This window comes from Ustilaginoidea virens, chromosome 4 (assembly GCF_000687475.1).
Source record: "Ustilaginoidea virens chromosome 4, complete sequence".
In the NCBI taxonomy this organism is placed as follows: domain Eukaryota; kingdom Fungi; phylum Ascomycota; class Sordariomycetes; order Hypocreales; family Clavicipitaceae; genus Ustilaginoidea; species Ustilaginoidea virens.
Genome location: NC_057319.1, coordinates 1,850,361 through 1,990,857, shown reverse-complemented (window position 1 = coordinate 1,990,857; position 140,497 = coordinate 1,850,361). Strand labels below are relative to the sequence as shown.

General features: G+C 48.5%; 26 protein-coding genes across 26 annotated transcripts; 15 read left to right on the top strand and 11 right to left on the bottom strand.

Annotated features, from left to right (window-relative positions):
* Positions 1-49,061: 49,061 nt before the first annotated feature.
* Positions 49,062-52,289, top strand: UV8b_05016 (uncharacterized protein; the record flags this gene model as incomplete). Its single annotated transcript, XM_043142514.1, has 1 exon — positions 49,062-52,289. The coding sequence occupies one exon, from the start codon at positions 49,062-49,064 to the stop codon at positions 52,287-52,289; it is 3,228 nt and encodes a 1,075-aa protein (XP_042998448.1).
* Positions 52,290-52,897: 608 nt separating this feature from the next.
* On the bottom strand, positions 52,898-53,953 carry UV8b_05015 (uncharacterized protein; the record flags this gene model as incomplete). The annotated part of the gene is made up of 1 exon (XM_043142513.1): positions 52,898-53,953. The coding sequence occupies one exon, from the start codon at positions 53,951-53,953 to the stop codon at positions 52,898-52,900; it is 1,056 nt and encodes a 351-aa protein (XP_042998447.1).
* A 3,552-nt stretch (positions 53,954-57,505) lies between these two features.
* UV8b_05014 (uncharacterized protein) lies at positions 57,506-58,229 on the top strand (the record flags this gene model as incomplete). Its single annotated transcript, XM_043142512.1, has 5 exons — positions 57,506-57,538; positions 57,600-57,603; positions 57,706-57,709; positions 57,805-57,833; positions 58,060-58,229. 5 exons carry the CDS (start codon positions 57,506-57,508, stop codon positions 58,227-58,229), a joined length of 240 nt encoding a protein of 79 aa, XP_042998446.1.
* A 2,574-nt stretch (positions 58,230-60,803) lies between these two features.
* UV8b_05013 (uncharacterized protein) lies at positions 60,804-62,460 on the top strand (the record flags this gene model as incomplete). The annotated part of the gene is made up of 3 exons (XM_043142511.1): positions 60,804-60,936; positions 61,002-61,264; positions 61,906-62,460. The coding sequence occupies 3 exons, from the start codon at positions 60,804-60,806 to the stop codon at positions 62,458-62,460; spliced, it is 951 nt and encodes a 316-aa protein (XP_042998445.1).
* A 3,227-nt stretch (positions 62,461-65,687) lies between these two features.
* On the top strand, positions 65,688-66,380 carry UV8b_05012 (uncharacterized protein; the record flags this gene model as incomplete). Its single annotated transcript, XM_043142510.1, has 3 exons — positions 65,688-65,751; positions 65,813-66,199; positions 66,277-66,380. 3 exons carry the CDS (start codon positions 65,688-65,690, stop codon positions 66,378-66,380), a joined length of 555 nt encoding a protein of 184 aa, XP_042998444.1.
* A 263-nt stretch (positions 66,381-66,643) lies between these two features.
* UV8b_05011 (uncharacterized protein) lies at positions 66,644-67,643 on the bottom strand (the record flags this gene model as incomplete). Its single annotated transcript, XM_043142509.1, has 2 exons — positions 66,644-67,400; positions 67,492-67,643. The coding sequence occupies 2 exons, from the start codon at positions 67,641-67,643 to the stop codon at positions 66,644-66,646; spliced, it is 909 nt and encodes a 302-aa protein (XP_042998443.1).
* Positions 67,644-68,217: 574 nt separating this feature from the next.
* Positions 68,218-69,174, top strand: UV8b_05010 (uncharacterized protein; the record flags this gene model as incomplete). Its single annotated transcript, XM_043142508.1, has 1 exon — positions 68,218-69,174. One exon carries the CDS (start codon positions 68,218-68,220, stop codon positions 69,172-69,174), a length of 957 nt encoding a protein of 318 aa, XP_042998442.1.
* A 301-nt stretch (positions 69,175-69,475) lies between these two features.
* Positions 69,476-73,952, bottom strand: UV8b_05009 (uncharacterized protein; the record flags this gene model as incomplete). Its single annotated transcript, XM_043142507.1, has 3 exons — positions 69,476-70,186; positions 70,319-73,479; positions 73,550-73,952. The coding sequence occupies 3 exons, from the start codon at positions 73,950-73,952 to the stop codon at positions 69,476-69,478; spliced, it is 4,275 nt and encodes a 1,424-aa protein (XP_042998441.1).
* A 719-nt stretch (positions 73,953-74,671) lies between these two features.
* Positions 74,672-76,449, bottom strand: UV8b_05008 (uncharacterized protein; the record flags this gene model as incomplete). Its single annotated transcript, XM_043142506.1, has 3 exons — positions 74,672-75,933; positions 76,003-76,088; positions 76,172-76,449. 3 exons carry the CDS (start codon positions 76,447-76,449, stop codon positions 74,672-74,674), a joined length of 1,626 nt encoding a protein of 541 aa, XP_042998440.1.
* Positions 76,450-77,110: 661 nt separating this feature from the next.
* Positions 77,111-78,210, bottom strand: UV8b_05007 (uncharacterized protein; the record flags this gene model as incomplete). Its single annotated transcript, XM_043142505.1, has 2 exons — positions 77,111-77,971; positions 78,031-78,210. The coding sequence occupies 2 exons, from the start codon at positions 78,208-78,210 to the stop codon at positions 77,111-77,113; spliced, it is 1,041 nt and encodes a 346-aa protein (XP_042998439.1).
* Positions 78,211-78,963: 753 nt separating this feature from the next.
* UV8b_05006 (uncharacterized protein) lies at positions 78,964-79,543 on the top strand (the record flags this gene model as incomplete). Its single annotated transcript, XM_043142504.1, has 2 exons — positions 78,964-79,026; positions 79,094-79,543. 2 exons carry the CDS (start codon positions 78,964-78,966, stop codon positions 79,541-79,543), a joined length of 513 nt encoding a protein of 170 aa, XP_042998438.1.
* Positions 79,544-79,937: 394 nt separating this feature from the next.
* Positions 79,938-81,270, bottom strand: UV8b_05005 (uncharacterized protein; the record flags this gene model as incomplete). The annotated part of the gene is made up of 4 exons (XM_043142503.1): positions 79,938-80,800; positions 80,865-81,000; positions 81,060-81,111; positions 81,170-81,270. The coding sequence occupies 4 exons, from the start codon at positions 81,268-81,270 to the stop codon at positions 79,938-79,940; spliced, it is 1,152 nt and encodes a 383-aa protein (XP_042998437.1).
* A 905-nt stretch (positions 81,271-82,175) lies between these two features.
* UV8b_05004 (uncharacterized protein) lies at positions 82,176-83,840 on the top strand (the record flags this gene model as incomplete). Its single annotated transcript, XM_043142502.1, has 2 exons — positions 82,176-82,265; positions 82,368-83,840. The coding sequence occupies 2 exons, from the start codon at positions 82,176-82,178 to the stop codon at positions 83,838-83,840; spliced, it is 1,563 nt and encodes a 520-aa protein (XP_042998436.1).
* An 841-nt stretch (positions 83,841-84,681) lies between these two features.
* Positions 84,682-85,295, top strand: UV8b_05003 (uncharacterized protein; the record flags this gene model as incomplete). The annotated part of the gene is made up of 2 exons (XM_043142501.1): positions 84,682-84,796; positions 84,970-85,295. 2 exons carry the CDS (start codon positions 84,682-84,684, stop codon positions 85,293-85,295), a joined length of 441 nt encoding a protein of 146 aa, XP_042998435.1.
* A 728-nt stretch (positions 85,296-86,023) lies between these two features.
* Positions 86,024-86,823, top strand: UV8b_05002 (uncharacterized protein; the record flags this gene model as incomplete). The annotated part of the gene is made up of 2 exons (XM_043142500.1): positions 86,024-86,095; positions 86,182-86,823. The coding sequence occupies 2 exons, from the start codon at positions 86,024-86,026 to the stop codon at positions 86,821-86,823; spliced, it is 714 nt and encodes a 237-aa protein (XP_042998434.1).
* Positions 86,824-87,868: 1,045 nt separating this feature from the next.
* On the top strand, positions 87,869-88,847 carry UV8b_05001 (uncharacterized protein; the record flags this gene model as incomplete). Its single annotated transcript, XM_043142499.1, has 3 exons — positions 87,869-87,917; positions 87,977-88,154; positions 88,271-88,847. The coding sequence occupies 3 exons, from the start codon at positions 87,869-87,871 to the stop codon at positions 88,845-88,847; spliced, it is 804 nt and encodes a 267-aa protein (XP_042998433.1).
* A 1,663-nt stretch (positions 88,848-90,510) lies between these two features.
* UV8b_05000 (uncharacterized protein) lies at positions 90,511-92,154 on the top strand (the record flags this gene model as incomplete). The annotated part of the gene is made up of 1 exon (XM_043142498.1): positions 90,511-92,154. The coding sequence occupies one exon, from the start codon at positions 90,511-90,513 to the stop codon at positions 92,152-92,154; it is 1,644 nt and encodes a 547-aa protein (XP_042998432.1).
* Positions 92,155-93,099: 945 nt separating this feature from the next.
* On the bottom strand, positions 93,100-95,625 carry UV8b_04999 (uncharacterized protein; the record flags this gene model as incomplete). The annotated part of the gene is made up of 5 exons (XM_043142497.1): positions 93,100-94,155; positions 94,260-94,799; positions 94,901-95,033; positions 95,109-95,340; positions 95,445-95,625. The coding sequence occupies 5 exons, from the start codon at positions 95,623-95,625 to the stop codon at positions 93,100-93,102; spliced, it is 2,142 nt and encodes a 713-aa protein (XP_042998431.1).
* A 4,602-nt stretch (positions 95,626-100,227) lies between these two features.
* On the bottom strand, positions 100,228-102,074 carry UV8b_04998 (uncharacterized protein; the record flags this gene model as incomplete). Its single annotated transcript, XM_043142496.1, has 3 exons — positions 100,228-101,269; positions 101,404-101,794; positions 102,026-102,074. 3 exons carry the CDS (start codon positions 102,072-102,074, stop codon positions 100,228-100,230), a joined length of 1,482 nt encoding a protein of 493 aa, XP_042998430.1.
* Positions 102,075-103,109: 1,035 nt separating this feature from the next.
* UV8b_04997 (uncharacterized protein) lies at positions 103,110-110,428 on the top strand (the record flags this gene model as incomplete). The annotated part of the gene is made up of 7 exons (XM_043142495.1): positions 103,110-103,268; positions 103,364-106,606; positions 106,669-107,817; positions 107,876-107,961; positions 108,022-108,731; positions 108,853-109,243; positions 109,474-110,428. The coding sequence occupies 7 exons, from the start codon at positions 103,110-103,112 to the stop codon at positions 110,426-110,428; spliced, it is 6,693 nt and encodes a 2,230-aa protein (XP_042998429.1).
* A 1,325-nt stretch (positions 110,429-111,753) lies between these two features.
* UV8b_04996 (uncharacterized protein) lies at positions 111,754-112,005 on the bottom strand (the record flags this gene model as incomplete). The annotated part of the gene is made up of 1 exon (XM_043142494.1): positions 111,754-112,005. The coding sequence occupies one exon, from the start codon at positions 112,003-112,005 to the stop codon at positions 111,754-111,756; it is 252 nt and encodes an 83-aa protein (XP_042998428.1).
* A 1,213-nt stretch (positions 112,006-113,218) lies between these two features.
* On the top strand, positions 113,219-115,600 carry UV8b_04995 (uncharacterized protein; the record flags this gene model as incomplete). Its single annotated transcript, XM_043142493.1, has 2 exons — positions 113,219-113,642; positions 113,715-115,600. 2 exons carry the CDS (start codon positions 113,219-113,221, stop codon positions 115,598-115,600), a joined length of 2,310 nt encoding a protein of 769 aa, XP_042998427.1.
* Positions 115,601-118,129: 2,529 nt separating this feature from the next.
* UV8b_04994 (uncharacterized protein) lies at positions 118,130-118,510 on the top strand (the record flags this gene model as incomplete). Its single annotated transcript, XM_043142492.1, has 3 exons — positions 118,130-118,222; positions 118,304-118,390; positions 118,445-118,510. The coding sequence occupies 3 exons, from the start codon at positions 118,130-118,132 to the stop codon at positions 118,508-118,510; spliced, it is 246 nt and encodes an 81-aa protein (XP_042998426.1).
* An 888-nt stretch (positions 118,511-119,398) lies between these two features.
* Positions 119,399-120,973, top strand: UV8b_04993 (uncharacterized protein; the record flags this gene model as incomplete). Its single annotated transcript, XM_043142491.1, has 1 exon — positions 119,399-120,973. The coding sequence occupies one exon, from the start codon at positions 119,399-119,401 to the stop codon at positions 120,971-120,973; it is 1,575 nt and encodes a 524-aa protein (XP_042998425.1).
* Positions 120,974-121,975: 1,002 nt separating this feature from the next.
* UV8b_04992 (uncharacterized protein) lies at positions 121,976-123,025 on the bottom strand (the record flags this gene model as incomplete). Its single annotated transcript, XM_043142490.1, has 1 exon — positions 121,976-123,025. One exon carries the CDS (start codon positions 123,023-123,025, stop codon positions 121,976-121,978), a length of 1,050 nt encoding a protein of 349 aa, XP_042998424.1.
* A 4,213-nt stretch (positions 123,026-127,238) lies between these two features.
* UV8b_04991 (uncharacterized protein) lies at positions 127,239-127,511 on the bottom strand (the record flags this gene model as incomplete). Its single annotated transcript, XM_043142489.1, has 1 exon — positions 127,239-127,511. The coding sequence occupies one exon, from the start codon at positions 127,509-127,511 to the stop codon at positions 127,239-127,241; it is 273 nt and encodes a 90-aa protein (XP_042998423.1).
* Positions 127,512-140,497: the final 12,986 nt, after the last annotated feature.

The window sequence follows — 140,497 nt, the reverse complement described above, 5'->3', positions numbered from 1 at the left end:
TAACCTTACGTTATTTTCGGCGTAACCTACGGCACCTACGGATTTTATAGTGTGATATCTACCATACTATACCACTATATAACACCTTTGCACCTAGTGTACGACACCTACTGCACTGTACGGCACCTGTTATACTCTTCCACTTATAGCACTTTTGGTACAGCATTTACGGCACCTTTTATATTACAGCACCTATAGCACCCACGGCACCCACGGCACCTACGGCACCTACGGCACTTACGGCACCTTTATATTACGGCACCATATAAGCACCTTAAATACCAACGCTATAATACGGACTTGCACAACGCCTACGGCATCCGTACTTTTTTATATTGAGACCTGCCGCTATATTCTGCGGTTACCTTTTATAGTAGGCTACTAGCCACTATATTTACTAGCTGTCTAGCTAGTTACTCGATTATTTTACCAGTTATTCGACTATTTTGCTAGCTATTTAGCTAGTTATTCCTCTATTTTTACAACTATCAGCACCATTTTTCAACGGATTTTTAAACCCTTTTTGCCCACTATGGCAGAGTCAGGATCCTATAAGGTCCCTAAATCCGATACTAAAGTTAATACTAATGCACAGCTACAGCTAGATATAGACGATATAAAATCCCAGATGAATATACTAACTGACCTTATACAGGGCCTAGTTAGTAGGCAAAATAACGACACCCAGGCTACCCAGGCTACTAATAAGAAGCCTACTAAAGCCACTGAAGCTGGACCTTCCACTAAGACTACCACTAAAGATGATGATAGTAAAGCTAACGTTATGGAAATCGACCAACCTTCTACTCCTATAAAATATAAAGGTAAAGAGCCTATTTATACAACGCCACTAATAATTATCACCAACCAAATTAGTGATGGGGCTATTAAGGAATTAGCTAAGACTGCCAACCGCTTTAAGGAGTCCCAAAAGCTAAAAAGCCCCTATAATTTCGACCAATGGAAGCAGGCCCTTATAATACAACTCAGGGCCTTTAAAATAGCTAATTTTATCAACGACCCCTCTATAGTAAGGCACTTTAATGAGTCTAAGCAGGCACTTTTACTACTAATGCTAAAGAATAGCTGTAGTGAAAAAGCTGCAGAGGCTATAGACTGGTGTAATAACCCAGAGGAAGCCTACCTTTTACTGGTGGCCCAGTACTGCCACTCACCAGAAGTATAGCGGGCACACTTATACCCTACATTTCACACCCTTACATTTACCGGTTATAAAGGCACTTTAGAGGCTTTTAACAGCAAATTTAACAGCTATATATCTCGCCTCAGAATCCTAGGTTCTAAGATCGACTCTTTTGACCAAATTAACCAGTATCTTTAGGCTATAGAGGGGGTATTTACCCGCTAGACTGAACGCCAACACTCTATAATTAAGGCTTATAGCGCCCAAGGTATTATTAACAGCAGCAAATTTAACCTCCAGTATTTTATAGTTGACCTACTAAAAGAATAGCATTCTAAAGGGTCTAATAAGGTAGCTGCTAATAATAACCCTAAGCAGCTCAAGGCTTCTAAAGACTCTAAGAATAAAGAGTCTGCTAATGCCGCTTCTACTAATAATAATAGCAAGAATAATTCTACTAATAATAGGAAAAAGAAATAGCAACAGAAGAAAAAACAGGACTACAGCAAACAGCAAGATATTAAGGCTTTTATTATAGGCAACTATAATACTCAGGATATTAATATATCTTATTCTTCTTCATCTATATCTACTGATATAAGCTATAGTGCTAAATCAGGCAGTAGGACCCCTAAGGATGCCCTCCTTTACGATACAGGCTCCACTTGTCATATTGTTAATAATAAGAAGCATTTCACCACTTTTCACCACTTTAAGAAGGATAATAAGCCTATTATTACTACTGGTAGTAGCCCTATTTCCCCTACTGGTTGGGGCACGGCACGATTTACTATGCTACAGGGCGTTAATCCCACCAAATAGGGTATTATAGAGCTTAAGAATGCCCTATATATTCCTACCTTAGATATTAATATTATTAGCGGTGTAAAGCACTATGCCGCTAAAGGGGTATTAATTAAAAATCAGTTTTGGTCAGCAAGCCGTAAATGCATCGGCATTTTTAACTTTGAAAAATACGGCTTTTTCCTTCCACAAAAAGGAATAGACACACCACTACTGCATCAACCTTACAGCCATTATACTATTACTAATAGTATAACAGTAGAGGTCCCCAGCCCTACTAACCCTGCTAATTATAGTGATTCTGAGGATACCACTATTACCCCTATTCCTACTACTACAACTAGTAAGGAACCTGTAGAGGCTACTAGCCCTACTACCAACTCTCCCGCTATTACGACTAGCGAAGAGCCCGCTATTACGACTAGCGAAAATCCCATAGTAGCTACTAGCCCTACTCCTGCCCCTGTAGCTGCTGATACAGAATATCAGAAGTTATTACAGTTAGCCGGCATTTGGCATATACGGCTAGGGCATATAGGTATTCAGCTACTTAAAAAGACTTGTGCTAATACCCCTAGTCTTCCTAACCTTAATAAGGTTAAAGATGCTAATTTTCGCTATCTAGCCTGTATACAGGCTAAGAAGGTTAAAAGACCTTCTAAAGATGCGATTCCAAATCCAGCTAAATGCCTGGATATTATAGAAGGTGATACTTTTGCTATATCACCTATGCCATATAACAAACGACCTGTTGCCCTTATATTAGTGGACAGAAAATCCCGATTTCGTTGGCTATACTTACTGCCTAATAGGGAAGGCACTATTATATTTAAAGCATTACAGAGCTTTATACAGAGCCTACAGGTCAGATATAGTAAAACGCCTATTGAATTCCACTATAATAGTGGAAATGAAATCAACAAAATGCTTAGTGATTGGCTTATCGAACAGGGTATAACTTTTAATACATCTTGCCCTTATATTCACAAACAAAACGGCCTAGCTAAGCGGTCTATTAGGGTTATAGCTAATAGGCTACGTGCTACTATAGCCTGGTTAAGGCTTCTATCTAACCTCTGGTCTGCTGTAATTACTGGCGTTATTATGCTAGTAAATATAACAGCTGTTACTAATAGACCCTCTAGCCCCTATTAGGAGCTATTAAAGGATTATAACCATATTACGCCGGAGCACTACCCTGATCTTATTAACCTTAGGGCCATTAGAGCAGCTATTGAAGTACTTATACCATACGAAAAGCGTATAAAAAGCCGCAAATTAGCGCCCTGTACCGAGCCTGGTAGGCTCCTTGCCACTCTAGGTAATAATACTTACCTAGTCTACCTTCTAAAGAAGAAGGTTATTACTAAAACAACTTTTATTACCTTTATTCATTAAAATGAAGGTATAGGCCCTATTTCTAATGGCCTAGAAGGAGACTTTTATAGAGGGCAAAATACAGGTTCAGAGGGGGTATTTAGTAGAGAACCTGCTATTTTACTAGATAACCTAGAAAGCATTCCTAACCCTACTAACTCTACTAACCTTACTAGCATTACTAATACTAATGCTATACCGGATGACCTGGAAAGCATGCCGGACCCTACTAATACTAGCGTTATTAATACTAATGCTACCTTGGATAACCGTCCTACCTTAGATAACCGTCCTATATTACAGTCCCCGGCTACTGCAAAGGATGACCTTATAGATATCCTTACTAGCCTTACTCCTGCCGACCTTACTGGCCCTGCTGGCCCTGCTGGCCCTGCTATACCTGCTAGCCCTACCGACCCTACTAGCCCTACCGACTTATTCCCTAATCAGGATTTATACCACCTAATATAGGATTCCTACTATACAGCTAAGCGTAAGCTAGCTAAAAAGGCCCCTAATGGTACGCCTAATAGCTAGAAGGATATACTACAATACCCTAAAAAAGAAAAAGACCTTTAGATAAAGGCACTATTTAAGGAATTCGAGCAGCTTTTGGATACTAAAGTTTTCCAGTTTATTCCTAAGTCTAGCATTCCTATTGATAGGAAAATTATACGCAATAGGCCTGTTTTTCGGGTTAAAAAGGATACTAATAATCAGCCTATAAAATATAAGGCTAGATTAGTTATTAAGGGCTTTATGCAGGTCGAAGGAAAGGACTTCTAGCATACTTATGCTTCTACCTCTATCCCACCCACCTAAAGGGTTATACTAGCTTTAGCTGCTAATAATAACTAGGAAATAGAGTAGATCGACTTTATAGGCGCCTTCCTAAATAGCGAACTTTTTAAGACTATTTATATAGATATCCCTAACGGATTTCTTAAATTTACGGAAAGTCTACTAACTAATAACAAGCTTTAGTCTAATATATAGCGCCAATAGCTACTAACTTTACTTAAAGAAGCTGGATTTAACCCTTCTATTAAGCAAGCTATCTTGCTAAAGAAGGCCCTATACGGGCTAAAATAAGCACCCCGCGAATAGTAATACCGGCTAAAAGACCTGATTTCTAGTGAAGGTTTTTTACCTTTAGCTTCTAATGCTGCCGTTTTTTATAATAAGCAAACCAGCACCTTTATCGTCACCTATATTAACGATTGCCTATTAGTTAGTCCAAATATAACTTATATTAACCAGCTAAAAAGGAAATTCTATAAGGTCTATACTATAGAAGACCGCGGTCCAGCTTCCTTCTTCCTAGGTGTACAGATTATACGAAATAGGAAGGAAGGTCTATTGTGGCTACACCAAGCCCAATTTATAGTAGAGGTTTTAGCTAAATTCGGCTTACAGGATACTAAACCTCAGCTTATTCTACTTTAACCAGGGATTCTAAATGAATCTAGTGGAAAAGATCTTAGCCCTACTAATCAAAGCCTTTATCAGAGCCTTACTGGCACTATAATATAGCTTATGATGATAACTAGGCCCGACCTAGCATTTCCTATCTAATACCTTTCTCGGTTTATATCGAAAGCAACTAATGTGCATCTAAATGCTGCAAAAGGCAGCTTTAGTTACCTTAAAGGCACTGAGAACCTAGCTATTTGCTTTAGTGCTACTAAAAGCAACCAACAGCCTATTATAGCCGCTTATTCTGATAGCGACTTTGCTAGCTATAAAGAAACCTCTAAATCTACTAGAGGCTTCCTGACTACTATTAATAGTGGTCCTATTAGCTAGCGTTCTAAGCGAGCCTCTTTAGTAGTACTATCTACTTTAGAAGCTAAATCTGATGCATTACTTGAGACTATCCGCGAGGTATAGTGGCTTTCTAACCTTTATAAGGAGCTAGAAATTAATATTTTACGCCCTATACCGCTATACTGCGATAACCAGGGCTCCATTTCAAATTCTAACGACCCTAATCAGCACGCTCGCACTAAGCATACGCTATTAAAATTCCGGTATATTAGGGAGCAAGCCCAGCTGGGCTTGGTTAAAATTACCTATTTACCTACTAATAGTATGCCTGCTAACGGTCTTACGAAGCCACTGCCGGGCCCTAAATTTACTAGGTTCCGCGAGTTACTAGGTCTTAGGGCCTGCTAACTTATACTAACTTACTTTTACTAAGGTTTTTCTTATGTTTTTCCTTAGCACTTTTTACTGCATTTTCTTTCCCTATCCTTTATACGATTAGCTTGCTACTACAGTAGCTAATCAGAGGGGGTGTTAAAATCCTATAGTAGCCTACTAGGCTGCTGGCCTTATGCCCTACTGGCCTACTAACCTTCTGGCCCTTATACCGCCTCTTGGACTTATAGTAGTATTACCTTAGGCCTTTGCCTTCTACCTTAAGGATTTTCAGTGGATTATTTACTGTATATCAAGTAAGGTAGGCCTTATTGAAAAGGTGTGGCATTGCTAAATTAGCGTGGTTGCCTACTAGCGTGGTGGCGGCCTACTAGCGTGGTGTGGCATTGCTAAATTAGCGTGGTGGCCTACTAGCGTGGTGGCTAGTCCACTAGTGTGGTGGTTAGTTACTAGTGCGGTGACTAATTACTAGTGCGGTGGTTAGGGTGGTTAGAAAGGTCGGATATAGCAGGGTTGCTGACGTATCATAGCGAGCATTACGGGGAGCTTTCTTACTGGCTACCTTGGATGCCTGGGCCCACCCCTCCTTCGTGTATATATAGGATAGCTTTTCCCCTTCTTTCTAGATAGTAGAAGGGCAGCACAATCGAACCTGTTAATGCACTACATGCCTCTTAACTTCCACCTTCCCTGCGTTTTTGGTTATCTTATATTTGCCTTGCCTTTACACTTGCCCTGCTTTATAGCACTTGTATAGTCTTAGGACTTAGTGAAAAATCTAGTATTTATACTAAGATTAGTTCACAGGTCGCAGACAGTCTTGTGCCATCTAGCTAGCTAGTAAGGCTCTGCTTTTATAGTGACCTTGAGAATTGCAATACCTAGTCTAGACTATTTGCGTACAGTAAGAAAGGCCTTTGACTATAGCTATACGTGGAAGAACACTGCTATTAAATTTAGTGCCGATAACCTAGAAATACAGGCATATTTAGATATATCTTTTGCTGACGATATTACATCCCAACGCAGCTCATAAGGATACATAATTAAGCTATTTAGTGGCCCGATTGTATATAAAGCTGGTCAACAGGATATAGTGACAACATCATCTACAGAGGCTAAATTACTAGCGATTTTATATACCGCGAAAGAGGTTATCGCATTCCGCAGGCTCTATAAGGAAGTTAGGCTTTATTTGGTATAGGATGTCCCTACTATTCAGTGCGATAATATCCAGACTATTCGCCTATTGAAGGAAGAGTTTTTCAAACTCGTAACCTAGCTCCATCACATTAATATTCATTATTACTAGTTGCAATAGGAAGTCCAGAAAGGCTCTATTAATATTACATGGGTTCCTATAGGTAATATAATCGCTAATAGTTTTACTAAGCCCCTAATAGGCTAGAAATTCGAAACCTTCTGCTATTAGCTGGGGCTAGTGGTATTAAAAGGCTCCCGCGATGCCGGGCAATCTCATAATATTCGTTATAATATTGAGGAAATGCCTCATGATGAGGATGCTCATTAAATAGATTAAGAAATGCATTTTATCAGCCGTATATATTTTCCTATATAAACCTGAATTTTATGGTTTATTATTATTTTCTATTGTCTTTTACGTTCCTTATAACGATATATGCGAATAGGGGCATTTTTACCCCTAAGGGTTATTTTCACTAATAGCGCCTCTATCGCTCTTCTTACTACGGTATAATAACTTCTATAGTTCTATTTGCTATCTTATTTTCTATAGGAATTGGCTATATAGCAGGATATGCTGGATAAAGCACATCCTAGGGGGGTATGTCGGCGGGGATACTGGTGGATTATCATATATGTCGGGAATGTCCGGATACGAATATAGCATATATAACCGAGGGAATAGTAGCCCCTTAGGGTTACCCCCGTGCCTACTATAAATAGCTGGTGACCTGAGTACTGTTGAGACAGGGTAGGTCAACCCTTTATAATAGACCGCTTTCTCTCCCTGCTTCCTGACAATTGTGCTGCCCTTCTACTATTTATAAAGAAGGGGGAAAGCTATCCTATATATACACGAAGGAGGGGTGGGCCCAGGCATTCAAGGTAGCCAGTAAGAAAGCTCCCCGTAATGCTCGCTATGCCACGTATATGATACGTCAGCAAACCCACTATATCCGGCCTTTTTAACCACCCTAACCACCGCACTAGTAACTAGTCACCGCACTAGTAACTAGCCACCACGCTAGTGACTACCCACCACACTAGTAGACTACCCACTACACTAGTGGACTAGCCACTACGCTAGTAGACCCACCACGCTAATTTAGCAATGCCACACCTTTTTAACAAGGCCTACCTTAAGGCCTACCTTACTTGATATACAGTAAATAATCCACTGAAAATCCTTAAGGTAAAAGGCAAGGGCCTGGGTTGGTAAGACCACCGTAAGTCTAAAAGACGGTATAAGGGCCAGAAGGTTAGTAGACCAGTAGGGCATTAGGCCAGCAGCCTAGTAGGCTACTATAGGATTTTAACACCCCCTCTGATTAGCTACTATAGTATCAAGCTAATCGTCGTATAAAGGATAGGAAAGAAAAATGCAATAAAAGTGCTAAGGAAAAAGCATAAGAAAAAAACCTTAGTAAAAGTTAGTATAAGTTAGCAGGCCCTAAGGCCTAGTAACTCGCGGAACCTAGTAAATTTAGGGCCCGGCAGTGGCTTCGTAAGACCGTCAGCAGGCATACTATTAGTAGGTAAGTAGGTAATTTTAACTAAGCCCAGCTGGGCTTGCTCCCTAATATACCGGAATTTTAATAGCGTATGCTTAGTGCGAGCATGCTGATTAGGGTCGTTAGAATTTGAAATAGAGCCCTGGTTATCGCAGTATAGCGGTATAGGGCGTAAGATATCAATTTCTAGCTCCTTACAAAGGTTAGAAAGCCACTATACCTTACGGATAGTCTCAAGTAAGGCATCAGATTTAGCTTCTAAAGTAGATAGCACTACTAAAGAGGCTCGTTTAGAACGCCAGCTAATAGGACCACTATTAATAGTAGTTAAGAAGCCTCCAGTAGATTTAGAGGTTTCTTTACAGCCAGCAAAATCGCTATCAGAATAAGCGGTTATAATAGGCTGTTGGTTGCTTTTAGTAGTACTAAAGCAAATAGCTAGGTTCTCAGTGCCTTTAAGGTAGCTAAAACTGCCCTTTGCAGCATTTAGATGCATATTAGTTGCCTTAGATATAAACCGAGAGAGGTATTGCGTAGGAAATGCTAGGTCGGGCCTAGTCATCATCATAAGCCACATTATAGTGCCAGTAAGGCTCTGATAAAGGCTCTGATCAGTAGGACTAAGATCTTTTCCACTAGATTCATTTAGAATCCCTGGTTAAAGTAGAATTAGTTAAGGTTTAGTATCCTATAAGCCGAATTTAGCTAAAACCTCTGCTATAAATTGGGCTTGGTGTAGCCATAATAAACCTTCCTTTCTATTTCGTATAATTTATACGCCTAGGAAGAAGGAAGCCGGACCGCGGTCTTCTATAGCATAGACCTTATGAAATTTCCTTTTTAGCTGGTTAATATAAGTTATATTTGGACCAACTAATAGGCAGTCGTCAATATAAGTGACGATAAAGGTGCTGGTTTGCTTATTATAAAAGACGGCAGCATTAGATGCTAAAGGTAAGAAGCCTTCACTAGAAATCAGGTCTTTTAGCCGGTGTTGCCATTCGCGGGGTGCTTGTTTTAGCCCGTATAGGGCCTTCTTTAGTAAAATAGCTTGCTTAATAGAGGGATTAAAGCCGGCTTCTTTAAGTAAAGTTAGTAGCCATTACCGTTGAATATCAGACCAAAGCTTGCTATTGCTATTAGTTAGTAGTAAGCTCTCTGTAAATTCGAGAAATCCGTCAGGAATATCCATATAAATGGTCTCAGAAAGTTCGCTATTTAGGAAGGCGCCTATAAAGTCGATCTGCTCTATTTCCCAGTTATTACTAGCAGCTAAAGCCAGTATAACCCTCCAGGTAGGTGGGATAGAGGTAGAAGCATAGGTATGCTGAAAGTCCTTTCCTTCGACTTGCATAAAACCCTTAATAACCAATCTAGCCTTATATTTTATAGGCTGATTATTGGCATCCTTTTTAACCCGAAAAACAGGCCTATTGCGTATAATTTTCCTATCAATAGGAACGCTAGACTTAGGAATAAATTGGAAGACTTTAGTATCCAATAACTGCTCAAATTCCTTAAATAGTGCCTTTATCCAAAGGTCTTTTTCTTTTTCAGGGCATTGTAGCATATCCTTCCAGCTATTAGGCGTACCATTAGGGGCCTTTTTAGCTAGCTTACGCTTAGCTGCATAGCAGGAATCCCATATTAGGTGATATAAATCATAATTAGGGAATAAGTCGGTAGGGCTGGTAGGGTTAGTAGGGCTGGCAGGTATAGCAGAGCCAGCAAGGCCAGTAGGAGTAAGGCTAGTAAGGATATCTATAAGGTCATCCTTTGCAGTAGCCGGGGACTATAGTATAGTACCTTCTGACTTAGGAAGGTAATCCACGGTGGCATTAGTGTTAGTAATATCATCCGGGGTAGCATTAATAATGCTAGTAAAATTAGTAGGGTCCGGCATGCTTTCCAGGTCATCCGGTATAACATTAGTATTAGTAATATTAGTAAGGTTAGTAGGGTCCGATATACTTTCTAGGTCATCTAGTAAAATAGCAGGTTCTCTACTAGATACCCCCTCTGAACCTGTATTTTGCCCTCTATAAAAGTCTCCTTTTAGGCTATTAGAAATAGGGCCTATACCTTCATTTTAATGAATAAAGGTAATAAAAGTTGTTTTGGTAATAACCTTCTTCTTTAGAAGGTAGACTAGGTAAGTATTATTACCTAGAGTGGTAAGGAGCCTACCAGGCTCGGTACGGGGCGCTAATTTTCTGCTTTTTATACGCTTTTCGTGTGGTATAAGCACTTCAATAGCTGCTCCAATAGCCCTAAGGTTTATAAGGTCAGGGTAGTGCTCCGGTGTTATCTGGTTATAATCCTTTAATAGCTCCTGATAAAGGCTAGAAGGTCTGTTAGTAACAGCTGTTATATTTACTAGCATAACAACGCTAGTAATTACAGCAGACCAGAGGTTAGATGGTAGCCTTGACCAGGCCATAGTAGCACGTAGCCTATCAGCTATAACCCTAATGGAGCGCTCAGCTAGGCCGTTTTGTTCGTGAATATAGGGGCAAGATGTATTAAAAGCTATGCCCTGTTCAACAAGCCAATCACTAAGCATTTTGTTGATTTCATTTCCACCATCATAGTGGAATTCAACAGGCGTTTTGCCATATCTGACCTGTAGGCTCTGTATAAAGCTCTGTAATGCTTTAAATACAATAGTGCCTTCCCTATTAGGCAGTAAGTAAAGCCAACGGAATCGGGATTTTCTGTCCACTAATATAAGGGCAACAGGTCGTTTGTTATATGGCATAGGTGATATAGCAAAAGTATCACCTTCTATAATATCCAGGCATTTAGCTGGATTAGGTATCGCATCTTTAGAAGGTCTTCTAACCTTCTTAGCCTGGATACAGGCTAGGCAGCGAAAATCAGCATCTTTAACCTTATTAAGGTTAGGCAGACCAGAGGTATTAGCACAGGTCTTTTTAAGTAGCTGAATACCTATATGCCCTAGCCGTACATGCCAAATGCCGGCTAATTATAATAGCTTCTGATATTCTGTATCAGCAGCTATAGGGGCAGGAGTAGGGTTAGTAACCTCTACAGGGTCTTCGCTAGTTATAATAGCGGAAGGTTAGGTAGTAGGGCTAGTAGCCTCTACGGGTTCCTTGCTAGTTATAATAGCAGGAACATCGCTAGTTATAGTAGCGGGCTGGTTAGTAGTAGGGCTAATAGCCTCTACAGGTTCCTTACTAGTCGCAGTAGTAGGAATAGGGGTAATAGTAGTATCCTCAGGATTACTATAATCAGCAGGGTTAGTAGGGCTGGGGACCTCTACTAATATACTATTAGTAATAGTATAATGACTGTAAGATTGATGAAGTAATAGTGTGTCTATTCCTTTCTGTGGAAGGAAAAAGCCGTATTTTTCAAAGTTAAAAATGCCGATGCATTTACGGCTTGCTGACCAAAGCTGATTTTTAATTAGTACCCCTTTAGCGGCATAGTGCTTTACACCGCTAATAATGTTAATATCCAAGGTAGGAATATATAGTGCATTCTTAAGCTCTATAATACCCCATTTGGTAGGATTAACGCCCTGTAGCACAGTAAATCGTGCTGTACCCTAACCAGTAGGGGAAATAGGGCCACCACCAGTAGTAATTATAGGCTTATCATTCTTCTCAAAATAGTGAAAAGTGGTGAAATACTTCTTATCATTAACAATATGATAAGTGGAGCCTGTATCGTAAAGGAGGGCATCCTTCGGAGTCCTACCACCTGATTTAGCACTATAGCTTATAGCTAAGGGCTGGTTATCAGTGGATATAGTGGTAGAAGAAGAGGAATAGGATATATTAGTATCCTGGGTATTATAGTTGCCTATAATAAAGGCCTCAATATCTTGCTGTTTGCTGCTATTGTTAGAGTCTTGTTTCTTCTTCTGTTGCTGCTTCTTTTTCCTATTATTAGTAGAATTATTCTTGCTATTATTAGTAGAAGCGGCATTAGTAGACCCTTTATTCTTAGAGTCTTTGGAAGCCTTGAGCTGCTTAGGGTTATTATTAGCAGCTACCTTATTAGACCCTTTAGAACGCTGTTCTTCTAGTAGGTCAACTATAAAATACTGGAGGTTAAATTTGCTGCTGTTAATAACGCCCTGGGCGCTATATGCCCTAATCATAGAGCGTTGGCGTTCCGTCTAGCGGGTAAATACCCCCTCTATAGCCCAAAGGTACTAGTTAATTTAGTCGAAAGAGTCAATCTTAGAACCTAGAATTCTGAGGCGAGAAATATAGCTGTTAAATTCGCTATTAAAAGCCTCTAAAGTGCCTTTATAACCGGTAAATGTAAGGGTGTGAAAGGTAGGATATAAATATGCCCGCTATACTTCTGGTGAGTGGCAATACTGGGCCACTAGCAAAAGGTAGGCTTTCTCTAGGTCATTACACCAGTCTATAGCCTCTGCAGCTTCTTCACCATAGCTATTCTTTAGCATTAGTAGTAGAAGTGCCTGCTCAGACTCATCAAAGTGCCTTGCTATAAAGGGGTCGTTAATAAAGTTAGCTATTTTAAAGGCCCTCAGTTGTATAGTAAGGGCCTGCTTCCACTGGTCGAAATTATAGGGGCTTTTTAGCTTTTGGGATTCCTTAAAGCGGTTGGCAGTCTTCGCTAATTCTTTAATAGCCCCATCACTAATTTGGTTGGTAATAGTTGTTGTTGGTGGCGTTGTATAAATAGGCTCTTTACCTATTGAAATCAGCGCCTTTTTAGCTGTATTTTGGTACTGGTCTCGCTACCGTACGACGTCTTTACGTTGAGATATCACGGTGGCTATACCAGGCGCTATGGTGGGGCACAGCGCCCCACAACGCCGATTACAGTGGGCCGCAGCGCCGGTTATAGCACCGGCATAGCGCCCCACAGCCGGCCACAGCGGCCGGTCACAGCGGGCCATAGGGCCCACAATAGGCGGCGCATTTCTACGGGATTACCAAATGGGCAAACCTTACTAATACCAGCACTTTCGGCCTTCTACATACAGTTACCCGCTACACCGGTCATTTACGGCAGACCGATATAGGGCTTCTGGCCCGTACGGCAGACTGTTATAGGGCATCCGGCATACCGCTATAAGCCACTAGGCTTGGTTGGGTATGCACTGGGTAGGATATTGGGCATAGACTGGGCACGGTTGGGCAGACCGACTTTTCGTCGGGTTTTTCGCTATTTTTGCAGTTTTTCATTATTTTCAACCACTTTTTCAAGATGGTAGAAATATGCCCAAAATTCCCTCTTTCTAGCTAGAATAGTCACTAATAATTAGAATCAGATTTCCCTGATATCTTTGCTCTGGTCAACCTCTTATGCGCTTTAAATCTTTAACTAGCTCTTATTTTATTCTGCAATGCCTTGTATGCCACTGTCGGTATCCAGTACATTTCCAACAGTATTCTGAATCACCATTTTGCAACAGGTTATAAGCCCGGTATCTCAAGGCTTCCAGCTTAAGACTTTTTACGCTAACTTAGGATTTTAATGCATTTAGCAGCTAACCTCCCAGAAATCTAACTAACGATATTACTAATCTGCAGTAAGGGACTGATTATCCTAGATTTAGGAACCTAGCTACCATACTAAGCTGCAAATACATCCTTTTCAATAGGATTTTTCTAAGGATTTTCTAAGGTTATTCCTTAACGCAGCTTTCTTCTAGTTTTATTTAGATTTTTAGTCTTGATTTTCTTTACATTTTTAAGACTTTCCGGCACCTTTTTTCTTCCTATAATAGCCAGTCAGAACGTTCCTGCCAATAACCTAGGCTACTAAGTCCCTAATACGGCAGAGGTAAAAGAATCTGATAATAACCAGGAAATTGCCTAGCTCAGGGAAGACCAATAGGAAATAAGAAAAGAATTCAATTATAAATTTAATCGAATAAACTCTAAAATCGATTTTTTAGCTGATAAGGTAGGCACCTTAGTAGATAGACTAATTAAGCCTACTACTAGCCTACTATCTTAGGATATAATGGATATAGATACCTTTTAAACCCCTGTGGGTAAAGGAAATAACCTACTATCACTACCTAAAGCCTAGCAATAACCCCTGCCGGTTCTATCTAGCATTAGCAGCCAAATTAACGCTATAGCTATTAAGGAACTAGCCAAAACAGCCAATAGATTCTAGGAATCCTAAAAGCTAAGGGGGGTATCTAACTTCGACCAATAGAAACAGGCCCTTATGATTCAACTTAGGGCACTTAATATTGCTAAATTTATCGAAGATCCTTCTATTGCCAGTAAATTTAACGACTTAGAGTAAGCATTTTTACTATTACTTATTAAGAATAGTTGCATAGAAGGACTAGCTGCCGCTATCAACTGGTGCACTAACCTAGAGTCAGCCTTTACGTTACTCACTAAATAGTATTCTCACTCATCAGACGTACAGCAGACCCACCTATACCCTGCCTTCTATTAACTAAATTTTATAGGCTACAAGGGTACCTTAGAATCTTTTAATGCCTCCTTTAATAGCTACCTATCTAGGTTGTAAATTTTAGGCTCCCATATATAACCTTTCGACTAAATTAGCTAGTATTTACATGCTATAGAAGGGGTCTTTTTTCAGTAGGCAGAACGGCACCACACAATAATGAGAATCGCTTACACTCAAGGAAATACATTAAATATTAACCTGCAATTTTATATAGTTGATTTACTAGAAGAATAACGCATTAAAAGGTCATCAGTAGCAAGGGCTACTACCCACCTCGTAAAGGTCAAGGGTGCCGCTACTAACAATAGTAGTAAGCCAGCTAGTAATAACACTAGCAAGGGTGGTAAAAACACTACTACTAACGCCAACAAAAAGAAACAGGGGTCTTCTACCCAATAAGGGTCTTCTTCAGCCATATAAGGCAAGCCGGAAAATAAGAAGAAGAATAAAGAAAAGAAAGATTCAGCTAATAAAGTAGATACCCTATAAAAGACCGACGAAAAGGAAAAGACTATTAATTCCTTCATACTAGGGAATTATAATACTTTAAGTCTTACACCTAGTGAGATAGCCTATTCTTCCTTCCAAGACCGCGAATATATACAATTTCTAGCTATTAGCTATAGTGTATAATCCGGTAGGAAAACGCTAATAGATTCTTTGCTCTACGATACTGGTTCTACGGTGTATATCATCAATAATAAAAAGCACTTTACCTACTTCCAATATTATACCGGAAATAGACTAATCATCAGCACAGGTAGTGGCCCAATTAAGCCCAGTAGGTAGGGCACAGCGCATTTTACCGTGCTATAGGCCACCAACCCACCTCAGTGGGCCACCTTAGAGCTTACCAACGCCCTCTTCATACCAGCTTTTAATATTAATATCTTTAGCGGTATTAAATACTATCTAAATCGTGGCAGTATTTAGGGCCAAAGCCTAATTAACAGCAATAATAAGTGTATTGGGCTTCTTGATTTTAAGAAGTATAGCTTCTTTTTATAATAAAAAGGGGTAGATTCGCCGTTTTTATACTATACCAGCCAACCGGCTTTATATAATATCTCGGTCGAATTACCTGCCCTAGCCAACTTAGAAGAATATAAGGAATATCCCCTACTAGAGGATTTACCTACCCTACTAGCTGACCCACTAGCTAACTCGCAAGCTGACCGACTAGCTAGTCCTGGTTTTTCGGTAGTACCAATAGAGGCTGCTATTCCCAATACAGCTCAACCACTATAAAGGGCCCCGGTCGCCCTTAACCCTGCCCTAATACCAGCTGCTAATATAGAATATCAAAAGCTGCTATTATTAGCCGGACTTTGGCATATCCGGCTTAGGTATATTAAAATCCAACTTTTAAAGAAAACCTATGCATCAACCATAGGGTTACCTGATCTCAGTAAGGTAAAGGATTCTAACTTCAACTATATTGCCTGTAAAAGGGCAAAGTCAGTTCGGCGTTTTATATTAGGGGCTATACCAGACCCTATATATTGTTTGGATATTATAGAGGGCGATATCTTCTAAATCAACCCTCTACTATATAATAAACGCCCCATTTGCCTTATCTTAGTTGACCGGAAATTATGCTTCCGTTAGGTGCATTTACTACCCAATAAAGAAGGACCCACGGTATTCCCAGTATTATAGGGGTTCTTCCAAGGTCTTAGGAATCGCTACAGCAAATCAGCTATTAAATTCTACTATAATAGTGGCAAGGAAATCAATAACGTTATTACAGCCTGGCTAGCTCTTAAGGGCATAGATTTTTTAATCTCTTCCCCTTATATTCATAAGCAAAATAGGTTAGTAGAACGCTCTATACGGGTTATTATTGACCGACTTAGAGCTACTATACTTTAGTCTTAGTTACCTTCTTACCTTTAGTCTGTAGTGATTCTTAGTATTACTACCTTGGTAAATCTAATAGCAGTTATAAACCGTTCTTCGTTACCTTTCGAGGAATTAAAGAAGGATTTTCCGGAAATTATACACTACTACCTACCCGATCTTACTAGCTTTAGGGCTATTAGTACGGCTATAGAGGTGCTAATCCCTCCAGAAAAACGGGTCATCAGCTATAAGCTGGCCCCCCGGACCGAGTCAGGTAAGTTACTAGCTATACTAGGTAACGGCACCTACCTCATCTATATCCTATATCGCCGGGTCGTTACTAAGACCTCTTTTATTACTTTTACCTACCAAAATGAAGGTATAAGCCCTATTTCAAATAGCCTAGAGGGCACTTTTGATTTCTAACCGCCTTTTAATTTAGAGGGGGTAAATATCGACTAAATTGCTCTAGAAGAGCCTATCTAGAAGTCGCCTCGCCTAAATATGCCTATTTTAGGCTTAGCCGAGGGCATAGGCCTACCACAGGCTACGGATCCAATATAGCCTATAGGCCCACCACAAATAGGCCTAATATAGCACATAGATCCACCACAACCAGTGGGCCTACTAATTAGCCTGCTATAGCACTCTATAATATTTCCTAGCAATTCGCCGTCTTTCGATTCTAAATCGCTTCAGCCTAACTTAGCTTTTCAGCTTAGGCAAGATAGTCCGCTTTCACTAGCTAAGGAAAATGCGCCTTTTTCCCATATAAAAAGGCTGCAAATGCTAGGAAATGCAGAAAGCTCTCGTCACTAAGAATCTCAACTATAGAGATTTTCCGAATCCATCATAAAAATAGGCATACCCCGCATATATAAAAATTCTGACTCGCCCTATATAGAAAATTTTTAATAGTCTGAATCTTAAAGCCCTATACATACTGATTTTCTGCGACTTTCCGATATAATAGATTCTGCCTTTTCGCCTAGCTTCCTAATAAATATAGCATTTCGCTATAGTAAAACGCTGCCTACATTAGAATATCTGAAATTCGAGAGTCTAGATATCGCCTTAAATAAGAGACTATAGGAGAAAATATTTTAAGTATCAGAAAAGGTGCCTATTCAGCTATACTAGGTTAGGGCTACTAAGGGTAGAATTCGAGGAAGAATACTACAAATACAAGACGTACAAGGTATCCTAGGTTATAGATACTATAGGTCACTTTTAGACCTATAGGCTGACCAACAGCCTGACCCACAGATTAACGACTAATAGTCTGACTAATAGTCTGACCTACAGACTGACTAATAGGGTGTTTTCCCACCCACCCAGCCGAAAAACGACTAGATTTTCGGATACCTAGGCAGCCCCCTAAAGGCTCCCACATAGGATTTCCCCCCTTCCTATGCTTTTTACTAGCAAATATACGATATTTACTATATAGTAAAGATTAAGGCTGCAAAACGGGCCCTAGAAGGTATGCCTAATAGCTGGAAGGAAGTCTTATACAGCCTACATAAGGATAGCTGGGTAAAAGCCTTATTTTCGGAATTCGAGCAATTAATCGATTTAAATATCTTCCAATTTATTCCTAAGACTAATATTCCTACTAATAGGAAAATATTGTATAACCGGCCTATTTTTCGCATTAAGAAAGATGCAAATAATAACCCGGTTAAATATAAGGCACGATTAGTTATTAAAGGCTTTATGCAGGTATCTGGGCAAGACTTTATAGAGACCTATACCTCTACTTCGATCCCACCAATATAGAGGATTATCCTTACTCTTACTACTATAAATAACTGGGAAATAGAGCAGATCGACTTTATTAGTGCCTTTCTAAATAGTGAACTACTAGAGACGATTTATATAGAGATTCTAGCTGGTTTTCTAGAATTTACAGAAAGCCTACTCTCACCTAACCCAGCCTTATAGTCTAACCAGCAGCATTATCGACTTCTAGCCTTACTTACTAAGGTTAGATATAACCCCTCTGCATTATAGGTCATACTATTAAAGAAAGCCTTATATAGGCTAAAATAAGGCCCTCGCGAATGGCAGTTACGGTTAAAAGACCTTTTAGTGTAAGAGGGTTTTAAGCCGTTACTTTCTGATGCTGCCGTCTTCTATAATAAAGGAACGCATACCTTTATTGTAACCTATATGGATAACTACTTAATTATCGGTCCGGACCTTAGCTATATTGACCAGCTTAAGGCCAAATTCCATAAGGTTTATGCTATAGAAGACCGAGGACCTGCCTCCTTCTTTCTTAGAGTGCAGATTATTAGGGATAGAGAAAAGGGCCTGTTATAGCTACACTAATCGCAATTTATTACAAAAGTCCTTAAGAAGTTCAACCTTAAGGACACACAACCGCATCTAATCCCACTACAGCCCGGTATACTTACTAAGTCTAAGGCTAGTAATATGCCGCTAGATGCTAGTAATCAATATTTATTCCAGCAGCTAGTAGGGACATCGATATAGTTGATAATAATATCAAGACCTAACCTTGCCTTTCCAACGCAATACCTATCACGATATATGCAACAGGCTTCCACTATACAGCTTAATGCTGCTAAGGGCGCTTTTCGCTACTTAGCTAGTACGGCAAATACAGCCATTTATTACCGTCACCAAGCCGCTAAAGCTACCATAGTATTAGCTGCATTTTCTAACAGCGATTTTACTAAGTGCCGGCTGACTTCGAAGTCTACTAGTGGTTATCTTACTACCTTAAATGGTGGGCCTATTAGCTAGAGGTCAAAACGGTCTTCGACTATAGTTTTATCAACGCTTGAAGCCGAGTCTAATGCAATACTTAAGGCAATTCGCGAAGTAAAGTGGATATCTAATTTATTTAAAGAAATCCAGATCGATATTCAACGCCCGATACCACTATACTGCGATAACTAAGGGTCTATTTCTAATGCAAATGACCCAAATCAGCATACCCGCACTAAGCATACCTTGCTTAAATTCCGGTATATATATGAGAAGGCCTACGGTGGCCTGGTAAAAATATCTTATTTACCCACGACAGATATGCCTGCGGATAGACTCACTAAACCACTTCCAAGCCCGAAATTCCCTATATTTCGGCAGCTATTAGGGCTGCAATCCCTATAGCATCATCATCTTTTTTTCTAATTTTTTACAGGGTTTCTTTCTTTTATTCTAACGCTAGGATTAATTATATTGCTAATCAGAGGGGGTGTTGAAATCAGCGCCTTTTTAGCTATATTTTGGTACTGGTCTCGCTACCGTACGACGTCTTTACGTTAAGATATCGCGGTGGCTATACCAGGCGCTATAGTAGGGCACAGCGCCCCACAACGCCGATTATAGTGGGCCGCAGCGCCGGTTATAGCACCGGTATAGCGCCCCACAGCCGGCTATAGCGGCCGGTCACAGCGGGCCATAGGGCCCACAATAGGCGGCGCATTTCTACAGGATTACTAAATAGGCAAACCTTACTAATACCAGCACTTTCGGCCTTCTACATACAGTTACCCGCTACACCGGTCATTTACGGCAGACCGATATAGGGCTTCCGGCCCGTACGGCAGACTATTATAGGGCATCCGGCATACCGCTATAAGCCACTAGGCTTGGTTGGGTATGTATTGGGTAGGATATTGGGTATAGACTGGGCACGGTTAGGCAGACCGACTTTTCGTCGGGTTTTTCGCTATTTTTACGGTTTTTTATTATTTTTAACCACTTTTTCAAGATGGTAGAAATATGCCTAAAATTCCCTCTTTCTAGCTAGAATAGTTACTAACAATTAGAATCAGATTTCCCTGATATCTTTGCTCTGGTCAACCTCTTGTGCGCTTTAAATCTTTAACCAGCTCTTGTTTTATTCTGCAACGCCTTGTATGCCACTATCGGTATCTAGTATATTTCCAATAGTATTCTAAATCACCATTTTGCAATAGGTTATAAGCCTGGTGTCTTAAGGCTTCTAGCTTAAGACTTTTTACGCTAACTTAGGATTTTAACGCATTTGGCAGCTAACCTCCCAGAAATCTAACTAACGATATTACTAATCTGCAGTAAGGGACTGATTATCCTAGATTTAGGAACCCAGCTACCACACTAAGCTGTAAATACATCCTTTTCAATAGGATTTTTCTAAGGATTTTCTAAGGTTATTCCTTAATGCAGCTTTTTTCTAGTTTTATCTAGATTTTCAGTCTTGATTTTCTTCGCATTTTTAAGACTTTCCGGCACCTTTTCTCTTCCTATAATGGCCAGTTAGAACGTTCCTACTAATAACCTAGGCTACTAAGTCCCTAATACGGCAGAGGTAGAAGAATCTAATAATGACTAGGAAATTGCCTAGCTCAGGGAAGACTAATAGGAAATAAGAAAAGAATTTAATTATAAATTTAATCGAATAAACTCTAAAATCGATTTTTTGGCTAATAAGGTAGGCACCTTAGTAGATAGATTAATTAAGCCTGCTGCTAGCCCACTATCCTAGGATATGATGGATATAGATACCTTCTAAACCCCTGTGGGTAAAGGAAATAACCTACTATTACTACCTAAAGCCTAGCAGCAACCCCTGCCGGTTCCATCTAGCATTAGCAGCCAAGTCAGCGCTATAGCTATCAAGGAACTAGCTAAAATAGCCAATAGATTCTAGGAATCCTAAAAGCTAAGGGGGGCATCTAACTTCGACTAATAGAAATAGGCCCTTATGATTCAACTTAGGGCACTTAATATCGCTAAATTTATCGAAGATCCTTCTATTGCTAGCAAATTTAACGACTCAGAGCAAGCACTTTTACTATTACTTATTAAGAATAGTTACACAGAAGGACTAGCTGCCGCTATCAACTAGTATACTGACCTAGAGTCAGCCTTTACGTTACTCACTAAATAGTATTCTTACTTATCAGACGTATAGCGGACCCACCTATATCCTGCCTTCTATTAACTAAATTTTACAGGCTATAAGGGTACCTTAGAATCTTTCAATGCCTCCTTTAATAGCTACCTATCTAGGTTGTAAATTTTAGGCTCCTATATACAACCTTTCGACCAAATCAGCCAGTATTTACATACTATAGAAGGGGTCTTTTTTCAGTGGGCAGAACGGCACCACACAATAATGAGAATCGCCTATACTCAGGGAAATACATCAAATATTAACCTGTAATTTTATATAGTTGATTTACTGGAAGAATAACGCATTAAAGGGTCATCAGTAGCAAGGGCTACCACCCACCTCGCAAAGGTTAAGGGTGCCGCTACTAATAATAGTAGCAAGCCAGCTAGTAACAACACTAGTAAGGGTGGTAAAAATACTACCACTAACGCTAACAAAAAGAAACAGGGGTTTTCTACCTAATAAGGGTCTTCTTTAGCTATATAAGGCAAGCCGGAAAATAAGAAGAAGAATAAAGAAAAGAAAGATTCAGCTAATAAAGCAGATACCCTATAAAAGACCGATGAAAAGGAAAAGACTATTGATTCCTTTGTACTAGGGAATTATAACACTTTAAGTCTTACACCTAGTGAGATAGCCTATTCTTCCTTCTAAGACCGCGAATGTATGCAATTTCTAGCTACTAGCTATAGTGTATAATCCGGTGGGAAAACGCTAATAGATTCTTTGCTCTACGATACTGGTTCTACGGTGTATATTATCAATAATAAAAAGCACTTCACCTACTTTTAATATTATACCGGAAACAGACTAGTCATTAGCATAGGTGGTGGCCTAATTAAGCCCAGTGGGTGGGGCACAGCGCGTTTTACCGTGCTACAGGCCACCAACCCACCTTAGTGGGGCACCTTAGAGCTTACCAACGCCCTCTTTATACCAGCTTTTAATATTAATATCTTTAGCGGCGTTAAATACTATCTGAATCGTGGCAGTATTTAGGGCCAAAGCCTAGTTAATAGCAACAACAAGTGTATTGGGCTTCTTAATTTTAAGAAGTATGGCTTCTTTTTACAACAAAAAGGGGTAGATTCGCTATTTTTATACCATACTAGCCAACCGGCTTTATATAATATCTCGGTCGAATTACTTATCTTAGCCAACCTAGAAGAATACGAGGAATATCCCTTACCAGAGGATTTACCTACCCTACTAGCTAACCCACCAGCTGACTCGCAAGCTGACCGACCAGCTAGTCCTGGTTTTTCGGTGGTACCAACAGAGGCTGCTATTCCTAATATAGCTTAATTACTATAAAGGGCCCCGGTCGCCCTTAACCCTGCCCCAATACCAGCTGCTAATACAGAATATCAAAAGCTGCTATTATTAGCCGGATTTTAGCATATCCGGCTTAGGCATATCGGAATCCAACTTTTAAAGAAAACCTATGTATTAACTATAGGGTTACCTGATCTCAATAAAGTAAAGGATTCTAACTTTAACTGTATTACCTGTAAAAGGGCAAAGTCAGTTCGGCGTTTTACATCAGGGGCTATACCAGACCCTATGTATTGTTTGGATATTATAGAGGGCGATATCTTCTAAATCAACCCTCTACTATATAATAAACGCCCTATTTGCCTTATCTTAGTTGACCGGAAATCACGCTTCCGTTAGGTGCATTTACTACCTAATAAAGAAGGACCCACGGTATTCCTAGTATTACAGGGGTTCTTCTAAGGTCTTAGGAATCGCTACGGCAAATCAGCTATTAAATTCCACTATAATAGTGGCAAGGAAATCAACGACGTTATTATAGCCTAGCTAGCTCTTAAGGGCATAGATTTTTTAACCTCTTCCCCTTATATTCATAAGCAAAATAGGTTAGCAGAATGCTCTATACGGGTCATTATTGACCGATTTAGAGTTACTATACTTTAGTCTCGGTTACCTTCTTACCTTTAGTCTACAGTGATTCTTAGTATTACTACCTTAGTAAATCTAATAGCAGTTATAAACCGTTCTTCGTTACCTTTTAAGGAATTAAAAAAGGACTTTCTGGAAATTACGCACTACCACCTACCCGACCTTACTAGCTTCAGGGCTATTGGTGCGGCTATAGAGGTGCTAATCCCTCTAGAAAAACGGGTCATTAGCTATAAGCTGGCCCCCCGGACCGAGTCAGGTAAGTTACTAGCTACGCTAGGTAATGGCACCTACCTTGTCTATATCCCATATCGCCGGGTCGTCACTAAGACCTCTTTTATTACTTTTACCTACCAAAATGAAGGTATAGGCCCTATTTTAAGTGGCCTAGAGGGCACTTTTAATTTCTAACCGCCTTCTAATTTAGAAGGGGTAAATATCGACTAAATTGCTCTAGAAGAGCTTATCTAGAAGTCGCCTCGCCTAAATATGCCTATTTCAGGCTTAGCCAAGGGCACAGGCCTACCATAGGCCACGGATCCAATACAGCCCACAGGCCCACCACAAATAGGCCTAATACAGCATACAGATCCACCACAACCAGTAGGCCTACCAATTAGCCTGCTATAGCACTCTACAACATTTCCTAGCAATTCGCTGTCTTTCGATTCTAAATCGCTTTAGCCTAACTCAGCTTTTCAGCTTAGGCAAGATAGTCTGCTTTTACCGGCTAAAGAAAATACGCCTTTTTCCTATATAAAAAGGCTGCAAATGCTAGGAAATGCAGAAAGCTCTCGTCACCAAGAATCTCAACTATAGAGATTTTCCGAATCTATTACAAAAGTAGGCATACCCCGCACATATGAAAATTCTAACTTGCCCCACATAGAAAATTTTCAATAGTCCGAATCTTAAAGCCCTATATATACTGATTTTCTGCGACTTTCCGATATAATAGATTCTGCCTTTTCGCCCGGCTTCCTAGTAAATACAGCATTTCGCTATAGTAAAACGCTACCTATACTAGAATATCTGAAATTCGAGAGTCTAGATATCGCCTCAAATAAGAGACTATAGGAGAAAATGTTTCGAGTATTAGAAAAGGTGCCTATTCAGCTATATTAGGTTAGGGCTACTAGGGGTAGAATTCGAGGAAGAATACCACAGATACAAGACGTATAAGGTATCCTAGGTTATAGATACTATAGGTCACTTTTGGACCTACAGGCTGACCAACAGCCTGACCTATAGACTAACGACCAATAGTCTGACCAATAGTCTGACCCACAGACTGACTAATAGGGTGCTTTCCCACCCACCTAGCCGAAAAACGATTAGATTTTCGGATACCTAGGCAGCCCCCCAGAGGCTCCCATATAGGATTTCCCCCCTTCCTATGCTTTTTACCAGCAAATATACGATATTTGCTATGCAACAAAGATTAAGGCTGCAAAATGGGCCCCAGAAGGTATGCCTAATAGCTAGAAGGAAGTCTTATATAGCCTACATAAGGATAGCTAGGTAAAAGCCTTATTTTCGGAATTCGAGCAATTAATCGATTTAAATATCTTCTAATTTATTCCTAAGACTAGTATTCCTACTAGTAGGAAAATATTGCGTAACCGGCCTGTTTTTCGCGTTAAAAAAGATACGAATAATAACCCGGTTAAATATAAGGCACGATTAGTTGTCAAAGGCTTTATGCAGGTATCTGGGCAAGACTTTACAAAGACCTATGCCTCTACTTCGATCCCACCAATATAGAGGATTATCCTTACTCTTACTACTGCAAATAACTGGGAAATAGAGCAGATCGACTTTATTAGTGCCTTTCTAAATAGTAAACTACTGGAGACGATTTATATAGAGATTCCAGCTAGTTTTCTAGAATTTGCAGAAAGCCTATTCTCACCTAACCTAGCCTTATAGTCTAACTAGCAGTATTATCGACTTCTAGCCTTGCTTACTAAGGTTGGATATAACCCCTCTGCATTACAGGTCATACTATTGAAGAAAGCCTTATATGGGCTAAAATAAAGCCCTTGCGAATGGCAGTTACGGTTAAAAGACCTTCTAGTGCAAGAGGGTTTTAAGCCGTTACTTTCTGATACTGCCGTCTTCTATAATAAAGGAACGCATACCTTTATTGTGACCTATGTGGATAACTGCTTGATTGTTGGTCTAGACCTTAGCTATATTGACCAGCTTAAGGCCAAATTCCATAAGGTTTATGCTATAGAAGACCAAAGACCTACCTCCTTCTTTCTTAGAGTGTAGATTATTAGGGATAGAGAAAAGGGCCTATTATAGCTACACTAATCGCAATTTATTGCGGAAGTCCTTAAGAAGTTTAACCTTAAGGATATACGACTGCATCTAATCCTACTATAGCCCGGTATACTTACTAAGTCTGAGGCTGGTAATATGCCGCTGGATGCTAGTAATCAACACTTATTCCAGCAGCTAGTAGGGACATCGATATAGTTGATGATAATATTAAGACCTGACCTTGCCTTTCCAACGCAATACCTATCACAATATATGCAACAGGCTTCCACTACACAGCTTAATGCTGCTAAGGGCGCTTTTCGCTACTTAGCTAGTACGGCAAATACAGCCATTTATTACCGTCACCAAGCCGCTAAAGCTACCGTAGTATTAGCTGTATTTTCTAACAGCGATTTTGCTAGGTGCCGGCTGACTTCGAAGTCCACTGGTGGTTATCTTACTACTTTGAATGGTGGGCCTATTAGCTGGAGGTCAAAACGGTCTTTGACTATGGTTTTATTAACGCTTGAAGCCGAGTCTAATGCAATGCTTAAGGCAATTCGCGAAGTAGAGTGGATATCTAATTTATTTAAAGAAATCCAGGTCGATATTTAATGCCCGATACCACTATACTGCGATAACCAAGGGTCTATTTCTAATGCAAATGACCCAAATCAGCATGCCTGCACTAAGCATACCTTGCTTAAATTCCGGTATATATATGAGAAGGCCTACGGTGGCCTGGTAAAAATATCTTATTTACCTACGACAGATATGCCTGCGGATGGACTCACTAAACCACTTCTAAGCCCGAAATTCCCTATATTTCGGCAGCTATTAGGGCTGCAATCCCTATAGCATCATCATCTTTTTTTCTGATTTTTTACAGGGTTTCTTTCTTTTATTCTAACGCTAGGATTAGTCATATTGCTAATCAGAGGGGGTGTTGAAATTAGCGCCTTTTTAGCTGTATTTTGGTACTGGTCTCGCTACCGTACGATGTCTTTACGTTGAGATATCGCGGTGGCTATACCAGGCGCTATGGTGGGGCATAGCGCCCCACAACGCCGATTACAGTGGGCCGCAGCGCCGGTTACGGCACCGGCACAGCGCCCCACAGCCGGCCACAGCGGCCGGTCACAGCGGGCCACAGGGCCCACAACAGGCGGCGCATTTCTACGGGATTACCAAATGGGCAAACCTTGCTAATACCAGCACTTTCGGCCTTCTATATATAGTTACCCGCTACACCGGTCATTTACGGCAGACCGATATAGGGCTTCCGGCCCGTACGGCAGACTGTTATAGGGCATCCGGCACACCGCTATAAGCCACTGGGCTTGGTTGGGTATGCACTGGGTAGGATATTGGGCACAGACTGGGCACGGTTGGGCAGACCGACTTTTCGTCGGGTTTTTCGCTATTTTTGCGGTTTTTCATTATTTTCAACCACTTTTTCAAGATGGTAGAAATATGCCCAAAATTCCCTCTTTCTAGCTAGAATAGTCACCAATAATTAGAATCAGATTTCCCTGACATCTTTGCTCTGGTCAACCTCTTGTGCGCTTTAAATCTTTAACCAGCTCTTGTTTTATTCTGCAACGCCTTGTACGCCACTGTCGGTATCCAGTACATTTCCAACAGTGTTCTGAATCACCATTTTGCAACATTACCTTTATATTTTATAGGGGTGGAAGGTTGGTCAATTTCTATAACGTTAGCTTTACTATCATCATCCTTAGTGGTAGTCGTAGTAGAAGGTCCAGCTTTAGTAGCTTTAGTAGGCTTCTTATTAGTAGCCTGGGTAGCCTAGGTAGCCTGGGTGTCGTTATTTTGCCTACTAACTAGGCCCTGTATAAGGTCAGTTAGTATATTCATCTGGGACTTCATATCGTCCATATCCAGCTGTAGTTGTGCATTAGTATTAGCTTCAGTATTAGATTCAGGGACCTTATAGGTAGAAGACCCTATTTCTGCCATTGTGGGCAAGAAAGGTCTAAAAATCCGTTGAAAAATGGTGCCGATAGTTATAAAACAGAGGAATAACTAGCTGAATAGCTAGCAAAATAGTCGAGTAATAAGCTGGAAAGTCAGTAAATATAGTGGCTAGTAGCCTACTATAAAAGGTAACCGCAGAATATAGCGGTAGGTCTCAGTATAAAAGCATAGATGCCGTAGGCGTTATGCAAGTCCGTATTATAGGGTTGGTGTTTAAGGTGCTTATTTAGTGCCGTAATATAAAGGTGCCGTAAGTGCCGTAGGTGCCGTAGGTGCCGTGGGTGCTATAGGTGCCGTAATATAAGAGGTGCCGTAAGTGCCGTACCAAAAGTGCTATAAGTGGAAGAGTATAACAGGTGCCGTACAGTGCAGTGTGTGTCGTGCACTAGGTGTAAAAGTGTTATACAGTGGTATAATGTGGTAGATATCACACTATAAAATCCGTAGGTGCCGTAAGTTACGCCGAAAAATAACGTAAGGTTACGCTAAAAGTGCCGTGAGGTTACGCTGTAAATTGCCGTTAGGTATGCCGTTGATTGCCGTAGGGTAATGCCGTAGGTAATAGAAGGTAAGCCAAAGGTGATAATAGGTAAGCGAAGTTAATAAGGGTAAGCCGAAGATACCAAAAGATAGCTATATTAGTAGTACTAATAAGCAAAAGAGACCAAGGGGTGAACACAAAAAGGTAGGGTAAAAACAAAGAAGTAAAAACCCGGGCTCATAACCTATTGCAATTCTAAAGGTCACTATAAAGCAAAGCCTTACTAGCTAGCTAGATGGCACGAGACTGTCTGCGACCTGTGAACTAATCTTAGTATAATACTAGATTTTTCACCAAGTCCTAAGACTATACAAGTGCTATAAAGCAGGGCAAGTGTAAAGGCAAGGCAAATATAAGATAACCAGAAAACGCAGGGAAGGTAAGAAGTTAAGAGGCATATAGTGCATTAACAGACTCGATTGTGCTGCCCTTCTACTATTTATAAAGAAGGGGGAAAGCTATCCTATATATACACGAAGGAGGGGTGGGCCCAGGCATTTAAGGTAGCCAGTAAGAAAGCTCCCCGTAATGCTCGCTATGCCACGTATATGATACGTCAGCAAACCCACTATATCCGGCCTTTTTAACCACCCTAACCACCGCACTAGTAACTAGTCACCGCACTAGTAACTAGCCACCACGCTAGTGACTACCCACCACACTAGTAGACTACCCACTACACTAGTGGACTAGCCACTACGCTAGTAGACCCACCACGCTAATTTAGCAATGCCACACCTTTTTAACAAGGCCTACCTTAAGGCCTACCTTACTTGATATACAGTAAATAATCCACTGAAAATCCTTAAGGTAAAAGGCAAGGGCCTGGGTTGGTAAGACCACCGTAAGTCTAAAAGACGGTATAAGGGCCAGAAGGTTAGTAGACCAGTAGGGCATTAGGCCAGCAGCCTAGTAGGCTACTATAGGATTTTAACAGGCGGGTTTCGGAATATAATTAATTCGACTGCGAGGCGGAGGAGGGGGGTATATTATAGGCTCGGGCTATATTTGCGCCATAATATAGCTAGGACTCGGGCTGCGACTATGCCTAGCCTAGGTAGGGTTATATAAGTTAGCGGCATATGGTCATAGGACTATACTAAGACCTCGACCCATGCTAACGTATGGTTAAATAGATTATCGAGAGGCCCCTATTCGGGTCCTCTCTCTTTCCTCCTTAGTCTATTTAATATATCTATTCGACGCCTATTCGCAGTAGCCCTAGGGCCAGTCCTTTACAAAAAGACCTTTTAGTATAAGAGGGTTTTAAGCTGTTATTTTCTAATGCCGCTATCTTTTTTAATAAAAGAACGCATACCTTTATTATAACCTATATAGATAACTACTTAATTATCGGTCCGGATCTTAGCTATATTAACTAGCTTAAAACTAAATTCTATAAGGTTTATACTATAGAAGACTAAGGACCTGCCTCCTTTTTTCTAGGTGTGCAGATTATTAGGGATAGAGAAAAGGGCCTATTATAGCTATACTAATCGCAATTTATTGCAGAAGTCCTTAAGAAATTCAACCTTAAGGACGTATAATCGCATCTAATCCCACTATAGCCCGGTATACTTATTAAGGCTGACAATACGCCGCTAGATACTAGTAATCAATACTTATTCTAGCAGCTAGTAGGGATATTAATATAGTTAATAATGATATCAAGACCTGACCTTGCCTTTCCAACGCAATACCTATCACAATATATGCAATAGGCTTCCACTATATAGCTTAATGCTATAAAGGGCGCTTTTTGCTACTTAGCTAGTACGGTAAATACAGCCATTTGTTACCAAGCCGCTAAAGCTACTGTAGTATTAGCTGCATTTTCTAATAGCGATTTTGCTAGGTGCCGGCTTACTTCTAAGTCTACTAGTGGTTATCTTACTATCTTAAATAGTAAACCGATTAGCTAAAGGTCAAAACGGTCTTTAACTATAGTTTTATTAACGCTTGAAGCCAAGTCTAATATAATACTTAAGGCGATTCGCAAAGTAAAGTAGATATCTAATTTATTTAAAGAAATCCAGGTCGAGATTTAACGCTCAATACCACTATACTGCGATAACTAAGGGTCTATTTCTAACGCAAATGACTCAAATCAGTATGCCTGCATTAAGCATACCTTACTTAAATTCCGGTATATATATGAGAAGGCCTACGGTAGCCTGGTAAAAATATCTTATTTACCTACAATAGATATGCCTGCGGATGGACTGACTAAACTATTTATAAGCCCGAAATTCCCTATATTTTGGCAATTATTAGGGCTATAATCCCTATAATGTTTTCTTCTTTTTTACGGGACTTCTTTCTTTTATTCTAACGCTAGGATTAGCTATATTGCTAATCAGAGAAGGTATTGAAATCAGCGCCTTTTTAGCTGTATTTTAGTACTAGTCTCGCTATTGTATGACGTCTCTACGTTAAGATATCGCGGTGGCTATACTAGGTGCTATAGTGGGGCACAGCGCCCCACAACGCCGATTACAGTAGGCCACAGCGCCGGTCACGGCACTGGCATAGCGACCTATATCCGGCCATAGCGGCCGGTCACAGCGGGCCACAGGGCCCATAACAGGCGGCGCATTTCTACGGGATTACCAAATGGGCAAATCTTACTAATACTAGTACTTTCGGCCTTCTATATATAGTCACCCGCTATATCGAGCCTTTACGGCACACCGATATAGGGATTCCGGCCTGTACGGCAGACCGATATAGGGCTTCCGGCCCGTACGGCAGGCTGTTATAGGGCATCCGGCATACCGCTATAAGCCACTGGCTTGGTTGGGTAGGCACTAGGTAGGATATTGGGCACAGACTGGGCACGGTTGGGCAGACTGACTTTTCGTCGGTTTTTTTCGCTATCTTTACGGTTTTTTATTATTTTTAACCGCTCTTTCAAAATAGTAGAAATATGTCCAAAATTCCTTCTTTTTAGCTAGAATAGTTACCAATAATTAGAATCAGATTTCCCTAATATCTTTGCTCTGGTCAACCTCTCATACGCTTTAAATCTTTAACCAGCTCTTTGTTTTATTTTGCAATGCCTTGTACGCCACTGTCGGTATCCAGTACATTTCCAACAGTGTTCTGAATCACCATTTTGCAACATTAGCTATAACTCTAATGGAACATTCAACTAGGCCGTTTTATTTGTATATATAGGGGCAAGAGGTATCAAACGTTATACCTTATAAGGTAAGCCAATCGTTAAGCATTTTATTAATTTCATTACTACCATTATAGTGGAACTCAATAGGGGTTTTACTATATCTGACCTGCAGGCTTTATATAAAGCCCTGTAATGCTGTAAATTTAGTGGTGCCTTCTCTATTAGGCAGTAAATAAAGCTAATAGAATCGGAATTTTCTATCCACTAATATAAGGACAATAGGTCGTTTGTTATATAGTGTGGCTGATATAGCAAAAGTATTACCTTCTATAATATCTAGGCATTTAGCTGGATTAGGTATTATATCTTTAGAAGGTCGCCTAACCTTCTTAGCCTAAATACAGGCTAGGCAGCGAAAATCAGTATCTTTAACCTTATCGAGATTAGGTAAACCAGGGGTATTAGCACAGGTCTTTTTAAGTAGCTGAATATCTATATGCCCTAGCCGTATATACTAAATGCCGGCTAATTGTAATAGCTTCTGATATTCTGTATTAGCTATTATAAGGGCAGGAGGATTAGTAGTACCAGTCTATATAGGCGTGGTAGGGTTAGTAACCTCTATAGGGTCTTCGCTATTTGTAATAATAAGAGGGTTAGTAGGGCTAGTAGCCTCTATAGGTTCCTTATTAATCGTATTAATAGGAATGGGGGTAATAGTGGTATCCAAAGGGTTACTATAATTAGCAGGGTTAGTAGGGCTGGGGACCTTTACTACTATACTATTAGTATAAGGGCTGTAAGGTTGATGCAGTAGTAGTACATCTATTCCTTTCTGTGGAAGGAAAAAGCCGTATTTTTCGAAGTTAAAAATGCCGATGCATTTACAGCTTACTGACTATAGCTGATTTTTAATTAATACCCCTTTAGCGGCATAGTGTTTTATACCGCTAATAATGTTAATATCCAGAGTAGGAATATATAGTGCATTCTTAAGCTCTATGGTGCCCCATTTAGTAGAATTAATGCCTTATAATATAATAAATTGTGCTGTGCCCTAGCCGGTAGGGGAGATAGGGCCACCACTAGTAGTAATTATAGGCTTATTACTCTTCTTAAAGTGGTAAAAAGTAGTAAAATGTTTCTTATTATTAATAATATAATAAGTAGAGCCTGTATTATAAAGGAGGGCATCTTTAGGGGTCCTACCGCCTGATTTAGCTCTATAGCTTATAGCTAAGGGCTGGGTATCAGGTGATATAGTGGAAGAAGAATAAGATATATTAGTATCCTAGGTATTATAATTGCCTATAATAAAGGACTCGATATCTTATATATTGCTATTATTATTACAGTTATTATTAGAGTCGTATTTCTTCTTCTATTACTACTTCTGTTTAGTAGAATTATTTTTGCTATTATTAGTAGAAGCGGTATTAGTAGACCCTTTATCCTTAGGGTCCTTAGAAGCCTTAGACTTATTTATAGCTACTTTACTAGACCCTTTAAAATGCTATTCTTTTAGTAAATCAATTATAAAGTACTAGAGGTTAAATTTGCTGCTATTAATAACGCTTTAGGCGCTATAAGCCCTAATTATAGAGCGTTAGCGTTCCATCCAGCAGGTAAACACCCCTTCTATAGCCTATAAATACTAGTTAATTTAGTCAAAAGAGTCGATTTTGGAACCTAGGATTTTAAGGCGAGAAATATAGCTATTAAATTCGCTATTAAAAGCCTCTAAGGTGCCCTTATAACCGGTAAATATAAGGGTATGAAAGGTAGGGTATAAATATGCCTACTATACTTCTAGTGAGTAGCAGTATTAGGTTATTAGTAAAAGGTAGGCTTCCTCTGGGTCATTACACCAATCTATAGCCTCTATAGCCTCTTTATTATAGCTATTTTTTAATATTAGTAGTAGAAGGGCCTATTCAGACTCATCAAAATGCCTAGCTATAGAAGGGTCGTTAATAAAGTTAGCTATTTTAAAGGCCCTAAGTTGTATTATAAGGGCCTGCTTCCACTAGTCGAAATTATAGGGACTTTTTAGCTTCTATAACTCCTTAAAGCGGTTAGCAGTCTTAGCTAATTCTTTAATAGCCCTATTACTAATTTAGTTGGTAATGGTAGGTGCTGGGTTATTATAAATAGGCTGTTTACCCTTATATCTTATAGGGGTAGAAGGTTGGTCTATTTCTATAATATTATCCTTATTATTATCCTTAGTAGTATTTATCCTAGTGGAAGGTCTAGTTTTAGTAACTGTTAAAATCCTATAGTAGTCTACTAGGCTGCTGGCCCTTCCACCGTCTCTTGGACTCACGACTGTCCCACCAGACATACGGTGGTCTTACCAACCTTAGGCCCTTACCGTTTACCTTCCGGATTTTCAGTGGATTAGTACTGTATACCAAATAAGGTAAGCCTTTATCGGGCCTTATTTTTAGTAAGGCTTGATATGACGTATCGGGCCTTATTTTTAAAAATATATGGTAAGGCGGCATATGACGTACCGGGCCTGATTTAAAAGATATCTGGTAAGGCCGGATATTACGTGGGCACACCGGGCCTTATTTAAAAATATTTGGTAAGGCTTGATACGATGTATCAGACCTTATTTTTTAAATATATGGTAAGGCTGGATATATCATGATATAATGGGTATTACAAGGAGCTCTCTTACTGGCTACCTTGGATGCCTGGGCCTACCCTCTCTCTTAGATATATTTAGGATAGCTTTTCCCCTTCTTTCTAGATAGTAGAAGGATAGCATAATCGAACTTATTAATGCACTATATGTCTCTTGACTCTTTTCACCTTTCCTGCGTTTCTGGTTATTCATATTTGTCTTGCCCTTATACCGGCTTCACTTTATATTTACCCTCAGAATTGTAATAGGTTATAAGCCTGGGTTTTACTTTTTTGTTTCACCCTATCTTTTGTGTTCACCCCTTGGTCTCTCTTGCTTATTAGTACTACTAATATAGCTAAATCTTTTGGCACCCTCGGCTTACCCTTTAGTATCTCTACTTACCTGTTATCACCTTCGGCTAATCCTTTGGTAATTTATAGCGTTATCTACGGTAATTAACGGTATAACCTTATATCAACCTTTGGCGTAACCTTACGGCACCCTTAGAGTAATCTACGGCACCTACAGATTTTATAGTGTAATATCTATTATACTATACCACTATATAACACCTTTACACCTAGTGCACGACACCCACTGCACTTTACGGCACCTATTATATTACTCTATATATAATATTTGTCGTATGGCACTTACGGTACCCTTATATTACGGCACTTGCGGCAGTGATAATATTTATATCACGTTATCTACGGCACCTACGGCACTTACGGATTTCATTCACAGCACCTATGGCACCCACGGCACTTACGGGATTTATTTCACGGCACCTACGGCACCTACGGCACTTACGGATTTATATCACGGCACCTACAGCACCTACGGCACTTACGGGATTTATTTCACGGCACCTACGGCACCTACGGCAGTTACGGGATTTACTTTACGGCACTTACGGCACCTACGCACCTGTGTTTTTTCTTATATACTGAGACCTACCGCTATATACTGCGGTTATTTATTATAGTAGGCTACTAGTCACTATATATATATGGTTATTTAATTAGTTATTCAACTATTTTACTAGCCAACAAGCTAGTTATTCCTCTGCTTTTACAACTATCGGCACTATTTTTCAACGACTTTTAACCACCATAATGGCACAATTAGGGCCTTCCACTTATAAGGTCCCTATAGATTCTGGCTCTAAAGCCGATCTTAATATACAACTATAGTTAGATATAGACGATATGAAGTCTCAGATGAATACCCTAACTAGCCTTATACAAGGCCTAGTTACCAAGCAAAATAATAACCTACAGACCCCTTAGGCCAGTCAAGCTATTAAAAAGGAGCATACTAATATTACTAAAGCTAAACCTTCCACTAGGACGACTACTACTAAGGATAATAATAAGGATGATATTATGGAAATAGACCAACCTTCCACCCCTATAAGATATAAGGGTAAACAGCCTATTTATAATAATAACCCAGCACCTACTATTACCAACCAAATTAGTAATAGGGCTATTAAAGAACTAGCTAAGACTGCCAACCGCTTTCAGGAGTCACAGAAGCTAAAAAGTCCCTATAATTTTGACCAGTGGAAGCAGGCCCTTATAATACAACTTAGGGCCTTTAAAATAGCCAACTTTATTAACGACCCCTCTATAGCTAGGCATTTTGATGAGTCTGAATAGGCCCTTCTACTACTAATGCTAAGGAACAGCTGTAGTAAAGAGGCTATAGAGGCTATAGACTGGTGTAATGACCCAGAGGAAGCCTACCTTTTATTAGTAGCCTAGTACTACTACTCACCAGAAGTACAGCGGGCACACTTATACCCTACCTTTCATACCCTTATATTTACCGGTTATAAGGGCACCTTAGAGGCTTTTAATAGCGAATTTAATAGCTATATTTCTCGCCTTAAAATCCTAGGTTCTAAGATCAACTCCTTCGACTAAGTTAACCAGTATTTATAGGCTATAGAGGGGGTATTTACCCGCTAGATAGAACACTAACGCTCTATGATTAGGGCTTATAGCGCCCAGGGCGTTATTAATAGCAGCAAATTTAATCTCTAGTACTTTATGGTTGACTTACTAGAAGAACAGCGTTCTAAGGGGTCTAGTAAAGTAGCTGCAAATAAGCCTAAGGCTTCTAAGGACCCTAAGAATAAAGGGTCTGCTAATGCCGCTTCTACTAATAATAGTAAGAATAATTCTACTAAAAAGAAGCAGCAACAGAAGAAGAAACAGGACTCTAATAATAAGGATTCTAATAATAATAGCAATCAGCAAGATATCGAGTCCTTTATTATAGGCAATTATAATACCTAGGATACTAATATATCTTATTCTTCTTCTACTATATCACCTGATACCCAGCCTTTAGCTATAAGCTATAGTGCTAAATCAGGCGGCAGGACCCCTAAGGATGCCCTCCTTTATAATATAAGATCCACTTATCATATTGTTAATAATAAGAAATATTTCACCACTTTTCACCATTTTGAGAAGGGTGATAAGCCTATAATTACTACTAATGGTGGCCTTATCTCCCCTACCGGCTAGGGCATAGCACGATTTACTGTGTTATAAGGCATTAATCCTACCAAATGGGGCACTATAGAGCTTAAGAATGCACTATATATTCCTGCTCTGGATATTAACATTATTAGTGGCGTAAAGCACTATGCCGCTAAAGGGGTATTAATTAAAAATCAGCTATAATCAGCTAGCCGTAAATATATCGGCATTTTTAATTTCGAAAAATACGGCTTTTTCCTTCCACAGAAAGGAATAGATATACCACTACTGCATGAACCTTGCAGTCATTATACTACTAATAGTATAGTAGTAGAGGTCCCCAGCCCTACTAACCCTCTTGATTATAGTGATCCTCTAGATACCACTATTACCCCCATCCCTACTAATACGACTAGTAAGGAACCTATAGAGACTACTAGCCCTACTAACCCTCCCGCTATCACGACTAGCGAAGAGCCCGCTATTATAAATAGCGAATACCCCGTAGAGGTTACTAACCCTACTACGCCTATACAGACTAGGCCTATACAGACTGGTACTACCAGTTCTCCTGCCCCTATAATAGCTAATACAGAATATCAGAAGCTATTACAATTAGCCGGCATTTAATATATACGGCTAGGGCATATAGGTATTCAGCTACTTAAAAAGACCTGTGCTAATACCCCTGGTTTACCTAATCTCGATAAGGTTAAAGATACTGATTTTCTCTGCCTAGCCTGTATTCAGGCCAAGAAGGTTAGGCGACCTTTTAAGGATGCGATACCTAATCCAGCTAAATGCCTAGATATTATAGAAGGTGATACTTTTACTATATCACCTACACCATATAACAAACGACCTATTGCCCTTATATTAGTAGATAGAAAATCCCGATTCCGTTGGTTTTATTTACTGCCTAATAGAGAAGGCACCACTATATTTACAGCATTACAGGGCTTTATACAAAGCCTGCAGGTCAGATATGGTAAAACTCCTGTTGAGTTCCACTATAATAGTGGTAACGAAATTAATAAAATGCTTAACGATTGGCTTACCTTACAAGGTATAACGTTTGATACCTTTTGCCCTTATATACACGAACAAAACGGCCTAGCTAAATATTCCATTAGGGTTATAGCTGATAGGTTACATGCCATTATGACCTGGTTAAGGTTACCTTCTAACCTTTAGTCTGCCGTAATTACTAGCGTTATTATACTAGTAAATATTATAGCAGTTACTAATAGACCTTTTAGCCCTTATTTAGAGCTATTAAAAGATTATGACCAAATAACTCCTAAGCACTATCCTGATCTTATTAACCTTAGGGCTATTGGAGCTGCTATTGAGGTGCTTATACTATACGAAAAGCCTGTAAAAAGCCGCAAATTAGCGCCCCGAACCGAGCCTAGTAGGCTCCTTACCACTCTAGGTAATAACACCTACTTAGTTTATCTTCTAAAAAAGAAGGTTATTACTAAAACAACCTTTATTACCTTTATCCACCAAAATGAAGGTATAGGCCCTATATTAAGTGGCCTAGAAGGAGACTTTCATAGAGGGTAAAATATAGGTTCAGAGGGGGTATCTAGCAGTAAAAAACCTGCTATTTTACTGGATGACCTAGAAAGCATCTCTGACCCTACTAATATCACTAATAATAATAATATTATTCTGGATGACTTAGAAAGCATCCCTGACCCTACTAACATTACTAATAATAATGTTATCCTAGATGACTTAGAAAGCATCCCTGACCCTACTAACATTACTAATAATAATGTTATCCTAGATGACCTAAAAAGCGTCCCGGACCCTACTAATCTTACTATAGATTACCGTCCTATAATACAGTCCCCGGCTACTGCAAAGGATGACCTTATAGATATCCTTACCAGCCTTAATCCTACCGACCTTGCTGGCCCTGCTGGCCCTACTGGCCTTACTAGCCCTACTGGCCCTATGGGCCCTACTAATCCTACGGGCCCTACTAACCCTACTGGCCTTACCGATTTATTTCCTTAAGAAGGTAATATCCTACACTACCTGATATGGGATTCCTGCTATGCAGCTAAGCGTAAGCTAGCTAAAAAGGCCCCTAATAGTACGCCTAATAGCTGGAAGGATGTGCTATAATGCCCTGAAAAAGAAAAAAACCTTTAGATAAAGGCACTATTTAAGGAATTTAAGCAGCTTTTAGATACTAAAGTCTTCTAATTTATTCCTAAGTCTAGCGTTCCTATTGATAGGAAAATTATATGCAATAGGCCTGTTTTTTGGGTTAAAAAGGATGCCAATAATCAGCTTATAAAATATAAGGCTAGATTAATAGTCAAGGGTTTTATGCAAGTCGAAGGAAAGGACTTCTAGTATACCTATGCTTCTATTTCTATCCTACCCACCTGGAGGGTTATACTGGCTTTAGCAATTAGTAATAATTAGGAAATAGAACAAATCGACTTTATAGGCGCCTTTCTAAATAGCAAACTTTCTAAAACAATTTATATAGATATCCCTAATGGATTTCTTAAATTTATAGAGAGCCTATTATTAACTAATAACGATAGCAAGCTTTAGTCTGATATATAGCGGCAATGGTTACTAACTTTACTTAAAGAAGCTGGCTTTAACCGTTCTATAAAGCAAGCTATTTTATTAAAGAAGGCCCTATACGGACTAAAACAAGCTCCCTGCAAATAGCAATATTAGCTAAAAGACCTGATTTCTAGTGAAGGATTTTTACTATTAGCTTTTAATACTGCTATCTTTTATAATAAGCAAACCAGCACCTTTATCGTTACTTATATTGACGACTGTCTATTAATTGGTCCTAATATAACTTATATTAACTAGCTAAAAAGGAAATTTTATAAGGTTTATGCTATTAAAGACTGCGGTCCGGCTTCTTTCTTCCTGGGCGTATAGATTATACGGAATAGGAAAGAAGGTTTATTGTGGCTACATCAAGCCCAATTTATAGCAGAGGTTCTAGCTAAATTTAGCTTACAGGATGTTAAACCTCAGCTAATTCCACTATAACTAGGGGTCCTAAATAAATCTAGTAGAAAAGACCTTAACCCTCCGGATTAAAGCCTTTATTAGAGCCTTACTGGCACTATAATATGGCTTATAATAATGACTAGGCCCGACCTAGCATTTCCTACCCAATATCTCTCTCGGTTTATAACTAAGGCAATTACTATACATCTAAATGCTACGAAGGGCGCTTTTAGTTATTTTAAAGGCACTGAGAATATAGCTATTTATTATCGTACTACTAATAGCAAGCAACAGCCTATTATAACCGCTTATTCAGATAGCGATTTTGCTGGCTATAAAGAGACTTCTAAATCAACTGAAGGTTTTCTTACTACTATTAATAGTGGTCCTATTAGCTAGCGTTCTAAGCGAGCCTCTTTAGTAGTATTTGTCAAAATCCTATAGTAGCCTACTAGGCTGCTGGCCTAATGCCCTACTAGCCTACTAACCTTCTGGCCCTCATACCGCCTCTTGGACTTATGGTAGTCTTATCTTAGACCTTTGCCTTTTACCTTAAGAATTTTCAGTGGATTATTTACTGTATATCAAGTAAGGTGGGCCTTATTAAAAAAGATGTGGCATTGCTAAATTAGCGTGGTTGCCTACTAGCGTGGTGGCGGCCTACTAGCGTGGTGGCTAGTCCACTAGTGTGGTGGTTAGTCACTAGCGTGGTGGTTAGTCACTAGCGTGGTGATTAGTCATTAGCATGGTGGTTAGGGTGGCCGGATATAGCGGGGTTAGTCGGATATAGCGGAACTACTGACGAGCATTATGGGGAGCTCTTTTACTGGCTACCCTGGATGCCTGGGCCCACCCCTCCTTCGTGTATATATAGGATAGCCTTCCCTCTTCTTTCTAGATAGTAGAAGGGTAGCACAATCGAACCTGTTAATGCACTACATGCCTCTTAACTCCCACCTTTCCTGCGTTATTCTGGTTATCTTATATTTGCCTTGCCTTTACACTTGCCTCGCTTTATAGCACTTGTATAGTCTTAGGACTTAGTGACGAATCTAGTATTTATACTAAGATTAAGTCATAGGTCGCAGATAGTCTTGTGCCATCTAGCTAGCTAGTAAGGCTTTGCTTTATAGTGACCTTTAGAATTGCAATAGTATTATCTACTTTAAAAGCCGAATCAGATGCTTTACTTAAGACGATCCGTGAGGTATAGTGGCTATCTAACCTCTGTAAAGAGCTAGATATTAATATAGAACGCCCTATACCGCTATACTGTAATAACCAGGGCTCTATATCAAATTCTAATGACCCCAATCAGTATGCTCGCACCAAGCATACACTATTAAAATTCCGGTATATTAGGGAGCAAGCCTAGCTAGTCTTAGTTAATATTACCTACTTACCTATTAATAATATGCCTGCTGACGGTCTTACCAAGCCACTGCCGGGCCCTAAATTTACTAGGTTCTGTGAGTTACTAGGCCTTAGGGCCTGCTAACTTATATTATTTTTACTAAGGTTTTTTTTATATATATATATTTTTCCTTAGCCCCTTTTTAATGCATTTTCTTTCCCTATCCTTTATATACGATTATCTTGCTACTACAGTAGCTAATTAGAGGGAGTGTTAAAATCCTATGGTAGTCTATTAGGCTACTAGCCCTTTTACCGTCTCTTGGACTTACAACTGTCCCACCAGACATACGGTAGTCTTACTAACCTTAGGCCCTTACCGTTTACCTTCCGGATTTTCAGTGGATTAGTACTATATACCAAATAAGGTAGGCCTTTATCGGGCCTTATTTTTAGTAAGGCTTGATATGATGTATCGGGCCTTATTTTTAAAAATATATGGTAAGGCGGCATATAACGTACCGGGCCTGATTTAAAAGATATCTGGTAAGGCCGGATATTACGTGGGCACACCGGGCCTTATTTAAAAATATTTAATACGGCCGGATATTACGTGGGCACACCGGGCCTTATTTAAAAAATATTTAATACGGCCGGATATTACGTGGGCACACCGGGCTTTATTTAAAAGATATTTAATACGGCTGGATATTACGTAGCACACCGGGCATTATTTTAAAATATTTAATACGGCTGGATATTACGTGGCACACCGGGCATTATTTAAAATATTTAATACGGCTGGATATTACGTGGCACACCGGGTATTATTGAAAATATTTGATAAGACTTGGTATGACGTATCAGACCTTATTTTTTAAATATATAGTAAGGCTGGATATATCATGGTATAATAGGTATTACAAGGAGCTCTCTTACTGGCTACCTTAGATGCCTAGGCCTACCTTCTCTCTTAGATATATTTAGGATAGCTTTTCCCCTTTTTTCTAGATAGTAGAAGGGTAGTATAATCGAACTTATTAATGCACTACATGCCTCTTGACTCTTTTCACCTTTCCTGCGTTTTTGGTTATTTATATTTGTCTTGCCCTTATACCGGCTTCACTTTATATTTACCCTCAGAATTGTAACAGTAACATTAGTACGCTCCTTTTTATTAGCCTAGGTAGCCTAAAGAGTCTAAGGGTTATTATTTTGCTTAGTAACTAGGCCTTATATAAGGCTAGTTAGGGTATTCATCTGAGACTTTATATCGTCTATATCTAACTGTAGTTATATATTAGGATCGGCTTTAGAGCTAGAATCCATAGGGACCTTATAAGTGGAAGGCCCTGATTGTGCTATTATAGTAGTTAAAAGTCGTTGAAAAATAGTGCCGATAGTTATAAAGGCAGAGGAATAATTAGCTTATTGGCTAGTAAAATAGTTGAATAACTAATTAAATAACCATATATATATAGTGATTAGTAGCCTACTATAATAAATAACCGTAGTATATAGCGGTAGGTCTTAGTATAGAAGAAAAAGTATAGGTGCATAGATACCGTAGGTGCCGTAAAGTAAATCCCGTAAGTGCTGTAGGTGCCGTAGGTGCTGTGAAATAAATCCCGTAAGTGCCGTAGGTGCTATAGGTGCCGTAAAATAAATCCCGTAAGTGCCGTAGGTGCCGTAGCTAATGTGATATAAATATTATCACTGCCGCAAGTGCCTTAATATAAGGGTACCGTAAGTGCCATACGACAAATATTATATATATAATAATATAATAGGTGCCGTAAAGTGCAGTAGGTATTGTGCACTAAGTGCGAAGGTGTTATATAGTGGTATAGTATAATAGATATTATATTATAAAATCTGTAAGTGCTATAGATTACTCTAAGGGTGCCGTAAGGTTACGCCGTAGGTTGCCGTAAGGTTATACCAAAGGTTAATATAAGGTTATACTGTTGATTACCGTAGGATAACACTATAGATTACTAAAGGATTAGCTAAAAGTGATAATAGGTAAGTAGAGATACTAAAGGGTAAGCTAAAGGTGCCAAAAGATTTAGCTATATTAGTAGTACTAATAAGCAAGAGAGACTAAAGGGTGAATACAAAAGATAGGGTAAAACAAAGAAGTAAAACCCGGGCTTATAACCTATTAGAATTCTGAGGGTAAATATAAAGTGAAGCCGGTATAAGGGCAAGACAAATATAAATAACTAGAAACGTAAGAAAAGTGAAAAGAGTTAAGAGGCATATAGTGCATTAATAAGTTCGATTATACTACCCTTCTACTATTTAGAAAGAAAGGGAAAAGCTATCCTAAATATATCTAAGAGAGAGGGTAGGCCTAGGCATCTAAGGTAGCCAGTAAGAGGGCTCCTCATAATACCTATTATACCACAATATATCCAGCCTTACCATATATTTAAAAATAAGGTGTAATACGTCATATTAAGCCTTACCAAATATTTTAAATAATGCCCGGTGTGTCACGTAATATCCAGCCGTATTAAATATTTTTAAATAATGCCCGGTGTGCCACGTAATATCCAGCCATATTAAATATCTTTTAAATAAGGCCCGGTGTGCCTATATAATATCCGGCCATATTAAATATTTTTAAATAAGGCCCGGTATGCCCACGTAATATCCGGCCGTATTAAATATTTTCAAATAAGGCCCGGTGTGTCTACGTAATATCCGGCCGTATTAAATATTTTTAAATAAGGCCCGGTATGCCTACGTAATATCCGGCCGTATTAAATATTTTAAATAAGGCCCAGTGTGCCCACATAATATCCGGCCGTATTAAATATTTTTTAAATAAGGCCCGGTGTTATATGCCGCCTTACCATATATTTTAAAAAATAAGGCCCGATACGTCATATCAAGCCTTACTAAAAATAAGGCCCGATAAAGGCCTACCTTATTTGGTATATAGTATTAATCTACTGGAAATCCGGAAGGTAAACGGTAAAGGCCTAAGGTTGGTAAGACACACTATATGTCCGGTAGGACAGTCGTGAGTCTAAGAGACGGTAGAAGGACTAGCAGTCTAGTAGACTACCATAGGATTTTAACAATATCCCTTACTATTATTACCTCGATATTACCGATAATATTATTAAGGTTAGCCTCTTCTTTTTCTTTAAGGCCATAGGGGCCGGGCTCTTCGTATTCCTATAAGAAAATATAGAATTTCTTATCATTAGGGGCAGTACAGTAGGATCGGTTCTTTATCTATCAGTCTTTTAATTCTTATTGCTTTTTAGTAAAGTAGTTAGATGACTAATACCTTATTTTATTATAAATAAAGTATCTTCTTTAACGGGGCCTAGCTAAAAGGGTGCGATTTTATTTAAAGCGGCATTAAGGGGGTCCGTATCGTTAGGGGCATTAATACCGGTTATAGGATTAACTATATCTACAGTCTATAAATAGCGCTATATTATTATCAATATCGTCAGTATCGTGATATTATTGAAGGAAATAATGCTATTAATTTATATGAATTAACTTATAGATAGAAAGGGATCGCTATAGGTTAGCGGCAAGGCCTTCGAATGTAGGGGCATAACAATATATGGCCTGGCTATACTTAGGGGTATCCCTTATAGCGTTAAGAACTTATCGTAAAGTTCTATATTAGCTATAAAGGGGGGAAAAAGACCATAATATAGGTATTAAAATTCCTCTAATAGGATATTAAGGTATTCTAGCTTTAACTTATCAGGATGTTTTGCAATAGTTAATTAGAGTATTATTTTATTCTAATAGTATAAATAGAATTACTTTATGCTTTTATTTTCGAAATAGCTTTTAACTTTGCGGACTATATCGTTAAAAGTGAAGGTATTACAAATGCATTCGATATTATTAAAGTAATACGTTTTAGTATCGCTAATTAGTATCACGGACTCGGGCTATGCCCGTGTTATAGACTGGCTAGGGCTCGGGCTACGCTCGTGCCTAGTCCGGGACGGATAACATAAGGCAGACGCGCGGGCCCATAGGGCAACGTTAGGGCTCTAGCCCGCGCCACACACAGATATATATAGACTACGGAAGGGACCCGATTCGGGCTCTTCTCCCTTCCTCTTTAGTTTTATCAATACATCCGATTGACGCCTATTCGCAGTCGCCCTAGGGCCGGTCCTTCACAATTAGTATGATTTAAAAAGCTTTAGCGAATGTATAATTAGGCAGTCTTAAGAGGCGGTATTTACTCTTAAAGGATATAACTTTTAGTATAATAAAGTTATCTATTTTGCCGCTATATTTATCCTCTATACGATAGCTGCGTAAGAGGTTAAATATCTTCTTCGATATATTATTAAACCTAGTTTGGGAATAATCTTCTTAGTTAAACCTAGCCTCTACGTAGGCTTTTTGGGTATAACTTTAAGGGTATTCCGGAGGGTATTCTAGAATAGCTTATCGGTAGCCTTACGGTAGGCTAGCGGGATCTCTTATAGGGTTATCCTATAACCCGGGTCGGGCCGGGTTTATTAGTACTCCCGCTAAAACCGTCCGTTCATCAGCCTAGGTAGGCCGATATTAACGGTAAGGGTCAGGTGCTATACTTATTTTTAGCATTATTGGGTGAGGCATTTGGGCCCGATATTTGGTATTACGGGTGGTGGCGGCATTAGCTTAGAGGGTATTATTATTAGGGTCCTTTATTGAAGGAAGTATATCATCGGGGCCTATAACCCGAGCTTTATTGGGTATTGTTAAAATCCTATAGTAGCCTACTAGGCTGCTGGCCTAATGCCCTACTGGCTTACTGACCTTCTAGCCCTTATACCGCCTCTTAGACTTACGGTAGTCTTACCAACCTTAGGCCTTTGCCTTTTACCTTAGGATTTTCAGTGGATTATTTACTGTATATCAAGTAAGGTAGGCCTTGTTAAAAAGGTGTGGCATTGCTAAATTAGCGTGGTGGGCCTACTAGTGTGGTGGCGGCCTACTAGCGTAGTGGCTAGTCTACTAGTGTGGTGGTTAGTCACTAGCGTGGTGGTTAGTCACTAGCGTGGTGACTAATTACTAGTGCGGTGGTTAGGGTGGTTGGAAAGGCCGGATATAGCGGGGTTGCTGACGTATCATAGCGAGTATTACGGGGAGCCTTCTTACTGGCTACCCTGAATGCCTGGGCCCACCCCTCCTTCGTGTATATATAGGATAGCTTTCCCCCTTCTTTCTAGATAGTAGAAGGGCAGCACAATCGAGTCTGTTAATGCATTACATGCCTCTTAACTTCTTACCTTCCCTGCGTTTTCTGGTTATCTTATATTTGCCTTGCATTTACACTTGCCCTGCTTTATAGCACTTGTATAGTCTTAGGACTTGGTGAAAAATCTAGTATTATACTAAGATTAGTTCACAGGTTCGCAGACAGTCTTGTGCCATCTAGCTAGCTAGTAAGGCTTTGCTTTTATAGTGACTTTAAGAATTGCAATAGGTATGCTATAACCTCGAGGGGTATTAAGATAGCCGCCTCGGTTAGCCCGGCTAGGGGTATAATCCCTAGGGCGATATATTTTATCGGGTTAGTCTTATGGGTTATAATTATCAGCTGTTATATATTATTGTTAATGGCGGGAGCTCTCCCCTATTTCGAATGGCGGCCTATTATAAATAGGCGTCTTTCCTTTTAGTTATTAGAACCGGCCCTTTTCTTCTTCAATAGGGGCATAAGGCTTCTTCGATATAGAGGGGGGGATAATAGGTTATTGCGATTATAATTATGCCACCCTTAGTATTGTAAAGTCCCTTATTGTTAAGGCTTATAAGGGCCTTCGCAATAATATTCCCACAATTATTATAAATAGTCGTGATGAATGCCGTGAGCTTATACTTCGTAAGCCTATAACTTCTTAGTCGAAATTGCCGATAGGTACTAATGCTTCCCTATAAGGGTTGAGTCGTAATTAGAATATTTTACAGCCTAATTAACGTTCAATCTCTTCTTAAGGCTATTTAAGGTTCTATTATTATTAAAGGCATTCCATTAAAGTTGGTATTATAATAGAGCCTAATACTCTAATATATACGCCGTAATCTCATAAGTATATGCGGAATTCGCGTAGGAATAGAAGGTTAACGCGATTAAATAGCTATTTATCTTATTTACTATAGTCTTCGTGGAATAGTTCCTATAGGTCATCGTTAATTATATAGTCCTTCTTATAGGTGTAGATTAAGAAGGCTAGGCGGTTATGTAATACTACGGTGGTAGTATTAGGGGTAATTGGCTCTATCGCAGTAGCTTAATTATTATCGAGTAAGGGGGCAAATTGATATAGCCTTTTAGGCAGTGCTAGTTATAATATTGATGATCGTAATTATGCTATAGTATTAAGAGGAGGGTTTAAGAGGGGGGGAATATATTATAAGGAGTATAAGATTCACTCTTACAAGGAGTATAAGATTTAATCTTACAAAGAGTGTAAGATTCAAGAGGGCTTTTATCTATAAGGGTAAAAGAAAGAAAGAAGTAAAGGGGTTAGTTAGCAAGATAACCGTTTAACGGAATAGGTTATTTGCCTCCTATAGTTAGCAGGTGACCGTTCAATAGAATAGGTCAGCCGCCTCCTAAATACTAAGGGTATCTTTAAAGATTGTAATAGTCAGTATATTTTCTTCCTTCGTAATAGACGGAGGTAAAAGAGGTCTATATCATTCTTCTAATTAGTTGGCAGTATAACTATTCAATAGAATAGGTTATCTGCCTTCCTAATTAATATGATTTGCAATAGAAATTATCTCTTCGAGAGTAATCTTGCTGATCTATAATACACCGTCTTTACGGGATGTAATTATCCTATAAGTGGTGATATTACCACTACTAATCAGTGTTGATATAAACTCGGGGTACCTAGTTATACGTAGGGTCGCGCGCGTAGTATTATATACCGTAAGGTTACTAAGTAAAGGATTTATTGACTTTACTAATGACTATCTAAGAAAGGGGAAAGGAAGCAAAAGAGGGTAATTACACGATATGGCCTTTTTGTGCGTGCCGTAGTCACGTGAATCGGCGCGGTCAGGCCGGACTGCCCGCGTGCCCTACCGGGCTCAGGGGCACAGGGGCAAAAGTGGCCACATCATGCGCAACGGGTGTGCGCGGCACATCCGTCGCAATGTGCCGAATTGGGCACCTTGCGACAGCGATTCCGACATAGTCCGCATTCTATAGAGCCCGTACATGCAACATATAATCACCCTTTTATAGAGTTGCGATGCAAAAAGTCGCATGCACACGGATGAAGAGACAAGTGACGCAGACGAGACTTTTAAACACCAGATTCAACTGTCCTGTATTTCAGGCTCGGTGTTCAAGGCCTTGTCAAGCAGGGTGGTTGTCTCGACAACCGCCTTCACAACAGCCACCCCACCCTGGGGTGAAAACCCGTTGCGCGATTCGCCATTCGTCCTATTAAATCGTCCAGCTTATCAATTTATACGTCTCACTCTATCATTGGTTAGAGTGGATCACTGGGTCTTTGTGCGTGTCGGTTGAATGCAAGGATATAGACAGATGCTAGAGAAGCCGTAGTGACTGGAAGCAGCTGTCTGGCGACCGTAGCCTGCTGCATTTTCCCCTCTTGCATCTCTAACCTAAGACGTCAATCGTCTTTCCGACGTTGTGATATATCTGGTTTTTGTACATACTTATCCCCCAACGGGCTTTGCTGGTGAGTCTTCTCTAACCGCTGCATTTGGGTTAGAAGATATTTTATTTTTATTTTTATTTTTATCTCAATTTGCGTTGGGCCGTGTTTTCGACGAGTAACAGACAGCTTGAATATTCTGCCGCACCTAATTCTCAGATAAGAGGCCGAGTTTCTTTCAGGGGCAAGCGACTGCGCGAAACTGGCAACTGGTGTGCAATCATCCCACACCGAATCTATCAGACGCAAGCTGCGCCCGTCCGACACGCGGAAGGCCAAGTTTCACTCCGGGAAGGAGCAAACACGGCGTTTGTGCGGGTGCGGCCTCTCGTGGCAAGGGAGCTGAGATAGTGCCAGAAAGGGAATCACTGACTGGTCTTTCTGTGGCATGCTCTCCCGAGATCGATTTTACAAAGGCCGTTCGGGAACTTTTCTTTCTTTCACTCTTATTTCCGGTTTTTCAAACTTGTGCCTTGAATTAGGGAAAACCTCGAATCGGCCGCAAACATGGTCTAGATTGAGATTCATGTTATCGCAAACGTCGTCTCTAGCAGTGATATAATACGGAAGGACACACCTGCCTGGTGAGCTTAGTGAGGGAAGGACCAGCCGCTGGGGGCCGAGCGGAGAATGACCATGGGTAGGAGTTCCTGGAGCCAGCAAGCTGCAGCCAGCGCATTGGCGTTCGGCCTGGTGGCTACGAAACAAGCTGTTTCGGTAGCAGCGCACGTGTATCCGTACGTCCCTACCCAGATCCTCATGCCAACGGCTTGCTTGGCTTCATCGACATGCAACGGAGCCAACTTGGCGTATATATTCAGCCAGAGTGATGATGGAAGCGTCCGATTCTCAGCACTCAACTATTCGGCCACAGTCGGGTCTGGTACGCAGCTCCTCACGGTGACGAACGAGCTCCCATTTCTGAAGGAGGCGCCGGCGACAACGGCGTTCAATGCTGCACGAACGAGTAACGGGTTCGTGATGGTGTACTCGGGAGCGTGTGATGACACGACAGGCTCCCTGTGGAGTTTCGCTAATGTGCTCCAAGACGGTGTGAGCAACACTTGGAGCAGGAAAAAGACCGTCGTCTCGAGTTCGTCTGGCCAAGCTCCGCCCCGGGGTCCCTATTTCCTTGGCGGCACTTTGGCATTCTCATCGAGCCTGGCCCCAACCTTGGACCAGCCTACCATTTATACCTACGGTGGCATGTGTGATTCTCCCGACACCAACTCGAGCGGTTGGCAGTCGAGTGCCAATTATACAACAACCATGATGAGTCTGGCCCCGAACAGCCAGGCCCAAGACACTGCATATTCGCTGAGTGTAGCTTCGACGTCTGGTCCTCGCACGCCACTCGCTGGATTTACTCTTACCCAGCTTCCTGCCTCCATTACCAACATCTCGGGCGCTGTCACGCAGCAGGATGGTTTTGTCGTGCTGGGCGGTCACACTCAGCAAGCCTTTATCAACATGAGCACGGCGGCGGTGTGGAACCTGCCCGAACAATCGTGGTCATACATCAACATTAGTGGGCCGGATGCGACAGCGGCGAAACTGGCTGCGAGGGCCGGCGAAACAATACCTATCTACACCCGGCCGAACGTCCAAGTTGAGAGCAGATCCGGCCATACCGCCGTTCTGAGCGAGGACGGATCGTCCATATTTGTCCTGGGAGGGTGGGTTGGAAATGTCAACACACCAGCTCAGCCCCAGCTGGCCGTTTTACACCTCAACCAGACGTATTCTTCGTGGAAATGGACAATTCCCAAAGCACAGCCGCAGTTCAATGCGGTTTTTGGGCACGGAGCAGCCACTCTACCGGGTAATGTGATGATGGTATTTGGTGGTTGGGAAATATCTACGACGGGTGGCGGGTCGACTTCGAAACGGCAGCAAGCGTCATCTCCCAGTTCTGTGCTGCGGTTCTTCAATATGACATCAATGTCGTGGTCAAGCTCGTACACAAACCCTATGCCTGGGAAAATATCCGTCGTTAAGGGGACTCACGACGCACCCACTGACAATAACTCTTCGCAATCTAGTCCTCCTCTTGGACTTGGGCTGGGTCTCGGATTAGGGCTGGCTCTTTTGATTGGTGTTCTCATTGCTTTCCTCTTTTGGCGAATCAAGCTCAGGAAGCGCCGTCAAGCCAGGACCGAGGCAGCTAATGCAATGAATCTGGATGCGCAGTACTTTGTCCACGACACCGATGAGATGATAGAAAGAGATGAATGGTACACGTCTCAAAACGGGGGCTGCCAATCAGCGTCAACGGATCAATCGCCAGGATACGAGTGGCTTCGGGGAGCTTCAACATCAGTTGACGACAGCCACCCCCGCCCTTCCACCTCGAGAAAGGCCCCCGCCATTTCGCGAGCCATGAGAGGAGGCTACTCGCCTGCCGAGACTCGCTTCAATGCCTTTGTGACGCCTCATGGACGGATTCATCCCATACTCGAGGATGACGAGGAAGATCACTCGCATAGCCGTCACCAGCACCACCACTCACTCAACCAACCTTTGACGCCAACGCCCGAAGTCCAATCTGATCCATTCGTAACGCCAACGACCGCTGCTGCGGCAGCGGTCATCCGTGCGCCGAGCAATCGATCCTCGGCTACTTCCATCCCTGACGGGGTCCAGAAGCAGTATGACCCCGACGTACAAGATTGGGCTTCGGACGTGGATGCAGCGGATATCCTCCTCGACAGGTATAATACCTCTCGACAGGGCCGTATATCTCCAACACGGTTGAATTCCAGTCGATCCGCAGGTCTCAGGGACGACGAGTCCAGAACCGAATCCAATCTTTCAGAGTCCAACCGTAGTGCCGCCGACAGTTTGCGTCCGTCAAGCTCCAACAGACGGTCTGCTGCTGTTAGCCTTCTTGGTGGAATGCTGTTGGGAAACACGGAACATCCAAAGCCCGGCAGCTCCTCGTCCAACAGTTATAACACGGCGCGATCCGGGTTCGGCACACTACAGGCGGAAGCACCGGCTTTACTAGAAGGCCGGGGGCGAGAAGAAACGACAACGACGACATTGCCGTCGAATCAATTTGGTGAAGACGAGGAAGTAAACGCCCTCCCGCCCTCACCGTCGAAGACGAAACCACGGAGAGGGTGGCTCGGCTCGCTGGGTCGAGTATTCTCCCAGTCAGGGGGTTCATCATCCTTACCTTCGCCCGAGCGCTCCCCCACACGGCCCGGTCCGGAACGCTATAGCAGTGACTATGAGTTTCAAACGGGTCTACGAGGGGAGCTCCTTAAAAGGAAGCAAGGTCGCCAGGATTGGGAAGACGATGCTCAGCCAGCTCCTCGAAGCGGAGCAGAAGGAAGCGGCAATATTTTGGCTCATGTGGAAAATGAGTGGGATATCGAGAAAGCCGTCGAGCGGCGTCTAGTGCAAGTCATGTTTACCGTGCCCAAGGAAAAGCTGCGAGTCGTTAATGGCGACGAGGAGCCCGACGAAGAACAGGAGCCCGAGAAAATGATGAAGAGGGCAGAATTGAAGGAGGCGGATACAGATGGGTTGCATGAACCGCAAGTGGCCGAACTGGTATATCCAAGTTGTTCATCCTTGTCATCCGCGGAACTCCAGCAGCGGGGGCGGCAGCAGCAGCGGTGGCAGCGTGAAGAAGAGGAGCATCGATATTCGCAGGCCGACAACCCAGATTTACTCCACGTGGATTTGGCAGAGCCGAGATTGAGCCATTCGAGTGACGAGTCGGGGCGACGCTCCTCGCTGGCAGTGTTTACCGCCGAGGCAATTACGTTTGAGAGGCCGCGGACAAGGGTGCTGCAAATGGTGGACACGATTGAGAGTAGAAGTCAGTCCAACAGTCCATCGAGAGGCGCAAAGTGAACAACGAGTTGCCCGGTTTTCTTTTCTTTTCTTTTCTTTCCTTTTCTTTCCTTTCCTTTTCTTTTCTTTCACGGGACGGACAAGATATCACTTAGCACGGTCAGGACGGAGTTTGATTACCTTGTTACTGCAGGGACCATTTGGATGGGAAATGAGTTGGTGCATTTATGGACGAGGTAGTAGCGACGCAGCCGGGCTTGTATTTATTTGACGTTGGGATTCGGTGAGTGGTGCATTCGCTAAGGCTGCGTTTGGCAAGTTGTGCTTGGGGGTCCATGCCCACTGCGAGTCAACTGATGGTCTGTCGACGTCTCTAGGAGTCCAATATCTGTTGTCTCGCGTCTAAGAGTCAAGGTTCGTTGACCTGTATGGACGTGTTTGCAAGAGCAAAGCATCACATGTCCAATGCGGACAACTGCACTGAAACGCGGTAGAACAAATCCGCCTTTGCATACGCTCTTGACATACGAGCATTTCTGACATGCACATGTGCAAAATCATGTATTTAGTTCAAATCAAGACATTTGCGTCGAAATGATATATCCCGTCCCAACTCCATGCTCAAAACACAAGGCGAAAAAAAAAAAAAAACCGATTCTCGCTGTCCCTCATAGTCGCTCAGCATCCCAGGCAACCTCTCCCTCCCCCGCCCCTATATACCCCTCTAGATGGTGGTTCCATCTCAAGACCCCCTCGATGGCCCTCTTCCCGGGAAAATCAAAAATCACGATGCCGGTGCGCAGGCCGCCCCGCCACCGGCCCTCCACCCATCGGCCCGTCATGTCGTTCAAGCCCTCGGGGCGAGCGGCGACGGTCCTCCCCCCCGCGGCCGCCTCGATGGGCAGCACGCCCACCGAGGCCGATACATGGGCCAGGTACAGGTGGCGGTTGTCGAGGGCGTCGGCATTGGCCCTCCCGAGGGCCGCCTCGACGGCCTCCCACTTGCGGTGCAGGTGGCCCATGTCGGGGACCTTCCACTGGTCCTCCAGGACCATCTGGGGGCCGTCCCAGCGCAGGCCGTAGGTGCGGCGGCGAGCCCGGTCCGACCAGTCCTGCAGGAGGAAGACCTTGGAGCGGAGCTCGCCCAGCGTGGGGATGGGGGCCCCCGAGGCGCCGTCCCCGTCCCCGCCGTCGTACAGGTAGAGGTGCTTGGCGGCGCCGGCGCGCGTGGCCGGGGACGCCAGCCGGACGTAGTCGAAGCCCTGCTGGAAGGAGCGGCGGTTCCTGCCGACGGGTCCGCCCTCCTTCTTGAGACGCATGACGACGGCCTCGGAGGGGTGGCGGTCGAGGAAGGCGAACAGGATGAGGAGGACGTCGGCCAACGAGTGGCCGGTGGGCTGGTCGGCGTGGAAGACGTGCAGCTCGTCGCGAAGCATGCGGGCGCGGATGTCGACGTAGCGCAGGCCGGCGCGCAGCTGCACGCCCAGGTCCCAGTTCTGGCACTGCAGGTCGGCCCTGCGGATGCCGTAGGTCATGGTGTCGTGCGTGCCGGGGATGCTGAGGCTGGTGAGGTTGGCCGCGTCGGGCAGGTGCTTCATCCACGCGGCGTGGCGGGTCTGGTCGGCGTCGAAGCTGAAGGCGCTCTCGTAGCCCTTGTAGCAGGCTGCGCCCGCGACGTACGGGCCGAGCGCGAGCGCGAGCCCGAGGCACAGCAGGGTCGTCATTGGTGGTGCTGGAGCGGGACGACGGCGACGCTGCTGCTGCTGCTGCTGGGCAAGCGGCCGAGCCTTTTCCAATCGGATGGGGAGTTGGGTGCTGGGAGATTTTAAGCTCGGTAAACTGCCTGCTTGCGTGGATTAGCCGCCTCGCAAGGGCAGAGCCTCAGAGGCATCGGCAGGTTTGGTGTCGAGTGGGCTCCACCTGTGCTTGTGCTGCGTTGTGTTGCATGGGTCGGAAACGCAAGGAAACGCAAGGAAACGCAAGCTCGGCAAACTCAGAGTTTCCCCGACTCTGACCTGAGAAGAACACAATCGAGACGAAGAATGCATGCTTTCTTCTTCACAGTCTTCTTTTCGTCTTCTTTTTATTTTCCTTTCCGCGAAAGAAAAAAAAAAGAAAAGAAAAGAAGAGAAAAACCAGCCAAAATCGAGCCTCTCGATTCGCATCTGGTGATGCTTTCTCTTGTCCTCACGGCCCAATCCATGGTGTTTTCCCCAAGCCCTGGTGGCCACAGCTGCACCAGCTGCACCAGCTGCCGGAAACGGCCGAAACTTTTGAAGCCACTGAATTCCAGGGCCCCGCGTTGCCGGCCCCACCAGCCTCGCCAACTAGAAATCTCGCCTCAACAGAATGCTTTGGACAGCCTTTTCCTCTCGAAGCACCTACCCGCCAATCCAGAGTCCAGCATCGCAGGATCACGGCTCAACATGCCCGCATGATGGCTGCGGATACGTTGCCGTGGCATTGCGTCTCATCCCCGGGATTTTTGCCCCTCATCCTTGCGCCGCTTGCCCCCCTCCCACACAGGAGGGCCAAATCGCGGTTCGTATCTGACTGACGCCTCGACAAAGTAACGCTGCATGCACGACATGCTGCTTTACTTTGACCCCTTTGATGGGCTCGTATTCGTCCCGTTGGCTGTCACCCTGCAAGCGTCGACTTGGTCTCGTCGGCGCCTCGATGCATACATGGATGGATTCGTCGATTTGTTGGCGTCGCTTTCTGGCGTGCAATGCGGCAAATAGTTTTTCTGTTCCAAAGAGATCTGCGGAGATGCTCGCTTCAGTAAAACGACCCCTAAAGGACCGGCTTCACGCCGTAGCAAGGGCAACCTACCCTGTCACCAGCACTCACCAGCATCATCAGGGTGCGTCCTCTGACGTCCTCGCAAAGGCACATTGTCTCGTCGGTCAGGCGTGCAATGTTGTGGCATGGTTCCGTTCAAATGTCAAGTTGACGCTTCAAGTCCCTCTTTGACCCTTTGACAGCCGGACAGCCGGACAGCCGGACAACCGCAAAGCTTGCGTCCATGGACGGCAAAATTAAAGAGTAGTTCGCATATCCATCCCTCCCCGCAGCCTTTGCATCCAGCCACCCATCCACATTTCCTTCCCGCTTCCCGCCGCATTTATCCTCCGATAAACCTAGGTCAGCTCATCTCCAGGTGCAGGTAGCATTACCCCGAGGCGGAAGGAAAGAGCAGGGAGAGCAGAAGAACTGGGATGTGCCATGACACTGCCGGTCTCCCCACGGGCCTTGTTGAATCGAGTTGGGTGCAGCGAGCTACCTTGGCTGCGACGGCCTGTGACTTGTCTGTCTCTTTTAACAGTTTTAACAGGACGCATCTCGATTCTAGACCATCTGCAGAGTTGCAGACTGCAAGCGCAGGATACACGAGCATCGAGCAAGACTGGTTCACATGACACTCGGTAGACGGCATTACTCTGCACCTTGCATAGCGCATCTATAGTTCGAGTTGCCCGAGGTTCCTTACTCCGCACCGCAAATCCGGGGCTTCCTCTTCATGTTCATGTTCGCGAGCAAGATCTTGCGTCAACAATCGCTTAGTCGGGTGCCCTGCAGCCGTGACGTGCTTGTCGTGACATGCTTGTCGTGACAAGCTGGTCCTGGGCTCCTGGCAGACCAACTCGGAAGTCCACGCGGGCTGGTGGCCGTGACGTTTTCGCATGTCAACCCAGTGCCGGAAAATTAAATGCATTTTGGATGCCGGACAACCTGCATTGCAAAAGGTCTGCTCGCCATCTAGCCAAGCCTTGCGGACAGGGTGACGTGATAAATAGCTACAGCCAGCACGCATCCCAACACACCTGTACGCAAGAAGGCGTCTGGTTGCCCAGAAACGTCATGAAAAAAGGTCAAGTTTGGCCACCGGCATTTCTCTCCTCTGTACAGAGTACTCCGTAGCCCAGCCCAAGCGCGGGCCGTTTTATCCGGACAAAAACGTGGCGCTGATACGGGGTACATGGCCCAGCTCTTTGACTTGTCTCGATATTCGCCCATCAGAGCTCGCTTTCCATCTCGGAAACGGCCGTGCAGTCACTTTGGCGACTTTCGCGGTTCGCGTCTATGCATCAGTTCTTATCCAAAGCTAGCTTTCGTCCTGCCGGGCAGATTGGGTGGAAAAGAACAGTCATTTTTCAAACCCGCGTTTCGAAGAGTTTTGGGTAGGTGTGTTTCACCCTCGCACTTTGCACATTGAAAAATGTCGGAAAACACGCACAGTCGGGACTTTTGCAGAACTGAGCATGTCGCCACGTAGCAAAGGTACGGAGTACACAAGGGCGGCAAATGCTCTCTATACCTGCCGCAATCTAGATGGAACTGCAGCCTGTACTTTGTGAACTCCGTGGAGGCTGGACGTGCGCACAAGCTTTAACTCCTTAGGGTTCCCTGGGGATGTAGCGTGCCGGTAAACCCGGGCTGTTTCTTCTTCTGATAATAAGGTAAGGGCGACGCCGTGTGACCAAGAAGCAGTGTGATGATTACATGCTAATCAGAGCACGAGTGGGCTTGAAGCTTGACATATACGCTGCTGTTGATGCTGCTGCTGCTAGTCTCGTCAGCTTCGCATTCCTCGGGCGTGCATACTACAGAGTACGTATGGCCGCGATGGAAGGTGGCAGCATACGTGTTGTTAGCTGCACGTCAATCAATTTAGCAATTGAGGAAGTCGTCTTTAGCTCCTTACCGAGCGTAGCGTAGCGTCGAGTGCCGCTCGGGCGTATTGATGATGTTTGATCCATCAGGCCACAGACAGGATTCACAGAAATAGGGATATCCGATAGATTACATAGGTAGGTACCTCTACCTCCCAAGGTACCTAAGACGACCCCCGCATCCTGGTAACTTACGCCGTCACATACCGTCTGGTTCCTTTAAGGTAGGCACCTAAGGTACCTTGGGTACCTGTCTGCCGGGGCAGTTGGCAAGGAGCTTTTCCTTCGGGTCGCATTGTGCTTCTCTCCACGCTCCACGTCGGATGCTCCTTCTGCTCGCCGCTTCCGGTAACGCCATCCACTTTGCAGATGAACAAGGCGCTGGCCAAAAGCAGCCAGGGTCCGCGCCCCTTAGCGCAGCGCAGGCCAAAGGAACAGCTAAGGAACCCCAGCCACCTACAGGTACCTAAGGTATCTCTTGAGACGCAGTCCTCCGTGCAGAAAGAGGCACGAACCAAAACTGCACCAGACACTTTCCGTCACACAAACCGTCCTGTTACACAGAACCCTATAAACGAACCCTGTTTACGGTTTTCGAACATGCTGTGGGAGCGAAACCTCAATATTAATGACGTACGTATCTCCATGGTGCTCCATTTAAATGACTTCCTAAAAGGCTTAGTACAGCGAATAGAAGGGTTGGTCTCTGCGGGCTTATAATTTTCGCACACAAGACTTCAGTCCGAGATGTACATTGTCATGTATTTATTTAGTTACCTAATCTAAAGTAACAACTCAAGTCAGGTAAGGGTTGCGATTGCGTAAGTACCTTGACGTTACAAAAAACATGCAATATCTATCTTCTACCTAATGTAATGCCTATGAACTGAATCTTATAGGAACCGGCAAGTGCAGCCTGTCTACCTATGTAGGTAGGTAGTAGTTACCTTAGGTAGGTATTCAGGCCAAGTGCTCTGGAGTCCAGAAGTCCGTAGCCCGTTTGTTTATTATCGACGTACTAACAAGGTACAGAGGTAGGTAGTAGCACTTATCTATCCACTTAGTTGCCGGAAAGCTCGTCGCTTTCTCCACTGGCGGCCGTTTGATTATCTGCTGGATCCTTGTATTATGTGCAAAAAAACTATGAATTATAGCGATCTATTGGCAGGCTACGATCGGAAAAACCTTAGCTCACGCCCAAGTTGCATGGGAGCAAAATGCACCTCCTGACCAGGGTATCGATAGAACAGGCTCCTTTTCCGGCAATTGCAGATTGGAGAAATATGCGTTCTCCGTGCTGCACCCCGAGTTTCTTTTTAATTGACTGTCTGAAATCCGAAAGTCGGTAAAGAGTAAACGTTACTAGCACTGGAACCATGGAAGGGCAGTTTAGAGTTGAAACTAACCAGGTAGGTACCTAACCTACCTCATACATATAGCCTTGCCAACAACTGCTGCATTAGGAGGTACCTGGTAGGTAAGGTACCTTAGTGGAATAAGAAGCTACTTGGCAGAGAAAAGCCAAGAAAAAAAGATAAAAAAAGAAAAATAGAAAAAATAAAAGATCATATGCAGTAGAAAAGAAAGGCAGGGAAGAGCAGGGAGGGGCCAAATAAATACTATGCCCGGAGTAAACGCGCCTACAAGTACAGTATAAAGCATTTATCTGCATGCTTATCTGGTTGTTGAGCCCCACCGAGCTGTGTGTTGTGGTTCCTGCCGAAGTAGTTGGCGGGATCGAGGAGTGGACAAATCGTGAGACATGGTTTCAATATCCATGTCAGCTGCATCCTTTAGCATGTCCCCTCTCTAATTTGCCATGGTTCGATAAGATAGAGCCGCCGCAATTGCAACGCCGAGACCCGACAAGCAGCCTGCCATTTCTCTTCTAATCGTCCTTTCATTTCTTTTTTCCTGTCATTTTTTCCCTTCTTTCTTTTTCTTTTCTTCTCCTTTCGCCCCCTTCACCGAGATACTCAGCCGCCCTTGCCGAGTAGCAGATCCTGAACAGGGCGTGCACTACAACCTCCCAGATCGAGGCGAGGGGCTAGCGCGGGCATTGTCCACTCTTTCAGTCGTGTTGGATCGTGTTGGATCGTGTTGGACGCAATGCCGCTGGAAAGAGCGTATCAGCGGCCAGCCTCGACACCTCTTTCCTTAGTCGAGTTCTCCGCTTTCTGTTTTGGTACGGAGTACAGCTGGTGAGTCGAGTCTCTCGGCGCCGCTTACCTGCCTCGATGCTTTCCTTGTACGGAGTACATAGCATCATCATGGCAAGGACGGTACTACCCTAGCACTGGTGTGACCACCGCCCACCGCCCACCGCCCACTGCCCACCGCCGCTCGTGCAAGTGGTTCCACTCAACTCATTTTTCGTCTTGTTCGGCCTTCAGCTAAATCGTTCTGACACAGTAGGTACCTACTTTATTAGCTACTTCATAGTAGGTGCGAATGTCACGTTGCAGTGTGCACGACTCAACCCGTCCAGCCTGGTAGACCCACCCCCCTTCCTGTGGCCAGCCATGCAAGCCCAGATATCCGTCTTGCAGTTGTCCACTCACAAGCCTGGATTTTCCACACTTTGTAAAACAAACCGATCCGGAGCGCAACGGGCTGTTGGTACGGAGCAATTGGTCATATTTTTTTTTTTTTTATCCATGGGCCATTGTGCGCTTCAGGTCAGCCTGACTATTTCGTACGGAGTACATTGTATGTACCTTGTGTTGTTTTGGTGGTCGAGTGAGTAGCAGCTGTTTTGAGCAAGGCCCTCTTTTTCTTTCCTCCTTTTCTTACTTCTCTGCCTTGTTCTTTCTTTCCTTTTCCGTTCTTTTTTTTTTTTTTTTTTTTTTTTTTTTTTTAATGGAGAGGGGACAGGACTCTGCCTTGGCCCTTCCCCTCCACTTTCTGCTTACACCTACCTCCTCTCTGAAACTGAACCTCGCATCTTTCTCCTTTCCACCTCCCCTGTTCCCTGGCAACAGTAGGGTTGCCTCGTTTCGACTTTCCTAGGCTCAATTGCAGTTCTTGTGATTTGGGCCTGGACTGCGGCACCTTCCTGCGTCACTTTACCTACCCCGATTTCGTTGTGCTTTCTTCACCGCGTTTGCTGACCTCCCAGCATTCCAGTCACGGTGACGGGACAGCATACAACACAACAGCACAAGCACGATTTCGTACGCCGCCACCATTTCGCCGACGATATTCACGGAATCATCAAAAAGAGACTTGCTGTAATCACCCTTGCCTCGAAGAACTCAGTATCTTATCAAGTTGGGCATTCTGACCTCGCGTTTGAAGCTCCGAGTCCGCTTGGTTGCCAACCTCAAACCACTAGCCAGGGCCGCTTTCGTTTTGCATCGTCGTCTTCGTTCCGCGCTGGCCAGTCGTTTTATTCAACCACATTTTTGGGAAGCTGTGTTTGAACTCGATCGAGACCAGCTGTGATTGCCAATCTTGCTCCTCCTCCTTCGTTTGCGGACATCGTAACTGCATCTCCCCGAACCTCGGTCGAACCTTACGACCGATCAAGCTCTGGCACCGCCAACTGCAACTGTGGCCGATCTTGACGGCGTTGCATCGGTGTCGGCTTACGGCGTCCATCACCAGCTGAGAGCAATTGGATTCAGAAAGGTCATCACAACTCCTGGTCTTGTTATGGCCACGAATTACTAACAAACTAGCAGTTTTTGGAGTATTATGCGGTGACCTCATCACCGCATATTTTTTCCTGTTCTTTTCCTTCTTTTTCCTTGTTTTTTTCTTTTTTCAGTACCGGACACGCAAAAAGGTGCGGAAATTCTGCCACGCTTCTAGCACGAATATCTTCATGCTCACACTAGGCTCACACTAGCACTTTAGTATCCCGTTATTTCTCCTTTTGTGGAGTCTCTCAGACACAATGGCATCGCTCGGCTTATTTGTAATACAAGGCCTGGGTGGACTTATTTTTATAGCAGCTTTGTGGCCTGGCCTTGCCGACGCATTTGATGTTGACATCTGTGCAAGCTTCAACACAGCCTCGATGGGCAGAAGTACGTTCACCATGCCCTGTAAGATACCTTTCACGAATTCAATTAACGCGAACTCTTTGCATCAGACATAAGCATGTTTCAGACGAATGGGCTTTGCCACGACTTTTGCAACCCAGAGGGTTATGCTTATGCAATCACTCAATCAAACAGCTGCTGGTGCTCGAACTATACACCCGACAAGTCATTCCAAGTCAGCACTTCTCGATGTAATTCGGGATGCCCTGGCTATCCGGATGAGAAATGTGGTGCTGCTGGCTTGTACGGATACATTATTCTCAACGCACTTCCTTCTGGAACCGTGGGCGGAATTACCCCAACGAGTAGTGAAGTAAGTCTTGGATCTTTTTTCTTTTTATCAGTGTCTTCCATATTTCAGGACAAGTTCAACCCCTTCTGCAATACACTATTTTTTTTTTGCTTGTTTCTGAACCTCGGAAAATATTTCATATCGCCAGAGTGAATGTCGAGAACCATTCCGTCTGCTTCATAGGCGGTTCTTCATTTCACACACTTTCTATGCTATCATGGTTCAACATGGCACCCGACTTCTCTTGGCAAGACAATGGACACACGTTTAAAGGATTCTTTTATTCGATTTCCTGTTGCCCTTGTTAAATCCGCGTTTGATGGCATTGGTAACTGAGACGGGGGCAGGATACACCTTTGCCAACCTTGACATCTAGCCCGTCGTCAGCGGCGAGCAGCAGCAGCAGTAGCTTAAGAAGTAGCAGCATTTCCACTGTAGGATCGACCTTGACCAGCCCTTGGACTCCCGCGATCTCTACACTTCACATTCCCTTGACCACTTTGGCCATGGTATTCTCAACTTCCCCCGTCTTTCTTCATTTTGTGTGTGCCCATTATTGCCTCTTCATGCACCGATCACTTCCCTGACCAAGTTTTTCCTCGAATTCTAGTGCGCCAGATACAATCAATGGAAAAGTGCCAAGCTAATGAATACATGTATAGTCGAGCTCACAAAATTCACCCTCACCGACTCCGACTCCGAAACCGACTACCGTTGCTACAGTTACTGCTGATGGTACTATCAAGACGGTAACGATCATTCCGACGGAGACCGGCCACGCTTCCGGCGACAATCAAGACGTGACGGTTCAAGAAAGTGGGCTTAAAACAGGCGCCATCGTAGGCATTGTCGTGGGCATCGTTAGCGGCGTGCTAGCCTTGGCAGCCTTGATCATGTTCTTCTATTTCCGGCGCAAGAAACAGCAACAACAACAAGAGGCGTTTCAAGACGATCCTAGCGTTCGCGGCAGCTCATCCGGAATGATGGGCTCCGGTCGGCCGGAAATGTCTCGAGCTCCAGGATCGCCAGGCTCCACGGGCAACAGAAGCAGCACTCTGCAAATCGACCCTCGCATGGATCCGTTCCAGCAAAGCTTGTATGCACGTAATGGCAGTCGAGAGAGCATGAATACGTTGCGTGACGACCATGACTACTCGCGAAGGATTCAGCAGCCCAAAATTCTGCGAGCGACAAATCCCGATCCGGTGGTGGAATGAAAAAGCGCCAACACGCTGAACACCTTTGTCTTGTCTTCCCACAATCACACCTCCCTCCCCCCGCCCTCTTCTCTCTCTCTCTCTCTCTGTTTTACATCGTGTGAGGGGGCATTTGTTGCCTCCTGCGTTTTCTTTTCTTGGACAATTGACTAGACGACGAACTTGGACGAAGTAGATGAAACTTGTTCGCACTGAAACAGAACCATGGTCTACGTTTTCGAAGCCGAGAATGTTCTTTTTGCACACAGCATATTCTTCTAAGATACCAGGATGGCGTTGGCAATTTTGAATGGACGGCTAGAGTGCCTATTTTAGGTGCCGGCGACAGCGGCCCAGCGGTTTTTGAGGCTTGGCCAAGGCAACGCAATGGCAGGCAGGATGAAGAGAAGGGACCAAGCCGCTCCATGTGAGAAGAGAGTTTGTAGCTGCATGGACAGCGCAATTTTGTACATACGACATCACTTATGACACGCATACAAGCGGAACAGACATTATGAACTTTGGCCTGTGGACTGACCAGGGCTATACTATATTTTATTTTCTGGGTATGAAGGAAGCCTGGCAGACTCGCGTATGGAAGCATTATTGGGTAGGGTAGCAATTGGGACATTGATTTCCAGCGCAGGGCTTGCATGCGTGAAGAGGCAGCCATTCTGTAACGAGTTGGGATGCCGTTGGATGGCGACAATGATGTTTGGTTGTCGCTGACGTCTAATGTGGTTTAGAGGCATGACGGATGACGGGGAAGCTATTGATGATAGCGGTTGTGCATGGAGTACGGAGTATTGACTCCGTCCGTCGTGGATGGATGGATATTGCGGCCCCTGTGGAGAAGGACCTGCATGAGAGGCTTGGCTTGGCACGGCGGCTGCGGGGAGACTGCATGTCAACCAACCATTGCCACCCCGTATCATCCGACCCCCCCACAATAACTTGACTGTCCTGAACAGTGCTCTTCTCTACTATAGAGTACGCTAACAAGTAGTAGTAGATTCTTAAATCTATAAGTAGCCACTAGACTATAAGTACCTTTATGTATATTTTTCTATAGAAAGTGACTTTCTATACTTTTTTTTTTTTTTTTTTTTTTTTTTACTTAGGTAGGTGCGCCTACCTAGGAACCCAGTACTTAAGGGAAAAGAAGCACTTTTATACATATTCTCCTATATAAAGAGACTTGCCCTAATTTTCTCTAATAAACCAGTTATATTAAGAGTAGGCATGTAGCCCACAGTAATGGTCAGGTCAGTTGAGTTGTTGTGAGAGGTCGGATGACAAGGGGGGGGGCAATGGTCGGTTGACCTGCACTCTGGGCTGCGGGGGGCGGGTAGGCTCCAGTTATCGCAGTACATAATACAGTATATACGCAAAAGTGTCGCAACAACCCCACATCAACGCCATCACCACATTATCGCGTAAGAATTCAAATAGCCACAACTTAGGTAGTAATGCATTAATTCTAATAAAACAAGATGTGGCAAATAGCCCTGCTTTTCGCGATCAATATTTAGTATACCAACCACGTGCGCGAATTACAGCATGTAAGCGCTGTGGCATAGACTCAATCAGCCTCGTAATTAAGGGCTGTGGCACTGCTGCCCATGCTTTTTTAATACATTCTATTAATTCAGCCCTATACGCCTCATTATTCTTTAGAATTGATAGATGAGGGTTAGCAGTTACCAATTCCTGCTTTAAAGCCTTCCATACATGCTCAATAGGGTTTAAATCAGGCGAATGCGGAGGCCATTCAATCGCTATAATTGTATGTCGCCGTAGCCATTGAGATGTTGCAGCGCAAGTATGAATTCTCGCGTTATCTTGCTGGAATAGCCTCATACCGTCGTATATAGGTAAGAGACCTTCTGATAGAGCCTTTTGATAGCTTCGCGCTGTATATCCATTTCGAGCAGACTGTTCATCGCGATCCATAATGATAATAGGGCTCCGGCCGGTGCGATAAATAGCCCCCCAGGCCATGATCGATAATGGGGCCTTTACATGGCAGGTAAGGTTAACAAGATCCTTGTTAAATCGCTCATGAGGGTCGCGGAATATCCATTGTGGTGTTTTATTGCCTTGATTTGCAATAGAGGTCTCATCAGAAAAAATTATCTATAGAGGCTGCTATATTAGTAAATAGCTATTTGAAGGGGCTATTTTTAATCATACTTACCTCCATCAATTCTTCGACTTTCTGCAGCCAATAACGTGCAAAATAAAGCCTCTTTTTTGCTGTTTCTTTTGATAGTGGTATTCTTTTCATAGACTTCCATTTGCGTTGCCAATAGCCTCGAAGGCACCGTCGGATAGTTGAGCGGCTTATTCGGCCACCCATAGCGCCAATTAGGGCACTATATGTAATGCTGCGATTCCTTTTGACAAGAAGAACAATATAGCGCTTTTTAGCTTCTGTAAGCTTTGGTGGCCGCCCAGAACGAGGCTTATTTTCAAGTGTTGATTCTTCTTTCCAGCGTTTAAATATCCTATATGCTGTAGATGGTGACGCGTTAAAGGTAGCAGCTACAGCGCGGTAGGTTTTACCTTGCGATAATTCTGCAATCATAGCAGCTTTTTGCACTGGTGAAAATTCATGATTCTTCTGACGATTTCCTGATATTTCCGTACCAAAGGCACGATTTAGAGGCATTGTTGTGGGCATATTATGGGCGTTGTAATGTAAAGGGTAAAATTGGTTGAGGCGCGAAGACTTCGCGCTACGCGTTTTTGTTGCGGGACTTATGGATACCCACTGTACCCAATAAAGTCACACATTGTGTGGCGTCACACTTTTGGTGCAACACCAGTCTCTTCCAAGAAAAGGGGTGACGCCAACCTGCTGTAGCTAACAGGTACCTAACCTAGTACGGAACAGACGACGGAGTAGCGAGGCTGCTTCCCTGTTGTTAGTACGGCCGGCAGGCAAGGGTCTTCTGCAAGTTCAGCCGCATTGTTGTCGGGCCTCGGCCGCAGTGCTCAAGCTACATACATGGTAAGACGTGGAATTCATGTCGGGATTCGGGAACAGCGGGCGTAGGCGCAGCAGCCGAGCCGAGATTGCCACGGTTGTCCCGGGCCCACCCATCGCTGGCCCCCAAGTTCAAAGCAAGCCAGATCAGAATCATTTACTTTGGTGCATCCCCATCACCAGAAGAGTTCCATTGCCAACAGATCAAAGATCAGGACCCCCCCCCCCCCCCCCCCCCCCCCAACTTGCCCGTCTTACCATGCCGACAATCCTCGAAAAGCTCTACCTGCCCATCGTGGCCACCCAGCTCGTCGGCATGCTCCGTAAGACCCCCGTCCCCTTCCTGTCCCGCTACCAACGCTCGGCACTGACAAATCATCGCAGTTCTCGACCTAGTCCCCTTGTACCCCCGATTCCTCTGGCAAGATGCCTCGTCGCCCCTCCACGGGCTCTTGTCCCTGCGCGCGTGGTGGACAGCCACGTCCGGGGACCCATACTTTGCGTCCCTCGGCCACGAGCCCTGGTTCCAGGCCTTTCTGTACGTCGAGGCCGTGCTGCAGCTGCCTCTGACGGCGTTTCTCGTCTACAAGCTCGCGTCGAGTAGGCCGACGTCGGGGCCTACCGAGCTGGCCGGCCTGGTGTACGGGTGCGTGACGGCCTTGAGCTCGCTCGCTTGCTGCCTCGACATCTGGCACATGGGGCCCGAGAGGGTCCGCGCCGACAAGAAGGAGGGGTTGCTCTGGGGCGCGTATTTTCCCTATGTGGTGATTCGTAAGTCTGCTGCGCGTTGGGGAGGACTGGTCCCCCGTCGTTGTTTTGGTCTGCCAGGCTGACGTGGTGCCTATAAGCTGCTGTTATGGCGGTGGACATGTGGTTCTTTAGACTGTTGCCGCGGATGCGGGCTGCGCCAAAGGCGTCGAAAGGTGTGACTGGCCCTGCTGGTTTTAGATGATGTGCGGATGGGTGGAAGCCGAGGGGCAAAAATAAGCAGCTATGTATTAGAAGGCGGCTTCAAGCCTCATCTGGGGTTGGAAATAAGTCAACAGTCCTCATCTGCCACGCCATGCATGTATCCTGCAATAACACAGTCGGCCAAGTAAGGCCGGGTAGGTACTCCTCAAACGCTGTCATGCCACACGCGACGCACGCTGCACACGCGTCGTCGCTGGGAAGCAGCTACGCCCTCACCCCCCCCCTCCCTCCCAAACTCCTTGTTCAGTCCCTCCGCTTGGAATACCCCCATCCGTTCCCTACCGCCGCCGTCTTCAACCCGTACCCCAAAGGCGTGGCACCGCCCATGGACCGCGCCCGCAGCCTCCGCGGGAGCACAACCCCCAGCGTATACAGGCCGGCCACGAGCACGCCGGCCGCAAACGAGACCAAGCTGTGCAGCAGCGCGCCGGGCGCAAACCCCCGGCCACCCAAGCCCCTCCACTCGACCTTGCCCTCGGTCTTGGGCAGGTGCGGCGTGGGGAACCAGCGGACGGAAAAGGTCAGGGGCAGCGGCTCCCCCGGGATGATGCGCGCCGTCTGCGAGCCCTGCATGTGGCTCAGCGGGCTGGTGCTGTAGGCAATGGCGGAGTCGAGCACCCCGCTGTCGTGCGGCCGCAGGTGGTGCTTGGGCATGCTGTGCAGCAGGACGTTCATGTGAGTGCTGATGTGCATGTGGCTCATCTGCAGCGTGCCCGCGAGGGCGAAGACGAGGGGGATGTATTCCCGCGGAGGGGGGGTCTCGCCCACGATGTCGACCTGGGCAGGCGGGCGCGCGGGCAGGCGGCACGACATGGGGGCGTCGTTGTGCACGTAGAACTCGAGGAGGTGGAAGAAGGGGTCCGAGACGAAGTCGAGGGTGCAGTTGGCCTCGCCCTCGTAGCCGTAGTGGAACTCGAGCGGCTTGCCGGTCTCGTTGCACACGGGGAAGGGGACCCATTGCAGTTCGTGGTTGGCGTTTTCGAGGTGTTCGCCGGTTTCTCTGCGCCCGGCCCGGCCGGGGCCTGTCAGTTTCGATCTTCTTCTTCTTCTTCTTCTTCTTCTTCTCCGTTTGTTTCGTGCTGGGGACGTACGAGCTGCGGTTCATGCATTCCACCTTGATGGGCGCCCTGTAGTGGTACGCGGGCAGGCCGTCGAGATGCTCCCTGGCGGCTGGCTCCGCGGCCGCCCGTGCGAGGGCGCCGAGCAGCAGAGGTGGGAGGAGCAGGAGCAGGAGCAGGAGCATGGCCGGCTTTCGAGGGCGGTTCTGGACATGCGGCAGCCGGGTGCCGAGCGTCGTCGTCGTCGAGAGACGGATTGGGATTGTTGCAAGCGACGCTGGTGGGGAGGGGGGGGGGGGGGGGGGGAGGGAGGGTTTTGTCGAAGCTCGAAGCTCTTGCTGCCGGCACCGGGCTGCTGCTCTGCTCTGCTGCTTTCAGGAGTCGGCAGGAGTCGGGCTCGGGGCCAATCAGCGCGGCGCCAGCATCCCCGCCCAGCTGCCCGCTTAGCCCTGCACAAGGTTGTTGCAAATCGACTTCCCCCGACAACTCCCAACAAACAAACTCCCCCACTGAGCCTGTGGAAGCAAGAAACCCACCAGCAAGTCGTCGACATGCTGTCATGCCCCCAGGCCGCACGCAGCTCCGTAGCCTGCCTGCAGTCTCCAGTCTGCTTGGCAACCTGCACTGCACGTCCACCCGCCATGCCGCCCGGCCAGACGTCTCCGTCGCGTCGGGGCCCCGAGCGGACACGACAAGCCCTCGACTTCCGCCCGCCCATCGCGCCCCAGAGCTCGACGCCCAGCCGCCCGCCATCCCGAAATGCAGTTTGGCAAAGCCCTCGGCACGGCATGCAGCTCCTTCGCCATCACCAACATCGATGACCTGTTCGTCCTCGCCACCTTCATGGCCGAGGCCTCGACCGACCGCGCCATGACGCCTGCCAAAATCACCGTCGGCCAGTATCTCGGCTTCACCGTCATCATGGCCGTCAGCATCACCGGCTTCGGCCTCTCCCTCGTCCTTGCCCCGGAGCCCCTCGGCTTCCTCGGCTTCCTCCCCATGCTCCTCGGCACCTGGAACCTGGCCGGCCTGTTCACGCCGAGCGGAAATGGCCGACAAGGCGGCCACGACCCCGCCCCGCGACTCAAGTCCGCGAGGACCGTGTGCAAGGTAGCTGCCGTGACGGTCATGAACGGCGGCGACAACATCGGCACGTACATCCCGCTGTTCTCGCAGGCCGAGGGGGCCGAGGTTGCCGTCTACGCCGTCGTGTACTACGTGCTGCTGGGGGCGTGGTGTCTGGCCGCCTTCCTGGCCATGAGGCAGCGGCGTGTGCTGAGGGCGGCGGAGAAATACGCCGTGTACGTGGTGCCGCTGCTGTACGTCGGGCTCGGGGTCTACATCGTTGCCAAGTCCGGCTGCTACCCGTGGGCGGTGGAGCGCATCGACGCGGCGAGGGGATCCGGCGCAGGGAAGCTGGTCATGGCGCTGGTGACGACCGGCGTGCTGCTGGCCTGCGTGGGGGCCATGACCTTGTGCCGGTACCGGTGCAGCAGGACGGAAGGCCGGGCGACGGCCGGCCACGAGCTGGACATTCCGCTGCCGGATGCTGTGCCGGATGCTGTGCCGGATGCTGTGCCGGATGCTGTGCCGGATGCTGTGCCTGGTGCTGTCTCAGCACCGCCGTCTGGCCACCGGACGAACCGGCGAGGGGCTGAAGAAGCGCCTCCAGAAGAACCGAGTCGTAGTTCCGACGCTTCACAGCCGCAACGATGACCGCCGGCATCATCATAATAGACCCTGTGATGCGCATCTGGTAAAAGGCACCGACGCGTCACTCCAGGCCTGGTCTCTGCAAACCATGCGCTCCCTTGACTCCGAAATCTCGCCTTCGAATTATGCTACATTTGTGGAATAAATTCATATACAACATGATTCCCCATCACTGAGCGCCCCGTGGCAACAACCGTTTCTGAAAACTGCAAAGCGATGAAGAAAAGTGACGGCGGGGCAAGGAAAGAAAAAGAAAAAGAAAGAAATGTAAAAAAAAAAAAAAGAAAATGCTTTGCCCCATGCCTCACACGAACAGCCGGCTTCCCCCCGTAGGGGCGCTCTCAACCAACCCCACCACTTCTCTCCTCAGCATTCTGAGCATCCGTCTGATATCTGCCAAGTCTGTCCCTCCATTGTTATGGCCCTGGCCTGGGGGCGGCAAAGCAGCCTCGCATCGTGATAGCAATTCCCCGACCGATGGGCCTATGGACCCGCCCTTGCCGACGCCTCCGCGACGCCGGATCTCGGCTACCCAGTCCTGCACCACGTAGACGATAAGCTCGATGATGCGATTGCGCACCATGCCGCTGAAGCCGTAGTCCTGCGTGTCGAAAATGTTCTCCAACACCCGTACAATCATGTCGTGGGACACTCCGAGAGCGAGAAACAGCTGTACCGGCCATGTTGGGTCTGCTCCTATGGTGGCGTCTTGTTGGTACGCAGCTGCGTAGCGGCACAGCTCGGGAAGAAGCGTCTGAATGGGAAACACGAAGCTGTCGAGGGAGGTGTGGTGTGCAATGTTTTGGATTCTGCTCGAAACCGCTTCGTACGGCAACGGCGGGGTTGGCATGCCTGGTTCTGGATTCTCCAGCCTGGCCATGACTTCGTCGTGTGCCTGTTGTATTAGGTTGATCCAAGTCGTTGCAATGGTTGTGGGATTTCGGTAGTTGGCGGTGTGATAGATGAGCAGGCACAAGTCATAGTAGCCGGCTTGATCAGCATATTGGTTAAAGAGCTACCGCAGTTGGCCAAAGAAAAAGGGAGAAGAAAAAAAATTCCGTTAGTCACAAAAAAATAACAAAGCAAGGACCTGGTAGGCAGCCGCATCGCTGGGGAAGGGAAGAGGGAGGGGGGGGGGCAATCTTACATCTGAAAGAGTCTGGACCTTGCCGTCGAGAGCCTGCTCAATGTCGGCTTTTCGCTCTAGGTCGATTCTATCGTCCATCTTGAGGCGATCCAGCAAGTCGTCTTGGATATTGGCAATGTCCAGCATATCAGTCACTTGATGGTTGAGCTGCTGCTGCTGCTGCCGGCTTATGCCAACAGTAGTCACGTTCGCATTGGCCTTGGCAAGACTGAGCAGTCGGATGCGGTCCTTGATGCCAATGGGAAAGTCGGACTCGGCCAGCTGCGCTTGAACTTCCGCAGCATCAAAGAAACGGCTTCTGTTGGTGTAGAAGCGGCACAAGAGGTCGGCATGCTTAACATCTGTGCCCGCCAAACGCTGCAGGAAGGTGATGACGTGCGGAGAATCAATCGCCAAGATGCGGTCCGTCCACCCTTGCTCAATGTACCACTCGTACAGGCCAAAGTGGAACACCTCATCGTCCGATCCGTTCACCACGTTGTAGGCCTCCAATCTCTTGGTGGCAATGAGAGTGAGCTTGCCGTCAATCATCTCGGGCTCCGTGCTTGACTCGGCGTCCAGGTGGCGGAGCACATCGTGAATCAGGTCGTAGCATCTCTTTCGGTCCTGGAACGCTTTTGCGCGAGGATCGGCAGGGGGCTTGCCGTCATTGACCCAGATCAGCGCCATGTTGCCGCGATCCTTCTCGCGAGCCACAACCAGGCATAGCTGTATGGCTCCGGCAAAGTACTTCATGTCGACGTACTGCGTCACTGCAGCTTGGAGATTGGCAAAGGTGAGACTGCCGGCAACCTTTTCGAACAACTTGAGACTTTCGTGCAGAAGGCTTCTGAATTGGTTCGTGTTCGGAGCTTGTTCCGAGGCTCTCTTGAGCTGCTCCTGCGCTTTGAAAATGACCACGTCGTCGGGGCTGCAGAAGCTTCCGCATCGTCGACGCAAAGCATCGGCCACCGTCTCGACATTGGACCCGCTCTCTATATTCCTGTTGACAATGGCCTTGACAAGCAGCTTGGCCAGATCCTTTCCGTCGCTTTGCGAAAATAGCTTCTCATAGGTGAGCTCCCTGAGCTGCTGCCGTGACGTGTCGTCCAGTCGTGCGAAAATATCCGTCACGCGTTCGTCAAAAAGCATAAGCACAAAAGATATACCTTCCGAGATGCTCTCCATGAGCTTCTGCAAAGCATGTAGAGCCTGGTGCTCGGCCTGCAAAGCCACCTCTTCCTGGCGAGTCGAAACCCTTTGCAGGTCCGATGGTCCAGACATGCCCTGGATGAGGCCGCGGTTGGCTTCGATAAACCTCCGCAGACTCTCCAGATTCTCCTGGATCCCCCCAAGCTTGCCCAAGGGAATGGCCGAGACGATGACAACGCCACCAGCAGGCGCCACGCTCGAGCTTATCACCGGGGCTTTCCAAAGCTTTCGGATTAGACGCGAGAGGTAGAGGGCGAGAGCATCGTGTCTGGAGGAAAGTTTGACCGAGTCGGTGGTCAACGACGTTCCGTCAGTCTCTGCAATGGTCGGTTGACCTCCAAAGTCTACAAACAATGCTCTAGCCCTGTCTTGCGTGCTTTGGTCAATGGCTCGTGCTGCACCCGGCCTCGAATCTCCTCCGCGACCGCAAGCAACCGCCAAGGCTGTGGAAACGGTCTCGACTCGGCCGTACAACTGGATCAGCCGGCGAGTCATGATATCCAGAGCCTCGTCGCCTGGGGCGTCTCGAATAGCCGCAGCAAAGGTATCAACCAATCTGCGGCGACGGATGATGTGAATGCCCGTGTTAGTCAGAACCGCAAACTCGCTGAGTGGCTCATCAAACTGAACGGCCAATTCGTTGCCGAATCCCAAGGGTTGCGAAGCGGCAGCGAAGGGCTTGGTGACGAGTCCGACAGCTTCCGCGCGGCTGCCGATGTCGATCCAGCTTGCTTGTTCGAAATAACGTAACGGCGCTGTGGGCGATACACGCTTGATTCGCCCCGTCTCGGGTCCAGATACGAAGAGGGTATCAGCATTTGCGTCGTTGCCACTGCCGACAAAATCCAGGAAGAACCCAGGGGCAAATCTGACGCCGTGCCGACTGGGGAGCAGCATGGTGGACTCCAAGTCAACGACTGACTCCCCCGGTGGGTCGGAGGGGGCGGATTGCCTTGATCGTCTTGCATTCTGGCTCGGAGGGAATTTAATGAATTGAACCTGCATGCTCTGCGGGGCCAGATTCGACTGAGAGCCGTAAAGATACGATGATGCGTTGGTAGCGCTGAAGAAAAGTCGACATCCGGAATCCGTAAGCGCCATGAGGTGGAGCTTGGACGCTTCCTGTTTTGATATCGGGCTTATGGAAACAATTTTCAGCTTGTCCGTCAGCAACTTGGACTGCGTAATCATGTGGGCAATGTCACGCAGACAGTGAAGCTTGTCCTTCTCGATGACCTTGTTCAATCGGTCAGGGCCGTCCATATGATATGTCCTGATGGTTGAGTTGCTCGACAAGGTGTAGACCAGCTTTCTGGAGTCATCAACGACAATGTCCACCAAATGCTCCTGGTCCTTGTGAGACCAGAACCCATATTGTAAGGAGATGACAGACGACCAGCCAGGATTAGTGTGATTGATTCGTCCGCATCGGTTTGAGAACCACTTCTCTTCTGATTGATAGTACAGCTCATTGATATCAACGTCGCTGCTTCCACCAAAGAAAATGCGCCCATCTGCGGAACCGGAAATGACACGAACGTCGTTGCCGCGCAGAGGTAGGTTCATCTTTGTCTGATACAAAGCAACCGACTTGGTTCCCGCAGCCGTGTCCGAGGCTGAGAGACCGAGTATGATCATCTCGGATGAAGTGGCCACGACCAAGATGTGTGTAATAGTCTTGACGAAGATGCCAGGTTTGGGCGGCACCAAAGAAACCGCGTGGATGGTGTGCGATTGCTCCTCGTATCCAATCAGTTCGGGATCTGGGTGCGTGTAGTCCCAAAGATAGAGGGAGTTGTCAATGACCACCCAGGCGTGATTAATCTCTGCAAACAAACCCATCAAGGTCTGCAGCTCTCCCGCGTTGTAATGATCGAACACTCGGTTGGGAATCGGATACATTTGCGTCTTGTGGAACGGAGCCCATGGTGAGTCTCGCCCTGGAAGTTCGTAATCGGAGGAAGCGCCCTCTGCAAAGAAATGCTGTTGTTAGCATCATGGCAACCAACATGTCAGAGGCTGGACATTTCATCTTCTTACGCCTGCAATAAGAATCCAAATCAGGAAAGCTTTCATCCATCTGCAAAAATGAGTTGATGGCCTTTGCGGCCTTTAAGATGGGAGGAACATTCTCGACACGCGGAGCTGGCAGCGGATTGGCAGCAACGAAACCCGAGTCGCTAGAGTCGCTCACGGTTGTCAAAGTCTCGCTGGATTCTTGAGTTCTAACCGATCCGCCAGGTACCAAAGCAGGTATCGAGTTACCAGACACCAAATTTCCTCCACCCTGGCCACCAGATTGAGCGCTCGACGATGTCGGAAACAGTTGTCGCCGCACTGGATCAGACCCGGACTGAAATCTCGAGGCCACAGCTGGTGTGTTCAGAAACGCGCCCGGTACAGGCCGCAACGGCGTGGTTGAAGGAAACGACATGGCGGACATCGGAATACTGCCTCAACCAGAGCTTAAATCTGCCCAGCAGCCGAGAGCAAGCCTTTTCCAATCGCCCCGCTCGTTCTTGGCTAGGTTGGGGGAAGGCGATGGAAGAGGATGGGTTCGACGCGATTATTGAACCATTAAAAAGAAGTAGCTTGGGAGCAGTTGTTGCTAGAGGTAGCGCCAAGGCTAATCCGAGGGATTGGGTCGTCCCGCGATCCGCGTTCATACGTCAATAGGGCCAGGCTTCGTATGAGCGAGTGAAAAAGAGGAATGGCACCGCGTCGTACCAAGATTAATGAGGGCGGTGATGATGCAGCCCGGCAAAACAATTTGAAGACTCGCAGAGGCTGGTAAGCAAGCTTGGGTTTTTCGCGACAGGGATCATGGTAGGTGCGCTAGTCCTGATTAGGCCGCAACACTGCTTTCAACACCCATTGCCACGACGCCAAAGCTCGAGGACGACGAGGGATGGCCTCGGAATTTGTTGCATCAGACCCAGAAATGCCGGTTGAATTATATACTGAACGATGTCAGACTTGACGTTTCCGAGCAAGATGGCAGGCTTCAAGCTACACTCGAGCTAGGTAGCAGCTAGGTTGCCCCACCGCAACAAATACAGCTGGGTCACATCACGAATCGGGGAGTCGTGGGCCAGCTTTTGTCTATATGCAGTTTTTGTCTACATGTTGTAATTTAATTTTGTGCGTTTGCTTCCTTATCCCCTAAACCAGCAGTTTTTTCACCTCATCCGCCAGCTCATCCAATGCAACCAGTTTTCCGTCATCCTTTTCCGCCGGCTTGTCATCGTCCCCCTTATTCTCCCTTTGCCCTAGGACCTTGAGTCTGACTTGCCCAGCAGCGAGCTCTTCTTGACCCAGAATAACGCCCAGAGGCACACCCTCGGCCGCTTTGAACTGCTGGGGCAGCTTGGGCTTGACTTTGGGAGAGAATTCGGCACGAATGCCTGCGTCCCACAGTCTCTGAGCAACCGACATTCGCTCGGTGAGCAAACCGGTAAACTCTTTGTCACCAAAGGCCATCACGTACACGTCAATGTCACGCTTCTGCTTGAGGCCCTCTTTTTGGCGTTGGGCCTCCAGTATCGTGAAGATACGGTCAACTCCGAATGAAATACCGACGCAGGGGATCTGCTTCTTGCCGTACATGCCTACTAGGTTATCATAGCGGCCACCAGCAGCAATGCTCCCGACCTGGCTGGCAGGGTCATCCTTCTTGGACTTTTTCCCAGTCTTGGAACCTTCCTCGGGTTTGGGAGGCAGGTTGATGACTTCATAAATCAAGCCCGTGTAATAGTCAAGGCCTCGGGCGAGTGAGAGATCGAACGAGATCTTGTCAGAGATGCCAAAGGCTTCGACGTAGGACGCCAGCAGAGTCATGTCTTCCAGGCCACGCTTGACCTGTTCGTTTGCGACTAGCTCTTCCTTGGATTTGAGAAGTGCTAGTGTCTCAGAGATGGTGCCGGCGTGGCGGACATATTCTCCAATTCGATCAGCAACCTCGGCAGCAAGGCCTTTTTCCTCAACCATCTCCTTCTTGACTTCCTCCCAGGACATCTTGTCTAGCTTGTCCACTGCGGAGCTGATTGTTCGGATTTTGTCTGGCGCAACACCCGCAACAGCAAACATACCATCGAGGACTTGTCTGTGGTTGAGTTTGATGGAGACACCCAGTTTCAGAGCCTCAAACACCTCGACGATGATTCGCAGAACCTCGGCGTCAGGAATCATAGGGTCGTACAATCCAGCAATGTCGAAATCACACTGGTGAAACTCGCGGAATCGTCCCCGGGCAATGGCCGGCTGGTCTCTTCGGTAGACCTTGGCGATGTGATAGCGCTTGACCGATTGAATATTGTTCATGGCCAGCCACCGGGCGAAAGGGACTGTCAGATCGTAACGCAGGGAGCAAAGCTCGCCACCCTGGTCCTGCAAATCGTAAATGAGTTTCGAATCCTCGCCGTATTCTGTGTTCCACTTGTGAGTCATGCAGCAGGATAGAAGATGTCGGAGATTCGTTTGTTCCGCCGACTCACTGCCAGAAAGAATCTCCTTGAGCTCAAACACTGGAGTGTCCAGAGGAGTGCCGCCGTGCTTCTTGAAAACGTCGGTAATCATCTTGCTACGAGCCTGGTTAGAAATCACAAGCGTGGGTGGAACGACCCCGATGGTGACCGGGCTTGATGTTGGTGACGCAAGACATACAAGACTTCCTCGCGGAGTAGCATATCCTGGCCACTCCAATCCCTCGTGCCCTTGGGTGTCTTCAGCGTGACCGCCGGGGCGCGGGACGCCTTGGCGTCCGGGGTCGCCATCGTTTCTTGTTCGCGCGTCGCAAAAGCTCGAGTTGTTTGTCCAAGGGGGGGAGAAGAAGACCTGAAACTGCGTAAAACCAAAGCACCAAACGACGTGCTCGTCTGCACGAATGAAGTTTGGTATATGCGTCTGTTCAGCGCAAACAGCATGCCGGACCCGACACACATGTAGGAGAAGAAGAAAGAGAGCTATTAAAGGTGTGGTGTTTGTGGCTCCATGAGTCATCCGCAGCCAAACAGCGCTTGATCAGCGAGTGGAGTGGGGAAGCGTTGGGTCGCGACAAAAGACAGACGCGGAGCCCTGGAGTCTCGAGGCAAGGGCAGCCAAAGCAGTCTAGACTCCAAGCACTTTTTTTTCCTCGTTCAAATCCCATCGCTTTAACTCGCAGGTGGTCTGGTCTTGTCTGCTTGGGTTTGTCGCGGCGCAGGGGTTAGTTTGTGTTCATCCGACAGTGACATCATACCAGCATTGACACCTTGGTATGTTCCGCCAACCATTTCCCATTTCCCATTTTTCTTCCGCACAATGCGTAAATGAATACGGGCGTGTTTCTGGTTAGGGTTGATATCGTGATATCGTGATTGAAGCAATTGTTCAGTCTACAACTTGACTGCATCACACAACAGTCCCCGTATCAATCTCCCCCAAAGGCAAGCCCCGTCGTACTTTGGTCTCATCCATCCACTCACTCACTGTCTTCTAATTCATAAATGACCCATGTTCGCAACCCCGTCCTTTCAACAAAGAGCCTCATTGACACCATGTTCAAATCTTGCTACGGGCAGAGCCTGATCCCGTCTGTCCACCATTGACCAGTCTCGCAGGTGCCTACTGCTTCTTGCCCTCGCGGGCTTGCTTGCGAAGAGCTCGCTTTCGGATATCCACATGCATCTTCTTGTTGTACCAGATTGTAATTGGGCTGTTGACGCCGGCAATGTTCTCGATCAACCACAGCATGAAAGAGTGACTCCACCAAGGTGTATATGTGTTTGGGGCGGTTTGGTAGCCACCAAGGCCAACCTTGCCGAGGGCTGACTTGACAAAGTTGCGAGCATTGGGCACGAGAAGGCTGGGACGGCGTACCTTGCTCATGGCAGTGGTCACTAGGTGGCTCAGAACAAGGTAGACATCGATATGGTCATCCGCAAGCTCAGAGGAGAGCGCATTGCTCCACTGCTGAAGGAAAGCCTTGCTGCCGGAATACGTGGCCAGATAAGGAGTGGGAGTCCAACCACCAAATGAGCCCATGGTCAGGATCAAACCGTGCTTGCGTTCCTTGAGAATGGGAGCAACCACCCGAGTGACTTTCAAGGTTCCCAAGCAGTTGACGGTAACAATGTTCTGAAGCTCTTCCTTGGGGGTCTCGAGAAAAGACACAGGCATGCTGTGGCTCTGTCCAACATTGTTGATCAAGATTGCGACGTCAAGAGCACGGATAAGCTCGGCCAATTGCTCGTAGTCGGCATCGTCATCTTGGGCAAAGTCCATGGCATGAATCTTGATCTGGAGGCCTCTGCCAATGTATTTTTGCTCGAGCTCCTTGGCTAGCGTTTCAAGCTTGGTCTTGGTTCGGGATACGAGGACAAGGTTGAAGCCTCTGGCAGCCAGCTGAGAGGCATATTCCTTGCCGAGGCCGTCGGAGGCACCAGTCACCACGGCCCACGACCCAGCTCGGCCATACTTTCGAAGCTGTGGTTAAGGTGGTTAGTGATGACCCGAGGACGTACCCATCAGCTGCCATGACTTACGTTGACGCCGGAGAGAAGAAAATTGCTCAAGAAAAGTCGAGTGAAGCTGACAAGCTTCAATGCCAGGACCAGGGCGCCGACACCAGCCAGGGCGCCGACAACGAATTGAGGGATTGAAGGAAGCTGGTCGAGACAGGGCTTGAGGGCCGCCAAGGGAGGGCTCTCCAGTATTCTGTCCATTTTGAGCGATGCGCTGAGCGGCAGGATCTGTGGCAATAAATTAAGAATCAAGTATGAGAGAAAGGTCGAGCGGTTCGAGCTTGGGAGAGAAAGGTCAGGTCAGGGTAATAGTTCGCCAAGTGCCGCCGTGGTGACCCCTGCAGCCCCACTGACGGGCGGTTCCTTGAATTACACCTGTGCCTGGAGGAGGAAAAGCTTGCAGATTCCTTCGGGTGTCGTCGATTCAAGCTAGAGACAAAGCTGGCCAAGGTATGCAGGTTTTGGTTACGAGCCCAACTTGATTGCACATGGCTAGAATGTCGCAACTTGGCCGTGTGGGAGGGAGTTAGTCATGTCGTTGGCAAACCTGGGCTCGGCAATTGCGCAAGGCATGTGGGACCGAATTTGTTGAGCTGAGCTCGACGGAACAAAACAAGGGCGATGACGGCCGGGATGAACCAGGAGTCTGCTATGCCTCGAAACTGAAACGTCGCTTGCATTCATATGCAGACTGTGCACTTTACCTTTTCGCAGTGATTCCGTACCTGGGAGGTATGTACAGTGTATCATCGTCAGCGTAGGTGCCAACAGGCATTCGCTGCATCCGAACGGTATATATAAGATACCTGTTGATACCTGACATGTACTCCGTACCCAACTAGTCCCAAATTCGCAATGCACCAGACGGAACCAATGCATCGCATCAAACTTTGACCCCATCAAGCTGAATTGATCGAACCCCCGATACTCCGTGCTCCTTATCACAGTCCTCAAATGGATAGCCTCAAGTCTGTCTTGCCCGAGGGCAAGGGCATTCTGCCCTATTACATGTTCGTCGTATGTCATCCCCATCCTTCCTGCTCTGCCGCAAGCCTCAAGCTAATCAAGGTCCACCCACTACAAGCTCTCCGTGATATCCATTGGCAATTGCCTCCAGACCTATTCCACACTACACTTTTCGCGTCGCCTCTACAACGGCCGGTTCATCCGGAACACCAAGCTTCCCCCCGCGACTGCAACATTCGACCCCGAAGACTCGACGGACAAGCTCGTCTCGGCCCAGAACGACCCCAACGCCACCGACCAGCTGACTCCCCTGGCAGGACGTATTTTCGGCACCTGGACCCTGATCACGTCCATTGTTCGTTGCTATGCTGCGTACAATTTGCACCTGGGTCCCGTGTACAATATTGCGTACTGGACATACGTTGTGGCTTTTGGCCACTTTTTCAGCGAAAAGTTCGTCTTTGGAAGCATGACTTTTGGTCTGCCCCAGGTTTTCCCATTTACGCTAGCCACTTGCGCTTTAATCTGGATGCCTCTGGTCCGCGACTATTATGTCACGGTATACTAGGCGACTTTAGGCTTCTCAAATTCGAAAAAAAAAAAGGGGGGGGGGGGGCGAGTGTATTTTGGGGTGATGCCTTCCCATTCTTGACGCTCTTGACTTGTAGCAGTGCCGCCTCCTGTTCTAGGAGGTACCTAGCTTAGGTTCCAATGGCCGGCGTTCGCCACCAGAATAATCCATACATGGCCAGGCCTTCGATCGTGGCAAGTCAAAAGGGAAGCCAGGTGATGGCGTTGGATTATCGTCCGCTTTAGCTGATGCATCGTTTTGTGCAACTCCTCCCTACATAAGATTTTGCTTTTTTTTTTTTTTTCACAGGCTATGCGATTGGTTGCGCCGCAGCTCTTTGCGGGACTTGTCGATATAAAATAATCATACCAGCATACTATACACGTTTGTTCTACTTCATTTTATTCCTGTAGAGCTCCCCTCCACATCCTCTGAGTCGCGCCGCTGCCTGTTCAGGGGTGATGTCCCTTTGCGGCTCAGCCATAAGCTCATAGCCCACAAGGAACTTCTTCACAGTGGCAGACCTCAGCAATGGAGGGTAGAAATGCATGTGGAGATGGGAGTTTTCAATTTCCTCCGCTGTTCCCTTTAGGGGCGCTTGGTGGATGCCAGAGCTATAGGGGAAGCTGCATTCAAACAGGTTGTCGTACCGCCTAGTAATTTCCTGAATGGCCTCGGCGAACTGTAGCCTCTCTTCGGGTTTGAAATCGACCAACGATCGAACATGTCGTTTGGGAAGAAGGAGCACTTCAAAGGGCCACACCGCCCACCAAGGGCAAACAACCACGAACCCATCGTTCTGCCAGAGCACTCGTTCCTCCTTGGCCAGTTCAAGCTCCACATAGTCACCAAGCAAGTGACGGCCGCCATTGTTAGCACGGTACTTTGCCATTTGCAAGAGCTCCTTGCCAGGCTCTTCAGGCATGCTCGACGTGGTCCACATCTGACAATGCGGGTGGGGGTTCGAACAGCCCATCGCGGCGCCCTTGTTCTCAAAGATTTGCATGTAGCGGTACTCATCCTTGGGAGCGGGGGCGGCATCCTTTGTTGGCGAAATATCCATATTCTCTGCCAGCTTCGCCAACGGGTTGGACGGAGATAAGTGGTTTGCGTAGATTCGGGTCCAGTGTTCAATGACGGGGACGATATCCGGAGCTGGCATGTCGGCCAGGGTGAGGTGGTGTTTGGGTGAGAAGGTGAGGACGTAGCAGAGGCCCTTGACGCCCTGCGCTCTTAGGAGCATGGACTCGACATCTTGAATGGATTAGCGATCCCACTCCATGAGTGCGCAAATGGTCGACCATACCATTGGGCATACCATTGGGCTTGCCACTGGGCTCATAGTCAGGTTGCTGCTCCTTTACAGCGCTGTAGTCGTTGACGAAGGCAAATGTTTTTTCATACTCGGGGTTAGTATCCCCTGCCGCACGAGCGTTTCCAGGGCACAGGTAGCACTGTCGAACTGTCAACCGCAAGATGAAGCGCATGAAATTCTCCGTGTCCAAATACTGACCTTGTGGTCATATTCCGGCAGAGTGTTTGCTGCAGCCACCTCTTGCGCACCTCTATCGAGTCGTTCCGTTAACGTCGATGTCCTGCGCCGAGAGATTTCAGAGGACTCACTGCCACGGGCGCTTGGTCCGATGAGGCGATACCAGCAGCCAACTATCTGTCAGTGGGTTGTATCTCCTGTGAGAAATGTCGTCCAGGATCTTGTCGGGCATGACGATGGCTGGCCGAAGGATGTCGCAGTGCGTTTCCTTGTCAGAAGAACAAAAGACACCGACTGCACCCAAGTGGAGAGATATGAGAGAGGCTCTTGGACCAGCTAAATCCAATGAAGATTTTTGTCGGAGCTTGCCCGCTTGAAGATCGACCTGGTTTTTGGGTTCTTGAGAGAAACTGCGATGACCGGCAAGTCACAGGCAAATGTAGGTTACAGCGCATGCAGTTCCCCGCTTGTCAAGTTGATCCGGTGCTGGTGCTTCGGAGACGCGCTTACGCAGTAACTAGGTAGGTAGGTACTTTTGGCAACCGCCAGGATGGCACCGCAAGATGCCAGCCTCCAAGCTCATCTCCCTTCCCTTGCCTGTGTCCCGCTCTGTTGCACTTTCCGAGGCTGCTCTCTCCTGGAAGGATGAGTTTAGATGCCTTCGTTAAAAGTTCGCCGGTAGAAGGCTCGAGTGGTCGCTGAGCGGCATCGCGGGGCAGCAAACGTCCAGCCAACCCCTTACGTAATGGTATCTTACATAATCCGCCGGTGCAGGTTACTCCGTACCGCGCCTCAAGTTGTTCCTAGTCACAAACGCCTGTTGGACTTGGACCCGCACATTATGGGAGACTGGAAGTCATCCATCCGTAGTGGCTTCTCGACATCCCGTCCGCTTTCCTACCCTCCTCTGGCAGTACTTATCAGCTCGATACATCAACCGCAACCACCTTGAGACCGGCACCTATCGACTTGCACACTTCGATCGAAATATCTACGCCATTTTGTGGGCACATTAGCTTTTCCTGGCGCGCCGGCGCATTTTGCGGCCGGGAATCGTCCAGCAATCTAGGTCTAGGGATAAATCGAAGCGGCGCACAAATAGCTAGCTTATCGCAGGCGGTATAATCCTAGTATCCAATGGGCGTCATCCGGAAAAAGACGGTCACGAGAGGGGAAGGTGGCGTGAAATATGTTTGCGATGTTTGCTCATCCGACATCACATCGACAGTATGTTCTTGTGCACGTCTTTTCGCACCTCGCCACTACGTCATCCGTATCTGCTGCCACTCAGAAATGTCATGTATGCTGACACAGCTGTGTCGGAAATAGGTTCGCATTAGGTGCGCGGACTCGGCATGTTCTGATTTCGACCTGTGTGTGTCCTGCTTTGCCAAGGGAGAGTCTCGGAATACCCATGACCCAGCAACTCATGCGTTCCGAGTCATTGAGCAGAATTCCTTCCCCATTTTCGAGCGCGACTGGGGCGCCGACGAGGAACTGCTTCTGCTAGAAGGCGCTGAAATATACGGCCTGGGGTCATGGGCGGATATCGCTGACCATATCGGAGGATTTCGTGAAAAGGATGAAGTTCGCGATCACTATCTTCGAACATATGTAGACTCGCCGTGCTTCCCACTACCCAAACGATGTCGGCCACGTGATTGCGAGCTCGCCAATGAGGTGCCTCGCGAGGAGTTTCAGGCGCAAAAGAAGAGAAGGATAGAGGAGCGGCGGGAAAAGTCCAAGAGCGCGCCAGCTTTGCAACCAAAGACGAAACCAACAGCCAGTGTGCCGAGTTGCCACGAAATTCAAGGTTTTATGCCTGGACGTCTGGAGTTTGAGACGGAATACGCCAACGAAGCAGAGGAAGCGGTGCAGCACATGCAGTTTGACCCTGGTGACGGACTGAATCCGCGAACTGGCGAGCTCGAACCAGAAATGGAGCTCAAGCTGACAGTGATGGACATCTACAACTGTCGACTCACGCAAAGGGCGGAAAGAAAAAAGGTCGTCTTCGAGCATGACCTGCTGGAATATAGGGAAAACACCAAGGTTGAGAAGAAACGATCAAAAGACGAAAAGGAGCTGCTGCAAAAGGCCAAGCCGTTTGCAAGGATCATGAACCACAAGGACTTCGAGGACTTCAACCAAGGACTTATCGACGAGCAGAATCTGAGGCAGGCCATTTCCCAGCTACAAGAATGGCGCAGCCTCAAGATTGGAGATCTTCGCAGCGGCGAAAAGTACGAGGCGGAAAAGGCAGCGCGAATTCAAAGGGCGGTGCCCATGGGCTCAATGGACAGGGAGAGGCTGGCGACAAACCAACGGTCAAAGCAACAGGCGCCCCCGGATCCGCCCAGCGGTGCGGCACTCCTCGTCGCACCGGAACTGGCGCTTCGACCTACTGCCCAGACAAACGGAGAAGGGGTCAATGGCGATGCTAAGCCCCCGGCCAGCGGCGAAGCCAACGGCGTCGATGGCGTCAACGGCATCAACGGCCACACCCCGCTTAGGCCAAAACACATGCCGCAGCCGATTTCTGGTTTGCAGCCCCTTCAGCTGAACCAAGACACGGCGGCAGACTTGCATCTCCTCACGCCCGAAGAAGCCAAACTTTGCGAAGGCATCCGACTCCAACCCAAGCCGTATCTGATGATCAAAGAGCAATTACTCAGGGAGGCACTGAAGACGAATGGGTCGTTGAAGAAGAAGCAAGCCAAGGAAATATGCCGCCTCGACTCGCAAAAAGGGGCGCGGATTTTCGACTTTTTCATTAGCGCTGGCTGGTTAGGCAAGGCATGAAAAGCGGCCTCATGGAGGGTTGGCTTCCGCTTTGCATGTTACTTTTGTCTTTTGCTTTGCTTTTTCTGTCTTTTCTTTTCTTTTCTTTTCTTTATTTTTTTTCTCTTTTTTTCTTTTTGCGTGTCGAGCCGTTACGGGATTTATTAGGAGCGGTCCGGCGAATTGGAGTATTTGCGTTGCGTAGTCATTTCACTGTCACGAGCCTCGGTTATGGCGTGGTTTGGATCATCGGGGCGTACTTGCGAAAGGGAAGAAGCGTATGATATCCATCAGCTCGAGTAGAAAGAAAGCCTTGCACGAGATGACGGCACATTTGGTAGACTCGAGAATGGAATGGGCGTCTTGTTGTGGGCCAATGGAGCGGCCTCGCCAGGTTTGCCTGGGGCTGCGAACCGGATAGCCGGGTTGACTATGTACCTCCTTATCTGACGCGCCAAGCTGGTTCCTAGCCACAGCCACCCCGCTCGTCAGCTCTGACGGTTGACCAGACAAGATATGTTACACCCTATCGAGAACTATTCTGAGCTGTCCTGCGACTGATAACAGACGGGGGATAATATTGACGTGCTGTCACCAGAACCAGGATCAGCTGGAGGCACCGAGAGACAAGACGTCTTGAAGTGGGGTCTGTGCGAACCCCCTGCTGCCGTGTTCCACATACCTACTTGCTGCGTACGGAGTACGGAGTATCTCTCTCTACCTCCTCGAGGCATTTGTGAGAAACGCGTGACATTGTTCTGCAATCCGCAAGCCATCGTCTGCTTCAGGACTTTTCTGTCACGTTTGTATCCAAGTCGTCCGTTTCTTCACCACATAAGGGTATGCACCTCCCCTCCGCAAAATGGCCAGCATTGCAACCTTGCGGCGCATATCTGCAAAGTCGCTCTCCGAAAAGATTCTACAAGAAATGGGGTCGCCGAACCCGAGCTACGCCATTATCGACGTTCGAGATGACGGTAGGACTTCTTCCTCTGACATTCCAAATCACCTTGCTGCCATAGACCCAGGCCGGCCAACAACAACCACTCACACAAAAAAAAAAAAAAAAAAAAAAAAAAAAAAAAAAAAAAAAAAAGAGGGGCAAAATGGCTGCATAGGGTGAAAGCAGACATGTCCTGACGCCAAGTAGATTATATAGGCGGCCACATCAAGGGCTGCACCAACATTCCCAGCATCCAGCTGGATGCCATGATGCCGACCCTCGTTCGCAAGCTCAAGGACACCAAGACGGTGGTGTTTCACTGCGCACTGAGCCAGCAGCGGGGGCCGAGCGCGGCCCTCAAGTACGCTCGTGAGAGGGAGGCGTTGCTCAAGAGGCTGGGGGAGGATGGGAGGAGCAACGTCGACCAGGAGGTGGTGGTGCTGGACAAGGGCTTCGTCGGGTGGCAGGACGTGTATGGCGAGGATGAGCGGTTGACGGAGGGCTACGTAAAAGATGTCTGGGGCCACTACTGATGCGTGTGCCTGGGCTTGAAGGGCGTCTGGTGGCACCGGTAAACACAAGTCAATTGACCAGACGTCTGGAGGCCAGTGAGAGCAGCGGATTCCCTTTGAGGAGCACGAGACTGGACATAGGGTCCCCGGTGAGGAAGCAGGCTGGGAGTCTGGGACTGTCCGGGACTCCAGGCGGCTGCGAATGGGCGTGTCGCTTTCCAGGTTGGCCGCCAACTCTCGTCGTAGGGGGAAGGAAGGACTGTCTACGCTCGCATTGATAAAGATGGCACCGACTTTGGGGCTTCCCAACCTTTCTTCCCTCGCCCAGCATACCATGTACAGCCCCGATCTGCACAACATACATACGCTTGGACACTTGGCTGGTTTCATCTATCCGTTTACGCAAAGCAGCAACATAATACAGAGACTATCGATGCCGTTCCCCAACTCGTTCGACGTCACGATGCACCACGCTGTGGTTGGCGTCATGGGCGTCCTCTCCCTGCTCATGTGTTTCTAGTGGTACTGTCTAAACAGGGTGAGCCAGGGGGTTCCTTTGCATCCACGTCAAAATGCCAGACTTGACGGCGACATGTTGACGAGTTACCGCACAGGTCGAGTTGCCCGCGCTGCTGACCTACCCTCTTTCATATCGACCGGCTCCCAGAGCTCGAGCACTCGCCGATGATGGAGGCGACAATTACGCCGTTGCTTTCGTTTTGCTCATACTTTTGCTTGCCCTCCTGGGTATGGCTGCGTACTGGTACAAGCTCGGATCTGTCTTTCCCGCGCTGTTTAGCGCCTCGGCGCCGAACCTGCCGGTAAGCTGGTGGGCGAGGGGGGCAGAACAACTTCTTTGATCATGGCATTTTACTGATTACGAGATTTTAGACTGGTGGTGAACAAGCACACGGTCCCTCGGACGGCAGGTCTCGCGGGTCTGAGTATCACGGGTCTGAGTCTGACGACCCTGAGTTTGACGGGCTTGAAGCTCCCGGGCCGCATTCTCATGGGCCGCATTCTCATGGGCCGCATTCTCATGGGCCGCATTCCCACGGGCCTCGTTCTCACGGGCCTCATTCTCATGGGCCGCATTCCCACGGGCCTCATTCTCACGGGCCTCATTCTCGCGGGCCTCATTCTCACGGGCCGCATTCCCACGGGCCTCATTCTCACGGGCCTCATTCTCGCGGGCCTCATTCTCACGGGCCTCATTCTCACGGGCCTGGGTCTCACGGCCCTGGGTCTCACGGCCCTCATTCTCACGGCCCTGGTGTCCAAGGCCCTGGGTCTCATGGCCCCGGCTCCCAAGGCCCTGGGTCTCACAGCCCTCCATCGGACCTGGATTCTTGGGAATAACGAGCTGCCCAAACTGTTTCAGGAAACTTGGGGTTCTGGGGCATCATTTTCGGAACAACGTAAGCGTGCGATACTTGCCGACGGTTGTTGCATTCGCTCGACGATGGCCCTGGATCAACTAGGACAGAGCAGCAACTCCACCAACGACATGCTGGCCGCGAGTGAAACTAGCCAAAAGACTATGCTTTGACGACGACAATCTCACAAGCGAACGAGTAAGAACAGCATGGGGTGTGTGGTGGCAGGCAACCTGAAGGACCGGGGGCGAATCGGGGTATTTTGACGAGGTTTGACAGATGGCAGCGACGTGGATGGATCCTAAAGAATTTTGAGCGGTTGAACAAAGCAGAATTGGGTGGGAGTTGGCTATTTGGTTGTCTTTGTTAGTGATTAATACAGCGGGCTAGCAAAGCGACAAGCGTTTTTGATGACAATTGATGTCTTGAGCACATGTATGTGAGATATTTTCATGACGGATGTGATGGACGACGATGAAAGAAAGGGCTTGGCCCCAAGTTGAACTTGACGGTGCCGCAGCGAGCCAGCGGCCTCGTAGCTCGCGGAGCCAGTCCATCAAACGTCTGGTTGATGGCGAATTGTCTGCCGTGCCTTTATTGGCGTCTGGTCTGGTGCTTGCCCTGCCGCTCGTCTCCAAGGGGAAACAGGTCATGCCTGGCAGTTGCCAGTCGGTCAATCGTAGCCGTTGACAGCACAGGCCAGGCCGCGCGATTCGAAGCCCCGCCTGCTACAGTGGGGTCAAGTATGCCTGTCTGGTGGGTTGGCGTCTGCTGATCCACTCAACTGCCCACTGCCCGCCGCCCACTGCCCGCTGTCCAGCCGTCCAGTCGACTCGGCGCACTTGAACCTTTGAAGTCGTCAATTCCATGTCCTGCTTTTGTTGTGCCGCCTGAGTGACCTCGAGGCTACGTTCCTTCGTCTATCCGCTGTGACTCGAGCTTTCAAGGTGCTGCGAGATCGGTTTTTCTTTGTTTACGTTTTGTTACGAGCTCGCATCGGCGATTATAGACGACTCACTGTGCCGCAGTCGTTTTTGCGAACCCCGAGGTCGCCGAGGAATCCCGCCGGCCAAGTCCGTTCATTGACATATCCTTGTGTTTCTTCTCGCCAGAGGGGAAAAAAAAAAAAAAAAAAAGAAGAAGAAGAAAGGAAGCAGAGGAAAAGAGCGAGATCCTCATTGGCACTGAGAGCCGAGCTCAGCTGAGCCGGGAAAAAAAATGGCATCACAAACAAACAAGAATGGCGTCGGGAAGCCAGATATTGCCAGTACGTACGAGGCTCGGTTTGGGCCATTGGACAGGCACAAGGTGAACTGACATGCAAAGACTTGGGCTTCACGCCCATGGTAAAGGTCTCTGGAGAATGGCAGGTTGAAAAAGTTCTCGATGCGATCCCCAACGGTGCTCCCGAAACAGGCAGTCAGTCACCGCTGGCCTTCTTTCACATGATTGAACGGCTGAAAACGACGAAGCGCGAAGGTTGGAGAAGGTTTGGCATTGAGAGGTAAGGAGCCCCGGGAATCACACGGCCGAGACGTGAGTCACTGCTAGTGGACGACAAATAGGCTAACCAGGTCCCTTTTTTTTTTGTTTGTTACCGGAATTTCCTCTTCTCTGCAGAGGCGAGTCAATTTCCGATCACATGTACCGCATGTCCATCATTTCCATGTTTGCGCCGCCCGCGCTGGCCAAACGGCTGGATCTGAACAAGTGCATGAAGATGTGCCTGATTCACGACATGGCCGAGCTCCTTGTGGGCGACATTACGCCCGTCGACGGGGTGCCCAAGCCGGAGAAGAGCAGACGCGAGAGCCTGACCATGGACTTTCTCACCAGGAACTTGTTTGGAAACAAGGACGATGCCGCGGTCGGCCAGGAGATTCGCGCGATTTGGGACGAGTACGAGGATTCTGCCACGCTGGAAAGCCACTACGTCCACGACATTGACAAGGTGGAACTGCTCCTGCAGATGATGGAGTATGAGAGACGCGGCGAGGGGACCCTTGATCTGGGCGAATTCGCGCGCGTATACCGCAACATGACGCTGAGCGAAACCAAGGCTTGGGCAGCCGAGCTGCTCAAGGAAAGAGAGGAGTTTTGGGGGGCTAGGGAGCATGTCGATGGAGTCAAGGGCGTGCAAGGTGGCGTGACGGAGGAAAAGGCCAAGATGCAGGACGAGTACTACGCTAGGGAATGAACAAGGAAGGCACCATGTTTGACGGAGTCTGTGGACCTCCTCTCTTTTTTTTTTTTTTTTTTTTTTTTTTCCGTTTCTGTTCTTTTCTCGTTTGCGGTTGAAACGTCTCGCGGGGGTGGAAACACGCTTGCTTGGTGCGGATTTCGTTGCTATGCAGTACGCATGGGTGCGCCTGGCTAGATGGATTTGCCGAGCTCTCGAACGGGCTCCTTGGGGCGGGGGATTGGTTACATGGAACGGCGCAAGCCGATGCTAGACTTGACCTGGAAGCTGGCGGGAAGGGGCATGGAGTTTGGAGAGGCTCATGGCGTTGAGCTACGTATTGACTTGACGACCTTGTAGTACAGGACCACATTGCATATTGCACAATGGGAAGTCTCATGGTTCCTGCCCCTTGATCGCCCCGCCCCGCCTTGTGCCTGGGCACACTATGTACATACGGAGAACATACAGACATTTTTGCGCGACTGTCGCCCTGGGCAACGCATCCCCGGCACAGCCTAGTGGTTGGGGAGGGGGGGGGGGGACCCAGCGGCTAGGGTTGGTGAGGCCAAGGCGCGAACTGGTTGGGGAAGCTGGAGGAAGCACGGACGACGCTCGCACGACGTTTCGCATGTCGCATGTCGCATGTCCAGGTTCGCGTGATGGATGCTTTGGGAAAGGGAACGTGGTTTTGCGTTCGCTTTATAGTTGCGCACCGAAGAGCTGCGCGACCAGGAATACTCCAACGTACGGAGTAAACAAAAGAAAACTACATGTATTTATTGTCCTGTCCTACCTGCTTGCACCAGCCAAAAGCAGCTAGACCCGCTGCCGAGCCTCACTCCACCTTCGGATCCGAAATCGCACAGCGATACCGCCTTTTTCTTTTTCTCTTCCATTTTTTTTCTTTTTTTTTTATTCTCCCGTGGGTATTTAGGATCCCAAGCTTTGGGCTTTTCTTTTCGTTTCCCACGCTGTTGCTGATATATTTGTCTGTTCTGCCTTGCTGGTCGAGCAGTCGTACTTGACACTGCCGTGGTGGCTGTATTACTTTGGGACTCGACGCCTCATCACCAACAACCTGGAAACAACCTGGAGAGAGAGGGAGGAGGTTCCGTTGCGTTGTTGGGTCACGAGCACAGACCTGACTGACTGACTTGACTGACTGTCTGTCTGCATGCCGCCGCCACTTTCGCAAGACACCAGTGAGTGGTTGGGTCGGTTGCTGCTGGCTGGGCAGAACAAGGCGATTGGCGCCTTCCAATGGCCTGGAGCAAAACAAACCAGACTTGCAAGCAGGAAATCTGGACGCTTTTACTAATGCCTTGGCTCGAATCTGCTGCGTCGAGCTGCGGCAATATATTTATATTTTTTCTCTTTTTTTTGCGATGACGCATAGAGCACTTTCAGGGCCATCATCTTTATCCCTGTGCCTTCTCCTCTCCCAACACACCCCACCCCCTCCCCCTCCCACCCCGGGGCGTGGCCCCCCCCCCCCTTCTCTCCCCCACTCCCCCGGGAAACAGCGGGGACCCTTTTTAGGATTTTGGCGGCGACTCCTTGCTTCTTCGCAGCAGTGATTCCACGACGGGCAGTTTTCTCACAGAGTGCATCCTCACGAGCCCGCCAAGAGCAATGTTGACCCAGCTTCCTCATGCCGGCATCTTTTCAGACAGACAGCATGCAACCGGGACTCTTCCGCCCGCCGATTTCGCCAGCATCCAGCTCTGGCTACCTGCCGCAGAGTCGACCCTTTGGCGACGTGCCCATGCCAGCAGCCACCCCGAAGCGCAGGCGCATCCGCGACCCTCTGCGGCGGCAGCTTGACCGAGCCCAGAACCAGAGCGGCGGCGGCTACTTCAGCCCGGGTCATCACGACGACGAACCTGCCGCCGCTAACAACGACAACGACAACGACAACAACAACGGCAGCAGCGCTTCCGTCCTCATCACGCCCGCCGGAAGACATGCGCAAAACGGCCGACCTTTTACACTGGCAGGGCAGCTGGCGACCCCCCCCTGCGGGCTGCCGGGAGAGAGTGATCTGCTGGGCGAGAGCGCCCACTCGGACGGGGACTACAGGAAGGCCCTCGGGTCAAAGAGACGTCGAGACCAAGTCGACGCGGACGAGCAGGCCAGCGGAGCGGCTCCCCTGTTCAGCCTTCCCTCTCACCACGACGACCGGACGGCAGGCTGGAGCACGCTGGCGTTCAGCACGTTGGGTGGCGTGGTCGGCAAGGTGTGGGAGTTTTGCAAGGGCGGAGCCTTCAGGGGCTTCTACGCTGGCGGAGGACGAGGCTTCGACCTGCGCTCAGACAATGGGCTGCCTCCCGGCGACGACGTGTCGGGTCCCGATCGGTCGTGGCAGCAAGGGCCAACGGACGGCGCCGGCGGCGGTGACGACGACCGCGATGACGGCGACCACGACGACGGTGATGACCGTGGCAAACGCCATCGGCACATCCCCGGGCACTTTCCCCAGGGCGACGGCTGCAACGAGCGAAGTGTTGGAGGTGTCGGAGGTTGTGTGGGGGCAAGCTACCTGGCCAGCGGGACGGCGACGCCGCCAGCACCGGCCGCCAAGCGCAGACAGACGGCAGCGACTGAAGAGCTGGGCAGAAACTGGGTCATGGTCAGAGACCAAGCGGGCCACTCACCTGGAGCCGCGGGCGCGGGCGCGGGCGCGGGCGCGGGCGCGGGCACGGCGCCCAACCGGAGCCCACACCGACCGTCGCCGCGGAACCGCAACCAGGGCCCCTGCCCGGCGACCGGACGCCGCATCTCCACGCCCAACGGACGCCGCGGCGCCGGCAAGCCCGCCAGCGCGGCCGCGGCATCGCATCGAGCATCGCCCCGTGCTCTGCCTCTGCCGTCGGGGCCGCCGCCCGCGTCGTCGGCGTCCTTCGCCTCGCCTCGCTCCCCCCCCGCCGCGAGGTTCGGCGGCGCGGCGCCCGCAGCCGTGCTGGCCAGCACCGCGTCCCCAGCCACGCCGGCCGCGTCCCGCCGCAGACGGCCCACCAGCAGCAACCCTCCGTCTCGCCCGCCCGTCGGCCACGGCCACGGCCACGGCCACGGCCACAGACGCACGCACAGCAGCGCCTCGGCGGCATCCACCCGCGGGGCCGCCGACGACCTCGACTGCAGCCCGCGCCTCGACGCCGAGGCAAGACAGCTCGCCGCCCAGCGGCACCGGGAGGAGCGCGACGCCCACGTCCGCATGGCCGCCCTGAACAAGCAGCTCCAGGATATGATTCGGCAGGGCAAGGAGGCGCTGGGCACCACGGTCGAGGTGCACGCCGAGGATGGCGGCTGGGAGGACTACTGACGGGGTCGCGCAGGTTGGGCGCCGTGGACTAGTGGTGCGGCTCGGCCGTTGATATGGCCTCCCTTGCCCGCGTTGTGCTGTTTCCCTTTTTTTTTTTTTTTTCTTTTTTTTTTTTCTGCTGCTCGCAGATTCCCAGCACAGGATAACTCCCGTGGTGCCGATTTCGGGTACATAGATCCCCCCCACCTTTATACGGAGCGTGCGGTCGGCCCGGCCCCTTGTTACTTTGCAGATTCCAGATTCCGCCTCAGGTCGCCTGGGTCCAGTTGTCTGCATCACATTGATGTCTGTCGCAAGTGGTACGGGAAGCGATTCCCCAATCCAGCAGAGCTAGCTTCCTTTGTTTCCAAAGTCGACAGCCTCAACATGTCGAATATCCCCGGTCTCCGACCCCTTGTGAACCCACCTTCTCCGCACCTTGTCCCCCTTGAACAAGCGGCCACCACCACGCACAATCACGGACAAGGGGCGTGCCGTTCTCGAGAATATTCACGCAGCATCTTCCAGGTAACCCTTCCAGCCTTGCCCCCGACGTTCCTGGCTCGTCCACGCAGATTCCCCTCGTCGCTGTGCGCCCCTGCCACGAGCCGCGTCGCTCCACGGTCCCCATCATCGGCAAGCTCACCACCTCAAGCTCGTGCGCCCAACTCGCAAGCCGATTGCTTCCTTTCCTACGGTCCAGTTGATTCTGCAATGAACACACGCGCTCCCCGACTACACTGAAACGCAAAGGTGCATTGTTGCGCAGGTATCAAGTCTAATATTCCGCTTTAAAAACACTAAATGCCGTCCAAACGCCTTCAACAGTATGCAAAACATGCCCATGTCGTTGCAAATATTCGTCATTGCCTTCTCCATCACGCCCCAGGAACAACAAAAAAAAACCCCCCCCAAGACAAACAATACCCAAAAAAAACACCCACCGCCCCTTGGCCCAAGCCTAGCTCAGTTCGGCCTGAGCAACATTCCAACATCGTTTAGTTGTACACTACTTATTTTCGGCGTAGGGGCTCCGCGATCGATTCGGCCCCATCCCGCTCCCCATGTCGGCAGCTGCAGCTGCTCCTGAGTCATTGACTGGCCGTCCAACGATATATCCGATCCGCGATTGCGCAACGCAATTTCGTTGGAGCGGTCACTCTTCATCCGCGTCCTCGAATTTCTCCTCCAAAATCTTGATGATTTTTGCCGACTATTTTCTGCCAGAAGCTCGGGAGACGTCGTTACCGCACTGACACGGGGTGATTGCCGACCCTTGCCAAAAGGCGCCGCCCCACGAACACGCGGATATGCGAATCCAGCTGCCTGGCCGCCGTGCAGAGGGTTCCAACTGTGCATTTGCGGAGATCCCATGCTGATGCTGCCGTTGCATCCGGCATTGTAGCTCGTTCGCGATTCACCCGAAAGCTCCTCCAATGTGATTCCCTTAGTCTCGGGAATCAACAAAGACACGCAAGTCCCCAAAAACATGAACAGGGCAAAAAGCTTTAGCAACCGATCGAGGTATGGCGAGCAGGTGTCTCCCGCACATTCGAAGACCGCGCCACTATCTTTTAAAAGAGGAATACTGATGGTTTGAGCCAAAATAGCCCCTATTTTCCCAAAAGCAGCAGAGAGACCGTGTCCACTTGATCGATAACGAGTCGGAAAACATTCGCCTGGCACGACAAAGGTTGTCGTGTTAGGGCCCGCGTTGAACAAGAACTGTGCAACAATGTACAAAGCCAACAAAGCCCTTTCGCTTAGGTGGTGAAACTGGAATCCAAGTACGCTGAAAACAATCGTGAGCAACAGGAAGCCAAAAATCTGCAAAGGCTTGCGACCAATGGTGTCGATGGTGAAGACGGCAGTCCAATACCCAGGAAGGGATCCAGCAGCTGTCAGGACGATTGTGCCCATCGCATTGTTCCACAATTTCTCATATATGCTGCTCCCGCTGCCATATCCAATGGCGTGTAGGACGATGCCATGGTTCGAACCTAAGCCATAAAATGCGAAATCCTTTGACACAAGAATCAGAGTTAGAATCTTATAAACACACATGTCACAGTGGAAAAGAAGAAAAAAAACCCCGGGGAAGCTGCGAAAAACAAAAGGCCACATACAAGAAAAAACCATGACATGGTGGTGCCAATCAAGGCTCTACTGTTCTTCCACTCACCAAAGTAGGCAAGGAAATCAGACCATGATGCTCGCGGAAGATTGAGGGAATTCTCCGACACCTTTGACCTAGAATGACGCCGACCTTCACATTCGCCGGTGGGCTTGCTGGATACATAGGCTTTTATGTCGGCATCGGCCTTTTCGACGTCGTGCTGTATGTCAAAGGTGTATCGTGGAGTTTCGGGAATCGTGATTCGATAATACATTGCAAGACAGGCCGGGATGGCGCCCACTCCGACAATGATTCGCCAGGCGCGGTCGGCAGCTATGCGACAGTCGGCATCGCAACTCGCCTCATTAGGAACGCGGATGAATGACGATTTGAAGGCAACAGTTGTGATGAGTGCGACTACGCCCGACATGAGGTGGCCTAAACCTTGCATTGAAAAGACGGCCGACATCATGGCACCACGCCAGCGCGTAGGAGCGAATTCAGAGGTGATGACCGATGACAGAGGATAGTCGCCTCCAATGCCGATGCCCTGCGTGTCGTTCACCAGTCAATTGCCGTGTTCTAATCCCTCCATCCCTCCGTCATGCTTCGGATTTGAGTTACAGATATCACGACGCACAACGAACGTACCATGAGCAGTCGCCAAAATACCAAAACAGCTGTCGTACCAATGGATGGGCTGGAGGAGACTAAAGCACAGCTAAAGGTCCCGAAGATAATAATGGCCAACTCAATGCCATACATGCGCCGACGGCCCAGAGCACTACGTGGCATCGCCTGTTAGTTGAGTGACATACACCACCGTCCCCCAACTTTCATCAACCGAGGCAAAACTTACTCTGCAAGCCAGCCAAAAAGAATCATGCCAAAAAGGATGCCAGCGCTGGTTGATGCTCTCAGGGCTTGGTCGGTCGTGTCGGGAATGATGCCATTGTTACCGCCGAAGCCGTTGATAACCTGATCGCCGCTCCAAAACACTATCCCCAACAAGGTAGTTATGGAATTGATGGAAAAAATGTCGTACGAATCGAGAAGAAAGCCCACACCAACAACCAAAATGGCCTTGACATCTGCAAGGGCAAAAGAAAGAAGATGGAAGAAAAAAAAGTTAGAATCACCAAGGGGCCTTAACCCACCTGTAGACAAGGGTGCCAGCCACCAGGGAATAACGTACGGTACAATCCAAATGGGACCTTGTCAATCTCAGACAAGGCAAGCCGTCGGCGAAGATTCGGATCGGAAATGTGTGAATAGTCGTTGTAGAAGTTGTAAAACGCCCTGTTTCCTCTGAAGAAGCTGTCTCGACCGTTATAGGTCATGGGAGGAGGCAGCATCTCGTCGAGGGAAGCAGCCATGTGGATATGTCGTCGAAGAAGTATCACCGACCACACCTACCCATGTTCTGCAGAGAAGACATGGAGCGAGACAACGAAACAAAGTAGAGAAGTGAAGATGAAGATGAAGATGAAGAAGAAGAGGCCGAATAGAAGATTATAAAATGAGTAGTGCGCCTAGTGAGATGGCCTGTTGATGGCGACTACGTCTGATTCCTCACTCCGCCCCGTGTGCCCAAAAAGTGATGTGATGGAATCCGTTTGGTCGGTTGAGGAAGAAGATCGAGACGGGAGATAAAGGTGGTGGGGCGAGTCCGAAGTGACGAGGCCGGGTATTGATGCGTCGAGCCGGAAGTGCGCTGCAGAGCCAAGACTCCAAAAGGGCCAAGAAAGAGGGAAAGGAATCGATGATTTTGTCCTGGCAAAAGGTGGGGGAAGAGGATGATAATCCCCCAGGAGGGCCGTTTTTGAGTTTGCGCATCTACCCCGTAGTTAACCAGCGGTTCGAAGTTTGGCCCCAACGTGGTGCGAGGAAAGACCACCTCGTAGTTGGTCAAGTGGAGGAGGAAGGAAGGAAGGAAGCAAGGAAGGCGCCACCAAGGTCCAGTAGACGAGAGAGACGAGTAATGCTGATAGTAATAAGGGACAAGTTACGGCTAGTGGTCGCCCCTCCCCCGCCCCTGGTTCGAGAAAATAGGGAAATCACCGGGAGGAGGGGGGTTTGTTGTAAAGAGGGGGGAGGGGTGTCAACAATGAGCATCATTCGCCCGCAGAGCAAGCAAGGAAGTCAAAGAAGGCAACGGGTTCCACAAGCTTGATGTCGGCTTGGGCTTGGTTGATGATCCTTGCAGATACTACTTCCCAATCAACAGAGAGTCTGAGCAAGTTGACTTTGGCGTCCACGGGTGTTTTGGGTGGCCGAGGCTGCTGGAACAAATCGCTGGTTCGAATAAGCGGCAGAGGTGGGAGGAGGGGTGGGGGGGTGGGGGGTGTGGTTATTGAAGGCCGGGCTTGCTGATGCAGCGGTTTACCTCGCAGAAGTGGCACGTAGACGTGGAGAGAGACGTCTGATAGGCACAGACAGAGAGTCACTCACTCGAGCGAGGCTGACTTGCCCAACACGGACAGGGGAGAAAGAATGTTTCAGAGTCCAGACCCCAGAGCGTGGGATTGCATGGCATGATGCGGTCCAAGTGTTGGCGGATGGCGACCCAGGGCAAGCAAACGAGGCAAACTCGCCGCTGGCCCTTGTCGTCGGTGTTGTCGTCGGTCTCGGCCACGGAGACTACAGTAATAAGAGGTAAACGGTACCCAGGTATTGACCCAACCTACCAGACCTCCTGGCACCGAAGGCACCAGACTGTAGTGGAGGCAGGCAGGGGTGTAGCAGGGGACATGCGTTGGGAAATCCTATTGACTGTACCGAGTACCAGCATGTGCCAGACCCAACCTACAGGTACCTTACCCAAGCCAGCATGTGCCGTGCATTGCAGACTTGGCCCGAGCGGTCCTAGCGGCTAGCCCGTAGGCTGCACGGTGCATGTGGAGTCCTAGACGATAAAAGGGATCCCGCCAGTTGACAAGATTAAATCTTATTTCCTGCATCAATCTGCTCTGCTTGTGCTGTTGCTGCTGGGACCTGTTGTTATCTGTCTTCGGACGGATCGGACGGAGAAGGCGACATTGAAAGCCCCAACGAGCATTCGCATGGGCACGGTGAGTACTTGCAGTGCGTCCCGCTTCGTCCTTTCTGGGTTGCAGCCGCCCAGCTCGATGACGGAAAGCCAGGACGATGATCAATGGCACGCAGGCGATAACCCAGATTTTATCCTGTGCTACAATCTGCATCATCACGGCATCACGTACGTCTCATGCCCTGGGACGGTGGTCACAGGCAAAACGCTAAAATCGATGCAAGCCTTCTTCAAACGCCGTTTGAGATGCCCGTCTTCCCCCCCACCCCCCCCCCCCCTTCTCACGGCGCACAGGATGCCTGCTGCTGTACAAGTGTACATACGCCAAATACAATCTACACACCGCCGTGGCTGCTGTGATTCGCTGTGGCTTGCTGGCTCGCCCACAAGTCGAGCGGAGTCGTTGAGTCGTATGTACGGAGTACGTCGTTTCAACGGGTCGTGAGTCGTGACCGCTGACGAGCATCGAAGCGCCCAGCCTTCTAGAACAATGCAAGGCCCGCTGCAGCTCGTCGCCCCCAACGCCAACGCCAACGCCTTAAACCTGGCGTCTCGTTAAACCCCCGCCCGGCAATTCTATCCCAAATTCCAGCCCAAGAAGCGGGCTGGAATCAACGGCAAACACGTCTCCATAGCTCCCGGGTTCCATCAATCTTGCATCGCTCGCCGGATCAACCACGGCGGCAGGGATACAGGACCTTACATGCCTCCAAGCCGCAGCCCGCAGCGGCCAGTGACGTCACGTGACGCCCGTCCTTGGGCGTCGATCCCGCGAGGCTGATCATCAGCTCTGACAGCTCGTTCGCCAGCTCCTGCAGCCTGCTTGCTTCTTTGCTTACGGCCCCTCGGAGTCAAATGTCGAAAAGCCCGAAGAGACTTAAACCAACAACACCCAGCACCAGCTAGCCGCCCGCCCTATTGCTGCCAAATACCCGCTTCATGCTGAGAGCTTATTATACGATCATTACGAAGCCTATCCAAGTACGCCACGTTCCCTTCGATCCGCTTCGCTCCTCCTCCTCCTCCTCCTCCTCCTCCTCCTGCCAAAAGTGCACGAGTGCGTCACGATCCTTTCCATCTGCTTCTCTCCTCCTCCTCCGACTACCAAAAGCGCACAAATGCGCCACGTTTACTTACTGCCCAGATTTGCCGCGCGTCTTTTCGGGCTCTGCGTGACACTACTTTCCCCCCACTGGACCGGCGATGGGGGGCGAAGGACTGGGCGATGGGGGGACACATGACTCATTTAGGCTTTCATGGACGGCTACAAGCCTTCGTCCCGATTGATGGATCAGCTCCGCGTGTCCACAGTCCCACTACGCCAATTGTTGCAGATCACGGACAGTGAAACTTCTCCATTCCTTCTAGTGCCTTTTGAAACATTCTCCCTGCGTTCCTTTTTCAATACCAGTGGAACCACCAAGTCGAATGCCAACGAAGGCCCTCAGTAATACGCTTTTTCTTAGGCCACGTCAGGAACAGCGGCGCGTCTTGAGTCAAGTGACCGGTTATTCAGCTGTCCTAGTTGTTTGTTTGTTCGAAACGGGGTATCCCTCCCCCCTCCCCCCTGGTGGGTGATCCTGCCGGAAACCGGCTGCAGCAGGCGTCCGCTTACAGCAACCGACAGCATCGGGCTCTTGCCTTATGCATAGTACAAGGGACCATGCTATGCACAGGAATTCAAATCTACCAATGCCTTCTAAGCCAGCCAGAGTGTTAAAGACGACCCGAAGCGAGCTACAAGGTCCAGCATGCATCTGCACTTCGTTGCCAACCAGGTCAGGTCGTGCGTGATTCATTGCCATGCAGCACCCCTGCGAAGAGAAAGCTCATTCTCTGCCTGAGCGGCCATAATCCCGACGTGTATACTACAAGATGTAATTACACGATGTGCTGGCCCGAGTCGGCCTTGTGTCAATCGCCTTTTCGCGTTTCCAAAGCGCTAGACCGATCCCCGATGCCCTGCCCCCCATGCCAGAGCGGGCATGCTATGCTTGTGCGCAGCACGCCTTCTTCACGTCTGGTCGTCTGGTTCAAGCCCTTGGATGGGGGATATGGCTAAGACGTCGACAAGAAAGATTATTGACCGTGGAATAAATCTGGCCACCGATGGCTGGCATGTGAGATTGGGGTCATTGGCACATCAGGACGGACAAATTTCCCGTGCTGAAATAACCCATCAACCCCCAGGTCTCATTGCCGTTGTCGTGAGTTACTTGGGGGGGGGGGGGGGGGGGGGGCTTCCTCCTCCCGCCTCCCGGCCAGATACCACCCCTTTGATGCGTCCGTCTTTGATATCTGCTCTAATTATGAAAAGTTTGGAACCCACAAGGGACATGGGTGGAAACTCGACAACACGACGTAGCTAGCTGTTACCACAACGAGTAAGTTTGCCGACGTCTCACCGTTGGAGTGGCCGTGGCAGCAACCAGAGCGTCGCATATATGAGATGGAATGGGACACTTATTACGTTGCACTGTAGACATTTGCTGCTGCCGAATGCATATTTAATGCCGAGTGTCGCCTCCAAAGCTCCGCAGATCTTGGTTTGGGTGGATTCCCCAATCGGTGAGCAAGCGTTACATTATCGGAAGTTCCCAGGTTGCCTGATAAGACGAGATGTGCCCCGTATTCACTGGCCAAATGACGCATCCATCAACGATGTGTAGCAATTAGTGAGGCTAGGGAAACGAATCGTGAAGCACTAGTCAGTGTTGAAATACACGCGCCGATTCTCTTTCCCTTTTCTGGAATAGAAAGTCTTCTTCTCGCTTGATGAAACGTATAGTTTCTCAACCATGTTGAATTCGTCGAGCAACTGCCTACTATGCATGTGAACCAGAACTGTAAATGTACAGCGAGGGAGAGCATTCCGGAACCATTCTCTCCACTTACTCATCCGTCCGGATGGTAGAGCCCTGATGTGGTACTACCACGCAGTAATGTCCTCGACCTCTGCTTCACCAAACGTACTAGACTTGGTCAACTTGTAAACACCAGATTCCTCCGGCGCTGCCGCCCCCTTGTTCATGATATCGGGTAGAACCTCCTTCAAAAACGCCAGAGTGTAGTTATTCACCTGCTCAAACTGCAAGAGGAAAGCGTCATGGCCCTCGGTGCTCTTAATCCGCTCCAAGCGCGCATTCTTGACGTGCTTCGCAATCTCCTCCTGCTCTGCAAATGTGAACAGACCGTCACTCTCGATACCCAGAACCAGCGTGGGCTGCTCAATCAAGGCCAAGGCATCAGCGACTGTGTCCGCCCGACCTCGTGATACATCATGTGTATCGAGTTTGCGGGTCATGGCAATGTAGCAATTGCTGTCGAACCGCTTCACAAACTTCGTGCCCTGGTATCGCAGGTATGATTGCGCTGAGAAGTAATTGGAAGTAGGGAGCGCGTCGCCGCCAGCGAGGCTGGTGCTGTTTCCTTCCTCCCCTCGAGGTCCATGAAACTGAGGGTCGAGAAAGTCGGCGCGCGGAGACGGTGCTGCCTCCTTGTCACTGGATCCGCTACAGCGACGTGAGATGCTCTTGCGCTTCACGTTGTGGCCGTCGTTGTGGATGTAGAAATGGGCTTCGGATGGAGTACTTGGCCGCAGTCGCTCTCGGATTGTCTGCACCTTGGAAGGATCGGGGGTGTTGCGGCCAAAGCGTGACTCAAAGGAATTCCGACTTCTGTAGGTCAGCAAAGCAGCCATTCGGGCAGCGCCCAGACCCGTAGCTGGCGGGTCATCGAATGGGTAATAGCCGTCGTCGTATTTGGGGTCGGCGTAGATGCTCTGTCGCTGGGCTTCACCCCAGCTGATGCCCCATGCGCTATGCCGACTGGACGTGGCAATGGGAACAATGCATCGTACGTATTCTTTGCCAAAATAGGCCCATTCAAGAACAAACATGCCTCCTAGTGACCCGCCAATGACGGCAGCTATCTGTCTCACCCCCAAGTCATCCAGGAGGAGTTTGTGGAGGCTGCGGCGGGTCAGCGTCTTGCTCACTTGACTGTATTTGGCGGCCACGGTACAGAGTGAGGTTTTGCGAGACCCTGTTGTCCAGAAACAACAAGACCCTCGCGAGTGTTGACTTGCGGGACGTGGGACACTTACTTGATATCGTCACGTATAGTTGTTAGGGGAAATTCGGGACCATAGCGACCCTTTGACTCATCGCCATCCTTGGCAGTGACAGGACTCGCGGTGCCATAAGGACTACCAAGACTGTTCATGCAGACAACGAAGAATCTTGACGTGTCAAAACCTCGCCCAGGACCGCCCAATAAAGGCCCCCACCAGTCACTCACATCAGCGCTGCCTGTGAGAGCGTGGCAGATGACCATGGCATTGTCACCGTGTTCATTCAATCTTCCCCTTGTTGTATAGGCGACGGGTACATTGGAAAGAGTGATGCCGGACTCAAGAGTGAACTGGGGAATAACGGCAATCTGCTGATCTGGTATCAAAGCAGCGAATGGATTCTCAGGTTGCGATTGCCTCTTTTCTTACGGGTATTCAGTAACTATACTATTTTGAGTAGTGGAATACGAAACGAAAATCGCAAAAAAAAAAAAAAAAAATGCAAGAAAAAAAAGGCGGGGAGGAGGAAGAGGAAGATATCGAAGGTACGGAGGGCGGGAAGTGGTTCATCCACAGTGAATATGGGAGATGTAATATGCGGTGGGCGAAAGACATTCTGATGTAATGATCAAGAGAAACTTGTAGATTAACTGACCGTATTGTGGTTTTAGGCTGCCCTCGGCGGCTGTGTCTTGGGCCATCATGTCTTCTCTTCTCTGCGCAGAGATTGGAATTGGGGCCCCGACAACGGAGGGTTGCGGCAAAGTTCAAGACGCTCTGGCTTGGTGATGAAGAAGGCGTCATACGACACTGTCGGTGCGAGGAAAATAAAAACTCGACAAATGGGCTATCAGCCACTACTCGGAGCGATGAAGAAACTTTCACGCAATCGAGAAAAAACCCCAATTTCGTAATGTTCAGAGTTCCAACTTCTCCTGGAACAAACGGACACGAGACTCCAGCTTACTTGACCAACCCGTCGTGCCCAATCATGTGTCAGCACTTGCGGGTGCCATCAGCCCACCCACGCCGAATCGTTGCCGGTCTGCTGGAAAAGCGGATGCCAAGTGCGCAAGCACGTGACCTTGATCGGTTTTGCACGTCACAAAAGTTTGCAGCTTCCTGGTGGAGTCTGATGAGTTGCAAGGCTGCACTTCGGCTTGGCGGCTGGCAAACGTGGACGTGGAGCTCTTGATATCAATCCTTTCCACTACGTCGTTGATGCACGCCTACCCAACCCAATCGCCTAGACCCTTTGAACAGTCCTGCTCACTCAGGACAAGGCAGCTGGCTTGCGAGGGCTGGCTGAAATCTGGAGCGGTTGTTTCCTTGTTCGCATCATCGAAGCTTACCCAAGCCCACCTAAATGTGCTCTTTTTGCCCTTTCCTTTCGCGACGATACCCATCTTGACATTAACCCTTGCAGTCACGCTAGCTCCTCTATTGATAGCCAAAACTCGCCTTCTACGTCCGTCTTGGAGGCTGAACTTGGATTTCCTCTCATCGCGAGTCGCCGATTTCTTCTTTCGACACATCACGACAATTGTTATTGCCCACTCTCCATATTCGCGTGGGACCCCTGGCGCAAATGATATAGATCCGGTACTTCTCGCGACGGACCATCAATATCCGCGTCATGCCTCTCAAGCGGAAGAGGCTAGACCGGCCCTCGGTTGATGGAGGCAGACCGTCACCTCAATGGTCAGGCGATGCAAACCTGTCACAATATGAGACAAACGATGGTGCGGGCCGTGGTCGAGGCCGAGGAGGTCATCTACCTCAGGGTTATCGCGGTGGTATTAGCCGCCGTGATTCATCACAAAATCATGGGCGCGGGGGAAGCAGTCAACACGACAATCAGCAAAATGATACTCAACAAAGTCATCCTAGAAACGCAGGTGCCACCCAACTCCAACCACCGTCACCGTCCCCGTCCAAACATACCTCTCCTTCGCCGTCTTCTACGAGAAACGCTCCATCTGCTTCCAACCAGACGCAAGTTCCAAAGACACCCAGCTCTCCCGCTTCTACAAAACCAGCGGCTGAGACTTTGAGGCAACCAACGACTCCGTTGCCCTCATATCAATACGAACTTCTTACGGACGACAAGATACAAACGTGGAAAGCGCGCGGACGAGATGAAATTGTCCAGCATGGCATTCAGGCTCGAGAAGACGTCGACATTACGGAGCTTTCCATGTTGTTCCAAGAGTTCATTCAAGCAGTATTGACAAACAGATTGGAGGCGCAGGATGCTGGGGCATGTGTCAAGGAGATTATGGGCGAGGAAACTTTGGATGCTGTTGAAGATGACTACGATTTCTCCCCTCATGCCCTCCTGCTTGACTCCTTGGCCATCATGATGGACATTGATTCAAGCATGTATCAACCGAAGCTTCGCGAATTCTTGATAGCGACCGAGGTCTCTCCCGCGCTGATGCGCCAGGTCTTGGACGCCCCGATCCTGCAACAGCTGGGCTTGATCAGGGACAATTTCGCCAGGCTCGGTGTTCGCCAAGCTACGAATCTGTTGTATCGCCAGGCAAACTATAACCTGCTCCGCGAAGAAACGGAAGGCTACTCCAAACTAATTACAGAGCTGTTCTCAATCAACAGCATAACCCCGCCACAGCCAGAGCTGGCTGAGCAGACCTTTGAAAGAATCAAAGGACTGATTGGTACTTTCGACTTGGACGTTGGGCGCGCGCTCGATGTGACACTTGATGTTGCCGCCGCTGTATTGATTAAGCATTACAAGTTTCTAGTCAAGTTTTTGAGAGTCAGTTCGTGGTGGCCGCGTTCGCACTTGAGATACGACTCCTTCTACTACGGTGGCCTGCCCCCATGGGCGAATCCTGGCTACATGCATTGGACCACGACAGAGGAAGATGAGGCCCACATAGCCGAACACAAACGGAAAAGGGACATTGAATTTTGGGACAGAGCTAGGGAGGTACACCTTGCTGCCTTTTTCGAACTGGGCGGTAGGCAAATCGGTGGCTCCGACCGGCAACAGGTCAAATCTACTAATGGTCAGCAGGATAAAGAGGATACTGATTTCGAACAGCAGTGGGTGGAGGAAACCCAAACCTTGCCTCCTCCAGGCAACCGTGTTGCCGCACAGCTTCTCGGCTTTAAGCTATTGTTCTACAATTCTGATCTGCGCGACGAAACTGACGTTTTGCCTGCAAACCTGCTCTACCTCGCGGCTCTGCTGATTAAGATTGGATTCCTTTCTCTTACTGATTTGTACCCCCACTTGTCACCACCCGATGGTGGTATGGAACGAGTTCGCGAGGAGGAAGCAGAAAAGTTGGAAATCCAGGAACGCGCGGCTCGAGGCGGTGGTCAAATGAACGCACTCTTAATGGCTGGAGTTCTTCCGCAAGGAGACGAAGATATCCCGAATGCAGCAAGCGCTCCAAGATGGGACTTCGTGAAGAAGATCGAGTTGGAACAAAAGCAGACGATGAAAGATGAAGCCGACGACAAAAACAAGCTCCCAGAACCACTAGAACAGAAAGTCTCTTTACTGATCCAACTACTCACCATCGGCGCGATACCGGAGTCGCTGTTCATACTTGGTCGGTTTCCCTGGATACCAGAAGTCTTCCCAGACGTTCTCCAGAGAATACATCGCATCCTTCACGTCTGCCTGGAGAAAGTGTACAGCGACACAAAACCGAAAGCAAACACGTCCACGGAGTGTCCTATTAAGCAGCTCCCTGACATAGATCAGTCAGGCATGCCCAAAGGCAGCGTGCGGCTTCACAGACCAATGGCGAAAAAACAGTGGCGCTGGCCATATCCGGAGATTTTCGACGTCAACGAAAATCAAAACTACCGTTTTTATTGGGACGAGTGGACTGACAATATACCGGTTTGCCAATCGGTGGATGACGTGTTTACGCTATGCAACACCTTCCTCAACCTGTCCGGAGTGAATATTGGCAAAGACGAAGCCTTGCTATCTAAATTGGCCAGCATCGGAGCGAAGAGTCTAGCGGTTGATTCTTCAGATGCAAACCTAACACGATGGCATGACCTCTTGCGCAGGCTACTGCTACCTGCACTCAGTCACACCAAGGCGAATGCATCTGTCGTCAACGCCATTTGGGACCTGTTGAAAAGATATCCCCTGACTACAAGATACTCGATGTATGCAGAGTGGTTTGAGGGCCAGATTTCCCGGCTGCCTGCTATGAAGGCGGCTTTTGCACGAGCCATCTCGGATACGCGAGGCACAATGAAGCGCGTTTCCTTGACGAATCTCGGTGAAATGGCCAAGCAGCTTGCCAAAACAAGCTATTCGTCTCCTGGCATTGTATTCCGGGTCGCCTTTGAGCAGTTGGAGTCTTACCCCAACTTGATTGAAGCCTTTGTTGAGTGTGCCAAGTACTTTACCGACCTTTCCTATGATGTACTCGTCTGGTCATTACTCAACTCTCTGGGAAAGTCGCGCAGCCGTACACAGGCCGAGCATGCTCTTACAACGAGCAAGTGGTTGCAAGCTCTTTCCCGCTTCTCGGGCAAAATTTTCCGTCGATATCAGCTCCTGAGCCCAACCCCAGTTTTACAATATGTCGATGATCAGCTATTCCGCGGCAATTCTACAGATCTCATCATCCTCAAAGAATTCATTTCTACCATGGGCGGTATTGTGGACGCTGCGGATTTTACTGATTATCAGATCTTGTCAATGGCTGGCGGCGCTTGGCTGAGACGATATACTTTGATCCGGGCACAGGATCGACGAATCGAGAACGCTAAGAGTTCCAAGCGTCTCATCCAAGCCTTGGTAGATTCCAAGCTGGCAGCTCGGCTACTTATCAACTTGGCGCAATACCGACAGGTCGCAATATTCCAAATTCCAGAGGAGGAGGCCCATATTAAGTATCTCTCTGCGGTTGTGGATGACTCACATCAGATTTTGATCCAGTACCTTGATTTTCTTTGGAGTAACTTGGAACCTGGTGTTTTTGACGCTATTGTTCCGTCTGTTTCCGAGCTGATCCAATCGTTTGGCCTGGATCCCAGCTTGGCATTCCTCATTGGTAGGACGAGCCTTGCCCATCGCATCTTCCCGTGGAAGGAAGGGAAAACCAAGAGGAAAGAACTTGCTTCAAGGTCCACAACTGACACTGAGGGTGATCTGAACATGTCGGAGGCCAAGGCTCAGAGAGAAGAACTTCTGGAATCGAAAACACAAGAAAAGGCTGGCGACAGTGATGAACCGGTAAGTGACTCGGAGCAACTTGGATTTGACACGGAAAGAACAGTGTTCTGACGTCTGTGCAGAAATCGAATGACGTTTCACTCACTCGGACGACAAATAACATTCTTGAACCTATCATTGACGCCGTCCGAGCAACTGTACGACCGGAAGTGTGGCAAAAGGTAACTCCCGAGTCGTACGTCACTTTCTGGGCATTGCAGCTCGGCGACCTGTGTTTCCCCGAAGAGGTTTACGTGCGAGAACGTCAACGCATCATGAGCGAGTGGCAATCGCTCTCCAGCGACAGGTCTGATATGAGTCGGAAAGCGGTTGACCTCCGAAACGAAAAACGAAAAGAGCTTATGGACCTGCAAGGTTACCTGCTCGATGAATTGAGCGAGCATGGACTGCGCAAAGCGAAATGGAAGTACTTTTTGACGAGGCAGTTCCAGAATTCTTTCCCAGAACCGTCTGCCAAGCCAGAAAGTGTGGCTGACATCTTGCTGGAGCAATGCTTCCTGCCCCGTGTCCTCTTGTCTCCTGCTGATGCAGAGTTCACATTCCGTTACATCAAGGCTCTGCATGAGTGGAATGCGCCAGTCTTTAGGCTCATGCCGTTTTATGACCGGCTTTTCAACGCAAACCGGCTTCGGTCACTGATTTTCACTTGTACCGTGCGAGAAGCAGAGCACTTCGGCCGCTTCTTGAAGCTAATATTGGAAGATCTGTCTAGATGGCACAAAAACGACCTGCTGACCGTTGACATGGATGGTAAAAATGCAAAGGACGGAGATAAGATGGGCGCCTACGATAAGGAAGGCAAAGGAACCGCCGACCATCCGCATTTTGGTTTTGCTCTTACCGTCAACGACGAGGGCAAGCCGGAAACGTTTGTGGAACATGCGCAATTCAGGGATCTCTTGTTTAGGTGGCATAAGAATTTGAACATGGCACTTAAAAACTGCCTGGGCGGCTCTGAATGGATGCACATACGAAATGGCATCACGGTTCTCAAAACGGTGCTTGACTACTTCCCCGCCGTGGATTTCATGGCGACTCAATTCACAGCTCAGCTCCAAAATATCACGAGACGGGAAGCCGTGACCAAAGCCTCGGCTGATGATGAGGAGGGTGGTCGTGTCGATCTGTCGGTTGCAGCTCAGGGTGCAATGTCCGAACTGCAGCGTCGAAAGTCCAAATGGGTCATGGTACAAGCTTTCCGTCAGAATGCCGTTCGTTGAGCCTTGACTCTTGACCGTGACTAGATTCTGTTGACTGACTTGCAAACAGGCTATCGGATCTCGGCAGGAACCTAGTGTAGCGATGGGCTTCGACTTGCGACCAAATGCCCCTGATTTTAAACCTCAGGGTGACAGGTATGAACCGGCTACGATCTCTTTGAGCTGCAATACGCTAATGCTAATGTCTGAATGCAGGGCATCCAACGGGAAGACTAGCACGGCGGAAGAAGAAGACGGAGAGGTTCAAGACAGAGAAGCTGCTAAAGAGACCAACGCCAGCGGCACAACCAAGGAAACAGTGCTTGTCAAGCTGACCGCCCCTGCGCTTGACCCTGCCAAGCACGCTGTGACACCCGAACAGTCTCGACCCTCCACTCCTTTGCCCGTCGTCGCTAAGAATGAGCGTATTGGCCATAGGTTGCCGGAGCGCCCATCGCACAATCTTCCTAGTCGTCCTGACGTGCCCATACCCGGTCATTTCACACAGGACCGTTTCAACCAACCTCGTGGAGACCATAATCTACGCAGAGATGCTAGGGAGTCTCGCGGTCCTCGAGATTCAAGAGAGGCTTGGGAAGCCAGAGATGGCCGTGACTTGAAAGAACACAGAGATTTCCGTCTGTCCGACTCGGAGCGTTCTAATCGTGGGCGTGATGCTGGCGACCGGCGCTCAGCAGACTCCAAGGACGAAGGTAGTCTCATGGAACAGCCGACATGGCCAACGCCACAGGATCGTGAAAGACAGTACCGCGAACCACGGGTGGGCAGGGCATACGATCGTCCCAAGGAAGCCTCTACGCCTGCTTACGAGGCTTCTCCGCTATCCTCGTCAAACGAGCCGGCAATGAATCCAGAAAGAGCAGCCCTCTTCGCCCAGGACACGGTAGAAAGACAATCCAGAGGAGGTGAGCCTGAACGTCAGCCAAGGGGCCGTCGACAGGCTGGCGGCGCGATCATGGACTCGATTAATCCCGAGCGAGCGGGCCTGCTTGGCGACCGGGAGGAGAATACAACTCGCTTGGGTAGGGATGACGGCGGCCGCGAGCGTGGCCATAGGGGCCAGTCTCCACGACGCGGGAGTCGACACGGCAATGAACAGACCTCTTCCTCGGCAGTTTTCGACGACCGGAAAGGACGGAATATGGCTCAAGACCCCCGTCACAGCGGCCGTGACCCTCGAGACCATTCCCCTCTGTCAGGTGGCTTTAGGAGTGAGCGGCCAGTGGACAGCAGGGAGAGTGAGCGTCCTCAAGGAGGAATGCCGCGCGAGCTGTCCGGATTCCACCGGACCGGGGGACGACAGGTTGATTTTGATGATCGTCCGCCCCCCTACCAAGACCAGAATTACGGACGGCTCAACCCTGTGCCGAATCAAAATCTCGATATACCTTCTGGTCCGCGAGGAAGAGGGCGGGGGGTGAGTCGTGGAGGAGGGGGTGGACATGGACAGCCCTCCTTACCCGGGCGACCAGATCATCGCTTTGGTGGTGCACCAGAATCTCCGACAGAGCCATCCCCAGAATGGTCTGGTCCCCCAATGGGCCCATCATCGTCTGGACGCGGCCGACGAGGTTATGAGCATGGCAGTGGCCCGCAAGCGACGCCATCCGCTACCCCGGCAAGCCTATTATCGGTGGGGCGAAATAGGAACTTGGGCCCCATCAGCGATGCGTCTTCCGGGCATGCCATGAATTCAGTACCAGCATCTGGAGTTCACCCCGATCGCTTAGCTCAGCTGTCTGGGCCTCCTCCCTCTGGACTGTCTCACAGTATTCAACGTCATCATGGCCAAGGCGTGAACAGCCCAGATCGACAAAGTCACAACTCTCGAAGCGCACCCGGCCCCGGCCCCGGCCCCGGCCCCGGCCCCGACCCCGAAATGGACACGCAGACTGGCCCAACACCGATCGATCGCCCAGGACGGGGTGGCGGTAGACGGCAGCTTGCGGGTATAAACAACACTCTTCAACAAGCGCAGGCCCATATGCCAGAGCTGAATCGTGCTCTTGCACCTCGCAACAACCAGCCACGGCAGATGCTGGCCAATTCGGATGTTCAAGTTCTTGCAGGCGGGTCGCCAACGCCGACGCCGGGGCAAGAGCGCAATGATACCGTATGGAGCTTCTCCAACGGCGGCGAGAACCAAATGAGACGTGACGCTGATCGACCGCGTGTGGAGCATGAGGGACGATTGGACAGATCTAACCGCCCGTCTCGCCGAAGCAGTGGAGATCGTGAGCGCGACAGCAAGGACCACGGTGAAAGTCGCGACAGACGCTTCATAGGTGGGCCTGAGGCTACTGCAGGAAGGGAGGAGCGTGATTTAACACGCCGACAGCCTCGTGACACCACCGCCGGACATGTCTCGCAAAGCGGTGGACGAGATGCGATGGGAGTCAGAGATAACCGACACCGCAATGAAGGGCAGAACCATGGTGGAAGCTGGGGGAACGCTGGTACGGGTGTTCGCGGGGGACCTCGGGATGGCAACAGCCTGCCTATTGATAGGAGAGATTATCGAGAAGACCGAGGCCGCAAGAGGCGAAGCGAGGAAGGCGTTGGAAACTTGGCCAGCGACCGCGATAAGCGACTCCGACGATGAAGGGAGAGACGGTGCAGAGCGAAAAAAAAAAAAATAAATAAAAAAAAGAGGTCGAAAATGCGAACCGAAGGGCTGACAAGTTCTGAGATGAGAACGATTACTTCTGAAGATTTGCCGGTCGAGTCAGGCCGGCCTGTTGACAACAAAAGAAGGCTAGAGAAGAATGAGAGAGGCGCCTTCCGAAGCATCAAGCGACGTTTGTACGAGAAGCAGAGACCACGGATGGAAGATGAAGAAATAAAGAAGGCGGCAGAGACAGCAAGCAGTAGAGGAGCAGAATGAGTCTTGGGCCCCGAGGGCCAAATTTTCAGGCGTTTATCTGGTCGACCCGTCTCATACTATTATGTTACTATATTCTTCTGCGATCTTACTGCTACAAAATCAACCACATTACCTTTATGGTTCTTGCTCATCAACTTGTCGCTCGTCTTAAAGCATTATTTCCTGCGTTGGGATCAATAACGCGGGTGGCCACTACAGCATCGGACTTGTCCGATTTGCCGTTGTGGTGGGTGACTTCTTTACTAGTGTACAGTACGCAAACTTGAGTCAAAGGAAGATGTCTTTTATGTAACCATGCACGGGAAGGAGGGTAAGCGATGTATCTGGTTCTATGTACAGTTTTCATGACGGCAAATACTTGAATAAAGGGCGAAGAAGGATGGCGTTGGCTTGAAATGTCCGCTGGTTGAGAGGCGGCGCGCATTGTACGTGTAGCATACCTATACCTTGTTGTCATCGGAATGACGAGGGTCTGAACGACCGGGAACAGATTTGGCCGCTGCGTGCCGGGTGAGACTCTGAGTGTACCCCTCGAGCAAGTTCGGCGCGGGTTTAATTGGCGCTGCAGCGGCGCCAGGAGGAGTGCTGGGCAGAAGTCAACTTTGTTTGGGGGGAGGGGGGGGGGGGGGGGGGGGATGCAGACCAGACTGGTTACGAGGTCACTGGGGGGGCAGATAGATGCGTTCGTGATGTCAGGCCCCAGCGCTTGATTGATGCATGCAGGTGCATGAACGTGCTGAGGGTGTTGCCGGCCGCCTCGTGGTTTTTGCCTGCGCTCCGTTGTGACAGGTCTGGTCGAGTCCTGCCGATGATGATCCCTACTGCTCGCGGAGGGGGGCATACGCGGCAACAAAACGCCAAAGTTATTGGGGCGCGCGGAGTGAAGCCCGTGTGTGCAAGGTACCTCGGCGCGCACGCGGGTAGCGCGATGCTTGCTGCGAGTTGAAGGTTGAGCAGACGGATCATCCGGCTCGTCTTGTTGCGCATTCTTGGCGGCGATTGGCAAGGCTTCTTTCTCCCGGGAAACCCGCAACTTCTGGTCGTCATGGCGCAGCATCCGAGGCACCGCCGCAGTTGGTTGGAGACGGGGGGTTGCATTGCATGGTGGTTGACGGTTGACGGTTGACGATGGCTGCTAGAGGCTGGCCAGCCATGATGCCCTCGATCCCTAGGCACGTCGCGACCCATTGTGTCTCGTCTCTGCCAAGACGATTACGGGAGCGTCTCGAGCCGTAGCCACTTCCGCGAATGCGATCAGCGACAAACTTTTTGGCAGCCGGGCCTTTCTTTTGCATGTTGCAGTTAACGCTTTGTTGGAGAATAGAATGGCAGGTTGCTTGGCATAAACTCTCCGGCTCCCGCGGGACTTGCACCGAGTCGCCCCGTCTCGGTCGGCTTGAAGGTGGGGGGTTAGCTTAGCAGACCAGACGAGGCCAGCCGACCCGATAACTGTCGAAGGCGACGCGCGTAAAGAGAGACAGGAGTTGTTCCGTGTTGATTGTGGGTTCAAAGGATGGGATGCGGTGACGTGCGACTTTCTATGAATACAGCGCTTCTGGGTTCTGGCTGCGTGATGCCAAGGCCGAGGGCAGCTGTCATTCAACTGGCAGCCATTTGTCAACCCTTGAACCTTGCCGACTTGTAGCTATAGGCTGGCCGAGGGTGGCCAATCATGTCGGCCCGTCTACGTGGTGGCGGGCCACTTGCTTGTACATTAGGTACCTAAGGTACGAAGTAGTGAGCGGGCCGATAGTTCCTGCGGTGGTACAAGACAACAGACGGGTAGGTAGGTACCTACCTACCTAAGGTAGGAACTTTAAGAAGGTACATTAGGTACCTAGGTACCTGTCACACAGATTCCAGAATCTGGACTTGAGACTTTGACGCTTCCAACGCAGGTGTCAGCTAAAACATGTTGTGGCTTGCAGATAACATTACAGACAGATGTCTATCACGAGGCCCGATGTGGCCTTTGACGCAAGCTTCCTCCATTACCCCCTCCTAGCCAGGAGCAAGAAATCCAGCAACTCGCCAAGAGATGAGCCACACGGGGTCCAGACTCCGCACAAGCAATCAGATCAGGTACACCCCCGTCGGGGCACTTGCTTGGCACGCATCTGCCCATCAGGATTCCGCACTCAGATCCCCATGGTTCTCTTGGATCAATCAATGTCTTGGATCAACGCCAAGGCTCGTCGCAACCCACACCACTACAAGCGAGTACGCACTGCACGCCCGCCACGGAGCACCTCGACCACCTCGATATCCAACAATAAACTACTGGGCACGCCATGCTGTCAAGGACCAAGGAAGGGGCTAGTGAGCCCGCAAGTTTATAAAAGGCACGACGACGCAACATGCGGCTAGTTTTGTCTGCCTCGTTCTTCTACTACCTGTCACATATTCCTGGTCGGAGCCCCCGTTGAGCGTTGTTCACGAGCCCACGCACGACGCCGCCTTACCGCCTTGCCTTGCGCGCCACAGATATAACCTCCCGGACGACACGCCATGCTTTGCAACGTCTGCTGCGAGGGTTTGCAGGGAATATGGGACCCTTTGAAAACCAAGCGCGTGTGCCTCGTTAGAGAATTCATTGACCTGGACGTGCCAGATGACGAGGAAAACGACAAGTTCGTCATTCGAGTAGACACGTACAAGACTGTCGAGCCATACGATCCTGACCTACGTCTGCCGCAAAACTTCATTTTCGGCCATCATCTCACTGAGGAGTCGTTCAACCAGTCCGTCCGGGATGGCTGCGTCATGTGCCATTCCTTCGCAGCTTGGAGGGGCATGCCGAAACCTGAGCCCGACCCCAAGATTACTGCTCTGGGCTATTACTCCCTATTCAGTGTCGAATTCCAAGCCTATCCAACCATGTTTCTATACGTCAACGATAGTCGAGGAGGCTTTGATTTGACTCCCTTGGCAGGTAATTACAACCCATCCAGGACGGCGAACCTCCCCCTCTTTGAATGCATTGACTGAGAGTTGCCCGCTGCAGCTGCCAATAAAAACATAAACACATGCATCAGTCCATCTACCGGGGACGAAGCTACTTGGTCAATTATCAGAGGGTGGTTGGACACCTGTCTCCAAACACACGACGACTGCTGTAACAACAAAACAGCTTCACTCTCCTCCCCATTCTCCCCAAAGAGGCTCCTCAAGCTGGAGGATGCGGGTAGGGCGGAACCGGTCTTCCGGCTTGTCGGTACCGCCGAGATCGAACCGGGCACTCGCTACGTGACCCTCAGCCACTGCTGCGACAGTAAAGAGGGTGACGCAAGCCACGACGCGGAGGATTACGTCTACGTGGATACCCATGACGTCCCTCGACTCACGGAATCAACCTTGACGCAGCTGTCTAATCCAAATCCTTTGGCATTACTGCCGCTGACCTTTCGGGATGCCTTCTCCGTAGTCAAGCGGTTAGGTCTTGCTCACCTTTGGGTCGATTGTCTCTGCGTTTTGCAAGACGACCCAAATGACAGGCTTGCTGATGGAAATCAAACCCACAATGTTTTTCGAAATTCGTTTCTCAGCATTGCCGCTTCGGGTGCTACCTCGCCGTCTTCAGGCCTTTTCTTCAACCGAGACCCTGCCCTCGTGGCGCCGACCGTCTTCAACTTCCCTATAGATGGTGGCGGGACTGTGGTGCCACATATGTCATCGCTTGAGGTGCCGCGCGGATGGAGTCTTGCCTTTAATAGGGATCCGCTGACCAGTAGCACTCACGCGGTACCGGAGCGTCTTTTGGCACCCCGTGTGGTCCACTTTGGCAGCCGAATGGTGTTTTGGGAGTGCCATGGAGCGTCTTGTGCCGAGATACACCCGCTCGGTGTCAATGAAGCGGCCAGGATCCTGTCCAGCGCGTGGTCAGACTCTGGGGAGACGGATGAAGGAACCGAGAGTGAAGGAGAAAGCCGGGGGCAAAGCACAGGGGAGAGCGAAGTCCCCAGCGAGCAGGCTAGTGAAGCGGAAGGTGAGGCCGAGGGAAGCTCTCCCGCTAAGAACAACGAGACGGGCGCATGCCGGCAGGACAGGCCATGGAAGACACTGCTTGGTGCTTCCGGCCGACCAATGAAGAAGGACCCGGTATCTCAGCTGTTTTCAGAGTGGACGACTATTGTCGCAACCTTTGCCCACTGCACACCGACTACACCAAAAGACAGGCTTGTTGGACTGCGCAGTGTTGCCAGGGAGATGAAGCAATTGCTTCGGGACAAGGGCTGCACGGAAACGGACTATCTTGCTGGGATGTGGAAAGCCGCGTTGCCCTGCGGACTGCTATGGAATGTCAGAGTGCCTGAGAGACGACCAGCAGAGTATCGTGCGCCATCATGGAGCTGGGCTGCTGTAGACGGAAACCTGAACTTGCTGAACCAGGTGCCAGCGGATTCCGCGCGTGGCGAGAGGCTCCTCTGCGAGCTGGTGAGCAGCGCGATAAGCTTATCCACTTGTGATGAGTTTGGGGAGGTGATGGGGGGCAGCATAGTGTTGAAGGGAAAGCTCGTCCGGGGAGAGCTTCATCGCCCCATGCCGGCTCAGACACCTGCGAACAACGTATTGATACGGGGTTTTGTCGACCTGGACAAGAATACGGTTGTGGCCGAGCCAGTGCTCCAGGCAAAGTCTGGGTGCAATTTCCAATGGCGTATTGCGTGCGACACGATTGAGGATGCGAAAGGCGGCGACCAAGTTTTTTGTCTCCCCGTCGAAGCAACATCATGGAGCCCGGTTGGATGGCATGTTTCCGGGCTGGCACTTGACCGACGTGCAGATGGCTGCTATGTCCGCCGCGGCACATGGCACGTCCTCGTGGACACGAGGGAGGAGGCCTTGGATATGTTTAAGGATGTGCCAACGAAGGAGGTGACGGTGGTTTGACGTGTGGCGATGAGCTACTACTACCTATGTAGACTCAAACGGTTCTACATTGAACGGACGGGCGCCAACTATTTCTGGTTTCTTTTTTTTTTTTTAATTTTCCTTTTTCCTTCTTTCATTCATTCATTCATTCATTCAGTCGTGGATTAGTTGGTTTACAGTCCGGATATTGATAATATACGCATGGAATCGTATCATGCTGACCTGGGGCGGAGCGCTTGCAAAAGCCAACAGTACCGGACACTGACAAAACAGGCATCGTGCTTACTACAAACCGTCGGCTCGTCGGGGGGGGCTTGTCCAGTCGTGACGGAACTCGTAAATCGGATAGCAAGGCGGGTGAAGTACGGAGTGGTCGGCTGCTGACATGCTGACTGCGGTCTCACAGGCATGCTCTGGGGTCTGCATCAAGAAGTGCCGGCATGGGCAAAAGTCCCAGTGCTGACCAATAACAACAAGTGCCAAGTGCCAGGTGTCAAGTGCCTTTGTTCCTTTGGCGGGATGCGGCGACGCAGGGCCCGCGATCCGGGGGGCGTAGTACTCCGTACATGGGCCAGCCTGCAGTGAGACGAGATGGCAGCAGGATGGGACGGAAAAGGAGCGGCCGTGTCGATCAAAATGGGCCTGCCGGTCCAACGTTCGGCGAGAGGCGGCCTCGGGCCAGGATGCGGTTGGATGGGTACGCTTTGCTGCCATCCGCCATGACGGGGCAAAGCTACCGGAAGGGATGTAAGCGAGGTTGGGAGCAAGACAGCAAGACGGGCATGCATTGACTGGTGAGATGACGACGGAGACTTGATATTTTTTTTTTTATTTTTCTTTTTGCGCTGACGACGGCTGACGGGCTGATGATGGATGGTTGGTCCAAGGAGGATTGACGGTCAGGTCGTCCGATGGAGGTTGATGACTGGGAAGAGGATTTGGGAAGAGGCACGATGATCCGTGGGGATGCATCGTCATCGTCATGGTCATCTGCGCAGGCAGGTGCAGGTGCATGTGCATGTGTACATGTGCACAAGTTATTTCCCCCGCTTCCACGCAATGGAAAGGTACCTAACCCAAGGTACCTATGTACACAGTACATGAGGATGATGCAGTAATAAGAGCTAAGCCCAAGACGGGAAGGTTGTGTCTTTTGCATACAGGTGTACGGAGTACCCTAGGCACTTGACCGCCCGCCACCCTTGGAAAGCCCGATTCGGATGCCGTGGTCCCAAGTGTCAATACGAATTGAAAGACGGCTTACGGCTTACCGCTGTGTCAGGACTATCAACATCGAACGTCTTGAGGGCTTATGCGTGCAGTGCATGCAGTCTTTGCGTCTCGGGCCCAGCTCTCACTGCTGCCTGCGGGATGAAAGATGCACCCCCCGCGGGGCTTCACGCGCTCGTCTTGGTCTCGTCCGTACGGAGGCTGGCTGGCTACCTGCGGGGTGTGTCTTGGGTTATTCCCGAGTCCCGCCCCGACGGGGGTGAGCGCAAGCAGGGAGGTTTGCCGACGTGCCGGCTGGGCCGTGCCGTGCCACGCCCGAGTCGGTCCCGAGTCCCGACGACGTGTGGGGGAAATGGCGGGCGAGTTTTGGTCAGCCGCAAAACCGGGAGAAAAAATAAAATAAAATAAATTAAAATAAAATAAAATAAACCCGGCCCCGGCGAGGCCAACAGCTCATGACCGCATATTCCGCGGCAAAGGGAAGGAAAAAAAAAAAAAAAAAAAGGTGCGTGGGCAAAAGTCAGAGAGAGCCCAAGGTGCAAGGTGCAAAGTTGCAGGGTGCACCGCGTCGCGGGTGGGCGGATGGGGTCGCATTGTTGGCGCCGTCAGCCGCCATTCCCCTGCAACGGCAAGTCCGCCTCTCTGGCTCGGCCAAGCCGGCAGCCCCAGCGACGGATTTGCCAAAAAGGGCTCCGGGTGCTGGCATCAGAGGGCTGACGCGACCCGACGGCAGGCGCTGCTGTCCCGACTGGCACGGCTTTGGGGGGAGCTTTCGCGGGCAACTCCGGGTCCAAGAAAGTCCGTATTACATACATCACCTGGACAGGCGGTGCAAAAGCCAGGTTCGACGGACTTGGCCCCCCGCTGGACGGGGGTGCTGGTCATGATTTTCAAACGTGCCGCATCGAAGGGGAGGGGGGGGGGGGGGACTTGCGCTTACGGTGGGCAGCATGGCCGTGGGCGGTGGTTTTGGCATCGCCGGTTCGGGTTGGGGGGAGGTCGTGATCTCCGGCAAGGGGCACCTGCACCTGGCAGCAAAAAGGGGGGCGGGGAGGAGAAGAAACCCCAGGAAGGATCGAAGGAGCCAGCCTTGTTTGGTTTGTTGTTCTTCTCCTCGCCCCCCAAACGACCGTCATGCTCCAGCCACGCAAATCCGAGATGCAAATACGACAAGCATCCCTCACGGGTATATAAGCGAGCCCCCCTCGCGCATCTTGGACGACAACCAAAACCAGCAGATTTCCTGTCCCCAGCACCACAGCATCTTTCTTCACCTTGGAACCTTGACTAGCCCATCCAAACGCACACTCGGCAAAAATGCAGCCCATCGCCTTGATCGTCTCGCTCTTCTGCGCCGGTGCTCTCGCCGCGCCGGCCGAGGACGTCCCGCGGGCTCCTCAGATCGGAGGGGTATGAATGACCTGACTTCTGTTCGCTCGCGGACGGAATCCCGTAGGCATGCTGACCTGCTGAACCTTTTGCGCAACCTAGTACTGCGTGCCCAACAGCGGCCACGGAACCTGCCTCGTCGCCGACCACGGCAAGACCAAGCATATCCCGTGCTCCCCGGACCACATTGTAAGTTGTGCCTTGGACTGCCGGCCCCGTGGCGGCGTTGCTAACCGAGGGTAGTGCCCGCACCATGTTAGCCGCGGCCACTGCGACTGGAAGGGCGGGTACGCCATCTGCAGGGAGTAGATGCGAGGCTTGGGTGCCCATGGCAGAGGGCGGCGGGGAAAGCCGTGCCATGCCTTTGCCTGGGACGGTCGTGGAATTCCGTGCCGGGCCCCCAGCAGGGGGGAGGGGGGGGGGGAGGAGCGGGCTGAAGCGGGTTTTCCAAAAGATGGTGGTGAAAGGGGGCAATGTCTCTCGAGATGTCGCGTACACGTCTTATTGCAAAGAATCGTTTCGATAGTGAATAAACTCAGCTGGCCAGCAATACCCATGTTGCATCTCATCGTGGGCTGTCGTAGCGAGACGGCGGCGTGGTTGGCTGCAGCGACTGAAGGACAAGCCGTAAACTTGGGCAACACATTACGGCAGGCATCCATAGAGTTTGATGGTGTCAAAGATGGAAGACAGACGTGGCAAGACGCGTCAAGATGCCAAGATGCCAGGCATGGGAAAAGAACTTGGCTAGACGCATCAACACACAGCAGGCTTGATGAAACGAAAAAGACTCGGCCAGACAGACGCGCATCCGGACCCAGCAGGCTCGACCACAGCTATCTCAAAGCACACATTTTGCACTCGGAAACAACCGCCCGGCCGAACAAGCACTGCACTCGGCATACCCAGACCGGTACAACTACCCGGCCCAACGTTTCGCCATGCATGGCGTCGAGATTGGCTCAGGCTCGCGCTGCTGAACGAAAACTCTATTGCGGGTTTGACTTTGCTCCGCCAGCTAGCTGTAAATGCGTCGTGAGCAAACCCTCCAGCCAGAGTGGCCGCCATCGTTGCTTTCCTTTCTTCTCCTTCAACGACGCCCATAGACGAGGGAGAGGAAAATCAAGACGCGAAGCAAAGCACGCGGCAAAAAAAAAAAGACAACAAAACAAGTCCGAAGCGCCCCAAACAACCGTCATGCCCCTCGAGCGCCTCCATCCCGAGCTAACCTACCTGGTGCTCGTCAGAGTCCGCAGCCCTCTCGACCTCCTCTCGCTTACGCAAGCATCTCCCGCCTGCCGCCGGGCCATCGTGAGCCTCTCCGCCGCGCGCTTTGGCAAGATCCTCCGCACCATCCTCCATCCCGCCGCTGTGCGGCACGCCGTGGCGGCCGTGACGGCTCCCGTCGTCTCCACGATCGAGCGCAGCGCTGAGGAGGAGCTCCGGCCGCTGCGCGCCTTCCTCGGCGACTACTTCTCCCGCGGCTCCGTCGGCTCCGTCGGCTCCGTCGGCCGCGGCCGCTACATGCAGGCGCTGGTCCTCTGCGCCCGGGTGCAATGGCTGACGCACGAGTACGTCGACACCACCATGGGGGAGATGGCGCGCGCGGCGCGACTAGCGAGGCAGGCAAGGTCCGCCCATTGCTGGACGTACGTCGACTACCATGACGGCGGCGGCGCGGACAAGAGCGGCTCGCTGGGCGGCAAGGTCTCGCCGTCGGAGCGGGCGAGGCTGCAGCGGGCCCTGTTCCGATTCGCCCTGTACGCCAGGTGCTTCCGGGCCGACGCGGAGCTCCGCGGCGAGCAGTACCGGTGGTTCGCGAGCAGGCTGGCCCAGTGGGCGGCGGAGGAGATGTGCTGCCTGTTCCAGTACTACATGGGCAAGGTGAGCCGGGCGGCCGACGAGGTGGAGCACGAAATGGCCGACCGCCTGCTCGCTGCCGGGCGGGAGGTGGCGCAAGCGCAAGCGCACGCGGACCCGGGCGGCGCTCTCTTGCCGGCGGAACGGCTCCGGCAAGGCCGCGGCTCGATGCACATATTCCGTCGGGAGGAGAGGGAGGCGTGCGCCGGCGGCATCGAGAGCCTGGTGTCGCTGGGGCCGTCGTTTCTGTTCCAGCTCCTGCGCTCGAGCGGCGACGTGCGCAGGAAGCTCATACGGGACAACTGCCACGGGAGGGCTACGGCGCGGACCTCCCTCCCTTTTGCGCTGGAGTCGTCGCTCAGCTGCTCGTGCTCGTGCGCGGTACGCCACACGGAACACGGCAGCTCTGCCGAAGAAGCCGAAGAGGAAGAAGAAGAAGAAGAAGACGACGACGAAGAAGAAGAAGAAGAAGAAGATGAAGACGAAGAAGACGAAGAAGAAGAAGACGACGACGAAGAAGACGAAGAAGAAGAAGACGACGACGAAGAAGAAGAAGAAGAAGAAGAAGAAGAAGAAGAAGAAGAAGAAGAAGAAAAAGACAAAGACGGCGTCGCTGACGCTGACGAGAAGAGCAGCAGCGTTTTCGGCAGGGAGCATGTCCACCGTGCCAACCTGGGCCACCAGCTCTACACTTGCATGCTCGACTCATACCGCCGGGACCCCGAGATGCAGCCCAGGCGGCAGGACCGCTGCTGGGCAGTGCGGAACCTGGGCTACGTCTTCTGGGACGAGAGGCGCATCTTGCACCCGGCCATTGCGGCAGCCCTGCAAAGTTGCGCGACGGGTGGCGCGGGACGGGCTCGGCAAACGGCTCGGGCGGAGCGCGCCGAACAGGCGCTGTCGGCAGGGTGAGGTCGGCGTACGTCACGGGAGAATTCGCGAGACGCGTCGGCCGGCTGTATTGCGATCCGGGCCGGCGTGAGACCCCACGGGATAGTTCCGACGCAGAGTGTGTGGCTCGTCGAGCTGCAGAGGGTTGAAGGGGGGAAGACCTAGGCCGAGTCTGAGGAAGAGGGAGAGGGAGAGGGGAGCACCCCGGGTGAAAAGTTACGCGTCCAAGTTTCAACAGGGCTTGCATTTGGCTGCCGGAGAGGGCATCGTGGTTTTGAAGATGCGACGGTGGACATGTATCTGAGACTACCTGAATCACACATTGTCTTGGTCGCCTGGTGCGATGGGAGGGGCAAAGGGGGAGTGCGGCTATGTGCTCTTTCCCATCACCGGGCTTGCACGGAACCTGAGCCGGGAAACGTGATTGATTGCATGTGCTCGGTTTTCAAAAGCCGGCATCGAATCTTGTATTTGTACTACGTGAACTGAATGTCAACTTGGCCTGATGCGGCGGGTAAATTCAATCCTCCCTGCTGGGGGGCTGGACGTCGCTTTCCCCGCAACGACAGCTGAGCTGAGCCGTCTTTCGCAACGTGAAGGTGCGCTGTCGTCCCCCCCTTGGCCCATCGTCCCCGAGTCCTCCCTCTTGCCACCATGAGAGAGAGCCAGGCGAACTGCCTCTCTCCCCCGGTGGGCCGACGCTTGCCATTATTCGCAGCCAGCCAGCCCGAGCTAGTATTCCCGCGGGGAAGGCCAGGATGCCAGAAGGGGGATAAAGGCGAGGCTTTGCTGACGGACTGGGAACTGGGAGTGTCGGGTCTGTAGAAGCAGGACTAATGGCCCCTCGAGGTTATACGCCACCCGCAAGGCAACCGTCTCCTGAATCGCTTGGTGTCTCTGCTGGGAACGAGGGGTTTATCGCTCTTGCAAGCGCACATTTTGCGGAGTTTTGATTGTTGGTTCACACGAAAAAAAAAAAAAAAAAAAAAAAAAAAAACATAAATCAGCGGGGTGAGGCGAGTGCTAAAAAATGGGCATGGAGACCCGGTTCTCCCAATCTATGTTCTGCACTTGACATTCAGACCGTTCCCGACAAGTGCCAAACACGCGGTCCCACAGTCTTGTCTGCTTGCCGTAATTGGCACTGCTCTTCCAGCCCTTTCGGTGATGCAAGTCGTGGTCCTCGATGATAAGCTCGGCGTCAAACAGCCTCAACAACCAGTTGAACGGATTGGGCGGCGAAGCCACCATTCGCAGCCCGCTATGCCCCGCTAGTTCGGCAAACACAATGTACTGATGACACACCCACCACTCGTAAAAGCCCATGGGGAAGCCTAGGGCCTTCATGGTGAAGTAAGTAAGCAAGGGGATCCCGGCAATGTCGAAAAGCTCCTGCTCCGAGTCGGCGTAGAGGGTAAGCAAAGGGTTAGGATGCTTGGTCAAATGATGGGTCCGGTGGTACTTCCAGAGGAAAGATACGTCGTGCATTAGGCGATGGTACCAGTAGAACCAAAAGTCAAGGATGATGCCGTAAAGCCCGACTTCAACCGGCAGCATACGCCAGTTGGTGGTAGAGGGTGGCTGGGAGACGCTGTAGGACAAGAAAATGGTAAAGACGGGGCGAAAGGTGGACGTGGCAACCAGGGCGGAGAGGACCTTGAAGACGCCCACGTCTGGGACATCGTCTCGTGGATGGGCATCGCCGTCTAGAAAACCGAGGCGATGGCCGAGGTTTCGGAGGATGGTGAATTCGCGGATGCCGTTTAGTTTGAAGGCGAGGCTGTAGAAGAGGACGGCTTGCCAGGGGGCGAGGTTACGGCCGGCGAGGTGGATATACAGGTGGTGGACAAGCATGGGGGCGAAGGCGTGGAGGAGGATCCAGCAGTGCTGCTGCCAGTCGTCTAGGTAAGGGACGCGTTCCGACTTGGCGTGGACCGGCACGGGCCTGTCGAGGTCGCTGGGGAGAATGTGCAGCCACTCGTACAGCCGGTGGATGATGCGCCATTCTTTGCGGTCTTTTCTGCGCCAAGTGGACTTGACCGAGTCCTTTGGGTTGGGATGATGCGAGCTCATGTTTGCGATGGCGGGCGGAGGGTTAGCAGCCAAAGAGGAAAAAGAAGCCTTGGGAGAAGGGGGGAGGGGGGGGGGGGGGGGGGGGGGCGAGTGCTCAAGGTTAAGAAGAGAAAAAGGGGGGGGGAGGGGCCGGTCAGAGGGACTGCCGGTAGGTGGAGATGTATTTAAGCTTTGGCCCGCGCGGCAAGACTGGGGGTTTGGTGATGAAGCCATCGACGTGACGGACCGGGGCCCCGGGGCATCTGCACGTGAAAGCGGAAGCCCCGTTGCCCGAGACGCGGCCCTGGATGCTTACGCTTCTTGCTTGAGGCGAGCAGGTGAGGAAGCGACGATGCGACGATGCGACGATGTGACGATGCCGTACGGACAGATGCGATTGGGAAGGCGAGGGGCAGCCAGCTTCGCCACCTTTGCCCGATTGGGACGGGCAAGGACGGGCAAGTGTGGTGCCAAGGCTGGGGAGCGGGGCACGGCGCTCGCTGTCTGGCCAATGGGCGGCAACGCACGCCCGCGCACGTGCCACGCACGTTGTCCCGCTGCCTGGGACGACGACGACAAAGGCCTGGTGAGCTTCGTTGAACTGTTGCGGCTCTTGTTCCTTTGAAAGGGCCAAGGCCCAACCAAACAAGAAGAGACGACCCTGCTGCCAGGGCCAAGGTCTCGCTCTCGCTCTCGCTCTCGCTCTCGCTCTTGCGCTCGGAAAGAAATGAGAACTCCCGACTGGTGCTCCGGTAGCTAAGGTGCATTCGTCAGCGGACCTCATGGAGCACAGCATGGCCAGCTGTGGTCCGTGGTGGTGCAGAGCGGTCGACACCGGGTTGCCCCAACAGATGCAAGCGCGCGGGCCACGCCTGGATGGGGTCTGGTCTGAGCCTGAGTCTGAGTCTAAGTCTGGTCCGAGTCTGGTCTGAAAGGGACTGGAGTCATGGTCAGTCAGTGTGGGGGTCCGCACCAGCACACATGCAAGCCCATTCACTAGCCCACGTTGAGGCTTGCCCCTTGAACCCCATGATGAAATTGATTCCTCCGTTGCTCCGTAGCCGTACTTGCCGTACTTGCCGTACTTGCCGTACTTGCCGTACTTGCCCTGGATTTCTTCTTCGTCTCCCCCCCCTCTTCCCCAGCTCTTTCCCCCGTAGAGCGGGGAAATAGATTGATCTGCCTACTGCTATGCTCGGTTGGGTCCTTCCTAACATGTACTATTTACACTATTTACCCCCAGCCCCCTTCTCGAACAGTCCACCCACGTCATCCAAGGTTTGCAGAGCCCAAGCTTCGATACCAGCACAGCATCTTGCATCTTGCATCTTGCGCGCCAACTTGCTGCTACTCATCATAACATGTGCGCTGTCCGCCCAGACTGCCCAGTGCCCAGTGCATGTGCATGCATCCTCGGCCTAGGAACCCTAACCGTTTAAAAACCCAAGTTTGCTCCAATACTTACTTCCAATAGCTGCAGGCTCACTAGGTAGCGAGCGAATGACGTCATAAGGCTACGTGTGTCGTCTTTTAGCTCGAAGCTTCCACCAACGAAACCACAGCTGCATCAATCAAACCAAACACCAGACCCTACTCCGTACCAGTCCTGAAACCGCACACGCGCAGCTTTGCAAAGTTTTGCCACTAGACTGGGATGAGTATGTAGATCTCATTTAAAAAAAGAACAAAAAAATTAAATTAGAGTCGTCATCTCTACTCCCCCCTTAGCAAGAACCGGTTCACCTGTGGTACGGTATGATATGCCCGCTATAAAAAAACCGCCCTACAATCCATCTGTCGAGAATCCCCTCGCAAAATAGACACCCCACGTCCTCAACTACATCCACAGGATGGGCCTTGATTGCTAGGCGCAAAGGTCGCCAGCTCGCCAGGTCGCCAGCTCGGGTGTTTCTTCACATCGCGCGCATAGCTCCGCGCTTCGTGATGCCCAGCGGATCCAAGCTGTCATGACAGCCCAGTTACGCAGACGACGTCTCTAATCGTTTGAGTGTTTGGGACACGTTGCTTTCATAGTACACAAAGTTTGATCAATCACTCTGGCTTAGCACTAAGAAACCACAGTAAAGACAAAAAAGTGCTTTCTTCATTCACCCTTGGCTGGCAAGCCCCTAGGGGCCCTGACCTGCCCAAGTAACCAACTCAGTCACCCTTCACGTCCACCACCCCGACGCTCTGCAACCTTGACTGGACGGGTTGACGTCTTAGCTCTGCGCGCATCTGGTAGGCGCGAGCGAAGAGCCGCAGCCGAAGCCGCAGCCCTAGACTCAGGCGTTGGCGGAGCTTCAGGCGGGAACAACCGATGAAAGCTATCTCTTTTCCTGGCGACATAGTACGCGACATATGGTCTCCTCATCCTTCGAGGTACCTCCCTATTAGGTAATATAACTATCGCCTGACCCGTGTTTCGGTTCGTCATCATTTCAGCGCCACACACTGTCCTTCCTTTGGAGTACGGCTGCACTAAACACCCCCTCCTCCCGTAGAATGGTGATCGAGGACACTAGAGAGGTTGGCAAACGCGGTTAGGTTCTGTTTTTCTTCCAAGGGTACACGCGCCATGGAACCCAACGTACCGGAGTAGAGCAGTGGGTAAAAAGATGAGGTGCCCCCCCATGATCTGGCCAGCATGTACCGTGGCTGCCTGAGACGAGCCCCGGAATGCAATGCTGGTCAATTTGCAAGATAAAAAGGAATGTTAGCAAAGCCCAAGTGCGGTCAATGGTTCCGCCAAGGTTTTCAACGCACCCCTGAAACCCGAATTAGCTTCTGGTGTTTTGCCTGAAAACGAATCAATTGCATTTTTATCGCCATCGCGTTTAGCGATGCTATGATGCTGATGAGCGTTAGAAACTTCATTTCGCGAGCCACGAGGTTTTCAGAAGCCGGAATGGCGTCGTTTCGAGGGCGAGAACGGGGCAAGAGGAAGGTCTCTGGCTGGACGTAAAGAGAGGCTGTTTTATACGGAGAATTTCGACCGGCGCCACTTTCGTTTTTTGTTTCTTTTTTTGTTTCTTTTTTTTTTTTTTTCGCAACTGATTCATGCTCATGCTGCTGGCTTCATACTCGGTGCTATTGTTATTGATGCGGGCTGTATTTTTATCGTTAGCTTCGACAAGTCCTGGCAGGATCGGACTTGATAAAAATTGCAGCTGGCGCCGACTATACATAGCGTCGGCTGATGCCTATTGAAGTGGGATGGATTCGTGCTAAAATTATGCCAGCCGGGGATGCTGCTTTCGAATGGCTACAGTACTAGTGCATGGTAACTGTGTGAATGGTAAAGCAAGTGTTGCCACGTCGTACAATGTCCACCCGATGGTCATTGCTCCTGTTCTAAGAAAATAAATAAACGAATAAATAGCGGTTGGACGGACAGGCCGCATGCGGCCCATGCGAAAGGGCCGTTTGTTTCCATTGAATCGTCCATGCTCGAGATATAAATAGTGCTGCCTACCAGGAGTCCCAGTACAATATAGCAGCACCCTGTTGACGGGACCCCAAGGCCGTGCCGCCGGTTGTGTCACTTGTCATTTATTTTTGCGCAGCGATGAGCCCATGCGATGCGTCATCTTCCAGCCGCTCGACAAGCCATTCTAGAACGGCAACGGTGGCACACGCCGACGGCACTTTGGTGCTGCTGCACAGTCTTTGCCCCATAGTCAAGAACATCAGACCCATTTCTCGGCTGCGAAAACGGTCGAGAGGACGGCAGGAAGCTTACCGACGATACTATGGCCTCAGCCGCAAAGAATCCCAGCGCCATGATGCCCCGTCACACGTGATGCTAACCAAGTTTACGGAGTACGTGGATAAGATCCAAAGCCCCGGTACCTACAAGACGTAACGCTCAACTTTCGTCGAGGGCCATCCAGCAGCATCCCTATCAGGCGAGTGAAGAGCCTGCCGAATCATGCCACGCCAACACGTCGAGATGCGCAGATTCGCTGACCACGTCAGCGCACGCGAATCGGCGCGCAGTAACGATACGCTCTGACAACACGAAACCCTGGCAAGGCCATGCCGACATGAGAAGCAAGAGGCAGGCAGCACATGGAAGAGTAGGAACACACTGTCGCCGGTGCAGGAGAAGGACAGCGCAACGAGGACCGCTTGTGGTATAAGAAAGGCACCTCACCGCCCACCCAAGTCTCCCATGGCCCCGCCAGATACCACGGACCGAGCAAACCACATCCAGCCAGCTTTGCGACATTCATCACGCGCGACTGGCAAAAGGGTCAAGCCTGCCCTGCTCGTCGCTGTATGAAGCCTTCTTTTCCCCGCCGTCACCACGGCCGCGAGCTGCCCAGACGACCGGATTTACTGCGGCTACAACCTGCTCAGGCGAGGTACGCCTCGCACCGAATGTCGCGTATTTTGCTGCAAGGTTCTGAAATCTTGTGCTGGACCTTTCTTGGCCAGGACGGTATTCCGAGGAGATGAGCGCAGAGCTGAAGAGGTTTGGGCTGCCGCAGGAGTCTAGCCACATGGATTATTCCAGGTTCAAGTGCGGAGTCGGCGGCCGTGGGCTGGATTCGATTTCTGCAGTACAGCGCACGGGGATGTCATGATGGCGGTGCAGGCAAGGATGATTTACTGCTGAAGGAGAAGTCTGCTTTGTTGGGACAATAGGGGAGGGAGGGGAGGGGGTTTATCATTGGGCGACGAGGGCTCCTTCTGTTTGGAGATGGGAGGTGGCAGGAGAGCGGGGAGCTGGGAAGGGGCACGTGAGGCTGGGTCGCTATTGCATGTTGGTAGGCACGGCACGTGAATACGTCTCCAGTCGCGGTGGCCAATACTAGGAGGTACCTGTCAGTCCATGGTTCCAACTTGTTACAAGTTCTGGTCCGTCTGATCTGGTCTGGTTTCTAAACCAACATAAAAAGTCAATATACCGTCACGGTGCTGCTGCCCGAATCGGAGCCCCTTGATTGCCGCGGCAAGGCAAGGCAAGGCAAGGCAAGGCAAGGCAAGGCAACGCCACGCCACGCCACGCCACGCCACGCCACGCCACGCCACACAGCAGCAGCTCCAGCGCTACCAACAGTGCCTGGTAGCAATTGATGTCTCCAAGCTCGCATCTACCCGACGTCAAGTGTGACGACTTCTAAGACCCGACACAAGCATAATATCCAATATAGATTCCAGCAGTGCACGGCCAGGGGTCTCCAGTGTTGCCGTCGATTACCTCAATTAGATCGGTTCTATATCTTTGAAAAGGACCGCGTGAGGAGTCGGAGCACTTTTTTTTAAAAAAAAAAAAAAAAAAAAAAAAAACCCAAAAAAGGACATGAAACGAACATGGAAAGTCAGTAGTATGTACGTTACTATTTCGTAGTTGACTTACGCAGAAAGCGGCTTCTTTTGCTCTGTTGCACGCAAAGAATTTTACCGTATTCGCGGTACAATACCCATTGTTAGCGTAGGCTACAGCAGCCATCTGCGCAAGAAGAACTATGAATCTCATGATGTGTCTCAAAGAGGTATGGTATGATGAAAGTTGCCAAGTTATAGGCTTGAAAACTCGGACGGTGAATGGTGGATTGCGATGTCTGGAGGACAGGATCGAACCGCGCCCAAGCAGCACTATTTATACGTCGTCGCGGCATCGCGCCATTCCTCGCCATCCGGGAGACGAGGGATTTTCTCCGGCAGATGCCACAGATAGAGCTCGTGAAGCGACGACGGATGCTGCAGTCGCCAATTAACCTACCGCATTTGTTTCCTCGTTTTCCTTGTTCAGTAGATGACATGGGAAAGAAAAAAAAAAGGTCATCCTACGATGCCTGGGGCTACCATGGGAGAGCGAGACTCCCACATCCATGTAATGAATACGCGCTTAGATAGGTAGGTAGGCGAATCCCACCTGCAAAAGGGCCAAGTCCGCAATGCTAGAACAAGCTAGAACAAGTTATTGGCCCTTAAATTGCTCTTCGCAGACGCGTATCCAGGCACCAGGCGCGCTAACATTCCTTCTCCAACCATGCTGCTTTGCGAAGAGTCGTTGGTCTGGGACGTTCGCATTGAATCATGTTTTACATTAATTCACGGCCCCGAATCTCCGCAGCGCTTGCTTAATCTAGACGGTTTGGGTAAAATAGGTAAACTTGGTCTCGCCCTTGATCCCTCCTTATATTAAAATCCCGTATCGTACCCATTCAATGACGAGGGCAAGTGGCTTTGGTTGCATCGGTGCTGCCATGCAAGCAAGTAGTAACATTTTATAATGCCGCAACTGCAGCCTCCCCGAAAACCATTCCCACAGAACGACCCATGGGTTAGATTGTAGAGGGAAAGTTATCGCAACTGCCGTGTTCCTTAATCTCACCCAAGGCTGTCATTGCGATATTGCAAAAGTATAGCTAGTGCATCTGGACAAGCAGATTCCTGCCTTGGCTGCTATCTTGTTGTCGCATCGATGCAGAGAACACACCGGTAGCGAATCGGCGCACGTTCCATATCTTGTCGTGGGCAGGGTTGCAACCTAATCTGCCTCATCCCCCCGCTCAATGACACAAGCGAGATGTCTCGGGGAGCTCGTCCCGGTAAAGCCTGCCCAGACCGCATTTTTGACCCATGCAAGGCCAGTCTATGCAGATGCTGTTGGCCAGAGATGCGGAACTGAGGCCTCGTCGTTTCTCAAAGGGAAAATAGGCGGGGCTGCAAAGGCCCTTGATTTTCCGGCCAGAGTCTGGTTAGATGAGATTACCGGGGGATGGCGATGGGATACGCGACTGAATTGCACACATGTGACCCGTTCTAGGATTGCCCCTTGACTTGACATGGACTGTCCATGCCAACTTGCGGCTTGCTGATTTCAACGGCTTGTGCCCTCGGGGAAGCAACTAGGGGCTACGCGGACGTCATGTCGACTCCATTGCGTCTTACATATGAGCCACGGGCCAAAGTCGTGCTTGGCGCCTATTTCCACTGCCCACCAGCGAACTCCCGTGGCTGTTCTCGAGCTCTTCAGACATCCAAGGTTCGAAATGGGCATATCCATTTCCGTCCGCCAAGTCCAGACGCTATGCCAACCAAGTCGCCAGTTGCTGTCCTCAGTGACTGGCACATTAACGAGTCGTGAGCCAAGAGGCACTTTGCTTCATCTTTGTATTCTTCCGGACCCGCTGCAGCAACGGCGGCATGACCGCCAGGGAGCAGAGTATGGTCGGAACAGGGCCGGTGATGTGATGCTCGTCTCTGACTTGCCCCAAGGCCGACCTGGGGACGCAAACGACCCTGCATTGTCGTTGCCGGTCCCGCTAGCCAAGCTGTCGTCGAGCTGTCGTCGAGCTGCACACAGAGTCTGAACAAGCTGCAGGTGCGTGAGAGGCCAAGGCCTGACAAGATGCAAGCTTGGTCAAGCTGAGGAAGGATAGAAGCAAAGCCACGGCTGAAGCGGCCCAAGATGCGGATGGTAGTCTTGGTGGAATTTTCTAACAAGACGCAATGCAATAAAATCCTTATCGGCATGGCATGCTTGAGCTCGGGGGTTGCGTGTCGAAGACGGCCTTTGGGCGTATGGTGCCTTTTGGGGGAGCTCTTTCCAATATCATAAGAGGTGTGCGTAGGAGTAAATACTGTGACATGCACTGTTTTGACTTGGTCAACAGTATGCAGTGCTTGGCCTGGCAAGCAGAGAGTCGAGAATGTTCCCTGCGTCCCGACTGGTGAATGCTGGAGACGATATCTTGCCTTCGTTATCCAGGTTATCCAGCCATGCACACAACATGGCGCACATGGCTCACATGGTTCACATGGCTGGCCGACGCATCGTCTGCTGCAGCTGGTGCATCCAGACTCTAGGGCCCAGATCCAAGTAAGTGCGCCTGGCGCACTCAACGACATAAATCATGGCGCCTTACCAGAATTAGTAAGGATCTGCAACACAATTTTATAGAAGCATCCCGTAACACCACAACCCTTATTCACGATATATCGCGCTAGCAGGGGCCGCTTATATGCCCTATAAAAGGAATAGTCGCCAAGCAATTTAGCGCACAACGGCAGTAAGTCAAGTGGGCTAAATTTTTTGGCGTACTGGCGTATAAACTGGCGTTTAGACTCGAGTAAAGTTCTTATCCCCACTTACTTTATAAGTCCTTTGTTAAGCAAAGCTGTGCCGAAGGTGCAGCGTGCGTTACGTAAGTGCGTAAAGCGTGCCTTCCAGTTTTGCTTCTTTAATAAGAGGCCAGGGGTGCTAAGCCACCACAATCACTAGCTATATATCATTCAAGCCAGCCATCTGATTAGTCTAGAGGGCACTAAAACGCCCTTATTGGCTGAAAAAACAGAGCTAGTATATATCTTTATGGATCCGGTATATACTCTGAAGAGGCGTAAATAAGGCTATTGCTATAGCATTTAGTATTGCAAGAGGTCGGGTTTATACTTAATTATAACGAAGTAGCGGAAAAGAGACGCAGAAAGCTAGGTCCAATAGAAAGATATATAGACGAATCCTCACAGAGCCTATCTTATCCTATTAGTGTAAAATAACGAGGAATTACTTTAATTTATAGTGCAATAATACCCGCCTCTAATTCCCTTATGCGTAATCCTAGCCTAGCTATCGCTACAACCTTATTAATATAAACAGCCTCATCAATATAAGCAGCCTTATTAATATAAGCAGCCTCGTCAATACAAACAGCCTTATTATTAAGTAATTATCAGTATTTTCGTCGTATAATGGCTGTATTAGCAGCAAATCTAGAACCGCCTCTACTCCCCCCCTCACTACTATCAGTATAGCCTAATATTCCTAATCTTTCTAAGCCTCATAAGCAATATAGCTGTTGTAAAAGAGATAAGCCCTTATCTAAGTTTAAAGGGGCAAGAAATCTAAATAAGCTTATTTAAAATTATCTAGACTACCGGCAGTAAATCTCTTTAGTATATTTTTTTTACTACTTTTTAGAGAATAATTCTAATACTTCTCTTCTTTTTATAGATAAGCCGGTTATCGAATATTATAAAGCGAATTAAGAGTATATTATACGGGCAGAAGTATAATATTATTAAGCTAGCATCTCTAGAGCATTAAGAAGTTATACGCGGTATTCCTATTATACCTCGGCCAGATATACTATAAAATCCTATATTGCTATTTCGACTAATTCTTCTATTATAAGCTCTAGGTATATCCTTTATATGTATTGGTCAATTCGTTAATAGAGCTAGATAATTAATATTATAATTCTTCTATAAAGGCATTCGCCCTAACGATACTCATACTTAGGTATAGGCATATCGGCAGTAGGTATTTATTACTTTTACTATTAGTAGATATGTTGATATAAACTCGGGGTACCTAGTTGTACGTAGGGTCGCACGCGTGGTATCGTGTACCGTGAGGTCACTAAGTAAAGGATTTATTGACTTTACTAATGACTGACTATCTAAAAGGAAAGAAAGGAAGCAAAAGAGGGTAATTACACGATATGGCCTTTTTGTGCGTGCCGTGGTCACGTGCATCGGCGCAGTCGGGCCGGGCTACCCGCGTGCCCTACCGGGCTCAGGGGTAAAGGGGCAAAAGTAGCCACATCATGTATGCGGCAGTGTGCGCGGCATATCCGTCGTAATGTGCCTAATTGGGCACCTTGCGATAGCGATTCCGATACTAGCAGCTTCTCTTTTTATAGAAGCAAACATTGGAATCGCTAGGATGTAAGGCGCATATATAGAAAAGAAAGTACGGCGCGGTCTCGGCAGGTTGTGCCGGCAATAACGTTATCGCGCCGTGCGGCCGGCATTATACCGTACAGCCGGTATATTGAATATCGCAGCCAAAACAAAGGGGCAAAAAGGGGCGGCAGTAAACATAAGAAAAACAGGCAGTATTGCACACAATATTGAATATAGGAAAATCCACACACTTGCCACCTATAATATCACTAATACCTTCCAAACGCAGTTAGATATTAACCAGCCTCTTTACCTACCCTTCTATACGTATAACAGCCCTATTTTGGTCAACGAAGGTCTTAAGGGCTTTATTAGGCGTTCCTTTAGTTATTGCATCGGCGAGGTTATTATTTCCGTTAATCCAGCGAATCTTATAGATTTTCCGGCGCTTATATAACTATTGCAAGGCTATAATATCTATTATAAGCCTCTTCTCTTTCGTAGTGCCTAGCTTAATAAGGCATTCGTATAACGAAAAAGAATCTATATATACTACTATAGGAATCTTTAGTAGTCCTAGCCTGCTAGTAATTATATTGAGGGTCGTGCCTATCATATATGCGATATCGACCCCTTATACTATACTATATAGCTCCGAAGCGAGTGCGCTATACGTTATACGCTTACTCTTTATAGAGCTATAAGTGATAATATTACTAGTTAGTAGGAAGGCGTTATCTATAGGGTTATCCTCTTTATTCCCTAGCATAATGATATAGCCAATCTGGGAGCTTAAATCTTTATTATTAACAAAGGATCCGTCAATAAATATAAAGAGTTTGGCTGTAGTAAGGGCTAGATTGATATACCGTAAGCCATAATCCTAGTTATTGCGCTGCTATTAAAAACGCTTATTTAATTTCGCGATATCCTTAGGGTTAAGTTGCTGGTGTTGTGCTGCGATAGATAGGTTAAAGGAGGCCTTAGGCTAGCAGACTATAGCTATATAAGCACCGCGAGCATATTACTCGATATAGTTATGCTGGGCTATAGGCGTATTCTTATTGATAGTTGCGATCTTCTTGCTTTAACCTTTCTGGCATAAGGTTATACCGTTACTATTGGCCGTTAATATGCATCTATTGAATATTAGGGGCGCGGTTAATAATAGCTTCGTCTTAGGCTTAGCGTTAAAGCCTGCTTTAGTAAGCTCTAATTCTTCCCATTAGAAGAAGGCATTGTCACTAAAGCCGAGGGTATTATTAGTCTATATACCTACGATACCGAAGTATACGGTATTGCTAGTATCACTAGTATGGTTAAGAACGTTAGCACGGTTAGTATCGCTAGTAGATATCAGCAAATAGGGGTTATAGGTCGATATAGTTATACCCAATTTCTCGCAGTAGTGCCGGAAGTATATCGCCTACTAGTAGGTACTTGCCTCAGCTATTCCGTATAGTAGCTTTACTACTTCTATAATAGTGTTATTAGGGTATTAGTGGGCTATTTGCTTAGGTAACTTAGCGATAATTGACCGATTAAGGGTAGTTAATGACTATACGTAAGCCTATATGATATTACGTATCTAAAGGAATAAGCCGTGAGAGCGTTATAGTGATAAGGCTAATAATATAAGTAGCCGTTGATTAGCCCGTTAGATTATAGGGGACTAAGTTAATATTAATTGCTTTTTATTATTACTATAGCCTTATATGATGAGTTATAATTTCTTATACAGTGTATCTATGCCTTTACCCTTAATCTCTCGTACTATATGTAAGTTAAATAGACGTTAGGCTTTATATTTACCGATATTAAAGGTAATAAATCGGAATATATCGCGGGCTTATAACGCTTCTACCTCTATACGGTTAGACTATTCGAAGGGGGCTCTTAGGGTTATTATCTTCCCTTCCCGGTGTAATTAACTAATAAGCTATAGGTCGGCTTACTCTTTTACGGTTAGGAAAGAGGTATCGATAATGGTATTAGAAGCAATAGTATTAACAAAAGCCTCTTTTTGGTCTTTATTAATTATAATATTAGATATTATATATGTTAGCGGTAGTAATAGTAATACTAGCCTGACTTAATTAGGGCTAGTAGCTGGCGATGGATATATCGCGGCTATAGGTATTATCGCGGCTAGAGGTGCGGCTATAGCCGGTATCCTAACTTCTATCCGGCCGGGGCAGGCCGGGCCTTTAGTATAGACGATATCTTTAGTATCATCGGGGTTATAGTTATATAGCTTAACGACCGTTAATTGGAATTTAACCGGGCTATATGGCATCTTTACAATATAGGTTTTACTATCGAGGCTGATTAGCCGGTATAGCTTATACTATCTACCTTTTTCTCTCTATACCTGTATATCTAACTATAGGGGTAGTCGGTAGATAGGCTACGTATCTAGGCCATTCTATTAGGCGAAGGCATTACGAATTTGTCGCTTAGCGAGGCATTTCCTAGCTTTATTAGTGGCCTTTCGTAATGTTAAGGCATATTATGATACTAATAAGCTAGGGGGTGAATTATCTGTGAGTCGAGGATATACTCTAAAGACTAATAACGTAGGCATTAGACCGTTAGGTCTAGTGGAATCGTTGATAGCCTTTATAGTAAGCTGTAATTTTTATTCCTTTATTATTAGGTCGCCTACTTCGTTATCAATAATAGTATAGGCTCGGCATAATAAGGCGTAATATCTCTCGACTTTGCTAATGCTATTATAGGCTTCTATAGGAATTTTATCTATATTAATAGATAGAAGCCGGGCATTATAATAGAATTTAGCGGAGGCGAAATTTAGGCTAGTATTATAAATAATCTAATCTAGTAGGCCAAGGTATATATCGATCTAGTATTCCTTAAGGGCATTCTATATATTGTAGGCCTTTTGACTTTATAGATTAAGAAATCTAACTGCCTAGAAGCTTATAGCGGCATCTATAATGTATAATACCGGCCGATTTTTAATATAAAGGATATTAACGATAATCTTATAGTTAAATAAGCTAGTATTATTATCCTAGAGTATGAATTTAAATCGGCTAGGTGCCTTTGCGTTTATTTGGTATTAATGGTATATATAGGTAATCCTCTTAATGATATTGCGGTTAATATTATTATTATATCCGGCGCGTTAGAGCAATTTGGTAAGCCTATTAATAGAGGGGTGCCTAAATCGATAATAAAGCTAATGGATTTTTTATAGTAAGAGGTAGAAGGTAGTAGTATCTATAGCATTAAGAGTCTACTATAGATGTCCCTATTTCCTGATAATTGGAACCTTAGTATCCCTTTGGATTAATAGGTTATTAATATTATTAAGCTTTATGCCTATCCTATCTATATCCGTAATAGAATATAGGAAGGGGGTGCTACTGTTGAAATCAGCGCCTTTTTAGCTGTATTTTGGTACTGGTCTCGCTACCGTACGACGTCTCTACGTTGAGATATCGCGGTGGCTATACCAGGCGCTATGGTGGGGCACAGCGCCCCACAACGCCGATTACAGTGGGCCACAGCGCCGGTCACGGCACCGGTACAGCGACCCACATCCGGCCACAGCGGCCGGTCACAGTGGGCCACAGGGCCCACAACAGGCGGCGCATTTCTACGGGATTACCAAATGGGCAAACCTTGCTAATACCAGCACTTTCGGCCTTCTACATACAGTTACCTGCTATACCGGTCATTTACGGCAGACCGATATAGGGCTTCCGGCCCGTACGGCAGGCTGTTATAGGGCATCCGGCACACCGCTATAAGCCATTGGCTTGGTTGGGTAGGCATTGGGTAGGCACTGGGTAGGATATTGGGCATAGACTGGGCACGGTTGGGCAGACCGACTTTTCGTCGGGTTTTTCACTATTTTTACGGTTTTTCATTATTTTCAACCACTTCTTCAAGATAGTAGAAATATGCCTAAAATTCCCTCTTTCTAGCTAGAATAATCACTAATAATTAGAATCAGATTTCCCTGATATCTTTGCTCTGGTCAACCCCGTATATGCGTTTTTAATCTTTAACCAGCTTGTTTTATTCTGCAACGCCTTATACGCCACTATCGGTACTTAGTATACTTTCCAACAGTGTTCTGAGTCACCATTTTGCAATAGGTTATAAGCCCGGTGTCTCAAGGCTTCTAGCTTAAGACTTTTTTACGCTAACTTAGGATTTTAACGCATTTAGTAGCTAACCTTCCAGAAATCTACTAATAAGGGACTGATCATCCTAGATTTAGGAACCCAGCTACCACACTAAGCTGCAATATATCCTTACAATAGGATTTTCTAAGGTTATTCCTTAATGCAGCTTTCTTCTAGTTTTATCTAGATTTTCAGTCTTAATTTTCTTCGCATTTTTAAGACTTTCTAGCACCTTTTCTCTTCCTATAATAGCCAGTCAGAACGTTCCTACCGCTAATAATCTAAGCTATACGGCAGAGGTAGAAGAATCTAATAATGACTAGGAAATTGCCTAGCTTAAGGAAGACCAATAGGAAATAAGAAAAGAATTCAGTTATAAATTTAATCGAATAAACTCTAAAATCGATTTTTTAGCTAATAAGGTAGGCACCTTAGTAGACAGACTAATCAAGCCTGCTGCTAGCCTACCATCACAGGATATGATGGATGTGGATACCTTCTAAACTCCTATAGGTAAGGGAAATACCTCTCTACCTAAAGCCTAGCAATAACCCCTACCGGTTCCATCCAGCATTAACAGCCAAATCAGCACTATAGCTATCAAAGAACTAGCTAAAACAGCCAATAGATTCTAGGAATCCTAAAAGCTAAAGGGGGCATCTAACTTCGACTAATAGAAATAGGCCCTTATAATTCAACTTAGGGCACTTAATATCGCTAAATTTATCGAAGATCCTTCTATTGCTAATAAATTTAACGACTCAGAGCAAGCACTTTTACTATTACTTATTAAGAATAGTTGCACAGAAGGACCAGCTGCCGCTATCAACTGGTGCACTAACCTAGAGTCAGCCTTTACGTTACTCACCAAATAGTATTCTTATTCATCAGACGTATAGCGGACCCACCTATATCCTGCCTTCTATCAACTTAATTTTACAGGCTATAAGGGTACCTTGGAATCTTTTAATGCCTCCTTTAATAGCTATCTATCTAGGCTGCAAATTTTAGGCTCCCATATATAACCTTTCGACCAAATCAGCTAGTATTTACATACTGTAGAAGGGGTCTTTTTTTAGTGGGCAGAATAGCACTATATAATAATAAGAATCGCCTATACTCAGGGAAATACATCAAATATTAACCTGCAATTTTATATAGTTGATTTACTAGAAGAATAATACATTAAAGGGTCATTAGTAGCAAGGGCTACCACCTACCTCGTAAAGGTCAAAGGTGCCGCTACTAACAGCAATAGTAGCAAGCCAGCTAGTAATAATACTAGTAAGGGTGGTAAAAATACTACCACTAACGCCAATAAAAAGAAACAGGGGTCTTCTTCTACCCAATAAGGGTCTTCTTTAGCTATATAAGGCAAGCCGGAAAATAAGAAAAAGAAAGAAAAGAAAGATTTAGCTAATAAAGCAGATACCCTATAAAAGACCGACGAAAAGGAAAAGACTATTGATTCCTTCGTACTAGGGAATTATAATACTCTAAGTCTTATACCTAGTGAGACAGCCTATTCTTCCTTCCAGGACCGCAAATGTATGCAATTTCTAGCTACTAGCTATAGTGCACAATCCGGTGGGAAAACGCTAATAGATTCTTTACTCTACGATACTGGTTCTACGGTATATATTATCAACGATAAAAAGCATTTCACCTACTTCCAACACTATACCGGAAACAGACCAGTCATCAGTATAGGTAGTGGCCTAATTAAGCCTAGTAGGTAGGGCATAGCGCGTTTTACCGTGCTATAGGGCACCAACCCACCTCAGTGGGGCACCTTAGAGCTTACTAACGCCCTCTTTATACTAGCTTTTAATATTAATATTTTTAGCGGCGTTAAACACTATCTAAATCGTAGCAGTATTTAGGGCTAAAGCCTAGTTAATAGCAATAATAAGTGCATTAGGCTTCTTAATTTTAAGAAGTATGGCTTCTTTTTACAATAAAAAGGAGTAGATTCGCCGTTTTTATACCATACCAGCCAAAATCACTTAGCTACATATAATATCTCGGTCGAAATACCTGCCCTAGCTAACCTAGAAGAATACGAGGAATATCCCCTATTAGAGGATTTACCTACCCTACTAGCTAACTCGGACCTTCCACTTCCACCAGCTAATTCGCAAGAAATCTTACTAGCTAACCCACTAGTTAGTCCTAGTTTTTCGGTGGTACCAATAGAGGCTGCTATTCCCAATATAGCCTAACCACTATAGAGGGCCCCGGTCACCCTCAACCCAGCCCCAGTCACAATACCAGCTGCTAATACAGAATATCAAAAGCTGCTATTATTAGCCGGACTTTAGCATATCCGGCTTAGGCATATCGGAATCTAACTTTTAAAGAAAACCTATGCATCAACTATAGGGTTACCTAATCTCAGTAAGGTAAAGGATTCTAATTTCAATTGCATCGCCTATAAAAGGGCAAAGTCAGTTCGGCGTTTTACATTAAGGGCTATACCAGACCCTATGCATTATTTGGATATTATAGAGGGCGATATCTTCTAAATCAACCCTCTACCATACAACAAACGCCCTATTTGCCTTATCTTAGTAGACCGGAAATCACGCTTCCATTAGGTGCACCTACTACCTAATAAGGAAGGACCCACAGTATTCCCAGTATTACAGGGGTTCTTCTAAGGTCTTAAGAATCGCTACGGCAAATCAACTATTGAATTCCACTATAATGGTGGCAAGGAAATCAATAATGTTATTACAGCCTAGCTAGCTCTCAAGGGCATAGATTTTTTAACCTCTTCCCCTTATATTCATAAGTAAAATAGGTTAGCAGAACGCTCTATACGGGTCATCGTTAACCGACTTAGAGCTACTATACTTTAGTCTCGGTTACCTTCTTACCTTTAGTCTGCAGTGATTCTTAGTATTACTACCTTAGTAAATCTAATAGCAGTCACAAACTGTTCTTCGTTACCTTTTAAGGAATTAAAGAAGGATTTTCCGGAAATTACGCACTACCACCTACCCGACCTTACTAGCTTCAGGGCTATTAGTGCGGCTATAGAGGTACTAATCCCTCCAGAAAAACGGGTCATTAGCTATAAGCTGGCCCCCCAGACCGAGTTAGGTAGGTTACTAGCTATGCTAGGTAACGGCACCTACCTTATCTATATGTCATATCGCCGGGTCGTCACTAAAACCTCTTTTATTACCTTTACCTACCAAAATAAAGGTATAAGCCCTATTTCAAATGGCCTAGAGGGCACTTTTGATTTCCAACCGCCTTCTAATTTAGAGGGGGTAAATATCGACCAAATTGCTCTAAAAGAGCCTATCTGGAAGTCGCCTCGCCTAGATATGCCTATTTCAGGCTTAGCCGAGGGCACAGGCCTACCACAGGCCACGGATCCAACACAGCCCACAGGCCCACCACAACCAATAGGCCTAATACAGCATACAGATCCACCACAATCAGCGGGCCTACCACAACTAATAGGCCTACCACAACCAGTAGGCCTACCACTAATTAGCCCGCCACAGCATTCTACAACATTTCCTAGTAATTCGCCGTCTTTCGATTCTAAATCGCTTCAGCCTAACTCAGCTTTTCAGCTTAGGCAAGACGGTCCTTTTTTACCGGCTAAGGAATTTACGCCTTTTTCCCATATAAAAAGGCTACAAATACTAGGAAATGCAGAAAGCTCTCATCACTA